Consider the following 144,179-nt stretch of genomic DNA (forward strand, 5'->3'; position numbering starts at 1 on the left):
TTACTTTCTTGTTTCTATGAACCCCAGTAAAGATAAACGAAATCAGTTTAACAGATTCATTTAAGTGAATAATGAGTAATTAAGCCATAAATAGACACTAGGGAAATATAAATGCATATTGCTAAGTCTAATAAAACAATCTGAAAAGGCTGCCAACTCTATGCTTCCAACTATCTGATACACTAGGAAAAGAAAAAATAATGAAGATGGCCATATATATATATATATATATATATATATGTATATATATATATCCGTAGGTTAGGGTGAATGGAGAAAAGGATGAACAGGTATAGGACAACAGACACAGAGTTTTTAGAGCAGTAAATCTTTTGTTCTTTATGATATTGAAAAGACACACACACACACACACACACACATATATATATCATTATATATTTGTGAAACATAATTTGAACAGCACAAGTCTGTATAACACAAAGAGTGAACCATAATGTAAAATATAGACTTTAGCTAATAATGATATGTCAATATTGGCTCCTCAGTTAAAACAAAGGTACCACATTAATATAAAATTGAGGTATATGAAAACTCTTGTACTTGCCATTAATTTTTTTTGTAAAGCCCCAACTACTCAAAGTCTGTTACTTAAAAAATACTCAAGCAACAATAAACTTCAGGTAAGTGTTTGCTCACAACAAAATTGATTATTAGATGGCTATCATGTTGAAGGATATGCAAAGTTCATGGGCTGTCGATGAGAAAAAAAGTTGCATTTTTCTTTCTCAAATGTCTTGAATGGAAAAAATAATAGAATTTCCATAGAAAACAAATAGACATGCCAAAATTTCATTGCATTTTCTAGATCAATAGCACCATATTACATTTGTAAGGAAAAAAAAATAAAGCATTAACTAAAAAAAAATCCTCTTACATTTGTCCTAAAGATGTAATTAACAGTGTGGAAATCTCCTAAAGGAATGTGTCAGTCAACTTTCAGTTACAAAAACTGGCTCATACATTCCTTGAGCTCAGGAGTTTGAGACTGTAATAAGCCATGCACCTGGGCGATAAAGCAAGACCTCATCTCTTAAAATTAAAAAAAAGAAAAAGAAAAGAAAAGAAAGCACAAACCCTTCTAGGTATTTTAATCAGAGTGTATTTAATACAAAAAAATTGATCACATAGGTGATTGAATAGATAACTTACTTGGGAAGTGGAACAAGATGGCCAAATAGAATCTTCCAGCTCATCCTTCATTCTCTCTACTCAAGAATGCCAACTTGAATAGTTATCCCTGCAAGAAAACACCTTCATAAGAACAAATAAATCAGGAGAGCCACCACAGTACCCAGTTTAAATATAATATCAAAAAATGTCATTAAACATGATGGGAAAGACAGTCTTATATTTTCTACACCTCCCCTCCACCAACCCAAGGCAGAACAGTATGGAAAGGGAATTAGTGTGCTTGGGAAGAGACAGTGAAGTGAGTGTGGGTCTTTGCATTGGAACTCAGTACTGCCCTATAACAGCAATGCACAACACAGGACAGATTTCTGCTCATGTTCATGGAAGGAGCTTTTAGACCAGATCTTGCCAGAATAGAATTCCCCACTCCAGTGGGAGGAAATTGAGTCCTGGATAGCTTCACCACCAGCTAATTAAGGTGGCCTATGATCCAGAACAAATTTGAGTGACAGTCAGGCCACAATAAGTGGAGTTTTTGGACAAATACTCATACTGCACTGATCTTGGAGCCATTGGACTTGGGATGTGCATGACCCAATGCAATACCAGCTGTGGCAACAAAAGGGAGTGCCCATGTCAACCCTCATCCAACTTAAGGCATTGCAACTCCAGGAGAGATTTCTTTTCTTTTTTTTTTTTTTTTTTGAGACTGAGTTTTGATCTTGTTACCCAGGCTGGAGTGCAATGGTGTGATCTCGGCTCACCGCAACCTCCGTCTCCTGGGTTCAGGCAATTCTCCTGCCTCAGCCTCCTGAGTAGCTGGGATTACAGGCACGCACCACCATGCCCAGCTAATTTTTGTTTGTATTAGTAGAGACGGGGTTTCACCGTGTTGACCAGGATGGTCTTGATCTCTTGACCTCGTGATCCACCCGCCTCGGCCTCCCAAAGTGCTGGGATTACAGGCTTGAGCCACCGCGCCCGGCCCTGGTCTCGATCTCTTGACCTCGTGATCCACATGCCTCGGCCTCCCAAAGTGCTGGGATTACAGGCTTGAGCCACCGCGCCCGGCCAGCGAGATTTCTTTAACTTGAAGGAAGGAAAGGGAAGAGCGCAGAGAATTTTGTCTTGCAACTTGGGTACCATCTTAGCCACAGTAAAATAAAGCACCAGACAGATTCCTGAAGCTCTTGATTCTAGGTCTTTGCTCCTAAACTGCATTTCTAGACCCATCCTGACCTTAAGGAAATCTGCTGTCTTGAAGGGATAGACCTAGTTCTCGCAGGATTTACTAGCTTCTGACTGAAATAATCCTGGACCTTGAATAAACATTAGTGTCAGCCAGGCAGTAGTGGCCATGGGTCTTGGTCAAGCCCCAGTACAGTTCTGGTCTATAAGCCTTCAGGTATGATCCTATATAGTGTTAGCTATGGTAACCATGGGCAAGCCCATGTCACCACTCCCCTAATTCCAGGCAGCCCAGTATGGATAGAGACTCCTGATTAGGGAAAAAAGGAGAAAGAGAGAGACTTTTACTGGTAACCTAGTAAATTCTTATTTTACTCAAGTTCACCAAGTCTGTATTTTGAAGAGTCTGCAAGAAATGCGGCATTCCTGGGCTTAGGGTGACCTTAGTGCTGAAATAGCTGCAGTGACCACAGGATTTGGTAACAACACTCAATCCCTTTTAAATTTGTGAAAAGCCTTATCAAAGAAATGGGTACAAACAAGTCTAGACTGCAAAAATATGAATCAGCACCCAACTTTTCAATGCTTAGACGTAGATGAATATCCAAAGCATGATGAACATCCGAAGGGAAAAACATTACCTCACCAAAGTGACCAGTCTTAGAGTGACAGAGATATCTGACCTTTCATACAGGAAATTCAAAATAGCTGTTTTGAAGAAGTTCAACAAAGTTCAAGATAACAGAGAAGTAATTCAGATTTCTATCAGAGAAATTTAACAAGGAGATTGAAGTAATAGAAAAAAGCAAAAATTCTGGAGATTAAAAAATAATTTGACAAACTGAAAAATGCTTCAGAGTCTCTCAACTGCACAATTGATCAGGCAAAGGGATAATTAGTGAATTCAAAGACAGGCTATACAAAGTAGAAGAAAGGAGAAGAAAGAAGAAAAGATTAAAAATGAAGCACACACACGATGTAAAAAATAGTATCTAAAGGAAAAATCTAGGAGTTATTTGCATTAAGAGGGATGCAGAGAGAGAGATCAGAGGAGAAAATTTATTCAAAGTAATAAGTACAAAGAACTTTGCAAACTTTGAGAAAGATGACAATATCCAGGTACAAAGAACAGAAAGCAGATTTAACCCAAATAAGACTACATGAAGGTGTACAACAATCACTCAAAGGTCAATGATAAAGAACTGACCCAAAAAGTAGCAGGAGCAAAGAAATAAACAGAAAAAAAACATATAAAGGAGCTATGATACATCTGGCAGCAGATTTCTCACCAGAAGCTCTACAGATTTGAAGAAAATAGAATGATATATTTGAAGTGCTATAGAAAAATAACTTTCAATGCAGTGTATTTTATCCAGCAAAATTATACTTCAAACATAAATGAGAAATAAACATGCTCCTAGAAAAATAAACACTGAGATCAGATTTATCTTACAAAAAATCTGAATTAAAGGCTGTTAATGAGCAACAGGAAATCACCTGAAAGTATAAAACTCAGCATTAATAGTAAGAATACAGACAAATATAAAATACTCTAACACTGTAATTGCAGTATTTAAGACATTCATATTGTTAGTGGGAAGAATAAAAGACAAACTTATCAAAATAATAACTAAAACAGATTTTTTAAATTATGCTTTAAGTTCTGGGGTACATACTCATAAAGTGCAGGTTTGTTGCATAAGTATACACGTGCCATGTTGGTTTGCTGCACCCATCAACCTGTCACATACATTAGGCATTTATCTTAATGCTATCCCTCCCCCAGCCCTCCAACCCATGACAGGCCTCGGTGTATGATATTCCCCTCTCTGTATCCATGTGTTCTCATTGTTCAACTCCCACTTATGAGTGAGAACACATGGTATCTGGTTTTCTGTTCTTATTTTAGTTTGCTGAGAAAACAGATTTTTAAGAGATAGACAGCATAAAAAGATGCAAATATAAACAACAAAATGTCAAAAGGCAGATTTGAAGGGGGATAGGGTTAAAGAGTAGAGGTTTTTAGTTTTTACCTTCGATTGTTTCATTTTTCTTTTCTTTGTAATCTGAGTTAAGTTGCCATTAGTTTAAAATAATGGCTTTTAAATTATTATTTGCAACACATCGCAAATACAAAACAAAAAGCAAGAAATTAAACATAATCCCAGAGAAAATTACTTTTGCTCAAAGAATATAGAAAACAAGGAGAAAATAAAGAACAAATAAAATAACCAGAAAAATACTAAAATGCCCATTTTCACTACTTAGGTTCAACATGGTACTTGAAGACCTAGCAATTAGACAATAGAAGGAAATAAAGGGCATTCAATTACAAAGTAAGAAGTCAAATTATCCTTGTTTACAGTCAACCGATCTTATATTTCAATTTAGAAGAGTCTAAAGACTTCACCAAATATTCTTAGAACTGACAGACAAATTCAATAAAGTTGCAGGATACAGAATCAACATACAAAAATCAGTAGTATTTTTAAATATCAACAGCAAATAATCTGAACAAAAATTTAAATAAATAATTCCATTTACAATAGCTATATTAATATAAAATACCAAGGCATAAACTAAAGCAAGTAAGTGAAAGATCTCTATAATAAAAATTCTAAAACGATGAAATAAGTTGAAGAGGACACAAACAAATGCAAGATATTCCATGTTGATGAATTTGAAGAATGAGTGTTAAATATCCATACTACCTAAGAAAGTAGAGATTTAATGTAATATCTATCAAAATACCAATGACATTTTTCACAGAAATAGAAAAAAAATTCTGGAATTTTTATGGTACCACACACATAAAACAAAATAGGCAAAGTAATCCTGAGCAAAACTCATAAAGCTGGAGAGATCATATTACCTTACTCCAAATTATACTAGAGAGATAGTGTATATAAGAGAGTGAAAGAGACAGAGAGAGAGAGTAAAAGAGAGAGAAAGAGAGAGAGAGAGAGAGAGAGAGAGACTGATTTTTCTTTCTTTTACCAGTGCTTTTCATTGGCTGGGTCTGAATTAGTTATAAACTATATACCAATCTGTAAGGAAACTTATAAATCCATTTTGAAGAATAAAGGAGAGATAACACTAAGAACAAAAATGCAAATTACGTTCAAGAATTATACCAAATTTTATACATTTTGCTTTGAACACTTGTATTTGTAGTGGACAATACTAAATTTATTATTCATAGTCTAAAAGAATATTGAAATTAGCTCTAGTTTGGTCAAAATAGAGTATTTTCCTACTTCTCTTGATAAGTACAACTTCATACACTGAAAATTAATTCAAAAACAATATAAGGGGATTCTAAAAGTTGGAGAGAAAAGGCAGGGTAGAAAGCCTGAGACCTGACAACCGACATAATAGTCAGTTTCCTGGGTGTCGTTTTTGTCTTGTATATCGCAGACTTGGAGCCGAAGAAGCTGGCAACCCAGAAATACCAATGGGTACAGATGACACATATGTTTGTGTGAAAAATTTTAAAGGACCTCTAATTTAAAAAAAAAAAAATGCAATGAGCAATTATGAGCATGTCTGAATCAAATGGGAAATAAAGAAAATACCACCAAAGAAATAGAAAATGTCAGCAAATAAATATAAAATAAGAGCTAACATTAAAAAATTTAAAATAATCAAAAAACAAAAACAAAATAAGTTGTATTGTTGAGCTCCATGAATGGGCTTAATGGCAGAATAGAGAAGACAGATGAAAGAATCATTGAATTAGAAAATTAAAAATATAGAAATAACCCAATCTGAAAACTGATAAAATTAGGATGAATAGGAAATTAAGAGCTGCAGATATCTCTAGGACTGTAACAGAAATTTTAACATTTGTATAATAAGAGTCCTAGAGGGAAAAGAGAATTGAGACAGATGTGCAAATATACTAGAAAAAAATACTCAAAACTTTCCAAATTTAGAAATACACATAAATCTATAGATAAAGCCGAAGAGGTCTTTGAATAAAAGCAAAGAAATCCATGTTAAGCTAACTGTTATTAAATTTTGAAAACTGAACACAAAGAAGAAAATCTGGAAAGTCACTGAAGTAAAAGACAGCTTACATATGGAGAAAACACAATTAGAATGAAAGTGGATCATTATCAGAAACCGTAAGAAAGTGACACAATATTTTACAAGTGCTGAAAGAAAAGAAGTACCAACCTAAGATTTTGTATGCAGCAAAAAGGAAAGAAGAAAGAAAGAAAGAAAAAGAAAGAAAGAAAAAGGAAGGAGGGAGGGAGGGAAGGAAGGAAGAAAGGAAGGAAGGAAAGAAAGAGAAAAAGAAAGAAATTTGCCTGGAATTAAAGAGAAATTAAGACATCCTGAGATGTAGTGAAACTAAGATCATTAATTGTTAACAGATCTATCTTAATATAATGCCTAAAAACGTTATCTAATGCAAACAGTAAAAGAAGATAGTAAAGGGACATAAGAGATTAATTTTTAATATTTTATTTAAACACAAAATAACTATGCCAGTGAACTGTATATATAATGCAATTACATAAATATCTATACAATGTAATTTTTAGAGCAACCATTTGAGAAGTTATGTAAATATACATGCAGTAACAGCATAGAGAAACCAAAATGGAATTTTAAAATATGTTCAAGTAACTCACAAGAAAGGAGGTAAAATGCAAACAAAAACTAAAAGCAACTTACAGGGAAAAACAAAAATAAAACGGCAGATTAAAGCCTTAACATATTAATAAATATAAATAACCTAAATACACAAATTTAAAGATTTATTTTTGCACAATAGAGTAAAAAATATGGAACCAAACTCTATGCTGTCTATAAAGAAACACATTCAAAAATAATTATGTAGTCAGGTAAAAAGTAAAGTAATAGAGAAGCAGACAAATATGAATGAAGGTAAAACAGAAATGGCTGTATTATTGTGAGAACAAAACTAGATTTCAGATCAATGAAAATCAACAGAGAAAGAGCATAATATATAATGATATTATATATTCATGAGTTATATTATATGCTCATGAGGTATACAAAAGAATTATGTACTATGGTTAAGGTTTTTTCCCACAAGGATGCAAGGCTAGTACATGTTTGAAACTTAATCCACCATATTATCAAGTTCAAGAAGAAAAAAAATACATGATCACTATTAATCAATACAGGAAAAGCTTCTTACAATATCACACTCCATCATAATAAAAACTTTCAGAAAAATAGAAACAACTCCATCTACATGCAGTATATTTCCAAGTATCCTAACGCTAATACCCATTTCTTAATTGACAAAGGAATATATAAAAAATATATAAAAAAGAAAGAATATATAAAAAATAAACTCTCAGAACTCAACAGTAGGAAAATAAAAATCTTATTAGAAAATGAGCAAAAGACATAGACCTACATTTCACTGAAGAGGATATAGAGTTTTGTAAGCAAATGAAAATATTTTTACTTTTATTATCCATTAGAGCAATCAGATTTAAGCCTCAATGAGATATTGCTAAACACTTATCAGAATCGCTAAATGTTTTACGTGATAAAAAATGTGGACAAGGATTTGGAGAAACTGGATTATTTACAAAATGTTGGTGGGAATTTGAATGTAAAATGGTACTATCATTCTGAAAAACAGTTTGCTATTTTCTAAGACAGACTAAACATTCAACTACCATATAACTCACCATTGCAGTCTTGAGCATTTATCCAGGAGAAATAAAGACATGTGGGTGGGGTGCAGTGTCTCACCCCCTTAATCACCGCACTTTAGAGGCTGAGGCAGGCATATTACAAAGTCAAGCGATCGAGGCCATCCTGGCCAACATCGTGAAACCCCATCTCTACGAAAAATACAGAAATTAGCTGGGTGTGGTGGCGAGCACCTGTAGTCCCAGCTACTAGGAAGCTGAGGCACGCAATCACTTGAACCCGGGAGGTGGAGGTTGCAGTAAGCCAAGATCTTCCCAATGCACTCCAGCCTGGCGACAGAGCAAGACTCCGTCGCAAAAAAAAAAAAAAGAACAGGAAAAAATGCAGATGTATTTTAATGCATGAATTGTTAAACTGTTTTGCATTTCTACGACTGAATACCACACATCAATAAAAAGGAATTAATTATTGATGTGTAAAACAACTTACCTGAATCTCCAGAAAATTATTCTTAGTGAAAAAACTAATTTCCCAAAAGTTACATACTGTATGATTCCATTAACATAACATTATTGATATAAAAAATGTGTAGAAAAGGAGGACAGATAATGGTTACCAAGGACTAAGGAGGGGGTAAGGCTAAAGGAAAGTAGGTGGGGCTATTATAGGTCAATATGAGGGAAACTTCTGGTGACATAAATGTTTTGTGTTTTAACTGTATCAATGTCAGTAATCTGGTTGTGATATCATGCTATAGTTTTGGACAACTTTAGCATTTGTGTGAAATGGTTGAATATTCATAGGCTCTGTCTGTGTAATACCTTACAACTGCATGTGACTATAATTATCTCAAAATTAGAAATTTAATTTAAAAATATATTGAATAACATTTAGAAATAGATGATTGTTTTGGAATTTCAAACATATTTTGATGAGTTGCTTCTGCCATTGAGACTGGGAACTTATTCCCAGTCTCAATTTTAGAAAAAAAATGATGTTGTCAGAGGTGAATACAATTCTTTCAATTTTTTTCTATCTGTTGTTTTGTTTGCTTTTGTACTCGTAGCAGAACATGGAAATCAGTGGTGATGTTGAGTATTAACAGAATTATAGCTAGGCTTGTCTAAACTACATAAAGTATAGATTGAACATTAATCAATGAAAAGCTCATTTTAAAATTATGTTGCAATAGCTATAATGAATTTGTTAAATTTCAAAACTACAGCATCAGCTTTGGAATACGTCAGTTTGCCTAGGCTGAACTACATTTCCCAGGCTCAATTTCTTATGTGATGCCATTTTAGGGGTGGACACAGGAGAGATGCTAGATTTGGTGGGCACAAGAAAGGAGTAGTCATTTTACAGTGCATATATGCACATGCATGCACACACACATACATCTCGTGTTTGCCCTTTCACTTTGTTGACATAAAGCATGAGCTGGGTCTGGAATTCCTTTATCTTGCCTTAGATCTTCCTTCAGCATTTCTTACTACAGGGCAAGACATTAATGTGCCTTTAGTTCCTTGGTGAGGATCTGGCAGAGGACATTGGTTTCTGCAGCTTAACCTGTCACCAAATGCAACAATAGTGGATTTGCATTTCATGCTATCCTTTTCAGTCCCAACAATTGCTTGTAAGTCCCAGCTTATTCATTGATCTTCCTTTCCTGATTGCCTCCCCTGTGAATTTCAATCTTCAGCATTAGATGCCAAGACAATAATAGCCTTACAAAGACTACTTAACCAGCCCCCATGATAGTGTAAACCAATTGCTTGCTCTGAATCTCTACTATATCTCCTACTGTTCTCTGGTTGAATACTGACTGATATAATCATGGTGTGTATTATCTGAGATAAACAGAGCCAGCCATGAGTTAAAGTAGTAAGGAAAGATTTTAATCAGGATAATTGAGAACAGAGTCTAGTGTGAACTGAACTGAACTTTGATTTGTGCAGAGGTGCCTGGGTGTCTAAATGGGAAAATGATGGGTGAGCAGAGGCTCAGTAGACTCTAGGAAGTGAAAAATTACAAGAGGGAAAGGAAAATCTGTCCAGGTGAAACCGCCAGGGTTTGCTAATTGGTGCTTATGAAAGTCAAGCTCCTGTCTTCTCACATACACTAGACAGGAGCTTCCTTCAGGTGTTGGCTAAAACAAACAGTAAATTTATTTGGCAGTCTTGACTTTTTTTTCAAGCAAGCACTTTCAGGAGTTTAAGGTCATCCTAGGAACATTGCTTTATGCTATTAGAAACTGTTAGTGTTTTGTTCAAGTCCTCATAGAACAAGATTGAAGCCTAGTTGGGAAAAGAGCTTAGAAAAGTCTGGCTAGTGTTTTGTCAATGAAAGAATTTTTGTCAGTGCAAAGGAATTTAAAATAGTTATTACTTTTTCAAATTTACTTTAGAAATATGAGAAATGTGCAAGTATATACTAGATGTCATCATGCACTAAAATATATGACATTATTACTTTACTAATATATAATGCTTCACTGTGCTATAATTTAAATATATTGAGAAACTATAAAATAAACACTTAAGGAGTTAGAAATATATGTAGTAAAAATTTAAGTTGGAAATCATTCTGTAGTTTTATTATTCATGTATTCAATTCTTTCATTTTAAGATATGAGTTATATTTAATGAAAAGAATAATTTAGTATGTGCAGACTATATAATAAGATGTTGATTGTGTTTTGAATATGCAAGCCATAACAATATTAACAAGATGCCAACTCTAAATTTGTAAAATGCATTGACAGCCAAATTCAATGATATTAATTTTGGAATCCTTCCTGTAGAACTTCTAATGAAGACTTTTTTTGTTTGTTTGTTTCCTAGGAATGCCAAAATTCCAAAATTGACATTGATCATCCCTATATTCCTTTATCACTGCCCTGGGCCATCATCTAAAAGTTCAAATAATAAATTACCTGAGTATTACAAACAGTATGTAATTTGAATATGTAAAAAGTAAACTAGACTTTTGCAAGGTCCTGTATATTTGGTGTATCAATAATTCTGATTGCTAATATCAATATTGTCTAACTTTAATTTTCACTCAGAGTGTGTGTGTGTGTGTGTGTGTGTGTGTGAGGCTTTGATTTTTTTATAATCTTCATGTGAAATTTGGACAATTCCAAATAAGGAATAACAAATGATACATAGCTAAATCTTAAACTTCACTTACAGTTTCACAGACTTGTACTATGGGCTGTACTTCCTTGTGTGACAAGAAAGAAGGTTCACATTTTTATCGTATTTTTATTAATATTAATTGAACAAAAGAATGGCCAATGTTTTGCTTCAAGCTACCTAGAAGTACATACACATAATTATCCAAACTGTACCAAACTGCTCAGAATATAGGCCAGAATACATAGGAACGTTTAAAGTGCTCTTGTAATGCTATTTTTTCTTTTTTCTTCTTTACCTCTAGAATACCATAATTACCGATTTCTCCACTCCCAACAAATACATTTTTAGAACACATCTGTTTTAAAGATGGTGCACTCCCTTACAAGATAGTAGCACCTTTGATGGCAGGGACCTATACTTGTCTCCTTGAATCTTTAATAACCAGCAAGATGGTTGGCACTATAGATTTAAAAGTAGTTGTGCAAGGAGAGAATAATGTAAATGAACAAAAAGATGAGATTTTGTTTTCTGATTAGCTAGAAATTATCCCCCTACATTTTGCAATCTCCACTATTTGATCTATGGTAATTTTTGTGTGAACAACCTCAACAGTTTTAGGAGATCACATTCACCTACTGTTGAAGCTGTAGACATCATATAAAATGTATGTGCATTTATGTAACAGTAAATGTAAAGAGTTAAGAACTCTTTCAAAATCAGTCTCCTAAATTCTTATATTAACATTTTGTTCTGGTTGACTACATTATTAGGACTAATAAAGCCTGCCTTCAGTAAGCTTATATTCTGTATATTCTTATATAACTATATTCTGTATATAATTATATAAATGTATTATATATAATAATATATATAATAAATTATATAATATACAATTATTAATTATATAAATGTATTATATAAATATATAAATGTATTATATAAATGTTCTAAAAATGTATTTGTCGGGAGTGGAGAAATCAGTAATAAATTAGAAAAAATCTATTTTCTAATTTTTCAAATTACACAAAGCAGTAGTAATTTGTACTACATCAGTACAAAAATACTAGAAATAATATAACCAGAATGGTAGCACAAATAATTTTTAGACAGAGAAGGAGTGATTTTGAACTAAAGGGCAAAAACTGTATATTAAAATAACTGGCAGACTGAACTTTGGTAAATTTTATTGTTCATATCTAATATTTCAAACAAAAGTTGAGGAAAAGCATTTAAATTGTATATTAGGGACCTGGTAATTGTTCAATTGCAGATTTTGATCCAGTAGATCTGAAGTCAGCATTCTGCACTTTCAAAATTCATTCAAGTAATTCCAATGCTGCTCTATTTGGTCTATTCAGTGATTATGAATGTCATTGTACACTAAGTTATTTTTATGTGCTCAATAAAAATGTAATTTAAAAAATTTTAATATACGCTTAATTTACCTCTACATGTACATATATCTAATACAATATTATATATATGTGTATTATTATACATCTACAAAAATGGTTATGTATCCATTTAATGTTAATAGAAATAACATGCATAATCCAATATTCAATATTAGATTCAATGTTCATTTTGTGTATTTATTAATTTTCTGCTTGTATTATATTTAGCTTTTAGAATGCTATGTTATGTTTTTCAGAATAGATTTTCCACTAGAGTAGAGGAGTATAAAAATACTAATATAGGAATGCTTGTGATTTCTGCACATTGATTTTGTATCCTGAGATTTTGCTGAAGTTGCTTACCAGTTTGAGAAGATTTTGGGCTGAGACAATGGGGTCTTCTAGATATACAATCATGTCATCTGCAAATAGAGACAGTTTGACTTCCTCCTTTCCTAATTGAATACCCTTTATTTCTTTTTCTTGCCTTATTGCGCTGGCTAGAACTTCCAACACTATGTTGAATAGGAGCGGTGAGAGAGCAACCTTGTCTAGTGCCTGATTTCAAAGGGAATTCTTCCAGCTTTTGCCCATTCAGTATGATATTGGCTGTAGGTTTGTCATATATAGCTTTTATCATTTTATGATATGTTCCATCAATACCTAGTTTATTGAGAGTTTTTAGCTTGAAGGGCTGTTGAATTTTATCAAAGGCCTTCTCTGCATCTATTGAGATAATCATGTGGTTTTTGTCTTTGGTTCTATTTATGTGATGGATTACATTTACAGATTTGCATATGTTGAACCAGTCTTGCATCTCCTAGATGAAGCCTACTTGGTCGTGATGGATAAGCTTCTTAATGTGCTGTTGCAATCTGTTTGCCAGTATTTTATTGAAAATTTTTGTGTCAATGTTCATCATTGATATTGGCCTGAAGTTTTCTTTTTTAGTTGAGTCTCTGCCTGGTTTTGGTATCAGGATGATGTTGGTTTCATAAAATGATTTGGGGAGGATTCCCTCCTTTTGTATTGTTTGATACAGTTTCAGAAGGAATGGAATCAGCAACTCTTTGTACATCTGGTAGAATTCGGCTGTGAACCTGTCTGGACCTGGACTTTTTTTGGTTGGTAGGCTATTGATTACTGCCTCTACTTCAGCCCTTGTTATTGGTCTATTCAGGGTTTCAACTTCCTCCTGGTTTAGTCTTTGTAGAGTACAAGTGTCTAGGAATTTATCCATTTCTTCCTGGTTTACAGGTTTATGTGAATAGAGCTGTTTGTAGTAATCTCTGATGGTAGTTTGTATTTCTGTGGGATCAGTGGTGATATCCCCTTTATCATTTTGTATTGCATCTATGTGATTCTTTTCCCTTTTTTAAAATTAATCTGGCTAGCAGTCTGTCAATTTTGTTGATCTTTTCAAAAAACCAGCTCCTGGATTTGTTAATTTTTTGAAGGGTTTTTCTGTGTCTCTTGTCTCTATCTCCTTCAGTTCTCCTCTGATCTTAGTTATTTCTTGTCTTCTGGTAGCTTTTGAGTTTTTATGATATTTCTCCTCTAGCTCTTTCAATTTTGATGATAGGGTGTAAATTTTAGATCTTTCTTCTCTTTTCTGGTGGGCATTTATTGCTATAAATTTTCCTCCCCACTGTTTTAAAGATGTCCCAGAGATTATGGTATGTTGTGTCTTTGTCATCGTTGGTTTTGGAGAACATCTTTATTTCTGCTTTCATTTCATTGTTTATCCAGTCAACACTCAGAAGCAGGTTGTTCAGTTTCCAAGTGGTTGGAACATCTTTATTTCTGCTTTCATTTCATTGTTTATCCAGTCAACACTCAGAAGCAAGTGGTTCAGTTTCTTGATCCTGAGTTCTAGTCTGATTGCGCTGTGGTCTGATAGTCTGTTATGATTTCTGTTCTTTTGCATTTGCTGAGGAGTGATTTGCTTCCAATGATGTGGTCAAGTTTAGAGTAAGTGCAGTGTTAACTTTGTTTCTTATTTTTGGGCTTATATTGACACATTGCTAGTGCTCCCATTTTAGAGTTCTGTTCATCTTGCCAGACCCAGAGGAAAATAATGGTCTCACACAAGTCAAGGGTGCACATTTGGGGTTATTGGCTACATGACCCTGGGTCTGTATCTTGGGTCTGATTATAAAGTCTATGGTGATTCAAAAAGATGACACTGAGAATCACTGGATGAATCCTTTTATATAATAAATGTTTTCGCTTTCAATAAAAAAAAAACACTAATAAGATATTCGTATCATCAGCGTCTCTGAGAAAGGTCTTGTAGAAAAATACAGAAGAAAAATATATTAGAGATACATTTGTAATAATCAGGTGCATGTAGCAGTGATATAACTATAAGAAAATGTTAATACCTTAGAGTTTAGATCATCTTCTCTTCATACCTCCCTTCATCCTGGTGATTTTTCCTCCTTCTTAGTGTCCCCCACAAATTAGGTAGTAATAGGCGATTCGTGGCTCTGCAGGAAACCAGAGCTCCACCTAGGGGTAGAGTTTTAGGCTGAGATCTAGAAAGTAAATTTTGAAGCCTATGTATTTCATGTAATTTACAAATAAAAAGTATTTAGGAAATATTAAATTACATAGGAAAAATCATACTTTACTATATTTTTCTATACTTTTATATCAAAATATGCAACCACTCTTGTAATATATCCTTATTTTTAAAATCTTCATGATGTTAAATCTTTTCAAGAGACAAATTTACTTTCAGAATAATTAAAAGACTGCACTGAACTCACTAAACACATACAATTACTAGTGAATATTAAGTAGTATCATAAAAGTTAAATTTGGGGATTAGTTGCTATCATTTCAGATTGAAATAATGTTGTCTAAAATTTCTTTAAGTTTAAAATCATATGAGGGGTTTCAAATATCAAACAGTTGCTACCTGGTCAGGCATAGAATAGCAGATCCATTGGGTTGTCCTTAGTCTTGCACTACTATTGCCAATGTTTGGCCTTCTCTGAGGCTGATATTTCTCAGAGAAATGCTAGTGTTTCCTTCCACAGAGTAGGCTTTACCATGCACATGTTCTACTTTTTTACTCAAACAACTAAATAACAATTGATATTTATTTGACTTTATATGGCCAGATGTTAGCCCTACAAACATGATAAACAGACAGTTGGATCTGCTTGGGGTAATCTCAGCTTACACTGTTTTCTCTTTCTTAGTATTAACATAACTCTGTTTTATCAAAAAAGCATTCTGTTTGGGTACTATACTATATCATCTATGGTGTAGTGGTTAAGAAAACAGGCCCAAAGCAAACTGCCTTCAATTAAAACCCAGTGACACTATTTATTAGCTGGTGATGTGAAAAGAAAAATAACAAATACTTTATATTTGAAAAACAGTATCATCAGTATTTGATGCTTGGTTTTAAAACAAGAGATGGAAAGAGTAGGACAGGAGACAGGAAAACTGTTGTTAGTTTGAGGAACTTATCTCTGTTTTCTTATATACTGAAAAAGTATACAAAACTACATGTGGACAGTGGGATGAGGAAATGGGATCAGAAAGTGAGTTACATTTTGAACATGTTAAAATCTTTTGTATTTTTACAGAAACAGACATTTAGAAAAGAGTTGGATGTGTAGATCTGGGGTCATACTCTACTAATTGACTTGGATAATTGTCATAGGCAAAGAGGGCTATGAGGCAATCTCTCTCTCTTTCTCGTTCTAACAACCAACTAGTAGTCTTTGACCCTTCATTTTTCTCACATATACCTACCTTCTTATTGATTTGTGTTGCCAGATAAGTTGTATATATTTACCAGGCACAACATGATATTTAGAAGTATATATGCAGTCAGCATCACTTAGCAATGAGGAAACTTTTGAGAAATGTGTCCTTGGGTGATAATATCCTTGTGAAAACATCATAGAATGTATAATACTAACACAAACCTAGATAATACGGCCTACCACACTCCTAGGCTACATGGGATAGCCTATTGATTGCAGGCTAAAAACCTGTACAGCATGTTATGGTACTAAATACTGTAGGCAATTAAGTATTTGTATATCTAAACATAAAAAAGACACAGTAAACATATGGTATTATAAATTGATGGGACCACTATTGAATATGCAGTGCATTGTGGACCAAGGTGCTGTTATTTGGCATGTGATTGTACATTAGAGAATGACTAAATATAGCTAATTAATATATGCATTATTTCACACAGTTGTAATTTTCCTGGTGAAAAATTTTAACTTTTTTGCATCCACTCTTAGCATTTTTCAAGAATATCATAGATTACTAATTATAGTTGTCATCTTGTACAAAAGATCTATTGAACATTTTACACCTATCTGAATGATATTTTGCATATTTCGACAAACATATCCTCACCCCAACTCCAGCTTCTGGTAAACATCATTCAGTCTCTACTTCTATGAGTTAAACTATTTTAAATTCAATCTATGAGATTATGTGATATTTGTCTTTCTGTGCTTGACTTACTTCACTTAATATAATGTTCTCTAAGTTCATCTAGCTTGTCACCAGTGACAGAATTTGCTTCTTTTTGTGGCTTAATAGTATTCTGTTTGACATATATAACACTTTTTACATGAGTTCCTCTATTGATTGCTACACAGGCTGATTCCAAATGTTGGCTATTGTGAATAATAAGGCAATAAACATGGGAGAGCAGATATTTCTTCCATATACTGATTTCATTTCCTTTGGATATCTGCACAGTAATGAAACGACTACATTATATAGTATTTCTACTTTTAATTTTTTGAGGAAACTCCATACTGTTTTCTATGATGACTGTACTGATAGACATTTCCACCAACACTGTGCAGGGGTTCCTTCTTCTCCACATCCTCTCCAATACTTATTCTCCATTATCCTTTTGGTAGTAGCCATTCTAGTTTCTGTGGGCTGATAGTTCACTATGGTTTCAATTTGCATTTCTCTGATAATTGGTGATGCTGAGCACTTTTTCCATATACCTTTTGGACAATTGTATGTTTTCTTTTGAGAAATATATATACAGTTCCTCTGTTTATTTTTAAATCATACTGTTTTGTTTGATATTAAGTTGAGTTCCTTATATATTTTTGAAAGTAACCCCTAATTAGATATATAGTTTACAAATATTTTCTCCCATTCTGTAGGCTGTTTTCATTCTGTTAATTGTTTCCTTTGATGTGTGGAAGCTTTTTAGTTTGATGTAATCTCATTTATCTCTTTTTGTTTTGGTTGCCGGTACTTTTGAAATCATATCCAAATTTTAATTATTAGACCAATAACATGGGGTTTTTTTCCTTATGTTTTTTCCCCAGGAGTTTCATAGTATCAAGTGTAAATTTTAAGTCTCTAATCCACTTTGAGTTGTTTATTGTATATAGCCTGAGATAAGGGCCTAATTTCATTCTTCTACATGGGAATATTCAGTTTTTGTAACACAATTTATTGAAGAGACTACCCTTTGCCCATTTTGTATTCTTGTTGCCTTTGTTGAATTTAGTTTGCTGTAAAGGTATGAATTATTTATTAGCTATTATATCTCTTTCATTGGTCTATGTATCTGTTTTTTATGTTGGTACCATGTTGTTTTGACTATCATAGCTTTGTAGTATGTTTTTCAATCATGTAATGTGATTTTTTTTGTTCATTTTGCTCAAGACTGCTTTAGTTATTCAGGGTACTTTATGCTTTTGTTATTCATGGTATTTTATGCATTGGATTTTAGAACTGATTTTTCTATTTCTGTGAAGAATGTCACTGAAATTTTGATAGGAATTGCATTCAAACTGTAGACCACTTTGGGTTTTATGGACATTTTGACAAGAGTAGTTATTCCAATCCATCAACATAGAATATCTTTCATCTTCAGGACTCAGTCCTAAAGTCTTTTTAAAAAATTATTTCTATATATTGTCCCCCTAGTAAGACATAACCACTCCCATGGATATAAATTCAATTTCAATTCAATTTTCTATATATTGATATTTTCAAATTTACCTCTCTAATCTTGATCTTTTAGATGATCTTCATATTTATAAACGTCAATTGTTTTTGACAGGTTCAAAATATGCAAATGTAAATTCTAGATCATCTTATATAAAGCTGAATTACCTTTATAATTTGCCACTAATTATTTTGAAAATGAACATCCTTCATCAATAATTATGTCTCTATAACTTCTCACATTTTATCATTACCAGTTCTGCCAAACAAGCTTCAAAACATCATCAGCTTTTGTCCATCTTTACTGCTATCACTCCTGCTCTACCCACAATCTGTTAAACAATTTGCCATGATTATTTATATTCTCTTGAAGAAGTTAAAAATTCTCTGAAGAAAATAAGGAGCAATTGCTAAGCTTTATTAAAAACTGTCCTAGCTGCTGTAAAGTTCTCTGTAGCATTGGTTAACTTCAATTAATTACTACATTTTTCTATAGAACTTATTTTGTGTTATACATGCTGTTTTATTCTGAGCAAAAAATAATCAGAGAGCAAAGTGGTTTCATTCTATTAGCTGAGTGTGAGGAACAACAATAACCACAAATAGCTTGCCTGAAAACCTTATGACCAGCCTTCTCAATCCTGGGTTGAACTACACAAGAAATTCCAGTGAATGATTTACATACTAGCATGCTACATCTTTTCTTGGAGAGCACTTTGCTTATGCTATAAACTCTAAGATATCTGGAATTAGGAAATCTGTTCAACTTTTTAAAATGCATATTTTATAAACTCTTTTCACAAAGGAATTCATGATTTGTCACATCTATCAATGTTCTTAAGAAACTGTGTATATTATACAAAATTTGAAAACCCTGAAGTAAAAGAAAAAAAAAAAACATAAAAGCCATTACATAATAAAATAGTAGATAGATTATTATAAATGTATGGAAAATAAAGTAGCTTTAGGAGTACTTTTTGACTGTGTCACATAGCTTTATATCCCCAGAGAGTAAGAGCAAAGTACAGATTGTAAAATAGTTATCAATAATACAAGAAAAAGGGGTTTATTTTTAAATGCTTTTCACTAATTCTCAAGTTAGAGTTCTAAAAATTTCCAGGCTCTACCACTGAAAGCTAATTGTAAGGTACTGTGTCTGTGATGAAGAAAAGGAAACTGAGAAAAGAGTTCAAAGTTATTCTAATTTCTTTGGACAGACACAGAATTTGGTAATGTAATATTATTTAATATTATTATCTTTGAGTATGAGACATTCAAGTGTATATTGGTAATGCTCTATTTTAGGGTATAATTATAAATTGTAGTTTTCAATATATTACAAAGATTCAACTTTGATCATATGTTACCATTGAGAAATAATATTTTATTAAGAGTATGTTGTACTATATTTCTAAGAAAGGTAGAAATTTAGGAACATACACTGTCACCAAAGTTCTAAATCTTCACAGGTGCAATTTCACATATAACTACATACTTTCCGAATGTACAACGGTGTGCATTTTTGAAAATATACACTCATATTTCATTTAACACAAATAGATTTTTTTTTAGTTTTTTAAAAAATATTTTATAGCATGTAGCTTTTTTCATGCAAATAATATCTATCATCTTATGCTAGTGAGGAAAATTTTTTGAGATATGAAACACCTGGGAAAATTCATGACAAATAAATTTATTATGAATATTTAATAAATAAATAAATAATAAATAAATATTTAATAAATGAGAATGATTATTTGTCTGGTCCTCTGAAGAATGCTAACAAAGAAACTTCCCTTTTTACTGTCTCATGATTCACTGCTAAGTAGCTAATCAGAGCTCCCCTTACTTGCCTCCAGTTACCAGGCTTGACTTTGTTTTAGGCTTGATCTGTTGAGGGGTTGCCAAGAGGAAAATCACTTTCATCAAGCATCTTTGTACTATTTAAAAGTATTAGAATCTCCAACACTCACAAAAATATTCAAAGCCTAAGGAACCCAAGGGTCTCTCACAATTTTTCCCACCTTTCCACCCCAGCCAAAACCACAAGTATTTATAGACAATGTATGTGTACAGTTTTCTCTGTTGAACATAGTTATTATTTCTATTCAAATTTATGTGACTCTGATAAAAGAAACAAAAGGAAGAAAGGGCATGTAAGCTTAGTGACCTTAAAATGGCTAATGTTCAAATCATTATTTTCTCTTGGTTCTTTGTTTGTATCCTGGAACAGTTAACTGACTTTGAATGCCCAAAATAGCTGTTTTTCTGAGACAAATGTCAAGGGAACTCTTTAAATCACAGTAGTTAGAGACAAAAGATCATGAAGTTATACCTGCTAATTGTACTATATTTTATTTTTTTTCAGCTTCAATTGCCAATTTTATTTTCATTTATCTTGTCTTTCTAGTTCTCGTTTCTTTCTTCTCTACTATTGAATTTGAGCACTTAAATGGTGTATCTCTCTAGTTATATCGTTCTTCACCAATATTCTTCTTCCATTTACTTAGGTAAAGATGGCAAAGTAGTACATGATTTGAATATATTAATAAAATGAATTCTTTGAATAGGTCATAGTATCAAATAAAATTGTGCTGAGCTAAGTTTTACATGGGCAGTTAAATATTTCTGTGTTAACAGTGACAAAATTATATTAAATGTATAATTTTTTTGGTCCTTACTCTCACTAAAATTTGTGCAAAACCATGGAAAGTAAAACTTATATGATCAATTGGAGTATTTCTATTTTAAACCTTAGCCAATGTTGTTATTTATGTACAGTCAAGTACTGTCCATATATTTGTAGCAAAATTAATAGAATAATGATAAAAATGAGAAACATTTGTGTCATGGATTTTGTTCAACTATAAAAATGAACTAATAATAATTTCCCACACATATTCACAAAATTTGTTTAAATTAATGCATGTTTATGCAATACGTAAACTCTGAAATAGTATACAATTGTTCCTTACCAAAATGTGAAAACTTATAGGAATGAAGTGCGTGATCTAGATGGATATAAAAAGACAATTTTGAAACTGCAGAGCAGAACACAGACAGAGTGAGTAGAACTGTAATTTATATCTTACTCATATAAGAAAGTTTAGTTTGGCAGATGGTTAAGAGATTTAGCGCTAGGTCATCAATCATGACCAAGCTGGTTAGTAAAGCCTACGTATCACTACCCTGTGTGGCAGCAAAACAAGGAATGCATGTACCCATCTTTCTGATAATCTGAATTTGTATTGGGGACTAACATTTTATCTATAATTTTATCTTTTTATCTCTTTCATCTTTTTAAAGCTTGCTTTAACAAATGCTTAGGTTTGTTTATTAAATTTACTGGTAAAGAAAACAGCAATGTTGACCCATTAGTCAAAGATGATGAAATAGGAACACAGTATTGTCAGCGTATTCAATCTTTTCTTAAATTTTAACATTTTTGCTCTACAAAATGGCACTCTGCTGTCAGGATTACTGGCTTAATTTTAGAGAGACAATAAAACATTATAAGAATATTTGTTCAAAAAAGGTAAACCATAAACTAATGTAAGGGTGTCTTTCATTGTTTACCTCAGAATTTTCAGTCTCTTGGCCTAGAAGCAGAATAGGCCTGAAGTTTCCATATTTACCCACTGCTCAGTCAGTAAAAACACAGTATCAATGATCAAGATATATAACATTACTGATCAAATTGATAAATGTAGCCACCTCGTTTTTCAAATTACTAATTAAGTATGGCATTACTTTTAAAATTTTTCTACAGCAGTATATTCTTCTTATACATTCTTTAAAGTTTGTCTACTTTATGAACTGAAAATGGACCATTGGATAAGTTTCCAAGGTATAGTAGATTTAAATATTCCCTATCCAATATATATAAAACAAATGAGGTGATTTTGGTCACACATAACAGGTTACAAATAGAAACACCACGTAAAAATTCAGGTACATGAGTAAAAATATGATTTCATTGTACAAGAATTTCATAACACAATTGCAAGTATTAACAGAAGAATAGACCAAGCTGAGGGAAGACTCTCAGAGCTCAGAGACTGGATCTTTTAACTAATTCAGCCAGACAAAGTAAAGAAAAAATAACTTTTAAAAAAATGAAGAAAAGCTCCAAGAAATATGAGATGGAAAAAGATTGAATTTATGACTCATTGGTGTCCCTGAGAGGGGGAGAAAAAAGCAACTCATTTCAGGATATTACCCATCATCTCTAACCTTCCTAGAGATCAATATTCGAATTCAGAAAATGCAGAGAACCCCTGTGAAACTACACAAAGGATTATTCCAAAGAAATACAGTCATCAGATTCTCCAAGGTTGATACAAAAGAATAAATCGTTAGAGGCAGCTAGCGAGAAGGGGCATAACACTACAAAGGACAGAAGCCAGACAAGATTGGGAGCCTATATTCAGAATTAATAAAGAAAATAAATTCCAATCAAGACTCTTATATCATGCCAAACAGCTTTCTTTATAAGTGAATGAGATAAGATTTCTCCCTATTTCTTATTGCTTATATGACAAGCAAATGCTAAGGGAATTCATTACCACCAAACTTGCCTTACAGGATGTCCTGAAAAAAAATGCTAAATATGGAAAGGAAATGACTGTTACTGGTCACTACAAAAACACACATCAGGACATAGACCATTGCCACTATAAAGCAACCACACAAACAAGTCTGCATAATAACCCACTGATGACATGATGATAGTGTCAAATCCATACACATCAACAGTAACCTTTAATATACATGGTCTAGACACTCTAATCAGAAGGCACAGAGTGGCAAGTTGGATAACGAAGCATGACCCAATGTTATGCTATCTTGAAAAGATCTGTCTTATATGCAATGACACCTACATGCTCAAAGGAAAATTGATGGAGAAAAATCTTCCAAGCAAATGAAAAACAAAAAGCAGGGGTTGCCTTTTGAATTTCAGACAAAGCCAACTTGAAACCAACAACAAAGAAGACAAATAAGGGCACTATATAATTGGAAAGCGTTCAATTCAACAAGGAAACCTAACTATTCCAAATATGCATGCACCCAACATGGGACCACCTAGATTTGTAAAGCAAGTTCTTAGAGACCTGTGAAGAGACTTACATAACCACACAATAATATTGGGAGACTTCAACACCCTACTGACAGTATTATACAGATTATCAAGGCAGAAAATTAACAGATATTGTAGGACCTGAACTCGACATTTGATCAAATGGAACTGATAGATATCTACAAAACTCTCTACCCCAAACAACAGAAGATACATTCTTCTCATCTGCACATGGTATATATTCTAAACTCAGTTGCACATTCATCCACAAAACAATCCTCAGCAAATTTAAAAAAAACCCTGAAATTATACTAAACATACAATTACATGAAAATTAAGCCAACTTCTCTGAATAACCTTTAGATAAACAATAAAATTAAGGCAGAAATCAAGAAATTCTTTGAAACTAATAGAACAAAGGTACAATGTACCAGAATCTCTGGGACACAGCTAAAGCAGTGTAAAAGGAGAAGTTTATAGCATTAAAACTCACATCAAAATGTTAGAAACATCTCAAATTAAAAACCTAATATCATACCGAAAGGAACTAGAAAACAAGAATAAACCAATTCCAAAGCTAGCAAAAGACAAAAAATAAGCAAAATCAGAGCTGAACTGAATGAAATTGATACATGAAATCCCATTTGAAAAATGATTGAATCCAGGACTTCTTTGAAATAATACATAAGATAGATAGGCTGCTACACTAATGAAAATGAGTAAGAAGAGAGTAAGAAGATCCAAGTAAATACAATCAGAAATGACAAAGGGAACATTAGCCCCAACCCCACCGAAATACAAAAAACCTTCAGAGACAGTTATGAACACCTCTCTGCACACAAATTAACAAGCAAAAACAAACAACCTTATTAAAAAGTGAGCAAAGGACATGAACAGACACTTTTCAAAAGAAGACACACATGTGGCCAAGAAGTATAGGCAAATAATGCTCAATATCACAATCAAAACCACAGTGAGATACCAGCTCGCACTACTCAGAATTGCTATTACAAAAAGTCAAAAACTACCAATTCTGTCAATGTTTCAGAGGAAAGGAAATGTTAATACACTCTTAGTGGGAATATAAACTATTTCAGCCATTGTGGAAAGCAGTTTGGGGATTACTTTGTCAAAGACCTTAAAATGGAACAACCATTGGACCTAGAAATCTTATTACTGGGTATATACCAAAAGGAATATAAATTGTTCTACCATAAAGACACATGCACATGTATGATCATCACAGCACTATTTACAGTTGCTAAGACATAGAATCAATCTAAATTCCCATAAACAGTAGACTGGATAAAGAAAATGTGGAATATATACATCATGGGATACTAAGTAGCTATAAAAAAGAATGAGATTATGCCTTTTGCAGCAACATGAATGGAACTTGAGGCCATATCATAAGTGAACTAACACAGAAACAGAAAACCAAATACCACATGTTCTCACTTATAAGTGTGAGCTGAACTTTGAGAGCACATGAACACAAAGAAGAAAACAACAAACACTTGGACCTTCTATGCATGTTACCTGGGTGATGAAATAATCAGTACACCATACCCCCTGATGTATGATTTACCTATATAAGAAACCTGCACATGTATACATAAAAGTTACAAAAGAGATATTCTGTTCAATTACAAAACCTCTGTGGGAGCTGGGACATAGCTGTTCTGTGATGAAAAAAATATGTATACATAAAAGAAAACCAATGAAATTGGAGGTAGAAATTATAAATGCTCTAATTACTGTAAATAAAGAGCTAAGACTGTGTTTATCATTGACCACTAAAATTAGAACACTTCAAATTTTTCAGATACATAAATAATGTCCTTGGAAAGAATTATGGTCATGATGTGTCAAACTACATTCAAACTACATTCAGGTAAAAAATTATTTTTTATTGTGGGAAAATAAGCCCCAAATTGAAATTTATTGAAGAAGCAAGGGGTTTTGCAGTGAACTTAACATACATATTTACTGTTACACAGTAACATACATTACTGTGGTAAAGGTGGTACAAATGTAAGTAGGAATTTTATTTCAAAAACATTTTGTAAAGCAATATTTTTAGGGTATTTATCATGGAAAGTGAACTGTGTCAAGCATTATAGTCTTTAATTATTTCTTCTTTAAGGAATCCTGTGTTAAGAAGACATCGCTTGGTTGGGCGCAGTTGCTCATGCCTGTTATTCCAGCATCTTGGGTGGCCAAGGCAGGCAAATCGCCTGAAGTCAGGAGTTCGAGACCAGTCTGGCCAACATGGTGAAACCTGGTCTCTACTAAAAATACAAAAATTAGCTAGGCATGGGGGGGTGCCTGTAATCCCAACTTCTTGGGAGGCTGAGGCAGGAGAATTGCTTGAAGCCAGGAGGCAGAGGTTGCAGTGAGCCAAGATCGTACCACTGCACTCCAGCCTGGGTGTCAGAGCAAGACTTTATCTCTGAATGAATGAATGAATGAATGAATGAATGAATGAATGAATACATCTGTTCCTCTTCTTTATGCTGAAAACCTCATAGGGTGCTTCATTATTAGTGGTGCCTACTGAATGGGAATAGCTGGGATTTTTAATCCTGTGACCTACCACTGCAAATTTCCCAGATTATTGAAAAAAGAGAAAGGACTACCAAATGCAAACTCCATTCCAAACTTGGTTTTTGATACAAAATCATTATCTACTCTATTATTCTGGGAAGTCTATCCAAATCGTATGTGAGGCCTGGACAATATGAGAGTGGCTTACCTTTGAGATAACATAATGAAATTCTATAAATGCACATATGGGGAATACTTGCTGATATTCTTACGAATAATAAGAGATGGTCAATATACAATAATATTTATAAAGAAAAAGGCAGAAACTACAGTGTCAGTAAACTAATTCAGTGATTTTTAAAAATGTAAATAATACTTTAAAAGAAGTCCACTTCCCCAGTGGAGACATTATTACATTATAGAGTTTAGGAGATAGTTTAGGTTTATAAGGTTAAATTATTTTTTGATACTGGCAAGGTATAATTATGTTTAAGTTCAATTCTTTAGGATTCAAATATGTATAAACACAATGCTCATGAGGTACTATGTGTTTACTGATTAATTTCCTAAGACGTTTAGAAGATTTGCAGATGGGGTGGAAAAATTTTATACAGATATATAGATTTCTAGATAAACATATGACTCTAGGTTTCCTATTTCTCCCACACAGGTGAATTTTCTTTCTCTCATTTTCAGTATTTAGAATTTAATGTTACAGTTTTAATCAATAAAGAGAACAATTAGAACTGAATGCATATGAAAAATTCTCTTCAAAGCTGTTTCCAACTTGCACTGAGTAGCAATTAGAGGACGCTTAAAGAATGTACTTTCTTTCATATGCTTCTTTTTCAAAGCATTGCTTTTTTTTTATTGTGTATTTTGTTTTAGTATTTGAAAGGACATTTTTGAAACAATTTCTCTGATTTGAAAAAGAATGAACTACAGACAATCATAATTGAGTAATATTTGTTTTATGTTTAATACTACAATATGGGACATAAAATGTACATAAGATACAATTGTTCTTTCAAACACTTTACAGTCTAACAGAGACCATAATATACTAACACCTTATTTAGCTAAACAGCATAGTATAAATATTAATAAATGAAAAATAAATAAATTCAATATAGCATTACTTTGCTAGGCTATAATATTAAAGTCATTGGTCAGCTTTTAAATATAATTTAGGTAAGAATGTATAAGAAAAACTAAATTAAAAATGAATTTTCATTGAACTCAATATGGATTATAAACCTAAATGTAAAACTTCTAGAGGAAAATGTGGGAGAAAAAAACAAGAAACCTTGCATTTGGCAATAAATTTTTAGAAAGCACACAAAAAGCACAATCCATGAAAGAAAAAGTTAGTGGAACTTCATTAAAATAAAGAATATAGACAGACAAAAAAAACACAAAAAACAAAATATCTACTCTGTGAGAGATACTTTTAAGAGAATCAAAGGCAAGCTATTGCCTGGGAGAAAATATTTGCAAAATATATATAAGATAAAGGACTTGTATCTAGAGTATGCAATAAAAACTGTAAAATTCAACAAGAAAGAAAAAAATGATTAAAAATTGATCTGAAAGATACTTCAACAAGAAAGATGTACAGATGGCAAATTAGCATATGAAAAATTGCACAACATTATTTGTCATTAGAGGATTACAAACTAAAACAATGAGATACCAATATACACCAATTAGAATAGCTGAAAGCTGCTCTCTCTTATCCTCTCTAAAAATAAAAAGAAATCAAAATTAAAACCTTATGATGCCAATTGGTTGCAAAGATGCAGAGCAATAGAAACTCTCATTCATTGTTTGTTGGAGTAAAAAAATTATGTAGCCATTTTGAAGACATTAGGTAATTTTTTTACAAAGCTAAACATAGTCTTTTCATGTGAACTCTCCATCATGCTCCTATTTACCAAAGTGACTTGAAAATTTATGTGCTACCAAAATCTGCCCACGAATGATGATATTAACATTATTTAAAATGTTTCCAAACTGGAAGCAAACAAAATATTCTTCCAAATATGAATGGAGAAATAAGCTGTGGTAGAAGCATATAATGAATTTTTATTCAATAATAGAAAGAAATGAACTATGAAGCCACAAAAAGGCATGAATTAATCTTACATGCATATTTAAGTGAAAAAAAAACCTGGTTTTATTACTGTAAAATTCCACTTCTGAAAAAGCCAAAACTATGGCAACTGAAAAATAATTGCTAGAGGTTTGAGGAATGGAGAAAAGGTTGACTACTTGAAACACAGGGTTTATTTTAGGATGGTAAAACTATTCTGTATGATACTGTAATGGTGACACTGGACACCATTTATTTGGTAAAATTGTTAGAATTTTACAGCACAAGATACAAACTTTAATATATGCAAATTTAAAAACTTATTTAGGAATTCAGGAGTTCCCATGATGGAATGCAGAATGTGACAACTAACTTTATTACCAATATATAAAACAAGTTTATTGAAGCAGGGGAGGGAAAAGGTGCTGACCAAAGTACCTTCTGAAATGAATAGTTTGTAGGACTAAAGGTAAAAGCAATTGCCTGTATGCACTGTATTTCATTTGGTAAACTTCTCCTTCACCCCACCATGAGGATACAGGTTAACAATTCTGACACATCCATACGTGTATATTGGAACCGAACTATTAAATACATGGATAGCAGATGATGGAAGTCAAGTTTCTCATTATTAGAGAGAGAAGTTACAAATGAACGAGGAGAGGAAGATGGAATTATACTGTGGTAATGAACTAAAGTCCGAGACAGTATGACTTTAATCTTAGCTCACTATGAATTCATATGATTACATAGAGAAATATTTATAGATATTTGTACATCTACAAATTACTATATTTCCTTCTGCTGTCAGCTGAGAGAGTCTAGATACGACAACATCCAATACCCAATAGCATGTCTAATGTCCACATCTTTCTTCTAATATTATTTGATATGGTTTGGCTGTGTCTCCACTCAAATTTCATCATGAGTTGTAGCTCCCACAATTCCCACATGCTGTGGGAGGAAACTGATGGGAGGTAATGTCATCATGGAGGTGTCTTTCTCATGCTATTCTTGGGATAGTAACTGAGTCTCATGAGATCTGATGGCTTTACAAAGGGGAGTTACCCTGCACAAGCTCTCTTTCTCTTGTCTGCCTCTGGGTGAAATGTGCCTTTCACTTTCTGACATGATTGTGATGCCTCCTCAGCCACATGGAACTGTGAGCCCATTAAACCTCTTTCTTCTGTAAATTGTCCAATCTTAGGGGTAGGTCTTTATCAGCGGTGTGAAGATGGACTAATACACACTGCTACACACTTTTTGTTAGAGAATGCTCTAACAAAAAGAACTATGACCTCTCAGAGAAATGGCTGATTCTAATACTAGGACAAAATTATTCAAAGTGTACCTGGAGTATCTTGCAGTATCAGAAAGTAAGAAAGTCCCAAATCTCCATAACCCCAGTCTAATCTTAAGAAAAACATTAGACAAAACTTAATTTTGAGACATTCTATAAAAGTATTGACCAATAATTCTCAAAGGTGTCAAGATTACCAAAAATAAAGAAAGTATGGGAAACTACCACAGCCAAGACAAACCCATGGAGACATGAGGGCTACATTTAATATGGTATCTCAGATGGGATATTGGAACAAAAAAATAATATCAGGTAAAAACTAAGGACATATGAATAAATATGCATTTTAGTTAATAAAAATGTATCAGTATTGGTTATAACAACTGTACTATGCCAAGAAAAATATTAATAATATAAAAAATTGGTTTGATTCTGTGGTAACTCTTTGTACTATTTTTTGTAATTTTCCTCAAAATCTAAAAGTGTTTTAAAAATAATTAAAAAATAGAATTGGGAGAAAAAGCAGAATGTAATATAATGAAGATAGACTAGAGAAAGAAAGGATAATAAAAATTAACTGAGCTATAGTAGGAATTTCACAATTGGTTCTTAATTAATGATTACCTTTAGCAAAAAATGAAAATGATATAATAAAATTAAGTGAAAAAATAAATCTTAGAATGCCTAATTTTCATTAATACACTTTTGTTGTGCAAGAAAATATTTTGGCATGTCTACCTTCCTTTCCAAAAGCTCTATTATCTAGTCCCCAGAATTTCTGCTGTAACAATTCATATATAAACCTTGATGTTGAGAAAAGTAATCTAGGAGGGTTATTTTATGATAATACCCATGAATATGAAGTAAGAGTAACGCTTTTGGTAAATTTAGGGACACACAAAAATCAATAATTTTAAGTTAGGTAACAAATAAACAAGGCAGTTTGCACAGTCATTATGCTCTGAGTAATATAAAATGATTACATAGAGTAGCAGAGTTACCAGACAGGATATTAATTTTGTGTGTTTATAGAAAATCTAACCAAAGACAAGATGTTGACTGAAAGATGAGAAGTAGTCACTCCCACGAAGAACTCTATTTATTCTATTTCTTCAACAGCTTAATATCAATGATATATGCATAGAACACAATAATTGAATGGCAAAATATTTTCTTATTAAGAAACAGAAAAGGTCCTGGGTAGTTGTCAATGGTGATGAACAAGGAAACAGCATGGCATGGGATGAGGTTTGAGAGTGTGACACGTATCAGCACATATGGGGCTTAATAGGCCACAGTGAGAAACAGGGATTCAAGTTTACTTTTAAAGAGGAGCCAGTAGAGAGTTGCCTGGTAAATTATTTCATATTTTCCCTATACTACCTTAACATGATAAAGATTTATAATTTAAGCAAACATTTATCATTTTATTTTCCAAAATTTGGGACTAAGCAAGGATGTACACTTGAAACACTATCATTAAAACTATTCTGAACTTGCTCTATAATTATACACAGAAATTAGAGGAACAACTCAGAAAAATAAAATCAACATTTTATATATTGTTTGAAATTTTATTTAGAATTAACTAAAGCTTATAAAGTGATTGATTCGATATAGCTGATTAAAACCAACTATTATAAAAATGATTAGTTTTTCCAGGTATTAGCAAAATATAGAATTTATACTAGTTAAAATCTTAGTTGCAAATAATATATATAATAACTAAAATGACTCTAATATAAAATTCTGTAAACTCTATATGAGAAAATGATGATATTTCAGTATATAAAAACAATTTCAATAATCACAGAAAAGTAACATGCTTTCAGAAGCCGTTTCAGTGTATTCAAAATGTTTAAATTGTTTAATTTATAGATTAACAAAATCTTAATCAATGTATAGCATTTTAACAAAATAATGCCATCTTTTCCTAGAAAGAATATTATTATAAAGATAACTTTTGTGTGAGTTAAAGAAGCCAGGCTTTAGTTTCATCAGTAAAATCTGTACTTCAATTCTCATAGGATTATTAGAGTAGCTTTATTGAAATCATTTTATTTTCTCTACTGGAGACTACACAAATGGGAAGGGTAGGAAAATCTAAAAACAGTATTTCCAGCATTATAAAGAAAGAGAAATCCCAAACCACCTTGAGTATGAGAGTTGGCAAGGTAACAAAGTCCAGGAGAACCAAACTGGAAATCCAGGCATAAGGTCTTGACAGTGCAATAGGAAAGAATGGGGAATGCAGAAAGTCCTTGCATGGGAATGGCAGATCTTAGAATTCACTCTATACAATTCACTTTCAGAAACAGAACTTTGTTTGAGAAAGATCTACTAAGAGCAGAGATGAGAAGCAGCATTCCAGCATTGAGGAAGAAGAGAGAAGGCTTGCAAAATCCTTGCTGTGTCAGAGGTGGAGGGTCTCAAAATACACCAGCAAATTGTATTTTCTGAATGTGAGTACCTAATCTTAGAATATTGTATCTATTATTAACTGATTCCTGTGAAAGGACTAGGAAATACATAGTTTGCCATATGAAGCCTCTTGAGGGTCATTTCAAGGGACCCAAAAGAGGGAACAGAAAGGAAGCCACAATGTAATTTATAACCTAATCTTGGAAGTTACATACTCTCATTTTCCCCACATTATGTTCGTTATACATGAGGGGTAGAACTAGGCTACATCTTTGGAGACAGCAATGTCAGAGAACTGGTGGAGATGTTTTAAAACCACCATAACTTCCATCTATGTCGACTATTTCTTCTACATTTACAGTTTGGCTATTCAGATATTTAGTTTGTAAAGAAAAGGCAGGAAAACTTCTTTTTTTTAATCACTTCTCAATATGGTTCAGGATAATGAATGGTTCCCCAAGTATCCTCAAAGGTAATCAATTAGTTTTTTTTTTATTATTATCATTATAAATGCATGAATTTTTGTATATTTGATATGTTTTAACAAACTAGGGCAATTTTCTTTTGGATGTTTATTGTCCCAGTTTTTTTCATCGAAACTTTAAAAAGTTGATGCTGAGTCCTTTTTCAGAAATAGTCTTTAGCAAAACTCCTTGGCTTTATAGTGTCATGAAATATTATTCGTTTACCTGGTTGGTTGCCTCAAATAGGATACTTGACTATTTCTCCAAGGATTCCTGATTGTTTACAGAGAGAAATGGCAAATAGGGCTAACCATTTGGCTTCTAGGATTACTTATTATTACTGAATTAGGTACATTTTAAAATATTTTTAGCAGACAAATCTAAGGAATAATATATATGAGAAAATATATCGTAATTTTTTTCTGACACTTTGTGCATAACTTCTTCAATTTTATATTTGTATTTCTGTTCACCTACATTGACAATCATTCTTTACATGTATACATATATTTATATTTTCAAAATACATGTTTCTAAATTATTACTAACAATATTATTATTCAAAATAGTTTAATATTTTTAATATTTTTGTGGCAGTTCTTTTGCCCTCTTATTTTTAATGGCAAAAACTGCAATCGGTTTTGTGCAAACATAATACCATATATTTTAAAATCACTTCAGAGTATTTCCTTTAAACTTAAAACACTGAATTGACAGGTGGCCATCTTCTTCAGATAAATTTGGTTTTAAATCAACAGTAGTTCTTCCTTATTTAATTTAATCTTCTTTTATAATTATGTAAACTAATTACATAATATCACAAGACAAGTGATATTTAAAAACAACTATTTCTCCATACCATCCCTATTTTCATTTTTACGTGATCCATAAAAACTTTTTCCCAAAAGTACCTAATTTATTTTTCCAGTTAGTGATTTTCAGTTTTATTTTGTAATATAGACAAACATGCATATATAGTATGCTATACTCCTTGGAAAATGATATTAAACCATGTATTATTTTCTTCACTTTTTATCATTTAACATATACATCATGTTGTATACCTTATTTACAATAAAATTTACTTTAAAAATTTATGTTAGAGGATACTGTACATAAGAAGATAGACACAGTTTTAACTTTTCCCTGTAGTTATATAGTGCTTCACTGCATATTTGTATGGAATATGGAGCCAACCTCTGGCTGCTAGGAGTACTCTTTGCTTTGGGGTTGATTCTCGAGTTTTTATATTTTCAGTAGACAGAAATGGGGCACAATAATTAAGAGAAATAGCTAATTGTGCCATGTTAATGGAACTCTGGCTCTACATTATCTTTTATTATTATACATATGGTTGCAATATTCTATGTATTATTTTACATAGTTTTCCAGTACTTCTTTGCAAACTATCTTAAATGTGAATTGTCAGATTAATGAGTATACTAAATATAATTTTTCTGAATAATCTGTCTTAGTCCATTTGTGTTGCTATAAAGGAATAACTGAGGCTGAATAATTTAGAAAGGTGGTATAGTTTGCTCATGGTTCTACAGGCTGTACAAAAAGCATGGTGCCAGCATCTGCTTCTGGTGAAAACCTCAGATTGCTTCTATTCATGCAGAAGGTAAAAAAGGGAGCCTGTGTTTACAGAGATCACATGTCCAGAAAGGAAGCAAAGGGGGCTTTGTCATTCTCTTTTAAACAGCCACCTCTCTTAAGAACTAATAGAGTGAGTGCTCCCCCAAACTGCACCCCACACAGCAAAAACATTAATCTACTCAAGAGGGATCCACCCCCATGATCAAACTATAGCACTGCCAAATTCCCATCCACAGGTGTAATGACAATTTGAAACATGACCAAAAATTATGAATCTGTTTTTAAACAAGTACACCAAAAAATATGTTATCAAATTGCTGATGTCTGCCAATGTAGCAGGAAACACATCTTAATGCTATCTAATGTGCATATCTCTTACTATAAGATTCTGAGCATATTTTCATATCTTAAGGGGTATTTGTATGTGTTTTTCTAATCAGTAGTTATTCAAATCTATTTTCCACCTTGTTTTCTGTAGATTTGTTGGATTTTTCTCCTTTTAAGATAATCATTATTAAGCTATTATAACTTCTCAATATTTTCCCATTTTTAAATTGTTTTATTTCCCCTTCCATCATATGTTATTTTTATTTTTGTATTGTCAAAAGTGACCTTTTTTCTTTTTTATTTCTACATTATAATTTTATTAGAAAAGGTTTTCTCACTCTATGTTATAAAATATCACTTATTTCATTCTGGTACATCTATGATTTTATATTTTATAATCAAATATATTATCCATATGGGTCTGATATGTTAAGATTTCTTAGAAAATTTATTTTATTTAAAAAGACCATCAAAAGTATGGAGTAACATTAAATTTCCATATACATTTTAACATATTTCTAATTCTCTTTCTATTCCATTTTTCTTCTAAATTCTCTTTCTATTCCATTTTTCTCTCCAACTGTTGACTAATACTGTAATCTTAATTTGTAGAGAATTTAAAAATGTTTATTATTTGTTTAGGCTAAATATTACTTTGTGCTCTATTTTTTTTCAGAATTTTCACAATTATTCTTTTTTCACATTCCTCTAAATAAAATTTATATTCAACTTCTGCATCTCAAGAAAAAAAAATTAGAGAGGCTTTTATTAGGATACTGCTAACATAACCTAGGGAAAGAGGTTAATAACGATAAGGAAAGTTATTAGCTTTTATATTGACCAGTGTTATTCAAGTTCATAATTAATACAGTTTCTATTTGTTCAATTTTTGCATGTATTTTAATATCTTTTTGTTTATTTTAGATTTTCCCTCATGTCTATTAAGAATGTTCTCTTTTAGTTTCTTTTCTTTTTTTTTTTTTTACTTAAAACAGAAAAATTTTATTGAAAATAAAAAACTCCTTTATAAATGGAATGACATGGCCATTATCGTAGACTAGAAGGCTTAATGTTTTTAAGATGGCAATACTACTCAAAGCAAACTACAGATTCAACACAGTCCCAATCAAAATTCCAACAGCCTTACTCTGCAGAAATGCAAATGCCAGTCTTCAAATATATGTGGAATCGAAAGGGCCCTGAAATCCTAAAACAATCTTGAGAAAAATTAAGGAGTCATACTTTTTCATTTTAAAAATTACTTAAAAACTACAGTAATCATAATATTGTGGTACTAGAATATAGACATATAAACAAATGGCATACAATTGAGAACTTTTCTGAAAAGAAAAGAAGTTGCTTCTTTGAAAAGATCAGCAAAGAAATAATTCAAATTACTAAAATAAGGAATTAAACATGCCCAGAAATTGAACCCATACATTTATGTTCAATTGATCTTCAATAAGCGTTCCAAGATCATTCAGTGCAGGTAAGAATGGTCTCTTCAATGAGTGGTTCTAGGCCAACCAGTTATTCACATGTAAAAGAATCAAATTATAGTGCTACCTTACACTGTATGCAAAAGCTAATTCAGAATGTACTAAAGACCTAAATGCCAAGAACTAAAACCGTAGAATTCCTTTTTCTTTTGGTTTATTTTCTAATATTTCTTTCCTTATTCATTTTCAATTACATAAATGTTCTTCACTTCTATTATAACTTCTAATTTTTGTTGTTATGCACTATCTTTGCTTTTTCTGTTACATGTCTCTTTAATATATTTTCTAATTATGTTGGCTTCTAATGCTTATTTGTAAATAATCATGTATTTTAAGTGTAAAGATTATTTTATCTTCTGAATTATAATTAATCTACCTTTTACTTTTATCCCTTATCTCAGTACATTGTCTAACACTCCCAAAACAATTTTAGAAAGCAGTAAAAACATTGTGTATTCTTTTGATCTTCCAGTTAACATGAAAGTCTCAAGCTTACTTACACTAAGAATAAAACTGACTTCTGAACTGACATAAAGCATCACATGTTGTTGAAAAGTATTTTTAAATGAGTATTTTTAACACAAATGTATATTGAATTAGTAAAATGTGTTTTCTACGTAAAGATATTTATATTTCTCCTGAAGTTTGATAACATAATAAATTATTTTCCTAATACTCTTCTTTTGTTGGAATAGATTTCACTTGGCCATAGGTATTTCTTTTTAATATTGAAAATGTGAGGTTTAAGTGGATAGATTATGATCTTCTGTCTTCAGTTACTCCATGGGAAGGAGGGCAGCAGGAGGACTTTAATGTGGAAGAAAGGAAGTAGTTTATTTTATCTAATATCTTTTGAATTTACTAATAATGCACCTCTCCACAATCAAACTAATTTGTTTTTGATAGCAGAAAAGTTCTTATCTATAAAATGCTTTCATGGAATGTACCTAATTGTCTAGCATACTATAGCAAGTAAGCCTGGAATAAATGGATCATTGTGATTTAGTTCACTGAAGAATATCACATAAATTTTGCAACTATCCGATTCAAAGATGGAGATATTTGATGGCTAAGGTACCTCAAATTTAACATTCTCATTTATCCATCTAACACAATGTCTGATCTAGGAAGAAGGGATATTGTGTGCCATCATGCTATGTGTTACAGATCTCTCCCAGCTCTCTTTGTGCCTCTTGAATGATTGTGTCTTTAAAATTATTAGTGAAACCTGGTACTGAGTTACAGCTTTAATCATTTTATTCCCGTTTGCTAACATTCTGATCTTGTGTGTTATTACAGATTGATACAATGAGGATTGTTTTGCAGACCTATTATTCAAAATATTATGGTAAGGCACTTTTGGGAAGGAAAAAAAAGGGTTGGAAAAAATCCCAAGATGATAACTTCATACTTGAATCTTGCTGAATCATCTATAATATGAAATTGTGAAAATTTTAAGCCAGATTATACTATATCAGTTTTACTAATGGAAATTGAAGGAAATGGACTTTGGATGGGAGGCAACTGGTTAATGAATTAATAGGGAGCACAAGCCAAAGGGAATTTAACAAAATCTTCTATTGACTTGAAGTTCCTCTCAGTGTAGTAAGACTATTTTCTTTAGCATAAGAATTCAGAATTTTGTGAGAAGTTAGACAACCATCCCTGAATCCATTGGGATCTTTTGACTTTCAGTATGTATACAAGGATGTTATATAGAAATAATTTCTCAAAATATTTTAAAATTGTTGCTTCTTCTCACTTTTTCTCTTTCTTCATCTTATTTTTCTCATCAGTTCTTGATTTATCCTCCACCTCTGCTATCCTTCTCCCAATTTTTATAATTTTATACATGTGCTCTCCCATTGTTAAAATTAATTTTATGTGATATTTTAAGCCAATAAATCAAGTCTAAATGCTGAGCACTGCCTCCTTCAGCTTATCCACTGAGATTTTAAATTGGAAAAGTATCTGTTTGAGATTTAGAAAACGTGTGCGTGTGTTTGAGGTTGTGTCGGTGTGGATATTTCTTGGTGGTACCTAAACAGCTAAATTCCTTAAGAATGCCTTTATTAGTCATAAAGATTTTATCAGTTTTTTGATCATTTTAATTTTGCTAGTATATTTTCTTCTTATTGAAACTAACTGGCTACTGGGTCTGTCTAGCAATTAATTTTCGGTTGGCTCATTGTGACTCAGCTCACCTGGTGAGACAATTTCAAAGTTAAGGACTTTCACGTTGGTTCAATCCTGGACTCAGCTGCTTACTAACTCAGTAACCTTTCTCATATGGCTTAATATCTATGTCAGGTTGCTTATCAGTAAAAAATAAAAAATAATGATATATATTATATGAATTTATTGTTTTATATGTACATAATAAATTTATATAACAGTATATGACATCTAGAATTTTTTTGTATTTCATTAAAAGTATAGATTAGTAGAAATGTTGGCAAAATAAAATGAAAAAATACTATATTATTAAGAGTAAGTTATGTCTCTGACAAGATTGCAATTAATTCTAATTACTTTTTATTCCTGCAATGAATTTTCTACGTTTTCCTATGAAGATATTTTACTTTTACAATCACATAAAAGGAAAAAGAAAATAATTGGTATTAAAATCCACTTCACCACTGTCTTATAGATAGCCTGCTGTTACGAATACTATAATCGTACGCATATGAGAATTATTTCCTTATAACCATAAACCCATGTTGTTTATGTTTTTTTCTTTCAAACTTTTAGAAAATTTAGGCATCACTAATTATTTTGTATTCATATCTTTGAAATTATCTTGCCTGTCATCCTAGATAAGGGAAGATGTGCAGTGTCTGAGAGGTGACATTCTTCAACTTCGTTGCACTTTTTTTAAACCTCAAAACATATGTAGTCAGTTCAGCTTAAGTTATACATTTATATTATGGTTTAATAATGTTAAACTTTGGCAATCAGAAGAAAATTATGATTGAATATTTGTAAAATGAGTGAATGAAATTAGACAATGGAGAAATCACATGCTGAGTCAAAGATTAGGCACTATTTCCTCTAAGACTTGCGAATGCTCACCACTCCAGACATTTACAGCTATTTTGCATGAGGAAACAGAATTCCAGCTTTGCTATTTCGGTTTTATTGTATTTTTCTCTTCATTTTAGCTTGGAATATAATTTCATTAAAAATAGTAGCTTATGGGAAAACCCATAAGCAAAACTCCTTCTCAAAAAAAAAGTTATTTCATACCATGTATTTATCTACTATAAAACTACAGACATTTATTTAATTATACTAAATATAAGGCAAGTAATTGCACTGGGAATATTTTCATGTTAAACTTACTTTTATATTATTATTCTGGAAAGAAATTCAACTTCTTGGTGCCTCAAATAGATACAGACATTAATTAAAAAGATGTCATTTTGCAAAACTTCATAAAACAAATCTTAAGTATATATAAGATGAAATTTTGTAGATGGTGTGTCATTCTAACACAACATAAAGCCATCTCTGGAAAATATTTTCAGGGAAAGTGGTAAGAATGTATATATATATTTTTTTCCGGTAGCTTTAAACTGATATCTGCAGTACTGACTGTAAAAACCTGAACCTTTTTGTATGTATTATGTGAAAAAAAATCTATGGACAGTGCATTCATTCATTAACAGAAACACATTTCCAAGAGAACCCTGCCACCTTCTGTTCTTAATGTTTCTTACTATTTTCTTGCTTCAAAGTCAAATCAGTAGAATAAAATAGCTTATTTAAATACATCATAGGATTAATAGTTTAATCAAACACAAACAATAGCTTTATTCCTAGACCATGATTAACTTTCATTTCTCTATATTTATTAATTTAGATATACAGAATAATGTTTTTTCATTGGCATATTCTTGTTTTTTTTCCAAAAAGTTCATATACAGATTTTACAGGATACTTTGTAGAGTTTGCATAAATATATCTTCCTCTTGTACTAAACTATTTCATATTTGATTTTCATTTAATGATTTGCTTTTATAGTACATGTATAGTACATGTAAATAAGCATTTCTTTATACTAAAATATAAAACGACACAAAGAATGTTTTCATGTTAACCTTATTTTTATATTGGTATTCTGGAAAGAAATTCAACTTCTTGCTGCCTCAAATAAATATAGACATTAATTTAAAAGGTGTTATTTTGCCAGTGTTCATAAAATAGCAGGGAGTAGAATTCTTAACACATAAAATAAAAATTTCAGAAAATTTTATTAGTACAATCTTGGAATCCAAATAAAAATTAGATAAGATAGCAAACGATTAAAGTTTTATTAGTATTGTTTAAAATAGAATCCCCCAACTACTCTTTTTTAAGTGCCTCATGGCATATTTAACTTACTAAAACTTATGTCTAGAAAAATACTTCAGGTCTATACTCATGTGCACATTATTAAGGAAGAAATACCGTAACATGAAGTGATATAAAATTGCTCCTATAAAGTGAAACAGGACCCAAACCCACCCCTGTAAAGATATTCATACTCTAGTAATGTTTTGATTTTGTGATTTTGATATTTGGAAAGAAGTCATAAAAATTGATGTCGACAGTGATAGACACTCAGCTACCATGCTCACATTATTGCCGGGACCATACACCATAAAGGTAGCTGCAGAACAAAAAAAGCTTAAAATGCCAACTATTTATTCTAGGATAAACGTAGTAAGGCCATTAACCCTTGATACATCCTGTGAAATGTAATCCATATTTTTCTCTGAAAGTATTTTATGTTATATGGTTTTTTCCTAAATATTTTGAAAATGACACCATTTGGAAGGTTGCTTTGTCATAGAGACCAAATACTGTATATTTGACTACCTGACAATCTCTTTTTCTGAATATGTAATAAAAATAGGCATATATTGACACCAATTGTATTTTTATGATATGTACACCATAATTGCGAATGTGTATGCTGCAATAATCTCCAAGAATCTATTTGTTTACTTTCTTGTTCCCACTCATTTAAAATGAAATGTTCTAAAGGACTCTTGAGAAATGGGTGTTGATGGGGATAAAAGAAGTCTGAAAAGTTAAACATAATGATTGCTACTTAAGACTTTTAATAAAACTCTTAATAGGCATCTGAGATGGTTTCCATGTGGTTTTGAGTCAGAAGAATAGGGAATTAGAGTAACTAAAGGCGAAGGCATTAGCAAAAGAAGAGCAGGTGCAGCCAGTTCTACACAAGATTAGGCAGCATTCAGGCCACATCCTTGCCTGCAATAACAAGACAGAAGTTTCCACTTCAGCATCTGATTGACTGCAGGCCAAGCCTCTACTTTAGCATCTGATTGGTTACAGGCCAATCCTTCATAGGGTGTTACCAATTGGAGGCCTCTAAAGGGCACCTAGGGGTGCTGCCAAGTTATTTTGGCTTTATAAAACTCTGCAGAGCATTGCATTAGAGAGGCTTTTGAGCGGCTTGCTCAAGTCTGTTCCCACTCTGTGAATTGACTTTTGCTCCTTTAATGAATCTGTTCCTTTGTTACCCTATTCTTCTGTTGCTTGTCTTTCATTGCTTCTTCTTTTTGTTTCTGTGTTTTGTTCAATTCTTTGTTCAACGTGCCAAGAACCTGGACATCTCCCAGTCAAGACCTTCTGTCCAGTACTGCATTTTGGTGAGACACCGAGGAGGTAAGCCCAAATTTTGTGACTTCTTTATATATCTTCTCTCAGAGTGGGACAAGGAAATCCTGTTTTATGTATGAATTATTTTTACATAAGAATCCAGAATTTTTGTCAACACAAACCTAATACTTCATTAGTAGTTTTAAGGTATTTTGCAAGGTCCCTTGTTTAACGAGGGTTATAGGCTGAATCAACTTATTTCACTTGGTCTGATGCAAAAAGCTGAGCATTACATCCCAGCACTCAGGGAATCATGGTAGACCATTCCATTGCCTATGGTGGGAAAACATTCAAAACAGCACTGATACCCACTCTCAGGTGAGAGACGCTTAGTACCCTAAGGTCTGGGATGCTGCCTGACACCCTAAGGTCAGAGACACTCTAAAGTCAGAGACATCTGCAACAAAAAGGCCCTCCCTGGGGCAGACCACCATGGGAAACACCTTTCAGAATCCTTCAATCTGTAGAGTTTCTAAGACAGTCCCTCAAAACAAAGGTCCTCAGACTGAGCTGAAGATTGTGGATGACCCCTCCTACAAAGACCACTTGTCTCTCAGGAGGAACTACAGCTGCCCCCATATAACTCAAATGATACAACCTTCTAAGGCCAGGCACAGGAGGAAAAATTTATCCTGAGCCCCCAACACACCCAAAGTGGAATACTCTACTCACAAGCTCCCCCAGTACTACTGCCTCTCAGGGAAATAGCAGGAGTAAAAGGGCCAGTTTGAGTGCAAGCCTCATTTTCCATAACTGATATCCAGCAATGTAAGGACAATTGGGAAGGTACTCTGACGACCCCGGCAGATGGGTTCCAAACTTTGTCTCTGGCTTTCAATTTATCATGGAGATATGTCCAATTCATTTTGGCAACTTGTTTCACCTCTATGGAAAAGAAAAAGATTTTTGAGGTTGCTCACCATGAGGTGGACCATATGTTTGTCCAAAACCCCAGGGCAATCACCTGGGCCCAGACAGGGTGCCCAGCACCAACCCTAATTGGGTTTATAATGCCCCTGTGGGAATGAACAAGTGAGCAGTTTCTTGAGGCACTCCTTGGAAGAAGGAAAAAGGGGTTAACCAAGGCCCTAAATTATCACAATGACAGGGAAGTCACACAAGGGAAGGAAGAAAATCCAGCTATGTTCCATGGCAGGTTTTTTTCATGGCAGGTTAGAAGAGGCCTTCAGGAAATGTATAAATTTATACTCTTCCTCTCCCTATGGTATGATGCTAAAGGCACAGCATTTTATCAGCCAGTCTACCCTAAGCATTAGGCGCAAACCCACCAAATTGCAAATGAAACCACAAAGTAATCGAAATCAGCTTCTTGATACAGCCTTTATAGTAGATATACATTGTGGCATGGAGGGGGAAAAAAGGAAACAGAGTTAAGAAAAATGGCAAGACAAAATTATGGCAGCTGTCATTTGCAATTCCCTGAATGCTCAAAGAGTGTCCAAGGGAAATCCAAAGGGCCATAGAGGTAATGCCAGAAAAGGCTTTTGCCTCAAGTGCAAGAAAAAAAAAAACACTGGGCAAAGGATTCACTAAGCCCCCACCAGGACCCTGCCATCAGTGCAAAGGCACCAGTCATGACCCCTGACACTAGATACTTGGCTTCTCCTACTCAGTCAGTCAAGACTCTAGTAGTGCAAAAGGAGGAACTAGATGAAGAGTGAAGGATCTGGGGCCTTTCTTACTCCTGCTGTCCTGGAATGTCATCATCACTACTGAAGACCCGTGGGTAACTGGATGTAATGAGTACACAAATTGTTTCTTTTTGACACAGGAGTAAGTTACTCTGTCCTTTCTGCTTATGCAGGAAAATGCTCCATTAGGACCATGACTGTTTTAGAAATGGAAGAGAAAGAAAAAGTCAGGCATTTCACTCCTCCTTTAACTTGCTAATTTGAAAAACAAATTTTCCAGTAGGAATTTCTAATAGTATCAAACTATCTGGTCCCCCTGTAGGGACGGGATATTATGGTTAAAATAGGGGTACTGATATGATTTAAGAACAGCCCAGCAAGATTGCTAATGGTAAGTGATGCAGGCAATGTTTCAGGCCATGTCAAGAAACAAGCCAACCCCCTAGCATGGTATACAGGGATGCCTGGAAAGCCTAGAAGGGCAGTGCCAGTCAAAATACATCTTAAAGACCCCAGTCATTTTCCCAACTGAAAACAATACTCAATTAATGTGGAAGAAAAAAGAGCCTAGCTTTCATAGTTAAGGAGTTGCTTGCCCATGGACTTCTAAAACTGTAATTCTCCCTGTAATACCCCCATTCTACCCATTTTAAAGCCTTCATGGGAATACCGCATGGTACAGGATCTCAGGGCAATTGATGAAGCAGTGATCCCTGTCCACCCATTAGTGACAGATCCATATACTCTTCTGGCTCAGGTGCTGGGGAATGCAAAATAGTTTTATGCTATTTTCTTCCATTCCTCTGGCTCTGGAGTCTCAATACCTTGTTGTTTTTAAATAGGAAGTTTCTAATGGCAGAGAAAAATGATACACTCGGACAGTACTCCCTCAAAGTATACTCCAGTATGTAGATGACCTTCTTGGTGTAGGTCAACCCAGGACGCATCTGACCCAAATACTGTAAGGACTTTGAATTTTCTGAGACAGGAGATACAAAGTGTCCAGAAAGAAGGCTTACATCACCTTCCAACAGGTCCAATATTTGGGGTGTATGTTAACCTCCGGTGCCACAAGATATACCCAGAATAAGTGCAAGCTATATGCTTGACTGATCTTAAAGAGAACTTAGATTCCCTTACCCAGAAAACACACTGTAAAACTGACTCTGAAAGTTATCAGAATGTTTCAAAGCTATTTTAAGTGGAAAAATAAGGCAATTTGCTTGCAGAAATAGGATGGATTTCAGGTAAAATAAAATGACAACAGCAGCAAAAGCATCAATTAAAGCAGATTGAAATCACCAGAAAATAATAACTAAACTAACTTGCAAACACTGGCTCAAGGACTGATCCAGTTTTGCTTGACCTTTAAGATCTATTTCAGAATATTTTTAAAACATTGGTGTGCCTCAGAATTACCTGAGTAGTTATTACAGATTAGTTACCTGAAATCTTTAAAGATAGTGCCCAGTCACCTGTATTTTTAGTAATTTGCCCAGGTAATTTGGATGTACTTCTTTTATTTAATGTATTTTAGGGCCCTCATTTTATGTCATGTGCTAAGACGACAATTTGTAATTGTAACCAATTGTCATTCAGATTCAGACACTTACATGGAAATTTTCACTCTGGGGGTGCTGATGTTTCTGTTTCAAGATTGTTATACCAGAAAGAGCAATTTCTTAATGAGAAGTGTACTGAGATACATATTGACTTGCTATTGGTTCTGCAGTAGATACTATGAAAACCAAGACAAGTGATACAAAGTGATACAAAGTTTATCAGTCTAACAAAAGAAATACATAATCAATAGAATGTTTGAACATAAACTGTGTGTAGGGAACCAGCCCCCACATACCACCCATGGGTACCCTGAGTTCGGTGGCCACAAAGGAATCAGAAAAAGGTTAAGAATGAAAATGGGACCAGGGGGCCATCACTTTTACTGGAGGCAGCAAAGGCCCCAAGCTCTGATCTCCCACAGTATTTGCTGGTTTCAATCACTTTGATCTATAGAATAGGCAATGGAGTAGTGATGGTGGGGAGAGGGTGATGTGATGGTGGGGTGAATCAGTGAGCCAGAACTGGTGTGTCATTCTAAAGATAGATAACAATGGCGGTTTAGGAGTTTCACAAACAAGAACATGTGGTTATCTTTAGCCTATTATCCATGTACAGCTGGTAGAACATGGGCCTCACAAGGAGACTACAAATCTGGTTATGTCTTAGTGCTAGGAAGGGGTTTACATCCTTGAGCACAATGTTTATGGTAACAGAGCCTGGGTCACCCTGCACCACAACATGAGGTATGGAGAAGTTTGCCTCCCAAGAGGCCTCCTGCAGTTTGCCATGGTTTGTTGTTCCCAATTTATATGTTACTCACAACCAATTTATGTAGGCACTCTGTAAGTCCTTTTTCCTTTGCTGCTTCCTCCAACACTGTGTTTTAAGCCAATGTAGTAGGGCTTTTAGATTAATAATAATAATAATAAATAAAAGTAGCTTAATGTTGCTGTCAAAATGTACTGAGGAGATGATGGATAGATTTGATGTTATTGAGACCAAGTTATACAAATAAACCAGGAGTGATAAAGTATAGATTAAAAATATGAATAACAAAATAAATCAACAAATTTAAGTGATGCAAGATGATGTTATGACTGGTTTGAGGTAGATTAGAAAAAGAGAGACACAATACAAAATGTGTCTGGATTTTGAACCTCTGTGATTCAGAGAATGGTAGATATCTTAGCTCGAGTATCCTACAGGCAGAGTCTGAGTCAGGGATTCAGGAAAATGTGATTTACCAAAGCGATGCTCTTCAGGAAAATGTGGAACAGAATGAGGTAAATAGGATACAGAAGAAGGAGACCCACAATGATATAATGTCAAATAAACTATGTCTCTATCCTGATTGACAGTGGGGTTTGGGTGCTCAGGAACACAATTCTTGCTGTAGAGTTATTCCACAAGAGTAGTTCTCTAGAGAAGGCATGTATCTGTGATCTAGCAGCAATCACCCATATTGACAGGGAGATGGGTATGTGAATCAGGCAAAGAAGATCTAGGTAGTGCATCAACAGCATCTTACTACAGTAGAGCATTAGTTCATGAGGAATATTCAATTTAATTTACTAGTTATTAATCTAAAAAAGTAACATTTATTGCATTCACAAAAATTTGAAAGTAGAAACACTTAGTGTATTCATAAAAAGGCATTTGGACTATTTTAAATACTGAATATAAATGGAATCATTTAGTGTTTGTCTTTCTGCAATTGGCTTATTTCACCGGAGGCATAATGCCCTCCAGGTTCATAATTGTCTTATTTTTTGAACTCTAAATAATATGCCTATATATATATATATATATATGCCACATTTATTTCTTTATACGTGGCATGTTGTTTCTATGTATTGGTCATTTTGAAAATATCTGCAATGAACATGGGTGTAGAGATACTTATTCAACAAGTTGATTTCATTTCCTTTGGACATATACCCAGAAGTATGATTGTGGGGTTGTCTGACAGTTCACTTTTTAATTTTTGGAGTAAACTCTGTGCTGTTTTCCATCTTAGCTACACCAGTTTTTGTTCCCCAAAACAGTGTATAAAGGATCCCAATTTATCTACATCCTTGCCAACACTTGTTCAATTTTCTTATTTTTTTATAATAGCTATATTAATTGGTATGAAGTAATATCACATTGTGATTTTGTTATGTAATTCTGTAATGGGTAATTATTTTGAATACTCTTTAACCCTCTTTTGATCATTTATTTGTATGTATTCTTTGAATGGTAGTTTCCAGGGGTTAAGGGGAAGAAGAAATGAGGAATTCTTAATGGTTATAAAATTGTGTTAATGCAAGATGAATAATGAATAAATTCTAGAGATCTTCTTTAAACATAATACCTACTATTATCAATACGATATATTGCACCTTAAAATATGTGAAGCAGGTAGACCTCACATTAAGTTTTCTGACTACACGCGCGCGCGCGCGCACACACACACACACACACACACACACACATCAAAATACAAAAGAACACAAGAAAATTTTTGAAGATGGACATGTTTAGAACTTTGATTATGATGATATTACAGTTGTATACACATGTTCAAACTCATTAAAATGTATATGTTAAATATATGCAAAACTTGTATATCAATTATACATCAATACAGCTTAAAAATGGTTACAGTAAAAACAGAAAAAAATGAAAGGAGGAATGAAGTATAAAAGGAGAAAAGAAAGACAAACATCGAACATTTTAAAACTATAATTAAAGATTTGATATTAATACATTTTTCATTCAAACAGTATCATGAAAGTACTAGGCAGAAGCTTTCAGAGAAGACTGATAATAGTAAGGTCATTTAAAAACATTGATTAGCTGTGGACCCTCTTTTACAGGATGTAGTCTAATTATATTAACTTTTTTTTTTTTAAGTTTTTTTTGTGAAAAATTATTTTTGATTTTTTGGTTAAAATTTATGCTGTGTTTAGGGGAGACAACAGAGTCATGTAAACATAACTGGAAAATTTTCAAGTATTTCAACATAAGCCAAAAAATTGAAGTGAACCAAGCTCTCTGACAGTTCCTTAAATATTTTTTGCAGTACTGAGATATCCACTGGTGCCTTGCTAATTTATATAAATCAACACCTAAAGAGACCTTATAAATTATTAACCAAACCATGAGAGTACAGTAAGGAGCTGCAGGTAATTGCAGTGAAACAAATTATCATAAGTGACTATAGGTCTCTACTGCCTTTACAACTGGGTAAACATTTAAAATGATGTGGAATATTGTTGAGTCCCATTATAATGTAACTTACCGTAATAAGTATAGAAAAATGCTTGAAATTTGTCAATCAACAAAAAAACTTTCTTAATTCTGATTTGATATTTACAAATTTATTTTTCTATTTATTACACAATATTATTTTGATGTACAAGTGTTTTCTGCCTGAGAAAATTGATTATATCTATGTAAATGTCAACATAAGCATATTTGTTAGTAGGCCAGCTCCACTCACTGTGGCATCCCATTATAAAACAAGTTACTGCCTTTAAACAAAGAGTCATGAATAGAAAACTTTGAATCCTGAATATATTTTGCATAAACTCATTTACTCTGAAAAGGTTAAATGATGAAGTTGATTGGAAATGTATTTTAAAATTATGTCTTCTTGAACCCTTTCAAAGCCTATTATCTAAATTAGTTCCTGATTATAGAGTCAAAAATCAGTTGCTAATAAATTATATATATTATATCTAAATAGTACTGCTGGTTTTTGATTTACGATGGTTTCACATAGAGATTTTTTGCCTTTACAGTTGTGCAAATGCAATGTGTATTAAGTAGAAGCCATTGTTAAAATTTTGAATTATGATCTTTTCCTGGGATTTTGTTATGTGCTGCAGTACTGTCTTGTGGTGCTGGGCAGTGGCAGCAAACCACAGCTCACAGACAGCTACACAATCACAAGAGTAACAAAAAATAGCTGGGTGTGGTGGCATGTGCCTGTGGTCCCAGGTACATGGGAGGCTGAGGTAGAAGGACAGATTGACCCCAGGAGGTCGAGGCTGCAGTGAGTTTTGTTCATGCCATTGCACTCCAGCCTGAGTGACAGAGGGAGACTGTTTCCCCCACAAAAAAAAAAAACAAAACTCAATTTAAAAATTAAAAGAAAAATAATTATTTTTATGTTATAGTTTTCAGAAGAAATGTGTTTGATTTTCTGTAAGAGGTTTCTCTTGAAAGAATTGACACACAAGCATCTGAGTAGTCTTAGAGCCTGTTTATTAATGAAACACGGCTGATATATAGTAAGAGTATGATCTGATGGATCTCTAATTTAACAACTTGATAATGTGCCACAATATAGATGTTTCAAATTCTTTAGAACATTTATGTTATTAAAAAGAAGTAGTTTTTGTGGCCAATAAAATACATATAAGTTAAATGTGAGAACAAGTTCATTGCCATGCATTATTTTAAAAAACAAATTCTTTTTATGTATAGATTAAATTTTGGATGTCAGATTTTCAAGGGAGACACAGTGCCATAATCCATGTGAGAGTGACCGTAATTCTTCAGACATGATTGTATAGGCAAGTAGATTTTAAAAGCCTAATCAGAATTATAAGTTTTATATTTGTTTCTATGCCACATTATTAAATACATTTAAATAATGTACAATAAAATTAATATTTCTCATTACTGAAGGATCAAATTTGTTCTTTTAAAATACTCGTATTTTTACAAAACTAGCATATTGTTTTGCAAAGTGTGTTCCAATGGCCACTGAGAATACTTGAAATCTTAGGAGGCCATGAAGTCAAATGTGTTTGTATTAATCCTAAAACATCATTTGTTTTTACACTCATTCCTGCTGACATTTTAATTAAGATTGCAATAAATTTATAGATCATCTGAAGGAGAATTGATATCTTAGCCAACCAAGTCCTCAATATATGAACATTTTATATCCCTCTATTTTGGTTTCCAAATATTTCATCAGTACTTTCTGATATTTAACAATAAATATTAGACATATTTTGTTAGACTTATAACTGATAATATTACCCTGAGAATGTATTTTGTAGTAATGCTTTATTATTTTTTAGAAAACATTCAATGTGTAGCTATTCAAGTATACAGAAATGCAAGTGGTTTCTGTAAATTGACCTTATATCCTCCAAACTTGCTAAACTTTTTGTAATTATTTCTAGTTGCTTCTTTGTATATGTCTTTGGATTTTTTACATAAACAATTATGTCATATGTTAACAGCGGCATAATGAAATGGGCCTTTTCAATATGTAGGCTTTTTATTTATTTTCCTTACTTATGATTCAAACCTTCAGTTCAATTTTGAATAAAAACAGTGAGAAAGGACATCCTAACTTGTTTTAAACTTAGGAGAAAAATGTTTAGTCTTTCATCAAATTTAACATAGGTTTAATGTGTAATTTTATTGGTGTCTTTTAATAAGCTAAGGAAGTTATATTCTGTCCTTAGTTTACTGGAAGTTATTTTTAAATTATGAAATATCTTTTCTATACCTATTGGGATGATCCTATATTTCTTCTTTAGTCTATCGATAGGATGAATTACATTGATTAATTCAAATGTTAAACCAGCTTTGCATTCCCAAGCCGAACTCCACTTGGTAATGACATTCTGTTGTTTGTATATGTTGCTGGATTCAATTTGCCAAACACTTTTTGATGATTTTTCTATCTATGTTTGTGAAGAACATTGGTCTATAGTTTGCTTTTCTTTTAATGCTTGCTTCTGGTTAATGTAACAGGGTAATAATATTCATCTCTTAAAATAAATACAGAAGCATTCCCTCCCACTGGATTTTCTGAAATAACCCATGTATTTGGCAATATTTACCTAGGGAAGCAATTTGAACCAGAAATTTTTTAGTTGAAAGTTATTTAATCACAAATTTATTTTTTAACAGATACGGGAAAATTCACACTATTTCTATTTGATCAGTTTTGTAGTTGGTGTCTTATAAAAATTGGTATATTTAATGTAAATTTTAAATGTGGGCACACTGTAGTTCATAATATTCCCTTTTTAATGTTTATACATATTGATAATTTTGTTATCTTTTAAAAAAAATCCCTTTCATGGTCAATCTGACTAAATGTTATGTATTTTGTTAAATTTTTAAAATTAGCACTTGTTTATATTAATTTTCTCCATTGATTTTAAAATATTTCATTTATTTATGTACCTGATCTTATTTTTGAGTCAATTTTTATTTCTTTAATAACTTTATTTGTGATCGCTTAGATCTTTGATTTGAAACTTGCTTTCTAAAGGACATAAGAAATGAATTCACATGTAGAATATGCTCTCTAGTGCTTTAGCTTCATCCAAGAAGATACATGTTGCTTTTTTCATTTTCATTCAAGTCAAAATATTTTTTAATTTTACATTACACTTCCTATGCAAGCTTGGAGTTTTTTAGAGACTTGATGTTTAATTTCCAATTACTGGGGGATCATCCAGATATTTTTCTGTTACTGATTTGCAGTTTGATTCTATTGTGATCCAAACACATACTGTCTATGTTTTAATTTGCTAATTTTGTTGGAGTGTTTCATAACACATGATATGGTCTATTGAGGCCAATGTTCTGCATGCACTTGAAAATAATGTGTACTTTTCTGTTAAGTGAAATGTGCCATAAATGTCAATTAGGTCAAGTTAATTGATATGTTGTACCAGTTTTCTATATCCTTCTAATTTTCTCTCTATTTTATTGATTACTGAGAGAGGAATGTTGAGTCTCCAGCGATCAGTGAATTTGTCTGTTTCTTCCTTCAATTCCTTAGATTTCTTTCAATTATTTTGAAGCTCTATTGTGAGGTGCATACAAATGTAGAATTGTCATGTCTGCTGGGTAATTATATTTTTTATTATGCAAAGCCCTTATTTAATTCTTCTGATGTTTTTTATTCTGAAGTCTAACATAGGCATATCATCTTTCTTTTGATTAGTGTTTGCATGACATAATTTTTATAAATCATTTTGCATTTTAATTGAATTTTGCTTATGATAGAGTTACATGCAATTGTAAGGAATAATACAGAGAAAGCTCATGTATATTTTATTCACTCTCTCACAATGTTAATGTTTTGAACAAACCTAGTAAAATATCACAACCTATACAGTGACATTAATATTATACAATGATATTATTTAGATTTCCACAGTTGTATGTCTACTTATTTGCATGTGTGTATAGTCAGTTCTACTTTATATTACACATGTAGGTTTTGTATTCATCACAGTAAAGATATGGAACAGTTTCTTCACCACAAGGATCCTTTGATTTGTGATTTACAACTATGTATGCCACCTTCCCACTGCCTAACCTTTGTCCCTGACTTTAGCCAATAGCTAATCTGTTCTCAATTTCTAAATGTTTATTGTATGTAATATGTTAAATAAGTAGAGTTTCATAGTATAAATGCTTTAAGGATTGTTTTATATTCAACACAATTTTCTGGAGCGTCATTCAAATTGATAATTTGTATGAAGTCTATTGCTTTGTATTTCTGAGTAGTCCTCAGAAATATATGGTGTGGATATACAGTTTGTATAGCCATTTGCCTGTTTAAGAGCATCTGTGCTGTTTTTTGTCTTAATCTATTAGAAAGAAATGCTATGAACATTTTTGTAGAGGTTATTGGGTGAACATAGGTTTTCATTTTTCTGGTATAAATATCAAGGAATGCAACTGCTAGCTTTTATGGTAGTTGCATGTTGAGTGTTACAGGAAATGACCTAACTATATGTCAGAATGGTTGTTCATTTTACCTTCTCATCAATAATGTATAAATTATCCAGTTTTTCTGCATTTTTATCAGCATTTTATGTTGTCACTGTTTTGTTATTTTAGCCATTCTGATATGTGTGTAATTATCACATTGTGGTTTTAATTCGTATTTCTCTGCTGTCCAATAATATTAAATATCTACTTATGTAATTTTTGTTATCATACCTTCTCTGGTAAAATGTATGTTCATATGTTTTTGCCTATTTTTAATTAGATTGTTTTGTTACTGTTGAATTTTGAGAGCTCTTTATATAGTTTGAAATACTTGTTCTTTGCCAGATATGCAGATTGGAAATATTTTCTCCCTGTTTGCAGCTTTTATTTTTATTCTCTTAACTTAGGCTTTCACAAAATATAAGTTATTCATTTTGATGAAGTCCAATATAATAATATTTCATTTTATGAATCATCTTATTTGTATTGAATATAAGAATGCTTGATGATATGATTTGGCCGTGTCCCCACCCAAATCTCATCTTGTAGTCCCTAGAATCCTCATATGTTGTGGGAGGTAATTGAATCATATGGTCAGAACCACCGTGCTGTTTTCATGGTAGTGAGTTCTCAGGAGATCTGATGGTTTTATAAGGGGCTTTTCCTTTTGCTCATTCTTCTCCTTCCTTCCATCATGTGAAGAAGGGTGTGTTTGCTTCCCCTTCCACCATGATTGCAAGTTTCTTCAGGCCTCCCCAGCAGTGCTGAACTGTGACTCAATTAAACCTCTTTCCTTTATAAATTAGCCAGTCTTTATTAGCAGTGTGAGAATGGACTAATGCACCTGCCTATCTCTAGAACTGCACATTTCTCCCGATTTTTTTTTGCTAAATCTTTCATAGTTTTGCATTTTACATATAAGTTCATAATTCATTTTGAATTATTTTTTATTAGAGGGACCATTGTTTCTACATTTAATTGCTTTTGTGCCTATGCCAAAAATGAGTTCAGTGTATTTTTGAAATTTTATTCCATTGAGCTATGTGTTTATGCCTGTGCTAATACTACAGTGTTGATTATCATAGCTATATAGTAATCCTTATCCCATTTATGCCTAGTGTTCCATTACTGGAACACTAAGCTATGGGAGTTATTTATATCCTACTGCTCGAGGTCATTGCCACAATCTGATTTTTCACAAAATTTGCAACCTCCAGCATAAGTAGGTTAAAGAGTTGTCCTTTTGTATCTGTGGGGAATTTGTTCCAGGATGTCCTACAAATACAAAACTTATGGATACTCAAGCCTTTATATACAAAATGATGTCATATTTACATATAATCTACTCATATTCTTTTGTATACTTTAAGTCATTTCTAGGAGGGTGGGGCCAAGATGGCCAACTAGAAGTAGTTGCGATGAGAGGCTCCCATCGAAAATAAAACAGCTAACGAATTCTACACAAGCAACTGAAGTATCCAGGTTCTGTTATTAGGTCTAAATAGGTGGCTGGCCTGACCCACAGAGAGGAAGGAAGAGCAATGTGGTGTGACAGCCCACCTGAGAGCTATACAGGGCAGGGGAGTTCTGATCCCCAGCCAAGAGAGTCAATGAGTGAGATTGGTACCCAACCTGGAAAACTGCATTTTCCACAGAACTGTATAACCCATGGATCGCAAGTTTTTACTCGGGAGCCCACACCACCAGGGTCTCTGGTCTCAACCACAGAGCAAGCAGATTCTCAACAGCCACTGGGCTATAATCAGCCTAAGCCTGAGAGTTCCTGGAGGGAGGGGCGGCCATCACCATTGCTGCAGCTGCCTGCAAACTAAACCTTCTGATGTCTTTGGGGAGGGGCAGCAGCCAACACTGTAGCTGCAGGGCCTTCCTGCAGGAACTCTAACCCCAGCCAGGAATTAGAGACAGAACTCTGATCTCCCTGGGCCTGAGCCACTTGAGGAAGGGGTGGCCATAGTCTCTGCCAACCAGCAGACTTAGTTTTTCCTCCTGCTAGCTTTGAGGAATCCTGGCAACCCAGACAAGTGGCAGTCACCCCAGCACAGCACACTCCCTCCAAAAAGGAACAGCCAAAGTGCCTCATTAAATAGGTCCTACTTGCTGTGCCACCCAACTGGATCAGACCCACCCAACAGGGGTTGTCAGACACCATATTCAGGAACATTCCTACTGGCATTAGGTCAGTGCCCTTTGAGGTCAGAGATCCCAGAGGAATGAGCAGGACCCATCTTTGCTATTCTTTAGTCTCCTGGAGTGACATCCTCAGCCACAGGAGTGAGCCAGATGAATAGGGCCTGAAGCGAACCTCCAGCAAACCACAGCAGCCTTACAGAAGAGGGACCTGACTATCGAAAGAAAAACAGAAAGCAACAACAACAGCATCAGTAACAAAAAGTCCCCCAAAAAACCTCATCTAAGGGTCAGCAGCCTCAAAGACTGAAACTAGACAAACTCATGAAGGTGGAAAAGAATCAACAAAAAGAATGCTGAAAACCCAAAAGGCTAGAGTGCCTCTTATCCTCCAAATGATTGCAATACTGGAGCATGGCAGTCATTGCTCTCCAGCAAGGGTGCAGAACTGGACGGAGGAGGAGAATGATGAATTGACAGAAGTAGGCTTCAGAAGGTGGGTAATAACAAACTTTGCTGAGGTGAAGGAGTATGTTCTAACCCCATGCCAATAAGCTAAGAACTTTGATTAAAGGTTAGAGAAACTGCTAACTAGAAAAACCAGTTTAGAGAGGAACACAAATGACCTGATGGAGCTGGAAAATGCAACATGAGAACTCTCTGAAGCATACATAAGTATCAATAGCAGAATAGATCAAGTGGAAGGAAGAATATCAGAGATGGAAGATGACCTTGCTGATATAAGGGAGACAGACAAAATTAAAGAAAAAAGTAGGAAGAGATACAAACAAAACTAGGTTTCAAGGAAATAAGAGAAAACACAAATAAATGGAAAAACATTTCCTCCTAATGGATAGAAAGAATCAATTCTTCACACAATTAGAAAAAAAAAAACTACTTCAAAATTTATATGGAACCATAAAAGAGCTCACAGAGCCAGGACAATCCTAAGCAAAAGGTATAAAGCTAGAGGCATCATGCTACCTTACTTCAAATTGTACAACAAGTCTATAGTAACCAAAATGGCATGGTACTTGTACCAAAACAAACATATAGACCAATGGAACAGAATACAGACTTCAGAAGTGAGACCACACATCTACAACTATGTGACATTTGACAAACCTGACAAAAACAAGCAATGGAGAAAGGATTCCCTATTTAATGAATGGTGCTGGGAAAACTGGCTAGTCATACGCAGAAAACAGAAACTAGACTCCTTTCTTACGTCTTATACAGAAATTAACTGAAGATAGATTAAAGACTTAAATGTAAAATACAAAACCATAGGACCCTAGAAGAAAACCTAGGTAATACCATTCAAGACATAGGCATGGGCAAATATTTTATGAGGTATAACAGATATTTACATTGTATTAGATATTATAAGTAATTTAGAATATTTTATGAGGAAATTACCAGAAGCAATTGCAATGAAAGCTGAAATTGACAAATAAGATCTAATCAAACTAATGTACTTCTGCACAGCAAAAGAAACTATCATCAGAGCAAACAGACAACTTACAGAATGGAAGAAAATTTTTGCAATCAACCCATTTGACAAAGGTTTAATATCCAGATTTTACGAAGAATTTAAACAAATTTACAAGAAACAAACCCATCAAAAAGTGGGTAAAGGATATGAAAAGACACTTCTCAAAAGAAGACATTTTTATGGCCAATAAACATATGAAAAAGTCAACTTTGCTGATCATTAGAGAAATGCACATCAAAACCACAATGAGATACCACCTCATACCAGTCGGTATGATGATTGTTAAAAAGTCAAAAAACTACAGATGCTGGCAAGGCTGTGGAGAAATAGGAACACTTCTACATTGTTGGTTGGAATGTACATTAGTTCAACCATCATGGAAGACAGTGTGGTAATTCAAGGATCAAAAACCAGAAATACCATTTGACCCAGCAATTCCATTACTGAGTACATACCCAAAGTAATATAAATCATTCTATTATAGCAATACATGCCACGTATGTTTATTGCAGCACTAGTCACAATAGAAAAGACTTGGAACCAACCCAAATGCCCATCAGTTATAGACTGGATAAAGAAAATGTGGTAGATCTATATACACCATGGAATACTATGTAGCCACAAAAGGAGGAGATCATGTTCTTTGCAGGGACACGAGTGAAGCTGGAAGCCACCATTCTCAGCAAACTGACACCGGAACAGAAAACCAAACACCATGTGTTCTCACTTATAAGTGGAAGTTGAACAATGAAAACACATGGACACAGAGAGGGGAACAACACACCTTGGGGCCTATCAGTTTCGGGTAAGGGGAGGGAGAGCATCAGGAAAAATAGCTAATGGATGAGGGACTTAAAACCTATGTGATGGGTTGATAGGTGCAGCAAACCACCATGGCACCTATCAACGTATACCTATGTGACAAATCCACACATTCTTTACATGTATCCTGGAACTTAAAAATATATATAAATGTAAAAGAAGTCATTTCTAAATTACTTATAATATCTAATACAATGTAAATATCTGTTATACCTTTTTTAATTTGTATTTTTATTGTTGTATTGCTGTTTTTTATTTTCTAAATATTTTTGATTCATGGTTGGTTGAATCGTGGATGCTAAATCTGTGGATATGAAGGGCCAACCATATTGGAGAAAATTATTCCATGCAATTTATTAAGACATTTTAGCTATTCATTTTCGTGTAAAATTTAGCCTTTTTCTATCAAACACTGTATTAGTGAGGGAATGTGTTCTCTTTCTGGGTCCATGAGGGGGCGTAGTTTTAAGGGCAAGAATTTCCCAGCACCATGCCCCCCTCCCATCTCTCTCCATCTGGTAGATTTAATGGTTTATGTTTGAATTTCTGGGGTGCAGGAAGAAACTAAAAGTCACTCCAGTGGAAGTTCTAAGGAACTCCTTTCATTGGCCAGGGGTCTTAGAGAAGGTGGGGGTTCCTCCCAGGTTAAAAGTCCCCTTTGTCCACACCCCTTTGGACTCCATGTTTGGGTCCCCTTCCAGGAACACTCCCTTCATGGAAGCCGTCTTTCTCTCTCTTGGATTTCCCCTCTGGAGTCCCCTTCCACACTCTCTCGTGGAAGCCTGTCTTCTCGTCCTAAATGCCATCTCTCTCTATTCCCTAACACTCATGGAAGCTGCTTTCATCTCCTGGATTCCATCTTTCTGGATTATCTTACTCAGTGTGAGAGTTAGCTGTTTCTTTCTCTCTCTCTTTTCCTTTTTCTCTCTCTCTTTAAATAAATCACTTTCTACAAATACTTTTGAGTCTGGCATTTACTGCCCACTGTGCCATGGTCCCCTTTCTCATTCTTGAGAGGGCACGAGACGAAGAACCTGGAGAAACATCCTCTGAGGGGAGCTGAGGGCACCCTGAACACCTGAACGCCAATATTACATTAGCATTTGATAGAAATTTTATTAAATTTATAAATCAAACTGAGAAGAATCAATGCTGATATTATGTTGAGTCTCCCAAAGCATGATTTTGATATGTCTCTATTTATTTAGAACTTCTTAAATTTTATTAAAATCAGTATTATGTCACTCAACATACAGATTTTGGCATGTTTTATTAAGTTTATATGTAAGAATTTCATTTTCTTTGAATTGATTGCAAATGATAATGTTTTTAAATTGATATGTAACTCACATGAAATTAAATTTAGTCTTTTAAAGTATATAATTCATTTGTTTTTAGTATATTCACAAAGTTGTATAACCATCACTATTTTCATCTAGAACTTTGTCATTACTCTCAAAATAAACCCCACTCCTATTAGCAGCTACTCTCCATCTCCCCTACCCCTAACCACTTGGCAAACTCTAAGTTACTTTCTCTCTACGAATTTGTCTATTCTAGACATTTCATATAAATGAACTATACAATGTCAACTTATGTTCCTGGCTTAGTTAACTTAGTATAATGATTTCTAGGTTTATCCCATTTGTAACATATTAGAAGATCCAATATTTTTATGACTGAATAAAATTACACTTCCTGGATATATCACAATTTCTTTATTCATCAGCTTATGGACATTTGAATTGTTTTCAATTGTTGGCTATTTGTTAATAATTCTAACATTTACATATAAATTTTTGTGTTGAAAATATATTTTTAGCTATCAGGTTATATACCTAAGAGTAGAATCACTGGATCATATAATAACTGTATTTAATCACTTGAAGAACTTTGAGACTGTTTTCCAAAGTGACTGCACCATTTTACATTCTGTAGAGCCGTGTTTCAGGGTACTAATTACTCCCCATTCTCCCCTACACTTGTTATTTTCTGTATTTTTTTAATTCTAGTCATCCTAGTCGGTGTAAAGTATAATCTCATTGTGGTTTTAATATTCATCTCTCTGATTACTAATAATGTTGATTTTTTTATGCCCTTATGGGGCATATCTTCTGTGCAGAATGTCTATTCAAAGCCTTGGCCTACTATATTCTGGAATATTTTGTCCTTTTATTGTTGAATTGAATCTTTTTATGTATTCTAGATAAAGTTCCTTAAATATATAATCTGAGAACATTCTTCCATTCTGCAGGAAGTCTTTTTAGTTTGTTGGTAGTGAGTGTCCTTTGAAGCAAAAAACACTTAATTTTGAATAAAGTAAAACTTTATATTTCACTTGGTTGCTTGTGACTTAGGTGTCATAACCAAGATACCTTGTCGAATTCAGGGTCAGGAAGATTTACACCCATGATAAGTTTTGATACCATTTGGGTTAAATTTTGTATAAGGTGTGAGGTAGTTTTTTTTTTTTAATATATATTTATATGAGGTAGGGGCCCAAGTATATCTATCTATACATAGAGATATCTGCAATTTCCCAACACCATTTGTTGAAAAGACTATTCTTAGTTGAATTGTCTTGACACCATTGTCAAAAGTTAAGATGAATGTATAGGATTATTTTGGCATTAACAATTCTATTCCACTGATCTATATGTCTATCTGTACACTAGTATCACTGTCTTGAGTTAATTACTGTTGCTTTTCTTATAGCTTTTGAAATCAGGAAGTGTGAAATGTCTAAATTCAATTTTTTTCTTTTCAAGAGTGTTTGGCCTGATCTAGGTCCCTTGTCTTTCCAGAAGAATGTAAAGATCACCTTGTCAATTTTGGCCAGAACCCAGCTGAGATTTTGATAGGAATTATTTTGAATCTGTGGAACAATTTGGGGAGTATTGCCATCTAAACAATATTTGAGTGTTCTAATCCATAAACACAGAAAGAACGGATTTGACTCCCTATGATTTCATCTCTACCCAAATCAATCACAGCAAGCACCTGTTACCTGGCCACTCCCACCCCTTCCCCCAAACTGCCTTTGAAAACCTCCTAACCTATGAGCTTTGGAGGTGGTGATTTGAGTACAACCATGTGGTGTAGCCAGCCTCCTGTCTATTAAACTCTTTCTTTACTACAATGCTGTGGTCTTTATGCAGCAGACAGAAAGAACCCCTCAGGTGGTTACAACATGAGATATTTTTCTGGGTAGTGAATTATTCTTCTCACAAAAGTAGCTTAGAGTTCTTTTTTATGCTATTCAACTTTTATTTTACATTCAGGTGGTACATTTGCAGATTTGTTCCATGGAATTATGTTCTTTCGATGCCTAGTTTGTTGAGAGTTTTCATCATGAAGGGATGTTGGACTTTATTGAAGCTTTTTCTGCATCTATTGATATGATCATAAGGTTTTTGTATTTTATTCTGTTTATGTGATGAATCACATTTATTGGTTTACAAATGTTAAACAGATCTTACATCCCAGGAATGAAGCCTACTTGATCACAGTGAATTTTAAACTGAATAAGGTTAAGAAACTTATATGGCTTAAGAAAAATGTATTTATTAGTTTGCCAAGTAAATAAATTAGAGATGTCTTAAATAATGGATCATCTTTTATCCTCATAGAGGTTTATATAGAGAATATTAGCAGTCAATTAACAATTTGCTTTCCCTGAAATTTTAGTATCAGTGGCTTTAGATTAACTGTGCTAATTTAAGTGTTGGAAAAATTATTATACTTATTTAATAGGATACCACCTATCTAATGACAACACTGTCCATTCCAGCCCCACAGTTGTGTTTACCATCTAGATAATCATTGTGGTTTCCTAGGAAGCAGTGATGTATTCACAGATAATTTTACTTGTAAGAAAAATGTTTTATTTCTCAAACAAGGGCTTCCCTTCCTGGTTAGTGAATTTGAATGCCTTTTAACAGTGATGATAATAATAGAAAAAGGTGATATTAAGGAATAATGAGATAAATGGTATGTTTTGTTGTTGATACATGTAAAAAACACATTCCCATAATAGTTTTTCAGAGTATTTATGGATTTGGGAATATCATAATGTATACAAATATGATAGAAAAAGAAAAGGGAGAAATGATAAAAAGGAACCAAAAAGAAACCTTAAAGTTAAATTTTTGGTTCAAAAAAAAGACAAATTTCTGTATTGGCTGTTTTGTCTTACAGACAGCTCTTGATTTCAGCAAGCTCAAGTGCAAAGTTGAACCTGTCTGCTAATATCTCAACTCTGAGCAGGAAATGATAATTTTATGATGTTTTCTTTTCTTCTGTAGGACAATGACAATCACTACATTAAATAAAGCCAAATAGACATATTACATATAAATGTTCCAATACTTTGCCAGAGAGTAGAATTGTACATTGAAAAGAACTATTACTCTACAATAAATTTTGGTGACTTAGCAGGATTTCAGTTACAAGATAGCATACATAAACTTACATCATAATTCTCATGCACTTATTTTTCTGGCAACTAAAAAATTAAAAGCTCTCTTAAATATTGTCTCCATAGGAAACCTAGCAGATGAGCAGTGAAAAATATGTCAAAACTCCATTTTACCTGGTCACTGTTGTTTCTCGATCTTCTGTGTTAGAACAGTTTCATTTCTACAGATGCTGATTTTAGATTTACATCAAATCTACAGAATAACTTCTGCCCATTCTTAAGGTGGCAACTACAGAGACATTGAATTCTACATAATCTGACTCAGCCCTGCATAATAGTCTAGATGAAAACAAAATAATATAAAAACTTTCAGGTAATTTTGTAAGGCAGAGTACAATGGATGACCAAATTTGTAAAGGGCACAGTAGATGAGGAAAGTGAACATCTTGTTTTTAGTCCTGACTTTTCTATTAATTTACTGTAACCATGAGCAAGGTGTTTATGATTTCAACGCTTTGCTTTTCTTAAATGAGAGTTGATAAGATAGATTAATATCTAAGTTTTTTCCAACTTTAAAAAATTATTTATTATAATTTCCTTAAATATGCTATTTTTTAAGATATTTTGCACAAGTTGGAAAAATATGCCCTTGTTCACACTATGTCCAATTATTACCTACAAATAACATAGACATCTCTCTACAGTCTTAAGCCCAGAATCTGTGGACATACCTTAATTGTGCATTTGTTTTCAAATAACTCTTCCATAGTTGCTAGGAGCCAAATCTGTAGCAGTTTCAAATTAGTTATTTTCCAAATCTTAGGTGCAATTAGGGTATCTAAGATCATTGTGAGTAGTAGTAGGGATCATCTCATATATTCAGATAATACCAGGCCAAAGTGTATGTCTCCCATTTTTTTGAGATGTTGCCTTTCTTTTGGACTCCCCAAGATTACTTTTTAATCACTTAGAATGTTGGAATAGATATCTAGCTCAATTTGTGACTTAATAACTTAAAGCCTGTATGGACGTCAAGATGATATACTTTTAAATCTAAGTCTTCTCATAATACAGGTTGTTTTCAGGAGTAAATGTATAATGCATATGGAAATGGTTTATGAATACAATTTTTAGGTTACAAGAAATAAACTTTTTATTCTTTCCCATTGCCATACTTCTTAAAGTTTCTTTATTTTTAAATATTTGTACAAAACAGTTGTACATATTTATGGGAAATATAATGCTTTGATGTGTAATAATCAAAACAGAGTAATTGAGATACCTACTCCCTCAAATCTTAATTATGTCTTTGTGTTAGGAACATTCCAATTCCACTCTTTTGGTTATTTTGAAACATAATAAATTATTGATAACTATAGTCACCCTGTTGTGATTCCAAATAAAGGTCATTATTTATTCTATCTAACTATATTTTTGTACCCATTAACTATCCCACTTTATCTCTTTTTCTGCCCTTCCTTTCTCAGTCTCTAGTAACCATCATTCTATGCTCTGTCTCCATGAGTTCAACTTCTTCCATGTAGGATATTTGTTTTTCTGTGCCTGGCTTATTTCACTTAACACAACGTCCTCCCCTTCCATTTATATTGTTGCAAATCACAAAATTTCCCTCTTTTACAGTTGAATAAGTATGTAGACAACTCTTGATTTCAGGAGGTTCAAGTTCAAAGTTCCACCTGTTTGTGAATATCTCAACTCTGAGAAGGAAATGATAACTTTATGATGTTTTCTTCTCTTCTGCAGGAGAAGAACAATGACTACATTAAATTACATTAAGCAAAATAGACATACTATATATAAATGTTTAAATATTTGCCATATAGTAGAATTGTATGTTCAGAACTGTTACTTAATAAATAAAAACACTCCATTGTGTATATGAACCACATTTTCTTCATCAATTCATTTATTGATGGTATTTACATTGCTTTCACATCTTGGCTATTTTGAATAGTGCTGCAATAAATACAGGAGTGCAGATTTCCTTTTTTGTGGATATAAACCTGGTAGTGAAATTCCTGGATCATATGGTAGTTCAATTTTTAGTTTTTGAGAAACCTCCCTACTGTTCTCTATAGTGACTGTACTAATGTACATTCCTACAAACAGTGTACATGGGTTTCTCTTTCTCCATATCCTCACCAGCATTCATTATCGCCACCTTTTGGATAAAAGACATTTTAACTAGGGGGGGATGTTACCTCAGTGTAGTTTTGATTTGCATTATTCTGATGATTAGTTACGTTGAACGTATATGCCTATTACTGTTGTCCATTTGTATGTTTTCTTTTGTAAAATGTCTATTCATTTCTTTTGTCCATTTTTAAATCTGGTTATTTGTGAGGTTTTTTTTTTCTATTTAGTGTTTGAGCTCCTTACATATTCTGGTTATTAATCCCTTAGAAGGTTAGTTTGCAGATATTTTCTCCCATTCTACAGTTGTATCTTCAGTTTGTTTATTGTTTTCTTTGCTGTGCAGAAGCTTTTTAGCTTGATGTGATTCCATTTGTTCATTTTTGATTTGGCTGCCTATGCTTTTGAGGTCTCACTCAAGAAATCTGTGCCTAGTAAAATGTCCCAAAGTATTTCCCCAATATTTTGTTCTAATAGTTTCATAGTTTTAGAATGAAGTTTCTAATTCTTTTTGATTTGATTTCTCTATATGGCAAGAGATATAGGTCTAGTTTCATATTCCTTTTAGCATTTCTTGTAAAACAACTCTGATGTTGACAAAATCTCTCAGGTTTGTTTAGGAATGTCTTTATTTCTTTATGTTTGAAGGATAATTTTTAAAAATGTAATATTATAGTTTCAAAATTGGAAGGCTTTAAAAAATTGTTTCCTATAGCACTTTGAATATGTCATCCTGCTTTCTCTTGACCTGCAAGGTTTCTGCTGAGAAGTCTGCTGCCAAACATATTGGAGCTCCATTATATGTTATTTGCTCCTTTTCTCATGTTTATTTTAGGATCCTTTGTTTTAAAATCTTTTAACTTTGAGAGTTTGATTATTATATGTCTTGGAGTATTCTTATTGGGGTTGTATGTTCCATGACTTTCTTGTATCTGGATATTCATATCTTTCACTAGGTTTGAAAAGTTCTGTTATTTATTTTTGAATACACTTTATACTGTGATTTCTTTACATCCTCTTTAAGGCCAATAACTCTGAAGTTTGCCATTTTAAGTCTGTTTTCTAAATATTGTAGTTATGATTCATTCTTTTTTATTTTTTCTCCTCTAACAGTATATGTTCATATCACTTGTCTTCATGCTCACTACATCTTTTACATGCTTGGTGAATTCTGCTATGGAGAGACTCTGATATATTTTTCAGTTTGTTAATTGAATTTTTCAGCTCCAGAATTTTTGCTTAATTTTTATTATTTCAATATCTTTGTTAAATTTCTCTGACAGAATTCTGAATGATTTCTCTGTGTTATCTTAAAGTTTGTTAAACTTTCTCAAGATACTATTTTGAATAATCTGTCTGAAAGCTTACATATCGATATTCACTGAGACTGATCATTTCTGCCAAATTTAGTTTGTTTTGTGAGGTCATCATGTTTTCTTGAATAACATGTGGATGTTCATGAATGTCTGGGCATTGGAGATTTAGGTGTATATACTGATCTTTGCAGTTTAGAATTGTTTGTACTTACTGTTCTTGAGAATGCTGTCTACATAGTCAAAGAGAATTGAATTTTGTGATCTAAGCCTGTGGTCACTGCAGCTGTATTAAACCTCACTGCACTTTTAGACTTCTCTGTATAATTTTTTATTTCCATCTATGAATAAATTATTGAGCAGAACCTAGAGCTTTTTATGCAGTATTTCAAAATATTAACAAATAATTACATAGTGCTAAATCTTAATTGTCAAATCCATTCTAATATCTGATTTATATTATATGTTGTTTAATCTTTCTCAGTAAAATATAAGTTTTGTAAATAGGGATTATCATTTATTATAAGTGACAACCTTTACCATTTTTGCAACTTTTGTTACTTCCAGAGGAAAAGAATGTAGTAGAGAAATAAGCACTACAGTGAAGAGGCATGTGACAAAACAGTTGGAATACAGTGCTAAATGCTTGAGGGGACGGATACTCTGTTCTCCATGATTCCTTCCAGTTTTAATGTGTATTAGCTGTGTCATGATCAACAATAACTTAATGAATTTTTATATTTCACATTTGCATTTTGTAGCTATGATAGCATTAGCCTTATACAGTCTTAATTAGAATATAATTAGTTTAAGTAAAGCACTGAAAACAACAAATGACACGTAATAAACACTAAATAATTATTATTTTATCATGATTACTAATGTTAATTGAGTTTGAGTATGGACTCTGCAGAGCATTTTGTTTTCCTTTTGAAATTTAATTTGCATGAAAATATGAGCTACAATGATAATTATACATATTTTTATAGGAAAACTGAGGAATTCGGTGACATGTACTTTGTAGGCAACCATCAAATTATATGTAAATTATATTTATTTCAATGTAAATCTGCTTTAACTTATGCTATATCTGCTAATTTTCTTATACTATGCACTTTGTATACCTCTAAGAAGTACCATCTAAATAAATAAAAAATGCATAATTAGAATGCTTTATTTTAGTAAATTTACTGGCAGTCAAGGACTTATAAGAATAAAAAATGCATAATTAGAATGCTTTATTTTAGTAAATTTACTGGCAGTCAAGGACTGAATTCAGTCCTATGCCTACAAGTTTGTTATATCTGATTGTGTGAACTGTGACAGATAAAAGAAGAATAATTTAAGAAAATAGAACCACTGTCTCAAGACACATAGTTTAATTTGTTTCTTTAAGCTTTCAAGCTGATAAAGAAAATAGTCTTTCATCAAGGACATAAATCCAAGGTGAAGATAGAGAAAGAAAGTTGTTCTAAAAGCACTCTTGTTTAGACTGCAAGGGTAGTATTAAAAGCTTGGTCTCCTCAAAATATTCCCAATATAAAAAGAGAAATGTGGCTATAGAAGGTTGTTGTGATGATGCTGATATTACTGATTCTTTCTCTGTCTCTTGCTTACACACACATGCATGCACACACCCACACACACTTTATTTTTTAATATATTTATCCAATTCTTTCTCTTTTACCAATAAGGTTTTTTTAATGGGTTGACAAAATCTGTTCATGTCACTGCTACTATGAAGTCACAAACGTCAAGTTATTTTGGGTTTTCTGGATGGGCCCAATATCAGCATTGCTTATGGAACCAAGTTTTTTTCATTAATGTGGCCAGATATTCCCAGGGCACAATCTCTACCATTACTCCCTTTTGCTACAAATTTACAGTGTGTAGAATTTGAGCATCATTAAAGAAAGTACTAGTTATAAAATGTGCCAATTAAATTTGTGAAACTCTTAGATAGATTGCCTATGTCAGACTTACAAGGACAAACAGAAAAAGAATTCTTATGGAGGCACCCATTCCTGTGTTTTTGGCTGATTTTTAAGATACTTCTTGTATTTGCACCTGTACATTTCAAGAAATATTCTTTGCCTTCTTGGGGGACGTCTTTCTTAACCAAAGATATATTTAAATTCTATAAAAGTAGTCAAAAAAGATATATCTTCCTTCTCAGCTCATTAGCTCAGATTGGTCACTGTGTTTTAATGGTTAATGACAATGTTGTATAATTTGTGACATCTAGAGTAACATATTCCTTCTCTGATATAAATAAAAAGCTTCTTCTTGTCCTGGTAGTGTCATTTTCTATGAACTATTGCACTAATGTGCTGCTTTGGTATATAAAAATCAGGCCATGTATCTGATATCACAAGACACTATTTTAAAACCAGATTTCTATTCTTTTTATCTGTATCCTGCTCAACATGATGTAATGTTTTGATTTGCAGTCAATTTATAAGCATCTAAAATCTGACACTTGAAATGTTCAAAGCAACCACATTAATGGGGATTTTGTATGAACAGAAACACATTAATACAGCAGGGAAGCAGTTTGAGCCAGTTTGTTGCACAGAAGACATCATTTCTATGAAAACAAATGGGGTATTAAGTTCAGTTGCCATCACAGTGACAGTACAAACAACTAAAAGACAGAATTATTGCCAAGAGTTTCCCTTTGCTTGATAATGATTGAAAGAAAATTCACTCTGATATCATGTGGAAATGTAGGTTTTAGAATTTTTATTTTTCTAAAAGGAACAGCTACATAAAGCAGAGAAATACACTCATTTCTCAGTCGTATTTATTTTAAAAGATAGTAAAATAAATTATAATAATTTTAAATTCATACTTCATTTTATTCATAAGTCAACTTGGAGAAAATTCTGGAGATACAAAAGTCACATATTTGCACTTTTTTTTTTTTGCCACACAATAGAAGAAAGGCTTGAAAAATCACTTTTCTGGCCATACGCTTTTTTGTCCTTTATTCAGCCTCTTGAGAAGAGAAGGGATGTCAACAAATGTACCATGATTGAGCAAAATGCATTACAGTAGTAGTTTTTCCTGGATTTCTTCTGAATATGTGGTCAACGTATAAAAGTCTGTTTATATAACATTCTTTTTTTGACCATATGTTTTGAAATACAATGATTTTAATTTGTTTCTTGCCATTGATATTTTAATGTGGAATATTTCTAAATTTCTTCACAGTATTTTGTCTCAGTATTTAATTCTCTTTAATCAAAGTTATTGTATCTGGAATACTTAGAAAAACATTACTGTGCACATGCTTATGATAACACATATGTGTGTACCCACCCAGAGTAAGCCAAGTGAATGAAGAATATTGTTCAGAAAGTTAGTCCATCATTTGGAGACTACAGTGTTAGATACTTGCAAAGGTTAAGTTATGCTTCAGGTAATGCAACTTAACTTTATTTAAAATTCAGAATGTAAATCTGGAATAAATGACCTTTTACCTATATCCAATATAAATACATATATATATATATACACACAAATGAATATAAATATTTATGTAGTTATATAGTTATAGATATATTTACAACAATATGTAGTTTGTGTTGTGTATGTATACAGATTAAATATTTTGTGTGTGCATGTGTATATATACCCTCATACAACATTTTTGTACATATCACTTCACCAAGTATAAATTTCCTGTCTTATATAGTTAAGTACATCAGTTTTTTTTTTTTTTTTTTTTTTTTTTAGAGAGGCATGCTAAAGAGTATTTGTAAAAGTTTCTTTTTTTAAAATTATACTTTAAGTTCTAGGGTACATGTGTAGACCGTGCAGTATTGTTACATAGATATACACATGCCATGGTGGTTTGCTGCATCCATCCCCCCGTCACCTACATTAGATATTTCTCCTAATGTTATCTCTCCCCAATCCCCCCAACCACCTGCTGTCCCTCTTCTAGCTCCCCCACCTCACAGCAGGCCTCAGTGTGTGATATCCCACACCCTGGGTCCATGTGTTCTCATTGTTCAACACCCACTTATGAGTGAGAACATGAAGTATTTGGTTTTCTGTTCTTGTGTCAGTTTGCTGAGAATGATGGTTTCCAGATTCATCCATGTCCATGAAAAGGACATGAACTCATCCCTTTTTATGGCTGCATAGTATTCCATGGTGTGTATGTGCCACATTTTCTTTACCTAGTCTATCATTGACGGGCATTTGGGTTGGTTCCAAGTCTTTGCTACTGTAAACAGTGCCTCAGTGAACATACATGTGCATGTGTCTTTATAATAGAACAACTTATAATCCTTTGGGTAAATATCCAGTAATGGGATTGCTGGGTCAAATGGTATTTCTAGTTCTAGATCCTTGAGGAATTGCCACACTGTTTTCCACAATGGTTGAACTAACACTCCCACCAACAGTGCAAAAGTGTTCCTATTTCTCCTCATTCTCTTCAGCATCTGTCTCCAAATTTTTTAATGATCACCATTCTAACAGGCGTGAGATGGTATCTCTATGTGGCATTTCTCTAATGACCAGTGATGATGAGTGTTTTTTCATATGTTGGCCACATAAAGTCTTCTTTTGGAAAGTGTCTGTTCATATCCTTTGCTCACTTTTTGATGGGGTTGTTTTTATTTTCGTATATTTGTTTAAGTTCTTTGTAGATTCTGGATATTAGCCCTTTGTCAGATGGATAGCTTGCAAAAATTTTTTCCCATTCTGTTGGTTGCTGGTTAACTCTAATGATTGTTTATTTTGCTGTGCAGAAGCTTTTAAGTTTCATTAGGTCCCATTTGTTTATTTTTGCTTTTGTTGCTATTGCTTTTGGTGTTTTAGTCATGAAGTCCTTGTCTACGTCTATGTCCTGAATGGTATTGCCTAGATTTTCTTCCAGGGTTTTTATGGTGTTAGGTATTATGTTTGAATCTTTAATCTATCTGGAAGTAATTTTTGTATAAGGTGTAAGTTAGGGCTCCAGTTTCAACTTTCTGCACATAGCTAGCCAGTTTTCCTAACACCATTTATTAAATAGGGAATCCTTTCCCCATTGCTTGTTTTTGTCAGATTTGTCAAAGATCAGATGGTGGTTGGTGTGTGACATTATTTCTGAGGCCTCTATTCTGTTCCATTGGTCTATATCTCTGTTTGGTACTGGTATCATGCTGTTTTCAGTACTGTTGCCTTGTAGTATAGTTTGCAGTCAGGTAGCGTGATGCCTCTAGCTTTGTTCTTTTTGTTTAGAATTGTTTTGGCAATGTGGGCTCTTTTTTGGTTCCATATGAAGTTTAGGGAGTTTTTTTCCAGCTGTGAAGAAGGTCAGTGGTAGCTTGCCTAATCAATTATGGCAAACAGATGTTACACATGATTCTGAATTTGGAGAAATAATATGCACATGTGTCCATTGAAATCAATTTTTACCTAATAAGCACACATGCTCTTCTTAGAGAGTCCACCCAATCTGTTATTAAACATCTTTAAACTTTTGTGTTTATGGGGCTGCCCACAAAAATTAAGACTGATAATGGTCCAGCTTATGCCAGTTCACAATTTCAACAAGTTTGTCACACATGGAACATCTGACATATCACAGGTATCCCTTAAAGACAGGCCATAGTAGATCATGTCTACTCCAGCCTTAAAAATATGCTCAAAAAACAAAAAAGGGGGAATATGAGTAAGGACCCTGCAACACTATTGGCACAGCCTTATTTATCATTGATTTTTAAAGTGTAGATGATTAGTTTCAGTCATCAATAGAAAAGGATTTTGCAAAAGCCTCTTAAAACATAAAACCAGTGATTTTATGGAAAGATGTAAATTGTAATGTATGGTGTGGTCCAAATGATTTGCTAACATGGAGAAGAGGATATGCGTGTGTTCACACCCCCTCAGGCACTCTTTGGATTCCAGTACAACACATCAAACAATACCACGGTGTGGATAATACCCAACCTAGTATCAGAAATGAAGGAAATGACCTTGCAGGACCCTGCAGCCCCGGATGATGTGGCTTCCTCAGATGACACAAGCCCTGAACATCACCGGGGGATGTTAAAGAAGACAATTCAGGAGGCTGAGCTGAAACCTGCTCTGGACACAGACACCATTCACTCTAGATAATCTGTTCTTTGCTATGCTCTCTGTTGTACATTACAACTCTTGTAGGGTATTAACCTTTCTTATTCTTTCACTCTGCCTGGAACCTGCACCTGCTAATCTCTATTGGGCCCATCTTCTGGATCCCCCTTTCTTCTGCCCTGTTACTTGGGTAGACACACTCTTCCCAGCCTCTAATATGACTGCTTGGCTAGGAGGGATTATCTTACCCCAAGAGTGAAACCCCATCTCAAAAAAAGAAAAAAAGATGTATTGACTTTATATTAATATTTGAGTAATGCTATTTTTACATCATAGTATTTAAGTTACAGAATATCAGGAGAAGGGTTAACATTATTTCAAGACTTTTGAAGAATAGTTAACATCATTCAAAGACTCTCCTTTTTTTGGGAGAGCATTAGTGCATTTTTGATCATATAAAAATTGTATCACATTGGGTAGAGTTATGAGTTTGTTGTTATTTGGAGGTTAAGTATGGTTTAAGTAGATGTATAAGGGCACCAAGGTAAAAAGGGATGAGCTTCTGATGATTAGTCAGCTTGACTGGGCTAAGGGATGCCCAGATAGCCAGTAAGTTTTAATGTGCCTGTGAGGAAATTTCCAAAAGAGATTAACATTTGAATTGGTAAACTGTGTAAAGAAGGTTACTCTCATCAATGTGAATGGGCATCATCCAATCTGTTGAGGTTCAGCATAGAACAAAATAAAGGAAAGGCAAATTTTCTCTCTGTTACATCTGGAACATACATCTTCTCCTGCCTTTGGACATTGCCACTACTGGCTCTCTGGACTTCAGACTCAAACCTGGACCTCCATTATCACACATCTACCCTGAATCCTTGTTCTCAGGCCTTGAGACTCAGATTGAATTATACCATTGGCTTTTGTGATTCTCCAACTTGCAGACTACAGATGGTGGGATTAGTCAGCCTCAAATAAGCCTCCATTATCATGTGACCCAGAATTTTTATATACATATATAGCAGAACCATATCTATAAATATAGATAGATAGATAAATATATAGCTATATCTATATATAGAGATCTATGTATATAGATATATAGAGAGATATTGTTTTGCTATGCATATATATAAATTATATAATTATATATAAAATATAAATTTTGTTTATAAAAATATATATAAATATATATATATAGAGAGAGAAAGAGATGGTTCTGTTTCTTTGATGAATCTTGATTAACATATGCCTACTTGTAGCATATACCTAGAAGTTCATTCTTTATTCACCAAAATTTAAACTTACATGTAGTGAATTATGCACGTTAATATCAACTATTTCCAGCAATATCTAGCAAAACTATTGGCAATTTATGTATAGTATTTTATTTCTTTACGCTTTCTGTGTTTTAAATGCCAATATATTAAAATACTTGACTGTAGATAACAGTAGACACTTAAGTAAACTTTTTCTAAGATTGTTCAATATTTTAACAGAAAACAACTAAAGGCTAGAATGTGGTTTTCTAGGAAATACAATTAATAATATGACTATAAAACCCTCCCTTATTTGTAATAAAATGAAATAGTAGAAAATCTATATTTGTCAAGTGGTACTCAAAAACCAAAGAACTTAAAAAGAGGATTTATTTTGTAAGGCATTTTTTTTCACTCTTGCACAGGTTGTGAGTCATATACTATATTATTTTATTTTAATTTTGAAATAAAACTATTTTAAACAATAAGTAATCCTGTCAGAAGAGTATGTTTATTTACCTATTATTAAATTGTAATCTCCTTGATTTTGTGAAAAGCTCTAGATATTTTTTTCTCTATTGATCTAACTACAAAGCAGCATTATTTCCAAATGACATTGTATTAGTTTTCTAAGGCTATTGCAACAATGTGCTGCAGACTGGGCAGCCTAAACAACAGAACTCTATTGTCTCAGAGCTTTGGAGGCTAGAAGTCCAATATTAAGATGTCAGCAGGATTGGTTCCCCACAAAGTTTGTAAGGGGAGGATCTGTTTCAGGCCTCTATCCTTGGCTTGTAGATCACCATCTTCTCCCTATGACCTCAAGGACCTCACTTTAACTGGACTATCTCTGTAAAGATCTTATCTCAAAATCATGCCACATTGAGATACTTGCAGTTAGGACATCAACACATACCTATTTTTGTGGGGGTACAATCCAATGTATAACTCATTGCTCTTACACTATCAAAGATTTCCCCTAATTCCTAGCTTATTTACACTCACACACTCAGTAAATATGTATGTATGTTGTGTTTGTATATGTGTGTGCATGTGTGTATATATATGTATATGTACATATATATGTGTGTGTATATGTGCATGTATATTTATCTGTGTGTATATATATGTGTGTGTGTATATATGTGTGTGTGTGTGTGTGCGTGTGTATGCAGAGAGACAGAGACAGAGAAAGAGAGATTCTTCTCAGGAGAGAAGAGTAAGTGAGCTCATACTAGAACCAAAACATTTAAGTGTCTTCCTCAGGCATTTCCATGCTTAACAGCTGCTTTTAATAAATCATCAAACTGACAAATTACTTTTAAAAACTCTAAAAAGTTTCAAAATGCATAGACCTAAAGGCAACAGAAGTCTGGGATATAGAAGAATCATTCTCTTTGATTACATCATTAGATTTAACCAAAGACAAATTCGGCCTCAAAAATGTCCCACTTTCTATTCTAGCAGTGACTCAGCACATTACCCTACTAATTCCATAGATTGTAACTCACCTTCCAAATCAAAAACCAGTGTTTGTCTTCTGATTTTTAATAATAAAAATGCATTTCCATCTGTACAAGCACCAGCAAGGCAGATATTTCACTGATTTTATGCTGTTATGACAGACAGTATTGGCTAGAAATCAATGGATAATACAAGACAAAGTGCCATATGATTAGCATATATTTCACAGATTGAAATGTTAATTTCAGGCCAATGGAAAGGAAGAAAGCTTGGGGAAAAAATGCGGGAAAGGAAACACATACGCGCACTCACGCGCACGCGCGCGCGCACACACACACACACAGAATGCTATTGCATTTAAAATATTCTGCACATCTGTTATTAATCTTCCTCTACTATGCAACAAATAGTTATATTAGCTACTGAAACATCAGAAAAAATAGCATCCAAAGAGGATGTTGTAATATTCCATAAATATTCAGCAAACTAGGTCAGTTTCACAGGCTTTGGGAAAGGCAAGGGTAAGTTTGGGATCTTAGCTGTGTGAGGTGACCTGGAAGTGGGGTGAGTCAAAATAAAAAGTGAAAACAGTATGATGTGTAAACCATTTATAATCCTAAGTTCCGGGCTACTACATGTTCATGTCCCAGGGAAATTTCCCCAAAATTAATAATATAATTTTCCCTGCACCCAAAGTATCTGAGATATTAAAGGAAACAAATCTCTGCTTCATGGAAAACGTCTTTAGTGTGGTTGCTATCAGGGATAAATGTCTTATATTACAAAAAAGTAAGCTATAATGTAGTGGATAATACAATTCTGATAACAAAACTTAATGCTTGAAAATTATTTTAATTTTGGAGTGCTTGTACTCCAAATAGCTAGTAGAAAGTCTATTGATAAATAAATAATATACATACTGTACTTTTTCAGTTCCGAATTCTAAGTGAGATCTTCATGCTTTTTTAGGAACTTCTAATATCAACAATATTATCTTTATACCATAACATAACTGAAATGTATAACCTGATTCTTTGTGGACACAGAATGACATTCTGAATGAATTTTGCACTATGTGATTTGGCAGGTGCAAATTCATTGAGAATTTTTTGCTCGCGAAAGAAAAATGAGAAAATCATGGAGCTACAAATATCCTCAAATTTAAAGTTGCTTGATTTGGATTTTATTTTTTTTTTAAAGCAGCTTGTTGCTTCTGGGAAGATTATACACTTCATGGATGCCATTTATAAGAAGCCTCCCCACCTCCCTCCCTCCCTCCCTCCCTCCTTCCTTTCCTTCCTTCCTTTTTTCCTTCCTTCCTTCTTTCCTTCCCTTTTTATTCCTATGTGATACTTTTTTTTCTTTTTGGCCAGAGAGGGGGTGTGAGAGAGGGGAACAGTTCTAAACTGATGTAGTAGGTGTATCTGATCATGAGACTGTTATTCATAGAGGAAGACGTCATCTAAGGGAACTGGATTGTACTAAAATTATGGGGTCAGAATCTGATGAACATAATCTAAGGTATATTACTACAGAGAAAAAGAGCTTCTGTAAATTTTCAGATTGATCTTGAAGTTATTCCTCTAATATAAAAAAGTAACAAAAATTAAATTTATGGTTTATTTACAGTTTTGCCAAATTTCAAGGTTAAATGCTTCTCTAGAAAATTAGAATAAAAATTATAAAAACCTACAAATACTATTCAGTGAAGTTATAATATCTTTAAAAATTTGGACAGGGAAAAGATTTCAGAAGTCATCTATTAATCCAAAACTCCTGTTGAAACAAGGAAAATCAATTATTTTATATATTCATAAAACAATTACCATTTGATGTATAAGATATAAAATGTGTATTATAAATATTAAACCATGTGATTACTCAGAAGTATTGTATATCATAATATAAGCATAAACAATAAAACACAAACACAATTAAGGTAATTTTCACCAAGATACAGTGTATGATGGCTATCAAATAATAATCAGGACAGAAAATGCTGAAGAATTCAATAGAAGGAGAAATGCCCGAGGCCAAGCTTGTCAGGGAAGCAGAGGTATAGCTCAAGTTAGAATTTTAAGACTTGTCAAGATTGTTTTGCATAGTAAAATTAAAACATACTTTAGGCAAATGAAGAGCATTATTACATTCTGCTCCATGCTATAAAACAGCAAACTACATGCTCCCTCGTGACCACCAGCAGTACCTTTGCATGTGCATAATGGTAGAGAAGGTAGGGATATCTTCCCCTATTATTCAGACCTTCCCCCAAAAAACAATGATATTTTGACCTTATATATCCATTATCTCTATCATTTCTCTTATCCCAATGAACTATTTTCTCAAGACAATCTAGAGTGTTTAGGCTTTGTTATTGTTTCACTGTTTATCTGTGACAACTGTGTTCTGTATTTATGTAGATCTTCTTTATCATACTTCAGGCTATTTCAAGTTAGGTTACAAAATAAGAAAATAAATCTTAGGATTATGAAAAATATGCTGAGTTATTTTTATAAAATATAGGTTAATTTTTGTTTCATTAGTTTGAGAGGACTCATCCATCCATGATACTTCTATTTATTTAGATATCCTTAAGTTTGATGTGCTTTTCTTTACAATATTCTGTTTTATGATGCCTTTGAGGATAAGAATATATCATTAGATAAATGTATACTTCTATATAGCAGACCAATATGTTTTTTAATATGGGATAGATATTTATAATACCTTCTGTCACTAAAAACAATGTATATTTGATAGGTATTCAGCATTTAATGAATATCTGATGAACACACCTTTTGAATATCCTCTTCAAAATCATCAAAGAAATGAAAAAAAGCTATTCCTTTCCATTGGTTGCTTAGTTATCTGCTGAATATTTCACATGAGTCCCAAAAAATTATGCTACTTGGGTCCTAAACAATGTAGAAGAATTTTATAAAACATATTAAGAAATATATAGTGAAGGTTATATTTTGAAGCTTATATTTGCTAAGCATCACTGTCATATTTGGTTCCACATTTTTATTTCTTTCAGTTTTGTAACCAGAGATCCAAACTTTCATCTCTAATCTATCAATCACTCTCATTTACTTGAAAAATTCATTGGAAGCTCACCACATTTAACAAAGCCAAACTTAATTGAGCGTTAAAACTTGAAAGAAGGGGCAGGCCATATCTTTAATAGCATCAATAATATCATAATTCTAAAAAAGCAAAATGCCTTCAACTGATAGAGCAAGATGAAATTGTATATTTACTCTAGGTTCTGGCCATAGAAAAAGTCAATGGGCTGTTTGAAATCATCTTTATTAGCCATGTTATAAAGATGCCATCCAGTACCATGTTTTGTTGATGTTTTTATTGTTTTCTTTTCATACTGAGCAATCACAGTAGTATTAAATTTCCTGCCAGTTTCCTGGTCATCTTGAAGTCCTATGGGATGACAGAGAAAACTCAAGAAGATTTTTAACTTAAATGTATATACTGGAATGTAACCTTTAGATCCTGAGCTAATACAGTTCTCTTGTTGATTTACTGAGAGACAGCCAGTGGAAGATTAGTAGCAAATAGGTGCTCAGAGTGTGTTACTTTATATTTCTTATCACTTTATTTTATCCTCATCAGTTTATTACTGAATTGGGTGGCAAAAAGTAAAGAGCCCATGAGCCCACATCAGCAATTCTATAGCTACTCAAAGTACCTGTCGTCCTGCTAATATTTTATTTTAAATCATAATATTTTTTAGTTTCCTAAATAAGCTTGAAGTTATCTTACTGTTGATCATTCAAAGTAGCTGAATCTTCCAGGGCATTCATAATTTATTACTTTGAAAAGTGTCACTTCTTATTTAGACTCTTGTGGCTAACGATTTGAGAAACATACTACAGCCGGTTTAACCAAAAAAGTGGAAAAAGTATTTCGTGCTCTGAGAGGTAGCTCCTAGACTGTAAGGGCAGAGATAAGCCATCCCTTAAAATACACTGAATCTGACTAGAAATCTATCAGAAATGTTATATATGCTTTATCTCTACTTTCTTGGCTTTTTTCTTTCCAAATACTAGCATTACATATTGCCTTTTTTTCCTGCTTCTTCGAGACAGCAAAACTGCCTCCACACCACTCCTTAGTTACTTTAGTTCCAGACATGCAGGCAGACCAACTGGCTGACTCCGAATCCTCTTTTTGAATCTAGCAATTTAAGAGGCCTCTATTATAACTACATTCACATTTTCAAAATCATCAGGTTTAACTTATTTTACTTTATTTAATTTTTTTTTTTTTGAGACGGAGTTTCGCTCTTGTTACCCAGGCTGGAGTGCGAGTGCAATGGCGCGATCTCGGCTCACCGCAACCTCCGCCTCCTGGGTTCAGGCAATTCTCCTGCCTCAGCCTCCTGAGTAGCTGGGATTACAGGCACGCGCCACCATGCCCAGCTAATTTTTTATATTAGTAGAGACGGGGTTTCACCATGTTGACCAGGATGGTCTCGATCTCTTGACCTCGTGATCCACCCGCCTCGGCCTCCCAAAGTGCTGGAATTACAGGCTTGAGCCACCGCGCCCGGCCCGGTTTAACTTATTTTAAGACATATTTTGTGTTTTTGCATTTATGTTCAAGAATTCTATATTTTCTTTTTTTTTCTCTTTTTTTAAATTGTATTTTAGGTTCTGGGGTACATGTGCAAATCGTGCAGGATTGTTGCATAGGTACATACATGGCAAGGTGGTTTGCTGCCTTCATCCCCCCATCTCCTCTATCTGGTATTTCTCCCCTCATTAACCCTCCCAACCCTCCCCAACCCCTGCTGTCCCTCCCCTAGCTCCCCACAACTGACCGCAGTGTGTGATGCTCCCCTCCCTGTGTCCACGTGTTCTAATGAATCTGGAAACCATCATTCTTGGCAAACTGACACAAGAACAGAAAACCAAACACCGCATGTTATCACTCATAGGCAGGTGTTGAATTCTGTATTTTCATTTATGTAATTTAAAAATAGCAAAACAATGGTAAAGAAAATGTGATGGAAATATTTGAATTGGTTCTAGCGGTCAGCAATGTTTTCAAATAATGTGTGTATTTAATACACTGAAGTTTATTTGCATACTAATTCCTATATTTACATGTTTATATGTACAGAAAAAAATATATAAATAATATATATAGGCCATATAAATTTCAATCTATGAAAAACTGGATTAAGAAAAAATAAAGGCATGTTGAGTTTGTTTTGTGAGGATGCAAGACCATTAATCTCCTCAGAAACACTGTATTGAAATCACCTTTATTAATAGGACATTTGTTTGTTACATTGACTGCTATGTACCTCTCATGATATCTATCCTAATATAATTCTATACATTTGAAAAGAGAGAGCCCTTCCACCAATGTTAGCACAATTCACATAATTTTCAAATGTTGTGTAATTAATACTTTTACAGTCCCAAGCTTGTACAGGTCTCAAAACAGAAGTTTAGGTCATTCTTCTCATGGAGCATAGAGTTTACCCTTCATTGACAAGTGTTGGGACTGTGCGTAGCTAGTTTTAATTTTATTTTTTATTATTTTCAGTATCAATATGTGTGTTTTCATTTTCATTTTTGTATATGCTGATGCATATATTTAAATGTTACATATTTCTTTGTATATTTGGAAATATACACATCTATGCATGTTTATACACATATACATAAATGTGTATATTCCCAAATATATCTAGATGTAATCCTCCAGTCTGGCATTTCATGCATACAGGGAACAAGTAAAAATATATCACAGTACAAAATGGGCACTAGCTTGTTAAATGGCATCATCCACTCACCTGGGCTAGTAGTGTTCAACAGTATGTCTTGTACCCAGGTTTTCTTTCTTGCCACCTATTTTGGATTTCCAAAGAGTTTGTGACACCAGTCACGTTTTTTCCATGCTCCTCATGCTTGTCCAAGAGGCCTCAGGCACCTAGTATCCCAGCTGTTTTTAATTCAGGTGTTCTGCCAGCCTGTCTTTAGTTTTGCTAAATTTAAATGAGAATGGCCAGAACAGGCTAACTGCAGGACTGGGTAACCTTCAGCATCTGGTACCACTGTTGTAGCACTCAGAAAGATCCCAATGGTCCTCAGTGCAGCCCTGCTATGACCTGCATATTCTACATCCTTTGTACTATATCCCGCAAACCAAACTTGTGTCACCCTTAACCTTTCCTGAGGACTCAAACATGGCCTTGCTCCCTCTGATGGAAAGCCTCTTCTCCACCCATTGTAAATGCACCAATCCTGATTTAAAGGTCAATGAAAAGTATACAGAATTCCCTCTGAGGGTGTTAGAACTGTTGCTGGGTCTGATAAAATTGCTGGCCTGGTTTTTGCCACAAGGGTGTAGAACCATGGAAATAGCAAGAAAAGCCTCTAATGGCCCTTTGGTGTCCCTTTCCTGACAATAGGTTGGAAAAGGGCCCAATGGCCCCTAGTGTAAATGTAGATATATCTGTATGTGTGACTCTATTTGGGTACTTCTGTGTATTTTTATTGGATTATATTTATTTTATACATATGCATTTATATTTCTATATGCTTCTGTATATATTTGTATAAAAACATGTGATTATATATCATATCTATTTTTATTTAATTTTATCACTTACCTTTTTTATTTGTACATATATATCACACATCTCTTTGTGGCTATGTAGATAAGACATACATATATATTTTTGTGGCTAAGTAGTATTCACCTCTTCAAAATCATCAGGTTTAACTTACTCTAAGTGTGTGTGTGTGTGTGTGTATACATATATGTGTATGTATATATTTGCATGTGTGTATGCATATATATGTATGTGTGTATGTGTGTGTGTGCATATGTGTATATATATACACACACACACATACTGGTTATCTAATAGCTATCTACCTAATATGGTTTGACTGTGTCCTCACACAAATCTCACCTTGGATTTTAGTTCTCATAATCCCCTTGTATCATGGGAAGGACCTGGTGAGAGGTAATTGAACCATGAGGGTTGCTACTTTCATGCTGTTCTCACAACAGTGAGTGACTGTTCACAAGATCTGATAGTTTTATAAAGGGCAGTTCCCCCACACACGTTCTTTTGCCTGCCACCATGTAAAATGTGCCTTTGCTCCTCCTTCACCTTCCACCATGATTGTGAGGCCTCCCCAGCCATGTGAAACTATGAGTCCATTAACCCTCTTTTTATTTATAAACGACCCAGGCATACCCTTATAGCCATGTGAGAATCATTAATATACTACCCAAAGGAGAAGAAATCATTATATCAAAAATTAATTATAGATAATTGAATGAAGACAATGTGGTATATATACATACAATAATATACTTCTTAGTCACAAAAAGGATAGAATTTGTTATTTTTGCTTAGGATTGCTTTGGTAATTCAAGCTTTTTTATGGAATTCAATTATCTCTAATTAAACAAGAAAATGTGTATACGCACGCATGCACACACACACACACACACACACACACGTTGCTTCCACATTTTCTTTTTGATATAATGATTTTGTTTTTCCTTTGGGTAAATAACCAGTAGTGGGATTGCAGGATTGAATGGCTGTTCTATTTCTAGTTCTTTGAGAAATATCCACACAGTCCTCCATAGTGGCTGTACTGATTTACATTCCCACCAACAGTGTCTAAGCATCTCCTTTTCTCCACATCCTCTCCAAAATCAATTAATTTTTGTCATTTTACTCATAGCCATTCTGAAGGTAAGATAATATCTCAGTGTGGTTTAAATTTACATTTCTCTGGTGATTACTGATGTCGAGAAGTTTTCATATGCTTGTTGGACACTTGCATGTCTTCTTTTGAGAAATGTCTATTCATGTCCCTTGCCCACTTGTTAATGGAGTTATTTGTGGGTTTTCTTGTTGAGTTGTTTCAATTTCTTATAAATTCCCTATATTAGTCCCTTGTCACATGAATAGTTTGCAAATATTTCTTCCCATTCTATAGGTTGTTTACTCTGTTGATCATTTTTTTGGCTATGCAGAAGCTTTTTAGTTTACTTAAGTACTGTTTTTTTTTTTCTTTCTGTTTTTGTTGCTTGTGCTTTAGGGTCTTAGTCATGGATTCTTCACCACTGTCCAGAAGAGGCTTTTCTGGGATTTCTTCTTTATATAGTTTCAGGTCTCAAATTTGTATCTGTAATCTCTTTTGAGTTGATTTTTGTATGTGGTGAGAGATAAGAGTCCAGTTTTATTCTTCTGCATATGGCTATCCAATATTCCCAGCATCATTTACTGAAAAGAGTATACCCCATTGTATCCTTTCATTGAATTTGCCAATGATCACTTGGCTCTCAGAATATGGCTGTATCTATTGTTTCTCTATTCTTCTATTAATCTATGTGTCTGTTTTTATAGAAGCAACATGTTGATTTGGTTATCATAGCCTTATAGTATAACGTGAAGTCAGGTAACGTGATGCATCCAGCTTTGTTCTTTTTGTTCAGGATTGCTTTGGTAATTTGGGCTCTTTTTTAGTTCCATATGGATTTTAAGATTTTTTTTTCTAATTCCGTAAAAAATGATGTTACTATTTTTATAGAGATTGCATTGAATCTACACATTGCTTGGAGCAATGTGGTCATTTTAATGATACTAACTTTTTCAATCCATGAGTGTGGAATGTTTTTTCAATTGTTTGTGTCCTCTTAATTTCTTTCATCACTGTTTTGTAGGGTTTTGTCATCCTCGTTGCTGTTGTAACATCTTTCAACTTCTTGGTTAAATATATCCCTGGGTACATTTTTTTGAGTGATTATACATGGAATTGCTTTTTTGATTTGGTTCTCTGCTACATCATTCTTGTTGTATTGAAACATTACTTATTTTGTACATTGATTTTATATCTGGAATCTTTACTTAGTTCATTTATCAAATCTAAGAGTTCCTTGGAGGAGTTTTTAAGATTTTCTAAATCTAAGATTATATCATCAGTTAACTGGGGTAATTTAAATTTTTACCTCTTTTTATTTTATTTTTAATTGTACTTTAGGTTCTAGGGTACATGTGAAGATTATGAAGGATTGTTGTATAGGTACATACATGGCAATGTGGTTTGCTGCCTCCATCCCCCTGTCACCTACGTCTGGCATTTCTCCCCATGATATCCCTCCCTGACCTCCCCCCCCCAACTGTCCCTCCTTTGCCCCCGCCAACAGACCCCAGTGTGTGATGCTCCCCTCCCCTCCCTGTGTCCATGTGTTCTCATTGTTCAACACCTGCCTATGAGTGAGAACACACAGTGTTTGATTTTCTGTTCTTGTGTCAGTTTGCTGAAAATGATGGTTTCCAGATTCATCACTGTCCCTACAAAGGACATAAACTCATCATTTTTTATGGCTGCATAGTATTCCATGGTGTATATGTGCCACATTTTCCTTGTCCAGTCTATCATCGATGGGCATTTGGGTTGGTTCCAGGTCTTTGCTATTGTAAACAGTGCCGCTGTGAATATACACGTTCAGGTGTCTTCATAATAGAATGACTTATAATCCTTTGGTATATACCCAGTAATGGGATTGCTGGTTCAAATGGAATTTCTATTTCTAGGTCCTGAGGAAGCGCCACACTATCTTCCACAATGGTTGAAATAGTTTACACTCCCACCAACAGTGTAAAATGTTTGTATTTCTCCACATCCTCTCCAGCATCTGTTTTCTCCAGATTTTTTAATGATCACCATACTAACTGGTGTGAGATGGTATCTCAATGTGGTTTTGATTTGCATTTCTCTAATAATCAGTGATGAGCATTTTTTCATGTTTGTTGGCCTCATATATGTCTTCTTTTGAAAAGTGTCTCTTCATATCCTTTGCCCACTTTTGGATGGGTTTGTTTGTTTTTTCTTGTAAATCTGTTTTAGTTCTTTGTAGATTCTGGATATTAGCCCTTTGTCAGATGGGAAGATTGCAAAAATTTTTTCCCATTCTGTTGGTTGCTGGTTCACTCTAATGATTGCTTCTTTTGCTATAGAGAAGCTCTGGAGTTTGATTAGGTCCCATTTGTCTATTTTGGCTTTTGTTGCCAATGCTTTTGGTGTTTTAATCATGGGGTCCTTGCCTATGCCTATATCCTGAATGGTTTTACCTAGGTTTTCTTCTAGGGTTTTTATGGTGTTAGGTCTTGTGTTTAAGTCTTTAATCCATCTGGAATTAGTTTTAGTGTAAGGTATCAGGAAGGGGTCCAGTTTCTGCTTTCTGCACACTGCTAGACAGTTTTCCCAGCACTCTCTATTAAACAGGGAATACTTTCCCCATTACTTAGTTTTGTCACATTTGTCAAAGATCAGATGGTTGTAGATGTGTGGCATTGTTTCCGAGGACTCTGTTCTGTTCCATTGGTCTATATCTCTGTTTTGGTACCAGTACCATGCTGTTTAGATTACTGTAGCTTTGTAGTACAGTTTGAAATCAGATAGCATGATGCATCTGGCTTTGTTCTTTTTGCTTAGGATCGTCTTGCCTATGCGGGCTCTCCTTTGGTTCCATGTGACGTTTAAAGTGTTTTTTCCCAGTTCTGTGAAGAAGGTCATTGGTTGCTTGATGGGGATAGCATTGAATCTATAAATTACTTTGGGAATTATAACCATTTTCAAAATATTGAGTCTTCCTAACCATGAGAATGGAAAGTTTCTCCATTTGTTTGTGTCCTCTCTTATTTCCTTGAGCACTGGTTTGTAGTTCTCCTTGAAGAGGTCTTTTACATCCTTTGTTAGTTGTATTCCTAGGTATTTTATTCTTTTTGTAGCAATTGTGTATGGGAGCTTGCTCATGATTTGGCTCTCTGTTAGTCTGCTATTGGTGTGTAGGAATGCTTGTGATTTCTGCACATTGATTTTGTACCCTGAGACTGCTGAAGTTGTTTATCAGTTTAAGGAGATTTTGGGCTGAGATGATAGCGCCTTCTAAATATACAGTCATGTCATCTGCAAATAGACACAATTTGACTTCCTCTTTTCCTAATTAAATACCCTTTTTTTTTTTTTTCTTGCCTAATTGCTCTGGCTAGAACTTCCAATACTATATTGAATAGGAGTGGTGAGAGGGCATCCTTGCCTAGTGCTGGATTTCAAAGGGAATGCTTCCAGTTTTTGCCCATTCAGTATGATATTGGCTGTAGGTTTGTTGTAAATAGCTCTTATTATTTTGAGATGTGTTCCTTTGATACCTAGTTTATTGAGAGTTTTTAGCATAAAGGGCTGTTGAATTTTGTCAAAGGCCTTCTCTGCATCAGTTGAAATAATCATGTGGTTTTTGTCTTTGATTCTGTTTATGTGGTGAATTACGTTTATAGACTTTCCTATGTTGAACCAGCCTTGCATCCTTGGAATGAAGCCTACTTGATCATGATGGATAAGATTTTTGATATGCTGTTGCAGTCAGTTTACCAGTATTTTATTGAAGATTTTTGTATCTATGTTCATCATGGGTATTAGCCTGAAGTTTTCTTTTTTTGTTGAGTCTCTGCTCAGTTTTGGTATCAGGATGATGTTAGTCTAATGAAATGATTTGGGAAGGATTCCCTCTTTTTGGATTCTTTGGAATAGTTTCAGAAGGAATAGTGCCAGCTCCTCTTTGTACGTCTGGTAGAATTCAGCTGTAAACCCATCTGGATCTGAAATTTTTTTCGTTGGTAGGCTATTAATTGCTGCCTCAACTTTAGCCCTTGTTATTTGTCTGTTCAAGGTTTCAACTTCTTCCTGGTTTTGGATTGGAAGGGTGCGAGTGTCTAGGAATTTATCCATTTCTTCTAGGTTTACTGGTTTATGTGCATAGAGATGTTTGTAGTAATCTCTGATTGTAATTTGTATTTCTATGGAGTTGGTGGTGATATCCCCTTTATCGTTTTTTATTGCATCTATTTGATTCTTCTCCCTTTTCTTTTTTATTAATCTGGCTAGTGGTCTGTCTGTGTTGTTGATCTTTTCAAAAAACAGTTCCTGGATTTATTGATTTTTTGAAGGATTTTTTGTTTCTCTATCTTCTTCAGTTCTGTTCTGATCTTAGTTATTTCTTGTCTTCTGCTAGCTTTTGAGTTTTTTAAATCTTGCTCCTCTAGCTCTTTCAATTTTGATAATAGGGTGTCAATTTTAGATCTTTCCTTGCTTCTCTGGTGGGCATTTATTGTTATAAATTTCCCACTAGACACTGCTTTAAATGTGTCCCAGAGATTCTGGTACATTGTGTCTATGTCATCATTGGTCTTGAAGAACATCTTTATTTCTGCCTTCATTTCATTGTTTATCCAGGTGACATTCAGGAGCCAGTTGTTCAGTTTCCATGAAGTTGTGTAGTTCTGAATTTTGACTTCTAATTTGACTGCACTGTGGTTTGAGAGACGGTTTGTTGTGATTTCTGTTCTTTTGCATTTGCTGAGGAGTGATTTACTTCCAATTACGTGGTCAATTTTAGAGTAGGTGCCATGCAATGCTGAGAAGAAAGTATATTCTGTGGATTTGGGGTGGAGATTTCTGTAGACGTCTATTAGGTCCACTTGGTCCAGATCTCAGTTCAAGTCCTGGATATCCTTGTTAATTTTCTGTCTCGTTGATCTGTCTAATATTGACAGTGGAGTGTTAAAGTCTCCCACTATTATTGTGTGGGAGTCTAAGTCTCTTTGTAGGTCATTAAGAACTTGCTTTATGTACCTGGGTGCTCCTGTATTGGGTGCGTATATATTTAGGATCGTCAGCTCTTCTTGATGCATCGATCCTTTTACCATTATGTAATGCCCTTCTTTGTCTCTTTTCATCTTTGTTGGTTTAAAGTCCATTTTATCAGAGACTAGGATTGCAACCCTTGCTTTTTTTTTCTCGATTTGCTTGATAAATCTTCTTCCATTCCTTTGTTTTGAGCCTTTGTGTATCCTTGCATGTGAGATGGGATTCCTGGATACAGCACATCGATGGGTCTTGACTTTTTATCCAATTTGCCAGTCTGTGTCTTTTGACTGGGGCATTTAGCCCATTTACATTTAAGGTTAATATTGTTACGTGTGCATTTGATCCTGCCACTTTGTTGCTAGCTTTATGTTTTGCCCATTAGTTGACACATTTTCTTCATTGTGTCAATGGTCTTTGCCACTTGGTACATTTTTGGAGTGGCTGGTACTGGATGTTCCTTTCCTTGTTTAGTGCTTCTTTCAGGAGTTCTTGTAAAGCAGGCCTGGTGGTGATGAAATCTCTCAGCAATTGCTTGTTCATAAAGGATTTTCTTACTCCTTTGCTTATGAAGCTTAATTTGGCTGGATATGAAATTCTAGGTTGAAAGTTCTTTTTTTTAAGGATGTTGAATATTGGCCCCCACTCTCTTCTGGCTTGTAGGGTTTCTGCTGAGAGATCTGTTGTGAGTCTGATGATCTTCCCTTTGTGGGTAACCGATCTTTCTCTCTGGCTGCCCTTAGCATCTTTTCCTACATTTTAACCCTGGTGAATCTGACAATTATGTGCCTTGGGGTTACTCTTCTTGAGGAATAACTTTGTGGTGTTCTCTATATTTCCTGGACTTGAATGTTGGCCTGCCTTGCTAGGTTGGGGAAGTTCTCCTGGATAGCATCCTGAAGAGTGTTTTCCAACTTGGATTCATTCTCTCTGTAACATTCAAGTAAACCTATCAAACATAGATTAGGTCTTTTCACATAATCCCATATTTCTTGGAGTCTATGTTAATTTCTTTTCACTCTTTTTTCTCTATTCTTGCCTTCTCATTTTATTTCATTGAGTTGGTCTTCAATCTCTGATATCCTTTCTTCTGCTTGGTCGATTCAGCTACTGAAACTTGTGTAGGCTTCACAAAGTTCTCGTGCTGTGTTTTTCAGCTCCATCAAATCGTTTACATTATTCTCTAAGCTGTTTATTCTAGTTAGCATCTCATCTAACCTTTTTTCTCGGTTCTTAGTTTCTTTCCATTGGGTTAGTACATGTTCTTTTAGCTCTGAGAAATTTGTTATTACTCACCTTCTGAAGACTGTTTCTGCCAATTCATCAGATTCATTCTCCATCCATCTTTGATCCCTAGCTAGTGGGGAGTTGTGATTGCTTGGAGGAGGAGAGGTGTTCTGGTTTTTGGTGTTTTCATCCTTTTTGCACTGGTTTATTCCTATCTTGGTGGTTTTATTTACCTGTGGTCTTGTAGTTGGTGACTTTCAAATGGGGTCTTTGAGTGGACGTCCTTTTTGTTGATGTTGAAGGTATTTCTTTGTTTCTTAGTTTTCCTTCTAACCATCAGGCCCCTCTGCTGCAGGACCACTGGAGGTCCACTCCAGACCCTGCTCACTTGGGTATCACCTGCAGGGGCTGCAGAATAACAAGGGTTGCCGCCAGTTTCTTCCTCTGCTATCCTCATCCCAGAAGGGTACCCACCAGATGTCCACCTGAGCTCTCCTTTATGAGGTGTCTCTTTGGGTATACTGGGTTGGGGAGTTGCTTGAGGAGATAGTCTCTCCCTTACAGGAGCTCAAGTGCTATGCTTAGAGCTCCACTGTTCTGTGCAGAGCTGCTGGGCAGGTACCTTTAAATCTGATGCAGCTGAACTCATAACCACCTCTTTTCCTGGGTGCTCTGTCCTAGGAAGGTTGGCTTTATTTATAAGTTCCTGTCATGCTGCTGCCTTTTTTCATAGATGCCCTGCCCTGCACAGAGTAGTCAAGTCACAGTCTGCCAGCAGTGGCATTGCTGAGCTGCTGCAGGCTACGCCCAGCTGCTGTGTGAACTGCCTCAGTAGTGTTAGACTGCCTCAGTAGTGGGGAATGCCCTTCCTCCAACTGAGCTTGATGGTCCTGGGTCCAGCTGTGCTTGCTATGAAACTCTCAATCCAGAGCATTTCAGATTGCTTGTTTTGTGGGGGTGGTACCTGCTGAGACAGATTGCCTGACTCCCTGTCTCAGCCCCCTCCCTTTCAGTTGAATGGGTGGCTCTGTCTTCCAGGCGTTCCAGGCATCAGTCAAAGTGGCTGCTCAGACTTGTGTGAGTTTCTGTGTGCCAACACAGCACCTGCTGAAACTGCCACGCTGAAAACTTGTGGCGCTTTTTGGCCCGGGAATCTCCTGGTCTGTGGGCAGTGAAAACTTGTTTGGAAATGTGGTGAGCACTCACTATCTGCACTGTTCTCCTTGGGAACTGCACTCCAGAGCTATTCCTATTTGGTCATCTTGGATCTCACCCCACCTGTCTCTTTTACCTAATGCTCTAACTAAGACTCTCAGGAGTGATGAAAGTAGTCATTCTTGTCTTGTTTCATTTTGTAGAGGGAATGTTTTCAGTTTTCCCCCTTTCAGTATGATATTTGCTGTGTATATGTTATTGATGACCTTCTAAGCCTATTTTGCTGAGGGTTTTCATAATGAAGCAATGTTGCATTTCATCTAATTATTTTGCGCCTGTTACAGAAAATGCTGCAGATGCAGCAAAATAGTCATATAGATTTGTTTTTAATTCTGTTTGTGATATATCACATTTATTAATTTGTGAAATATTGAACTATCCTTGTATACCTGTATAAATCTCACTTGATCATGGTGTATTATCTTTTTGATGTGCTGTTGGATTTGGTTTGATAGAATTTTCTTGAGGATTTTTGCACTTATGTTAATCAGTGAGACATTTACAGAACATTTTCTCTGACAACTTTAGAGTATACATGTCTCATCAGCACATCAAACATTCTCCAAAACAGACAATATGTTAAAACATAAAATAATATCAGTGTATTAAAAAATTAAAATCATATCAAGTATCTTTGTAGACCACAGGGAAATAATTCAGAAATCAATTGCAAGAGGAACTTTGAAAATTGTCCAGATACATTTAGATTTGACAGCATGTTTCTTACTGATGTTTGGGTCAATAATAAAATTAATAAAATATAAAAAAAGAAATAAAATAAATGAACATGGAGAACAAATATACCAAAGCCTTTGAGAAACAGCAAAAACAGTGCTATGAAGGAAGTTTATAGCATTAAATGTCTATATTAAAAAAGAAAGATCAAAAATTAACAACCTAATGTCACACCACAAGGAATTAGAAAAGCAAGAACAAAACAAACCCAAATCTAGCAGAAGAAAATAAATGGCAAAGATCAGAGCAGTATCAAATGAAGTAGAGACCAAAAAATGAATACAAAGGATCCATGAAATATGAAGCTGATTTTTCAAAAAGACAAACAAAATTAGTAATCTGCTAGTTAGGCTAACCAATAAGAGAGTAGAGCCAAATAAACATCACAAATGTAAAAAGAATACATTACACCTAATTCTACAGAAATACCAAAGATTATCAGTGACTATTAAGAACAACTATATGATCACAAATTAGCAAATGTCAAGCCAATCAATAAATTCTTGGAAACATATAATGTCCTAAAATTGAACCAGGAAGAGATTAAATCCTGAATATATCAATAATGGATACAAGAGAAAAGAAAGCTATTTATTATTTTAAGTGATCACTATATAAAGTTGGATATCAAAAATTCAACTTTAGAAAGAAGGCAGAAAAAAATAAATGTGTGAAGCATAATAGGCCAAGTTTGGCACGATAGGGATAGAAACCATAAAATAAATAAATTCCTAGCATTAGGGTCAAAATTGAGAAATGAAGATCAGTCGTCCTCTAATACATGACTTGAACACTTTTAATTAACTAGTTTGATAATGTAAAAATAAATTTATAATATGTATCTTCATTTCTTTTCCAAAATAATACATAATTTTTCTGAAAAATATTATAGAGACATTAGAGAAAAATTATCTATTTATACCTTTGTAAAGTAAAATTTGTAAAGTAAATTTGTATTTATTTTTATCATGCATTGTTCTCTTTAAGGTACATACTCAAGAGCTCAAAGCTTTTCTTTTTCTTGGTATGTTTTTAACCACTTTTTAAATTTCAGTTGTTTTGATTTCTACGTTGGAAAGTTACTTAGTCAGCTCAGATTATGATAACAAAATACTTTTGGTAGAATTTGCTTGAACAATGGAAATTTATTTACTCACAGTTTTGGATATGGGAAGCTCCAAGATCATGGTTCTAAAAGACTTCATTTTTCTGGTGACTGCTCCCCTCCTGGCTTGGAGATAGTTATCTTCTTACTGTGTCCTCACATGCTAGAGAATGATATTTGTGTCTCTTCCTCTTTTATAAGAACACCAGTGCTATCAGATCAAAGCACTTTTCTTATGACCTATTTTAACATTGGTCACTTCTTTAAAGTCCCTTTCTCCAAAACAATCACAGAGAGATTTGGGGCTTCAGCATATACTTTTCAGGGTGACAAAATTCTGTCCATAGCATGCTGCCCTGACTCTCCAATATTCACATCCTTAAGGTATGCAAAATAAATTAATTCTATCTTAACATCTTCAAAAGTTTTCATTCATTCCAGCATCAATTCTAAAGTCTAAAATTTGCAGTCTCACCTAATCACTTATAAATGAGACCTTAGGTATCATTCATCTCAAGGCAAAATTTCTCTCTAGTTGTGAACTTGTGAAACCAAACAAGTTTTAGGTTTCCAAAATATGATAGAGGAACAGACATAGGCCATTGGCATTCCCATTCCAAAAGGGAGAAATAGGAAAGAAGCAAGGGATGAAAAGTCTAAAGTCTAAAACCTTGCAAGACTCATTCCAATAGATCTTAAGGCTCAAAAATAATCTTTGGCTTGATGCTCTGTAGGGCAACATTCAGGGAAGAATTTCTCAAATCTTCAAGTTCTGATTATTCTTTGATTTATAATTCTTCAATTTATCTATCTCCATTAATATTTACTATTAATAGGAGGAACCGAGCCAGTTTTTCATTACTTTGCCTAGAAATCTCCACAGCTAACTATTCTTTCTTCTCCTAAGTTCTACCATCTACAAAACACTAGGTCATAGTTTATCTAAACTTTGACACTTTACAACATGAATCATCTTTCTTCTAGTTTCAAATAAACTTTTCCTCATTTCTATCTGAGGCCTAACTGATATCAACTTTAATGTCTGTATTTCTAGCATGCACCTCAAAACTTTTTTACCCATGATCCAGTTCCAATGTGGCTTACACATTTTCAGGCATTTCTTACATCAACACTACATTTCTCAATAGCAAAATCTGTCATAGTCCCCTTGTACTGCCATAACAACATACCATATACTTAACAGGAATTTATCTTCTCATAGTTCTGAAGGCTGGAGAGTTAAGGTTAATGTGTGAACAAGATAGGCTCCACTCTTTTGGCCTGTAGGTGGCCCACCATTTCACTGAGTTCTCCCAAGACCACCTCTTTGTATGTACATATAAAGAGAGAAAAGGAGTTTAGATGTCTCTTATTAAAAGAACAACAATCCTATCAGACCAGTGACTGACCTTATTACTCATCTAACCTTTATTACTTTTAATATAGATATTAAAGGTACTTATATTAAAATATAGTCACATTGTGGGTTGGAGTTTCAACATAGGAACTTTAGGGAACACATTTCAGTCAGTAGCAGTGGATAATCTTAAATTTTGCCCTCTAATCATTGACTGAATGTGTCCTAGCATCAATTTTATTCTATAATTTGTCTAATGTAGATTTTAAACATGTTGCATATTCTAAATTCTGCAATTCTTCAACTCACATACAGGTAGTCTATCTGTCAATTTTGTCATTTTGATTTTTTCTACTGTTTCATAGATGTCATTATATTTGAATCTTATCGAGAATTAAACTAAAGTTTAATTTTCACTTCAGTATTCATGGTAGAATGCTTCTTTAAATATTCTTTATATTTGAGTCTGGAGGTTGCTCTACTTTTTGTTTTTAGTTGAGTCTTTTGCTAATTTTAAAATGGCACAACGGACTTCATATATTTATTAATTTTATTCGGATACAACTTACTAAGTGAAAATGGGAGAGTAGGTCACTATTAAATACTCATTTAGCTATTAAATACACATTTATTTAATAAATATAAATTAATTAATACAAGAAAGAAGGAAGGAAGAACTAAATCTTGTATTAAATTAAACTTCTTTTTGTCCCTTTATCTCTCTCCTCTTCTACCCCTTCTTCAACCCCTATCCTTGTCCTCAGCTCCTGGAATTCACGTAAATCTCTAAGAAAACACTAGTCCAACACAAGTGGAAGAATGGAGACTTCAGATGCTACATATTACTTTTACTATAAGAAATCCTAAAAGGAGTGAAATGAAAAAACAATAGATAGTAACCCAAAACTATATGAAGAAATAAAGAACTCTGGCAATGGAAAATACATAATGAATATTAATGCTATTAACATAATTTTGATTTGTAGGTTATCTTTTATTTTTTACATAATTTAAAAGACAAATACATAAACCCAAAGTTATAAAATATAATAATGTGAAAAGAATGATAATATAATTTGTCATACAACAATATAGAGAGAGATAGAACAGCTTATGAGCAATGTTTTTGTATTTTTTTGAAAAAATAAATTTACTTATTTATTTTTACATTTTAAGTTCCTGGGTACATGTGCAAGATGTGTAGGTTTGTTATATAGGTAAATGTGTGCAATGGTGATTTGCTGCACCCATCAACCCACCACCTAGGTATTAGGCCCAGCATGCGTTAGCAATTTTTCCTGATGCTATCCCTCCCTGAAACACCCAGGCCCCAGTGTGTGTTGTTTTCCTCCCTGTGTCAATGTGTTCACATTGTTCAGCTCCCACTTACAAGTGAGAACATACAGTGTCTGGTTTTCTGTTCCTCTGTTAGTTTGCTGAGGATAATGGTTTCCAGCTCCATTCATGTCTCTGTAAAAGATATGATCTTAATCCTTTTTGATGGCTGAATAGTATTCCATGGTGTGTATCTACCACATTTTCCTTATCAAATCCACTGTTGATGAGAATCTACATTGATTCCAAATCTTTCCTACTGTGAATAGTGCTGCAGTGGACATATGCATACATGTATCTTTTGAATAGAATGATTTATATTCCTTTGGTATATACCTAGTTGCATTAGCCTGTTTTCACCCTGCTGATAAAGACTAGGATTGTCTTAGGTATGAAAGAAGTTTATTGGACTTACAGTTCCACGTGGTTGGGGAGGACTCACAACCATGGGGAAGGTGAAAGGCACCTCTCACATGGTGGCATATAAGTGAGCTTGTGCAGAAAATTCATTTTTTTAAGCCATCAAATCTCATGAGACTTATTCACTGTCATGAGAACAGCCCAGGAAAGACTTGCCCCTGTGATTCAATCACCTCTCACGGGGCCATTCCCATAAAACGTGAGAATTCAAGAGGAGATCTGGGTGGGAACACAGCCAAACCTATCATTCTGCCTCTGGCCACTCCCAAATCTCATGTCCTCACATTTTAAAACTAAACATGCCTTCCCAACTGTGCCCCAAGGTCTTAACTCATTTCAGCATTAACTTAAAAGTCCACAGTCCAAAGTCTCATCTGAGACAAGGCAAGTCTCTTCCATCTATGAGCCTGTAGAAACAAAAGCAAGTTAGTTATTTCCTAGATACATTGGGCTACAGGCATTGAGTAAATATAGCTCCAAATGGGAGAAATTGGCCAAAACAAAGGAGCACCAGTCCCCAAAGAATTCCAAAATCCAGCAGGGCAGTCACATCTTAAAGCTCTAAAATTATCTCCTTTTACTCCATGTCTCACATTCAGGTCACGTTGAGGTAAGAGGTGGGTTCCTATGGTCTTGGGCAGCTCCACCCCTGTGGCTTTGCAGGGTACAGCCTCCTTCCCACCTACTTTCATGGGACAGCTTTGAGTGTCTGTGCTTTTCCACAGGTTGGAATCATGACCCACCTGGGAGCTGGAGTGGCAAGGGGTAAGGAGGGGGTGTGTGATTGTGCTACTGCACACAGAAAACCACACTTTTTTCATGGATCTGTGCAACTGGCAGATCAGGAGTTCCCCTCATGAGCCTGTGCCACCAGTGCCTTAAATCCCAAGCACAGAGTTTCTCTGCCACTGGCAGCAGGCTGGAGACTGCCTAAGATGCATTGTAGCCAGCAACAGCATGATGGAAACTGCCTAAAATAACTTAGTTCCTGGAGGGACGGGCAGCTGCCATCACTATGGCTCTGCTCTGCTGTTTCCCCTCCCAGTGCTGGGGAGATTGGGTGGTTTGGACAGGGAAGAACTCCCCACAGTGCAGCACAGGAGCTGTGGCAGGTCATGGTTACACTGCTTTTTTAGGTGCAACCAGAACAATTCCTCCTCACCAGGTGAGGCTTCCTGCTGGAATTTCAGCAACTCCAGCCAAGGGTTTTACAGACAGAACTCTGTCCTCCCTGAGATGAAGTCCCTGAGGTGAGGGGCCTGCAGATTCCCTGTAGAGAGGGATAGGCATGGTCTCCATGGTTCAGTGCACTTAGTCTTTCCTGACTGCTGGCTCAGAAATGTCGGGACAGTCCAGACAAGGGGGATTTCTCCCAGTGCAGTGTACCTGCTCCACCAAGGGACAGCCAGAGTGCTTTGTTAAGGGGGTTGTCCCTGATTCTATGTCTCCTGACTGAATGAGATGCCCCAACAGGGGTTGCCAGACACCTTATACAGAAACATTCCCACTGGCATCAGGTTGGTGTCCCTCCGGGTCGGCCATCTTTGCTGTTCTGCAGCCTCCACTGGTGACACCTCCAGGTGAGAGAGGGACCCGTCAACATGGTCTAGAGTGGATCCCCAGAAAAACCACAGCAGCCCTAGAAAGAAGCCTTACTGTTAAACATAAACAAAAAGCACAAGAACATGAACCAAAAAGACCCCATAATCGCCCCATCAAAGGTTAGCTGCCTTAAAGATCAAAGGTAGATAAACTAATGAAGATGAGAAAGAATGAACAAAAAAACACTGAAAACTCAAAAAGCCAAAGTGCCACTTCTGCAAATAATCACATCTCTACAGCAAGGACACAGAACTGGGCTTAACTGTGATGAATAAACTGATAGAAGTAGGCTTCAGAAGGTGGGTAATAACAAACATCACTGACCTAAAGGTGTGTGTACTAATCAATGCCAAAAAGCTAAGAACCCTGATAAAACATTATAGAAGCTGTTAGCCAGAAAAACCAGTTTAGTGATGAAAACAAATTAACCAATGGAGCTGAAAAATGCAGCTTGAGAACTTTAAGTGCAACCACAAGTATCAATAGCCACATAGAACAAGTGGAGAAAATAATCTCAGAGCTTGAAGACTATCTTGCTGAAATAAACAGATAAGATTAGATAAAAAAGAAGGAAAAGAACAAAACCTTTGAAACTATGGGATTATGTAAAAAGGACTGAACCAGTGACTGATTAGGGTACCTGAAAGAGAGAGGGAGAATGAAACCAAGTTGGAAATCATACTTCAGGATATCATCCAGCAGAACTTCCTCAACTTAGCAAGACATGCTGACATTCAAATTCAGGAAACCCAAAAACCCTGGTAAGATACTCCATGAGAAGTTCAACCCCAAGACACAAAATCACCAGATTCTACAAGGTCAAAATGGAGGAAAACATGTTAAGGCCAGATCACAAATAAAGTGAAGCCCATCAGAGTAACAGTGACCTTCTCAGTGGAAACCTACAAGCCAGAAGGGAATGGGGGCCAATATTTAACATTTTTAAAGAAAATAATTTTCTTGAAGATTTTTGCATCAATGTTCATCAGCCTAAAATTTTCGTTTTTAGTTGTGTCTCTGCCAGGTTTTCATATCAGGATGATATTGGTCTCATAAAATGAGTTAGGGAGGATTCCCTCTTTTTATATTGTTTGCAATAGTTTCAGAAGGAATGGCACCAGCTCCTCTTTGTACATCTGGTAAAAATTGCCTGTGAACCTGTATGGACCTGGACTTTTTTGGTTGGTAGGCTGCCACAAATTCAGACCTTGTTATTGGTCTATTCAGGCTTCATCCCAGGGATGTGAGGCTGGTTCAACATACACGAATCTATAAATATAATCCATCACATAAACAGAACCAAAGACAAAAACCACATGATTATCTCAATAGATATAGAGAAGGCCTTTGACAAAATTCAACAGCCCTTTATGCTAAAAACTCTCAATAAACTAGGTATCAGTGGAATGTATCTCAAAATAATAAAAGCTATTTATGACAATCCCACAGCCAATATCATACTGAATGGGCAAAAACTGGAAGCATTCCCTTTGAAAAATGGCACTAGACAAAGATGTCCTCATTCACCACTCTTATTCAACATAGAATTAGAAGTTCTAGCCAGAGCAATCAAGCAAGAAAAAAGAAATAAAGGATATTCAATTAGTAAAAGAGGAAGTCAAATTGTCTCTATTTGCAGATGACATGATTGTATATTTAGAAGACCCCATCATCTCAGCCCAAAATCTCCTTAAACTGATAAGCAACTTCGGCAAAGTCTAAGGATACAAAATCAATGTGCAGAAATCACAAGCATTCCTATATATCAATAAAAGACTAACAGAGAGCCAAATCATGAGCAGACTCCCATTCACAATTGCCAAAGGGAATAAAATACCTAGGAATACAACTAACAAAGAATATGAAGGACCTCTTCAAGGAGAACTACAAATCACTGCTCAAGGAAATAAGAAAGGATACTAACAGACGGAAAAATGTTCCATGCTCGTGTTAGGAAAAAATCAGTATCATGAAAATGGTCATACTGCTCAAAGTAACTTATAGATTCAGTGCTATCCCCATCAAGCTACCATTGATCTTCTTAACAGAACTGGAAAAAAAAAAACACCTAAAACTTCATATGGAACCAAAAAGAGCCTGCATACCCAAGACAATCCTAAGAAAAATGAACAAAGCTGGAGACATCACCCTTCCTGACTTCAAACTATACTATAAGGCTACAGCAATCAAAACAGCATGGTACTGGTACAAAACAGAGATATAGACCAATGGAACAGAACAGAGGCCTCAGAGGTAACACCACACAACTGAAACCATCTGATCTTTGACAAACCTGACAAAAAGAAGCAATAGGGAAAGGATTCCCTGTTTAATAAATGGTGTTAGGAAAACTGGGTAGCCATGTGCAGAAAGCTGAAACTGGACCCCTTTCTTACACCTTATACAAAAATTAACTCCATATGGATTAAAGATTTAAACATAAGGCCTAATACCATAAAAACTCTAGAAGAAAACCTAGACAATACCATTCAGGGCATAGACATAGGCATAAGCAAGGACTCCATGACAAAAACACCAAAAGCAATGTCAACAAAAGCCAAAATAGACAAATGGGATCTAGTTCAACTTAAGCACTTCTGCATAGCAAAATGAACAATCATTAGAGTGAACCAGCAAACAACAGAATGGGAAAAAAGTTTTGCAATCTACCCATCTGACAAAGGTCTAATATCCAGAATCTACAAAGAACTTAACAAATTTACAAGAATAAAACCAAATAACCCTATCGAGAAGTGGGTGAAGGATGTGAACAGACACTTTTCAAAAGAAGACATTTATGAGGCCAAAAAACATGAAAAAATGTGCATCATCACTCATCATAGAGAAATGCAAATCAAAACCACATTGAGATATCATCTCATGCTGGTTAGAATGGCAATCATTAAAAAGTCTAGAGACAACAGACGCTGAAGAGGATGTGAAGATATAGGAAAGCTTTACACTGTTGGTGGGAGTGTATATTAATTCTGCCATTGTGGAAGATAGTGTGGTGCTTCCTCATGGACCTAGAAATAGAAATTCCATTTGACCCAGAAATCCCATTACTGGATATATATCCAAAGGATTATAAATCATCTATTATAAAGACACATGAAAACATATGTTCATTGCAGCACTGTTTACAATAGTAAAGACTTGGAACCAACCCAAATGTCCATCAGTGATAGACTGGATAAAGAAAATGTGGCACATATATACCATGAAATACTATGCAGCCATAAATAATGATGAGTTCATGTCCTTTGCAGGGACATGAATGAAACTGGAAGCCATTATTCTCAGCAAACTGATACAAGGACAGAAAACCAAACACCACATGTTCTCACTCATAAGTGGGTATTGGACAATTAGAACACATGGACACAGGGAGGAGAATATGACACACTTGGGCCTATTAGGGGGTGGGAGGGCTATGGGAGGATTAAGAGGGGATGGGGAGATTGGGGAGGAATAATATTATGAGAATTACCTAATGTAGGTGACAGGGGGATGGATGCAGCAAATCACCATTGTGTGTGTATACCTATGTAACAATCCTTCATGATCTATACATGTACCCCAGAACTTAAAGTACAATTAAACAAAAAAAAAAAAAGAAAAAAATTTTCAGCCCAGAATTGTATATCTTGCTAAACTAAGCTTCATAAGTGATGGAGAAATAAAGTCCTTTTCAGACAAGCAAATGCTCAGATGCCTGCCTTGCAAGAGCACCTGAAAGAAGGGCTAAATATAGAATGAAGATAAAAAATTACCAGCCACTATAAAAACACACTGAAATACTCAGACCAATGACTCTATGAAGCAACTACATTAACAAGTCTGCATCGAGCTGCAATAACGAGCTAGCATCATGATGACAGGATAAAAGTCACACACAACTATTAAACTTAAATGTAAATGGGATAAATGCCACAATTTAAAGACACAGAATGGCAAGTTGGAGAAAGTCAAGATCCATCAGTGTGCTGTATTCAAGAGACCCTTCTCATGTGCCAAGACTCTTATAAGTTCAAAATAAAGGAATGGTGGAAAATTTACCAAGCATATGGAAGGCAGACAAAAGCAGGGGTTGAAACTCTGGTTTATGATAAAACAGACTTTAAATCAGCAAAGATTAAAAAAAGACAAAAAGGGCATTACATAATGGTAAGCATACAATTTAACAAGATGAGCTAAGTGTTGTAAATATATATATGCACCCAATATAGGAGCACCCAGATTCAGAAAACAAGTTATTAGAGACAGACTTACAAAGAGATTTAGACTCCCACACAATAAAAGTGAAAGATTTTCACATCCTACTGTCATTAGGCAGATAATAAAATTCAAAACGATGTTCAGGATTTGAACTCAGCTTCAGATCAAGTGGAGCTGAAAGATACCTATAGAACTCTCCACCCAAAGCAACTGAAGATACATTCCTCTCCTCTCCACATGAAGATACATTCCTCTCCATTCCAATCTCTTACTCTAAGATTGATTGCATAATTGGAGTAAAACACTCCTCAGCAAATGCAAAATAACTGAAATCATAACAATCTTTTAGACCACAGCTCAATGAAATCAGAACTCAATATTAAGAAACTCACTCAAAACCACAAAACCACATGGAAATTGAACAACCTGCTGCTTAATGACTCCTGGGTAAACAATAAAATTAAGGTAGAAATCAACCAGTTCTTTGAAACTGATGAGAACCAAGAGACAATGTACCCGAATCTCTGGAATGCAGCTAAACCAGTCTTAACAAGGAAATTTAAAGCAATAAATGCCCATATCAAAAAACTAGAAAGTACTCAAATCAACATCCAAACATCACAACTAAAAATACCTAGAGAACCAACAAACTCCAAAACTAGCAGAGACAAAAAATAAACAAGATCAGACACTGAAAATTTAAACAACAACAACAACAACAAAAATCTCTTCAAAAAAATTAATGAATCAAGGAGCTGGATTTTGAAAACATTAATAAAGAAGAAAAGATAGAAGACTAATGAAGAAAAGATAGAAGAATCAAATAGAAACAATAAAAAATGATAAAGAGCATATCACCACTGACCCACAGAAATACAAACAACCAATAGAAAATACTACAAACACTTCTATACAAATAAACTAGAAAATCTAGAAGAAATGGATAAATTCCTGGACATACATGCACTCCCAACACTGAATGAGGAAGAAGCTGAATCTCTGAATAAACCAATAATGAGTTCCTAATTTGAGGCAGTAATAAATGGCCTCCAAACCAGAAAAAAAGCCCAGAACCAGAGAGATTTACAGCGGAATTCTACCAGAGGTACAAAGAGGAGCTGGTGCCATTTCTTCTGAAATGATTCCAATGAACTGAAAAGGAAAGACTCCTCGTTAATTTATTTTAAGAGATCAGCACCATCCTCATACAAAAACCTGGTAGAGATACATTGAAAAAAAAAAAATTCAGGCCAGTATACCCAATGAACATTGATAGAAAAATCCTCAGTAAAATACTGGCAAACCAAATCCAGCAACACATGATTGAGCTTATCTACCACAGTCAATCCGAATTCATCATAGAGATGTCAGTCTCATTCAACATATGCAAATCAATAAATGTAACTCATCACATAAACAGAACTAATGACAAAAACTACCTGATCATCCCCAAAGACACAGAAAAATATCTCCAATAAAATTAAACATCTATGTTAAAAACTCTCAATAAACAAGGTATTGAAGGAACATACTTCAATTTATGACAAACCCACAGCTAATATCATACTGAATAGGCAAAAGCTTGGAGAATTTCTCTTGAAAACCAGCACAAGACAGGATGCCCTCTCTCACCATTCCTATTCAACATAGTATTGGAAGTCCTGGCCAGGACAATCAGGCAAGAGAAAGAAATAAATAGTATTCAAATAGGAAGGGAAAAAGTCAAATAGTCTCTGTTTTCATATGACATGATCCTATATCTAGAAAATGCATTGTCTCAGCCCCAAAATTTCATAAGATTATAAGCAACTTTGCAGACTCTCAGGGTACAAAGTTAATGTGCAAAAATTACAAGCATTCCTATACACCAGCAACAGACAAGCAGAGAGCCAAGTCATGAGTAAACTCCCATTCAAAATTGCTACACAGAGAATAAAATACTTAAAATACAGCTAAAGAGAGAAATAAAGAAACTCTTCAAAAAGAAGTACAAACCACCACTCAAGGAAATCAGAGAGAACACAAACAAATGGAAAAGCATTCTATGCTTAGGTATAGAAAGAATCAATATTATAAAAATGGCCATACTGCCACAAGTGATTATGGACTCATTGCTATTCCTATTAAACTACCAGTGACAGTATTCATAGAATATATATATATATATATATATATATATATATATATATATATATATATATACACACACACACACACACACATATACATAAAATTGCACTTTAGGTTCTGGGGTACATGTGCAAAACATGCAGGATTGTTGCATAGGTACATACATGGCAATGTGGTTTGCTGTTTCCATCCCCCCATCACCTATATCTGGCATTTCTACCCATGTTAACCCCCCCAACCTCCCTACCCCCCACTGTCCCTCCCTTATTCTCTCCAACAGACCCCAGTGTGTGATGCTCCCCTCCTTGTGTCCATGTGTTCTCATTGTTCAACACCCACTTATGAGTGAGAACATGCAGTGTTTGATTTTCTGTTCTTGTGTCAGTTTGCTGAGAATGATGGTTTCCAGATTCATCCATGTCCCTACAAAGGACACAAACTCATCGTTTTTTACGGCTGCATAGTATTCCATGGTGTATATGTGCCACATTTTCCTAAACTATTTTAAAATTCATGTGAAACCAAAAAAGGGCCTGAATAGCCAAGGCAATCCTAATTAAAAAGAACAAAGGTGGAGGCATCATGCTACCTAACTTCAAAAGATACTGCAAGGCTATAGTAACCAAAACAGTATGGTACTGGTACCAAGACAGACACATAGAACAATGGAACAGAACAGAGAACTCAGAAATAAGACCACACATCTACAGCCATTTGATCTTTGACAAACCTGACCAAAACAAGCAACAGGGAATGGATTTACTATTTAACAAATGGTGCCAGTATAAACATATGCAGAAAATTGAAACAGGACCTTTTTCTGAAATGTTATACAAAAATTAGCTCGAGATAGATTAAATACTTAAATGTAAAACCCAAAACTTTAAAAATGATAGAAGAAAATATAGATATGGGCAAAAATTCATGATGAAAATGTCAAAAGCAATTGCAACAAAAGCAAAAATTGACAATTGGAATCTAAAGAGCTTCTGTACAGAAAAAGAAACTATCATTAGAGTGACAGACAACCTACACAGAATGGGAAAAATTTTTGCAATCCATCCATCTGACAAACGTCTAATACCCAGAATCTACAAGGAACTTAAAGAAGTTTACAAGGAGAAAAACAAACAACCCCACTAAAAAGTGGGCAAAGGACATGAACAAACACTTTTCAAAAGTAGACATACATGTAGTTAACAATCACTGAAAATAAGCTCAACATCATTGATTATTAGAGACATGCAAATCAAAACCAATATGAGATAGTATCTAACACCAGTCAGAATGGCAATTATTAAAGTCAAGAAACAACAGATGCTAGCAAGGCTTTGGAGAAATAGGAACACTTTTACACTGTTGGTGGGAATATAAATTAGTTCAACCATTGTGGAAGACAGTGTGATGATTCCTCAAAGATCTAGAACCAGAAATACCACTTGACCCAGTAATCCTATTACTGGTTATATGGTCTGCCTGTGTCCCCACCCAAATCTCATCTTGAACTCCCACATGTAATGGGAGGGACCCAGTTAGAGGTAATTGAATCATGGTGTAAAGTATTTTCCATGCTGTTCTCATGAGAGTGAATAAGTCTCAGAAGATCTGATGGTTTTAAAAAGAGGAATTTCCTTACACAAGCTGTCCTCTCTTGTCTGCCACCACGTGATATGTGTGTTTCATCTTCTGCCATGATTGTGAGTCCTTCCTAGCCTCTCAATCACACAAACAGCAGGGATTGACAGTATAGATTTTATTTTTAATGATCCACGTGTGTACTATATACAAGACTCACTATAGGTCTAAAGATACTATTTGAAAGTGAAAGTTTAGAAAAATTAATTTCTTCTAAATAGCAAAAGAAAGCTTGGGTGACTACAGTAATAACAGACAAAATAAACCTGTAGACAAAAACAGTTACACAAGATATAGAGGGATATGGCATATTGATAAAAGGGTCAATTTATCAAGAAGATAGAAACATTATAAACATAGGCACACCAAACAACAGAACTTCAAAATATATAAAGCAAACATTTACAGAATCAAATGGAGAAATAATTAGTCAATTAGAGCTGGAGACTTCAACATTCCACTTTTAATAATTGATAAAATATTCAGAAAGAAGATCAATAAAGAAAAAGCAACCTAGAAATTGAACCACAAAAATATGGCCAGCTGATCTTTGCTATAGGAGCAAAGGCATTCTGGTCAACAGTGGTGCTGCAACAATTGGACATCCACAGCTACAACAAACAAAAAAAACTATGCTCTTCCGAAAATTAAGAGAATGTGAATCGCATACCTAAATGTAAAATATGAAACTATAAAAGTCACAGAAAATAACACAGGAGCAATTTAGATGAACTTTGTGTGTAGCAATGACATTTACAAAAAGCGTGATCCAGGAAAGAAATGATTAATAAACTAGATTTCATTAAAATTAAAAACTTAACACTCTTCAAAGCACAATGTCAAGACAGTGAGAAGACAAATGATGAAATTGGAGAAAATGTTTGCAAAACATACATCTGGTAAAAAAATATACAAAGATATAAATATGTACAAAGATATTAAGAATATATACAAAGAACTCCTATAATTCAACAATAATGAAAGAACTACCAGATTAAAAAATAGGCAAGACTCAGACACATCATCAAAAGAAATATAGCGAGAGGTGAAAAATAGGCATATGCAGATGAAGCCCAACATCATATATCATTAAGGAATTACAAATTTCAAATTAAAATAACAAGTGAAATATTACTATAAAACTATTAGAATGGTCAAAATCCAAAGCTCTGGCACCACCAAACACTAATGAGGATATGGAGCAACAGGAAATCTCTTTGATTGTTGGTGGTGATGAAAAATGGTATCGCTGTTTTGGAAAGTAGACAGTTTTTTATGAAACCAAACACAGTCTTTCCTTATAACCCAGAAATTATTTTCTTTGGTATTTACCCAAATTAGTTGAAAATTTATGACCACTCAAAAACTTGCACATGAATATTTAGAGCAACTTTATTCATATTTGTCTAAATTTGGAAGCAATCAAGATGCCCTTCAGTAGTTGAATGTATAAATAAGCTGTGTTATATCCAGGCAATAAAATATTATTCAGAGCCAAAAAGAAATGAGCTATCAAGTGATAAAATAACATGAAGGAATATTAAATGCATATTATTTAGTGAATGAAGCCAATTTGAAAAGTTTACACTATTAGGTACGTTAGTATGATTTCAACTGGATGAAATTCTGAAAAAGGAAAAACTATGGAGTCAGTAAAAGAATTAGAGGTTGCCAGGGGTTAAGGAGAGGGAGGGATAAACAGGTGGAGCAGAAAGAATTTTTAGGGCAATGAAAATATGCTGCATGATATAGCATAATAGAAAACTGTTATTATACGCATGTCCAAACAAGATTTAATCCTAATGTAAACTATGGACTTTGAGTGACTGTGATGTATCAATTTAGTTTTGTTGATTACAAAAATATGTACCACTCTGGTGAGGGATTTTGATTGTGGGGAAGGCTGTGCACATGTGGGACCAGGGAGTATATGGGAACTCTCTGTGCTTTCTCCTTAATTGTGCTGTGAACTAAAAACTGTCCTTAAAAAGAAGTCTATTGAAGCTGCTACATAAAGTAAAAACAAGGTTTTATGGTTTTTAAAATTAAACTATTTTTCATATCTTATTTACAGTTTCTTTTTTCTTTTTTTTTTTGAGACGGAGTTTCGCTCTTGTTACCCAGGCTGGAGTGTAATGGCGCGATCTCGGCTCACCGCAACCTCCGCCTCCTGGGTTCAGGCAACTCTCCTGCCTCAGCCTCCTGAGTAGCTGGAATTACAGGCACGGGCCACCATGCCCAGCTAATTGTTTGTATTTTTAGTAGAAATGGGGTTTCACCATGTTGACCAGGATGGTCTCGATCTCTTGACCTCGTGATCCACCCACCTCAGCCTCCCAAAGTGCTGGGATTACAGGCGTGAGCCACCGCGCCCGGCTTACAGTTTCTTTTACTCTATGTGTGCCTGTGTGTAGAGACTTCATGGTGTTCATGGTGGATTGAGGGTAGAAGAGTTGGAGAAAACATGCAGAGCAAATGAAGACCTTTCACAGAAAGTAATGATTGTTTAAAGTTATTAGGGGAACAGAGCAAAAGGCTTGATAATGCACCTTCCCTATGTTCAACTCTGAATGCCAAACATAGATATCCTAGTGTGAGAGAAATGAAACAATCTTGTCCTTCACTGCTGTGAGCCTTCTTTCTGTAAAACCAACATCAAGTTGAAATCAGAAATGTATTAGGTTGAAAGATTTTGAGAACTGGGACCCCTCTTCCATACAACACAAGTACATTGTTCTTATATAGTCTACCTTGGGAACTAATATACTTCCAACAAGCACCAAAGTGCATCTTTGTCCTTCTAACTGTCAAAATTATTTATAAGAAGCTAAGAAGAAATTAAATAAACCAGAGATAAATTATTTTGTCAAACCATCTCAGAATGGTATGATTTGAAGATTTAACCTTTGGTAATTTACCTGGTAATTTATTTTCTAGATACAAGTGCCTACTGGGTCCTCATAACAACAGCAAGCTTAAGAAAATGTAGAAATATATAATTAAGGAAAAAGCTGACAGTAATGTTTCTCTTAGATTTATCCAGCTGGTTCTTGGAGCAGCAGTAGACCTCTTACATCAATATAAAGTTGATTTCAATCAACATTGATTGCCCAGTCTGGACCATTAAGTGCATAAGCTGATTTCAGAGAAATGAAATATGATGGATGTAGAAATCAGTGTAGGAAAGCTAAAGAACAACAGGAAGAAATTTAGGGTCTTGAAGTAAATAAACTCATTCCTCACTCTTTGCTAATTAGTTTTTTTTTTCTGCTTTTAAGTTCAGCAATTTTGTTGATTATTCTTTTCTTCTTCAAAGTGTCTGAATCTGGAGTATCTGAAACACAGTGCATCCAAAGAACGATAAAATGGTAAATAAATCCATCCTAGTGTCATTTCCCAAATTAATGACAGCTCTACATACACAGGGAAGTAGGAAAAGTAAGTACAAGGAAGCTGAAGTTGTTCAAGAATGCAGAGGTGAATGTAGAGGTGAAGAAACATTCAGAGATTTGAGGGTAATGAAATTCTGTTCACTTTATCATAATACTTCCATTTTACTTACAGTTTGAAATTTGAGTGTCCTTTTAAAAGCAGCAAAGTTTCCTTACTCCTGATACAGTTGTTTTATTTAAACAATAAAAGCTCAACTGTTTAGAGAATTCTGAAACTCATCATTTTTTTATTAACAACTAAAAACTGCATATAAATTTTCCAGAAAAGGAAAGTGTTAGAAGGTTAGAACTTCCTGAATGTCCTATGAGATTAAATGTACACAAGTTATTTGGGTTATATTATATATTTTGTTGTGCTCTTTAACAACCTTAAGACAGTAATAAAACAGAAGAATGAGGGGCCATAAACTAGAGAAAACCAAGAGAGGAAGAAACACAGAGATGAAAAAGGAGAGACTTTTTATAAATATATTCATATTTCCTTTGAACTGAAAATGACATAATGTTTTAATACATACAAAATGTAGATAACTTTATCTTTTGCCACTTTTTAAAAACTCCATCAAGGAGCTTGCAGGCTCTTTAATGATTTACAAGAAGCCCTTTTCAGTATTTTTCTTTCTCTGTGTTACAGAGTCAAATATCCATCTGGATATTTCTCTAAATTAATTGAAAGAGATAATTTTTTAATTTCCCATGCTAATACGCAGTTCTTAATGTCCTGCTTACACATTTTAGATTATAAATGTCCTTAGCCTTTGATTCTTTATTTATGTAATATGGAGCATACATATTTAACTAAAGTCATAACTTTAAACTCTAGGGTACATAATTACAGTTAGATTTTAAGCTACGGTTTAAGGAATCATAACATCTCAAATAGCATGAGGTATAGGCATATTTTTGCAAAATGTATTTGTGAATCTTCATTGAACATTTAAGTATGGATTCAAAAATTGCTGTGCAATTGCAGCTCCATTAAAATGAACCAGATATATTGAAACTTTTTTTTTTCTCTTCCAGAACAAAGCTGATCTCTTTTTAACCATTACAAGAGCTCCACTTTAGAAAAAAAATGTCCTTGCCACTTTAAATACTCTTTTAATTCAGATATTACTCTTTCACTATAAATAGTCCATTTTGATAACTAGGTATGTAGTCCATCTGTCAGAGCTTCACTTCCATTCCTCCCAAATGGCAGCCAGGCAAATGAAGGGAATCACAGGACCAGTGATTGGTATTGGCTATTGCCTCTGAACTTAATAAAGGGAATGACAGTCAAAACACCCACATCTGGCCTCCACATTTCCTTATCTTCATTAAAGCATCATGCCTGGGGCTGGGCACCGTGGCTCATGCCTAAAATCCCAGCACTTTGTCAGGCCAAGATAGGTGGATCGTCTGATCAGGAGTTTGAGACCAGCCTGACCAACACAGTGAAACCCCATCTCTACCAAAAATACAAAGATAGCTGGGCGTAGTGGTGGGCACCTGTAATCCCAACTACTTGGGAAGCTGAGGCAGGAGAACCACTTGAACCTGGGAGGTGGAGGTTGCAGTGAGTCGAAATGGCACCACTGGACTCCAGCCTGGGTAACAGAGCCAGACCCAGTCTCAGAAAAAAAAAAAACAAAAAAACCCACAACCAACCAACCAAAAAACAACAAAAAAACCTTTATATTCTAAAGGAGATAAACTAGAATTCATTATTTGATGGAAAATGTTTCAAAAACTGTTCAGATGTATTTTTAAATCACTATAATCTGCTAAGTTCAACTTAGGTTCAAGTGTTGGTGAATCTTCTCAGATAGAGTTCCTTCCTTGTAGCTTCTTGAGTAAAATTCCTCTGTATCTGAAGACCTATGAACTTCACAGACAAATTATCCACACACACACATGCACACACACAGACCCATATGCAAATAAACTCCAACTAGGCAACAGTGAGACTGGCCCTGGATAACTGCTGTAGACCCACCCATTCAAAAAGAGAAAAATGGTTACACAAGAATCATATTTATATCAAATTTGAAATCCAGCCAAGAAGATGCTGCCAGCTTCTTGATTAGAGCTTAATCCTGTTACCTAAGGATGATTCTTCATGACCCTTGTGCATTTACCTTCAAAGTTCTTGATTTTACTGACCGAGTTATCATTTATTTTCCATTACAGATGAACAGTATTTACAGTGGATTTTCCTAGCATGACCTTTGCCTACAGTACTTCAAGGTTTCAATAGACTTTTAATTCTGTTCTGCCTCTGGTCCTTAGTCCAATCTCACCGAGTTTCTGCCAATGTGTTCTTTTAAAATTTTAACAGGATCTCCATGAAGATTTTGTCCACTAGACAAGGGCTCCACTCATAAATCTCATAAAAATAAATCCATCTCCTTGGCTTCCTGTAAAGTTGATGAGGAGAAAGTCCTCAGGCCCTTGAGATGTCTCATTCTTTAATGAAGAAGACTTATGAGGCATGACATTCTGATGGCTAGAAAAACTGTTGTTTGTTTGAAATACCATAATAAATATTTCTGTGGTCTTAACAGAAAGTTGTATAGACATATCCTTAGTGCCTCTTTTAGACTACATTTTTCTGACAATACCCTAAATTTTGATCTCTTCTTAGAAAACATTTTTAATTTTTAGAATCACTTTCTAAATGAAGATGTTGATGAAAAAATTGGCTTTAATTTGACAATGTATTTGACAATAAATAAACATATACTCTACTAAAAATACAAAAATTAGCTGGACGTGGTGGCGTGCGCCTGTAGTCCCAGCTACTCGGGAGGCTGAGACAGGAGAATTTTGAACCCGGGAGGCGGAGGTTGCAGTGAGCTGAGATTGTACCACTGCACTCCAGCCTGGCGCCTGGCAACAGAGTGAGACTCTGTCTCAAAAAAGAAAAAAAAATAACATATATAGCATATAAATTTAAAACAATTCTGTTTATATGCTAAATAAGTAAATGTTTTCTTTATTTCTTTTACATTCTGACATTAGCCATTAAAGGAAGCCAGGTGGCAATTTTAACACTCTGTCTGGAATATTCTTGAGTAGATCATCAAGTTTCTTTTTCCTATTTTTCATGTTAATAAATGTGACAGTATCACTAAATTTCCACATACCAATAACATTTTTTCTTTCTTTTAACATACCACCAGCATTCCATTGAAGTACTACTAACCTACTAACATGCTCTGAGGCTTTTTGTTGGGGTTCACTTGGGGTAGCTGGCAAATATTAGGACAATATTAGGGAAAGTTATAGATTAGTCTCCACCTCAAGTGAACCCCAAAATGTCCCCCTTTTTTCTGTTAACAAAATTAGATTCTTTTATCTGCCCACCACTGATGCGTTCAGCCATAGGTCTGTCAGATGAGGTGGTCCTTGCTTTTATTCCAGCTTTGCATAATAGGATTAACAAATAACATAAGACAATTATGAATACAGTTAGTAACATTCTTTTCCAGTCAAAGAGTGACTCCCAGAAATGGAGGTCTAACCAGGTGAGATGATTCTCCACACCTTTCCATATGGCTATTTGTTGGGTGTGCAGATCTACAGTGAGAAGGAATTCTAGAATTTTAGTTATAAGTTGCTTTACATCTGCTGTTAAATTGTCTTGAATATTATAAGGGCAACTGTTTGTACTGACTCAGTAATAGATGCCACTGCAATGTTGGCAGTTGCTCGGATGACTATGGCTGAGACTATAAAAGCTATAAGCTTAACTATAAATGTTTTGTGTTGGACCAGGGACAAGGCACATTCTAAAGTGGCAAGGGCAGAGGAACCTTGCCAATCACATGTTAAAATTTCTGGTAGGAATCCTTCAGATTGTCTCCTTAATACCATGACCCTAGTACCTTTAAACATCATTAATGGTGTTTACTCTGGGCCCCAGAACCTAAAGCTTTTATCATTTATAAAATCACTCTTTTAACCATGTTAATTATCCACAAACATGTTGACTTAGAACCTCTGTTATGAAATCTTTACCGAATAAATGTGAGGATGTACAGGGAGTCTTGGGTGGTTGGCCGCATTTGCCCTCTGAAAGCGACCGACAACCATCCCTAGCCCACTGGAATCACTGAAATAGGTGTGTGACTGCATTTATTCATCTGCTGTTAAGTCAGGGTCTGCAGGACAGACCTCCACAGGTGGTGTTTGACTACTGAGACCAGCTTGGCCATAGAGACCCCCACCCAGGTGGCACTGAAAGCATTAAGCAGCAGACACCCAGATATAACAGCAAAGTGGGACTATCCAGGGGCCAACAGCCTTCTGAGCTGAGAGCCTCAGGGGGCTGACAGCATCCTGGGCTGAGAGACTCTAGCAGACTCTGACCCACGTATTTATTCTCTCTGAACAGGTGATTATGATTAACAAAGTTGTTTGGTATTCTCACAAGCTTGGGAATATTTCAATAGAAAATTTCAAAACTGAAAAGTAAAGAAAAAATATATTTTATAAAAAGAATAGAATATCAAAAAGCTTGGGGAAACTATTATACAAAAGTTATAAACATAAAGGATAGGAAAGGAAGATGTAGAGAAAGAAACAGAAAAAAAGATGTATGTATATATACAGATCTTATTGAATGCATTGATTTTATTATTTTAAAGGATCTGATATCTATTACACCACTTTTAAGAATAAAATAATTATTTTACTTTCACTTTTTATTTCTCTGATGATCTTTCATATATAGATTGAGTTGCTAATTTACAGCATTTGTATTGCTTTGGAGAACTTCTTTAACATTTCTTGCAAGGCAGGTCTATTAGCAAATTATTTCCGTTTCTATTTGGTTCAGAAAATCCTTATTTCTCTTCTGCTTTTGAAAGATAATTGTGCAGAGTACATATATCGAGGATGATAGCTTTTAATTTTTTCTCTCAGCACTCTTTCACTCTACTCTCTTCTTGCCTGAATGGTTTCTGAGGAGGAGATAGATTTAATTGTTATGTTTCATCCTCTATATGTAAGGTACTCCCCAACATCATCTGGTTTCTTTATAATGTTTCTCTTTATGATTTTGTGCAGTTTGATTCTGACATATCTAGTTGTAGTTTTGTGGTTATTTTTGTATTTATCCTGTTTGGTGTTTTCTGAGTTTTCTGAGTTCATGGCTTGTTGTCTGTAATTAATTTGGGGAAGTTCTCATTCATTATTGCTTCAAATATTTCTTTTCTTCTTTTCCTTCTCATATTCCATTTTGCATATATTAGGCTCTTTATAATTTTCCCACAGTTCATAGGTATTCCATTCTTTGTTTTATTTTTTTCAGTAATTTTCCTCTAAGTGTTTATTGAGGTATCCTTAACTTTAGTTATTCTTTTCTCAGCCATATCCAGTATACTAAGGAGTACATCAAAAGCAGTATTCATTTCTGTTGCTGTGTCTTTGATCGATAACATTTTCTTTTGATTTTTTCTTTTAGGATTTCCACCTCTCTGCTCACATTTCTCATGTTTTGCATGCTTTCTACCTTATTCTTTAGAATTTGTTGCACAGTTTTGAATTTCCTATTTCATAGTTCCAACATACCTGCAATATCTGAGTCTGTTTCTGATGCTTTCTTTATCTCTTCAAACTATGTTTCTTTACTGTTAGTATGCCTTGCAATGTTTTTCTTGGTAGCATGACATGATGTTCTGCATAAAGAAGCTGCAGTAAATAGGCCTTTATTAACGTGGTGCTAAGGTATGGCAGTAGGAAGAGTCTCAGTTTTTTAGTGAGCTTGTATCTTTAGATTGTGAAGTTCACAGCACTTCTCAGTTTCCATACTCACCTCCTTTACCTAGAACAGCCTGGCTGGAGTGCACCAGTGATGCTTATTTTTCTTTCTGCATATGACATGCTAGAGCTAGCTGCAGTAGGGTATTTACCTTCGCCCATGTCAGTTGCCCTCTGCAACAATAGCAACTAGTTTTAGCTCTTGTAAAATAATTTTTCTTAGGGGCAGTCTTTTTTAAGGAAAACACAATGCTTAGAATAATAGCCTGTAGCTGCATCCATGTTGCTGCCCCTGAACCTAAAATAAAAATTGAAGAAGAAAGAAGAAAAAAGAAAAAGAAAAAGAAGAAGGAGAAGAGAAGAATGGATGAAGGGAAGAGGGAAGGGGGGGAGGAAGAGGGGCGAGGAGGAGGAAGAGGAGGAGGAAGAGGAGGAGGAAGAGGAGGAGGAAGAAACACAACAACAACAAAATGCTGCAGTATATTAGTTTCAAAATGGTTACTTTCTCCTCTCTCTGCTGGCAGCGTGAAGGGGTTTTTCAGATAATCACTGTGAGAACCTGGTCGAGGTCCTGCAGGTTAAACTCAGAAAAGTGTGGGGGTCGGTGCCACGTTTGAGAATATTCACAGTGAGCCTCCAGCAATTCATCAACTCCTGTTTAGGTTTGCCTGTTCCCCAGCACTGGTCCCCACAGAGGTTTCTGCTCCTGGTTTTCTGCTCCAGTAAGTTTTGATTTTCTGCTTCTGTCTGTCTCTCTAATATTGAGGGCACCAGTTTATCTGTGACCTCATTTCTCTTACAAATGAAGAGTTATTGACTTAATTTTCTTCAGTTTTAAGTTTTTATTGTTAGGACAAGTGACAGATTCCTAGCTCCTTGAATTTCAGATCAGAAAGCTTTATTGTTTCTTTGGTAATATTTTTATTGATACTTCTAAATAAAAATAAATAAAAGCAATATCTTTTTCTTTCTGATCTTCTCACACAGTAAAAAATTGTTACATTGTTTGCAAGTGTCCAGTTGAATTTATTTATCTTTTAGTTTTTAAAGATTTGATTATTTCTTCTGGCTAAAACCAACATATTATCTATATCTCACAATAGCCAAACTCTTTCATTATAACAATTTGAGAAAAGTAACAAATGGGACCTAATCAAACTCCACAGCTTCTGCACGGCAAAAGAAACAGTCAATAGAGTGAATCGGCAACCAACAGAATGGGAAAAAATTTTTGCAGCCTACCCGTCTGACAAAGGGCTGATATCCAGAATTTACAATGAACTAAAAAAGATTTACAAGAAAAAAACAAACAAGCCCATTCAAAAATGGGCGAAGGATATGAACAGATACTTTACAAAAGAAGACATACATGAGGCCAACAAACATATGAAAAAATGCTCATCATCACTGGTCATTAGAGAAATGCAAATCAAAACTACATTGAGATACCATCTCACGCCAGTTAGAATGGCGATCACTAAAAAATCTGGAGAAAACAGATGCTGGAGAGGATGTGGAGAAATAGGAACACTTTTACACTGTTGGTGGGAGTGTAAATTAGTTCAACCACTGTGGAAAACAGTGTGGCGATTCCTCAAGGACCTAGAAATAGAAATTCCATTTGACCCAGCAATCCCATTACTGGGCATATATCCAAAGGATTATAAATCGTTCTACTATAAGGACACATGCACACGAATGTTCATTGCAGCACAGTTTACAATAGCAAAGACCTGGAACCAGCCCAAATGCCCATCGATGATAGACTGGACAGGAAAAATGTGGCACATATACACCATGGAATATTATGCAGCCATTAAAAAGGAGGAGTTCACATCCTTCGTAGGGACATGGATGAACCTGGAAAACATCATTCTCAGCAAACTGACACAAGAACACAAAATCAAACACCACATGTTCTCACTCATAGGCGGGTGTTGAACAAGGAGAACACATGGACACAGGGAGGGGAGCACTATACATGGGGGTCTGTTGGGGGGAGGGGGGATAGTGGGGGGGTGGGGACTTGGGGAGGGATAGCATGGGGAGAAATGCCAGATATAGGTGAAGGGGAGGGAGGCAGCAAATCATACTGCCACGTGTGCACCTGTGCAACAACCTTGCATGTTATTCACATGTACCCCAAAACCTAAAATGCAATTAAAAAAAAAAAAAAATCTACAAAAAAAAAAAAAAGAAAAGTATATATCACTAAAAATAATTAATTGTGTGATATAAAGTATTAGAGTTTAACTTCTATAAAATTATTAATGGTAATCTCGGTTTACATTATGGCAATGGTAATATTCTGGCAATGGTAATATACTGATCATAAATGCATACAACTCTGTAAAAAGTCTGAGTACTATTTTCCTTTCAAATATTCTTTTGCACATAGTGTTCAAACTACTCAATCTGGTCTCCAAGTGCCTCCGCAGCCTTTGGCACTACCTGCTTGACCCTGCATGCCGTTGCTCCTTAATAGAGGCTGTTTTTTCCCTCTCCTATGCTTTCATTCTGAGTCATCACTACTCACATAGGCTGTCCTTGGGACAGGCTCTGGCAAAATTATATTTCCCTTAATTAGATTAAATCCTAATCATAATTTAAAGCACTCTTCTCCAAATAAGACATCTTGAACAAATAAAAGTAAAATAAAATTTCCATTCTACCAATGTCTACTTATATAATGATCCTAAATGTTTCATGTGTTTGTAATATATCATCAAATACTAAAATGTCTCAATTATATAATACTGTAGATTTCATAGAGAGCTTTCAAAAGTGTTTTTTATGCATTTCTGACAGTAATTCTATAGTTTGTTGAGTTTCTACTCCAATAGATGTAGAAACTGAGCATGTGAAATATAGGGTAACCTACTTTGGATTACAGAGCTTTATAAAACTAGAAACCAAATATAGTCCCTATCTTCTGATGATCTGACCTCTGTAGATATCCCTTTCTGTCTTCTTCATGTTATATACATTCGGACCTATTTTTCATTTAACTTGGTACATGGATGTTCTCATGGAATGTAAGAGCAAATCCTTGGGAAAACTCTGCCACCTTAAATGTATTCTACCACTAATCACTAGAACTCATTCCATCCCTGGAAATGTACAACTGAATAGATAACTGACTATCTCAGAAATCCCTTGTTCAATCACTTTGCAGTGAATTCTCATCAACATAGTTGCTATATTTAGTTGACATTGGCTATTTACTAATGAGAGACTGGGTTAGAGGATATGCATGTTATGACAGATGAGAAGAAGGTTAGGTCAGGATTTTGGGATACCACTATCAGTGGCACAGCAAAGTGAGGTTTTGTGCAAGTGGCATCTAGAAAATATCAAGTCCTGGTTGTTAGGAGAAAAAATAAATCAAAGCCATGGGAAAGGATGTCAAGGATAAAATATACAGATGTTAAAATTTTATTAGGATTAGCCTTGGGTTAGCATGCACCCACAAACACACATTATGTATGCAATATTTACAGGTGATTGATACATTAATATATACTTACTAAATACATTTACACGCAATTATATGTCACATGTTTTACATATTATATAAGAATCAAAGGGGCAAGATTTAGTCTGTGGTAGAATTTTAAGCAAATATTTTGAAATAAATAAGAGTAAAAAATGGAGCTGGAAGAAATTCTAAAGGGTTTATTTAGTTCTCATTATTTCCTAGTAAACGGCACGGGTCTGCCAAATTAAGCTAAGTACCTTTTTTTTTTTTTTTGGTCAGAGACAGAGTAAGAAGCAAGGGTTATATTACTCCCATTTATACTGTATATGTTAGCCACATTGAATGACTTGCAGTTCATTATTTGTTTCATGCTTTTCCCATTTCTCTGCCTTTGCACTTGCCTCGCCTTTTACTAGATAGTGTGCAAGTGGTTCCTATTTATCCTTTATCTGTATTTACCTATTTGCTTTTCTGTTTTTCTAGCTTGTTTGAATTATGTAAGAAATGAAACTGTGTCCCTTTCATTTTCATATCCCTCAGTGGCAATGGATGCTAATAAATATTTGTTTTAAAAATTGAATAGATATCTACTAGAACTGTCATTTTATACACTGTAATTTTTCTTCCATTATTTATTTTTAATTGTAAAAATTTCTTTTATATGAATTGCAAAATTTAGATTACATTATTTTGTCTGTAAATGCCATATTTCAAATGCCTTAATAGATTTCCCATATTGGGCTCAATGATTTTTCTCTTGATCATCTGTTATGAAGTAAATTTCATAACTACATTTTATTGTTTCTGTTTCACAACTTTTGTAGTACCTTCACTTTCATGCCCAGTAAAGTCTCCAAAATGGGGCAAATATATTCACGAGGAGATACTGTTCTTTTCATATGGCACACTGAATTTCTTCATTCCAATAGCTAAATACTGTCCAACTCTCTAATTTAACAGCTTCAGTTAAACAGAGTATTTCTGGCTTCATCTATTATTCTTTTATGTCTTTTAGGTGCTTCTGAAAATTAAAAATACATCAAGAAAATTAGGTGTTCTGTGTTGTTTTAGCTGTTTTTCATCCAACAAAAACATGGTAATCAAATTTCAACAGACCTTTTCGGAGGTATAATGGAGCAATATTCGACTATGCAGGAAAAAAATAATAACTAAAATTTCATGTGGAAAGGAACATATTATAAAAACTGTTCCAAAGAGCACTTACAAAAAAGATATATCAGTGTGTGATGGCGTTTTCACTTTCTCTCTTAACTACTTTATACAACTAATTTCATTTGGCTGCTCTACATTTGTTTTTGGTATTTGAATAATGTTCAGTAATTTTATTGGAACATACTAAAAACCTACTTAAAAATTGAGAAAAACTTTTTCCACATTCTCATTATAATGCATTCTATCTTATAAGATCATCGTCTATTTCCAATTAAATTTATGTTGCTTCATTTATTCAGAGACAGTGTCAGCTTCTATTCATTTGCATCTCTATCATGTTTAAGAAAATGCTCGTAAGTGTCTAGATTTACATATATTCATTTGTATTTAATGATATAATGTATACAGAATATATAAACCTCTCTTGCCTTTCACATAAGCAAATTTTCTCTTGGGACTAAACCAGGCTATGAGTATCCCTGTTTACTCTTAATTCAAGGGGTCAACTTGAGCTAATTAAATTGAGGGTTGCCAGGCATAAATCAGGACAGACTGAGCATCTGGGAATTAGAGGATCAGAATTTGTAGGAGTGTATAATGGATCAAAATGTTAACAAGTAGCACTGAAAAATTAAAATATATATATATATAATGTGAAAGTGTTTCACTAGAGTGAAGTATAGGTCAAGTAAGCAAGATGACAACAGTAAGAGGCCATAACAAGTACTGAATAAGAAAACAAATCTCAGAGTAAAGAGGACAGTCAACAGAATTGAATAGATAAATTAGAAAAATAGAAAAGGAACTTATTATGAATGCAAATATTTCCATTTATTCAGTGGCTTTCTAGTACTTCCTTCTATGGTGTAAACCAACTTGACAGGAAGGTAGCTTTAGCTAGTAAGTAGCCTTGCTGTAGCACAGCATATTTAAATAGTTTTCTGCAGAAGTCTGTTTATGACCTTGGATAGAGGACAGAAAGAAGAAGAGATAAATGAAGGACATGCGAAAGTAATAATAAAACCTAAGTAATAATCTGAGGTGTGCGAGGGAAGAAACTAATAGAAAGAGAAATATTAATACTGCTGACTACATAAACATATAATTATTTCTATTTCTACTTCATCTCTGTCTATATTATTTATAGGACATAGTAGGAAGTAGATACCATGAGGAGTGAGAGGAGGGTAATTGTAGTGGGTAATTTAAATCTTTATGTGCTTGATAAAATGTATTATTTGGCCAGTGAAACCCTATAGTTGGGAATAAGAATTTAACTTGTGAAAATTGCTCTAGTATCATGTTACTTACTAAAAACAACAACAGTGTTTACTATATTAATCTCTAGTGCAAAGCCTATTTGGGTTCATCATGAATTTATTAATTTTTTTCTTCGATAACTTCATATTAGGGTAATGTCACATTAATAAATTACTTGATGATAGTAAAAATCATTTAATTTTTATCATTTAAATGATTTATTGTTTAAATGATTAAAAAAATCATTTTTATCATTTAATATGCTTTAAGTGAGCATATTACTATCATAAGCTATTTGTGTATAAGCAACTGAACATATTCCTGACTTCTCAGACTTTTTTATAAGATCTTATGAAATAAAAAAGCAAGAAAATATTTAATTTTATTAATTGTCTGTTGCTATGTTTTAATGCATAATTTCACCAATAAATTTCTTTTTCATCTGACTATGCTTAAGAGACCAAGGAATAATGTAAAATAACAAAATTTATCAGAAATGCTTGAATTAATTGGAACTTAAACACTGAACATATTGATTCACTTTATGTTTAGAAAATTCTTCAAAAATAAAATCCCATGTAGAATATCATTTATATTTAGGTTATCTTACTTGAAAGTTGAAACTACAACATATTATATCTGACATTTTCTATGCTGATTTCCTTTTTAAAAATAATCACACCAGATAGCTGACAAATGTAAGTTTTCAGGTTCAACATTATTATATAAATGAAATGAGAAAACATTAATACTAAGTTAACTTCAATGTTGGGGAAAAAAAGCAACTAGGTGATTATGAACCAACATTCTTCATTGAATTAATGGGTTTACCTAATTCTGTCTGCTATGTGCAGTTCATTAAGCTTTATGCTCTTTTACATTTATTATAGTAACATCTTGTGAATTTTGTGTTATTTTGCTTTATAATCATCTTATAAATAATGTGATCGTTCAGGAAGCTTAACTTACTTTGCTAAGGATAAAAATATCTTCAAATCGCTGGTTCAACAATGTAATCTTGAAAATAGTCTCTGCTAGAGCCTAGATGATTTGCATGGACTTAAGGTAATATATCAGTTAGCCTGGACTACCAGAATAAAACACCACAGACTGCAGCTTAAACAGAGATTTGTTTTTTCACAGTTCTAGAGGCTAGAAGTCCAAGATCAGAGTGCCAGCATGGTTAGATTCTAAGGAAGGGTCTCTTGCTGGTTTGCAGATAACTATCTTCTTGCAATGTACTCACATGATTCTGCCTAAATCTGTGTGCATGGAAAGAGAAAGAGAGCGAGTTGTCCGGTGTCTCTTTTTACATGGACCATAACTATATCAGATTAGGATGTCATGCTTATGATCTCACTTAAACTTAATCACATACGTAAAGACTCTATGTCCATTACAGTCACATGAAGGATGAGGGCTTCAATATACGAATTGTGGGGTAAGCAATTAAATTTGTAGCATTCTGCCCCTAGCTCTCCTAAATCTATGTCCTTATCATGGGCAAAATATATATTTTTCATCCCAACAATCCCAAAATGTTTTTACTGGTTTCATCATAAATGCTAAATTTTAAAGTCCATAGATAGCATCATCTAAACATCATCAAATTAAATAAAGAGAAGACTCAAACTATGATTTATTCTGATGTAAATTTCCTTCTTGTTATAAAACTGTAAAACCAAAGTATGTGTTTCCAAAGTGCAGTGGTGGGGCAGGCATAGGACTGACATTTGCATTCCAAAAAGCAAAAATAAGGAGAAAAAAAGTGTGGGTGAAGAGTCTCAAACAACTCAGAAATCTAGTAAGATAGATTTCCATAGATCTTAAGGCTTTAATAATACTCTTTGGTTTAATATTATGCTCCAGGCCTACTGGAGACAGAGTCACCCCCACAGCTGTACAAGGAAGTCTTGTTTCTTCAGTCCTCTGTGAGAAACCTACCCATATGGCTTCTTACGGGGCAGCTCCACTCCTTAAGACCTGGATGTGATTCTGGTGTCCTACAGAAACAGGGGAGCCTGATCCTGCCCTTTGAAACAGTGGAGGAAACAGCCTTTCCCTCTAATCCTGTGGCAGGAGTGATATCTCTGATGATCTCAGAATCACCTTTGGGATTACTTTTCCTTTCTTTGAAGAACAGTCTACATTTCCAGCCAAATAACTTTAAGATTTACTGTGGTAGTACCCAAAAAGTCTTGACAGCTTTTCTTTATTCTGTCCCATGTTCTCCATCCCCTTTAGTTCAAACTGGCAGCACTTGCTGGTGTAATCTTATTTCTTTTTTTTCTTTTTTTTTTTTAGCTCTGCTTTTTGTGGTGTGGTTCCACTGGGGAGGCAAGGTGTAATCTTTTTTCTATTCCTGGCTTCTGCTGAAATGGTTAACTCCATGAGTTGAACTGTAATGTCTTTATCAAACGATTGCTCAGCCACACCTTAGCGTTGTCTCTTCAGAACAAGATTTCTCATTTTGTGCAATACAGATAGGCTGAAACATTCCCAAATATTTATGTTCTGTTTTTGTTGTTGTTGTTGCTGTCATTGTTAATAATTTTTTCTTCAATTCATCTCTCTCATTTTTATTTTGCTATTCGTAGTCAGAAGGAACCAAGTTATTCCTTCAACACTTTCTTACAAATCTCCATAGCTAACTACCCCATTTCATTGCTTGCTACTTCCACTTACACAGGCATGGGGGGACTGGGGAGGGATAACTTTAGGAGAAATACCTAATGTAGATGACGGGGGGATGGATGCACCAAACCACCATGGCATGTGTATTCCTATGTAACAATCCTGCACGATCTACACATGTACCCCAGAGCTTAAAATATAATAAATAATAATAGTAAACCAGAACAGTTCAGTCAAGTTCCATGCCACTTTGTAACAAGGATTGCCTTTTCTCTAGTTTCCAATAACCTATTCTTCATTTTCATCTGAGACCTCACCAGAATCACCATTAACATCCATGTTTCTGGCATATACTTCAAAAACTCTTCTAGCCTCTATCCATTATCCAGTTCAAAGACTGCTTCCACAGCAGTAACCCATTTCTCAGTACCAAAACCTATCTGGGTTAGTTCAGACTGCTATCATAAAACACCGTAGACTGTGTGTCGTAAACAATAGAAATTTATTATCTTATAGTCTGGAGATTGGAAGTTCCAAGATTATTGTGCCAACTTGGTAAGTTCCGGTGAAAGTTTTCATTGCTTACAGATCACAGCCATCTATTGTACACATATTTGTGCATATGAGGAGGGATAGCAGGTTCATCTCTTCTGATAAGGACACTCTCTATATTAGATGGAGTTTCCACCTTTATGATGCTATTTAATGTTAATCACCTTTTTAAAGGCCCTGTCTCCAATGTAGTCACAAGGGTGATATTGAAGCTTCAACATAGGAATTTGTCTCTTCAGTCTATAGCAGATAACCATGTGACAATGTATCACATAAGGACTGAGAAATCATCCTAGATGTCTCTTTCTAGGCGTTCAATAAATAATGACCTCATATTATTGATTAAACAAAGAATTGTTGTTCCAGGTACTGTGTTGGGGCCAGATATAAGTGAACAAATAAGAGCTAAATGTTGCTCACTTACATTTGGTATAATAAATAGGAATAAATAAAAAAATTCCAATGTAAGAAAAAAATATGTGGGATTAGCAAAGGGTTTGCTGAGAAAATTAAAGGTAAATTGAAATTTAAATGCAAAATTGAAGTCTTGGAAGAGTTCCAAGAAAGAACAGCTCTGATAGTAATCAGCATGTGCAAAGGTGACAAAGAGTAGAGCATATTAAATGACGTGAAAGAAGACGGAATTAGAAATGACTTATTTGATTTTTAAATTCATGACTTTGGATTTTCAAGGAAAAATAGTTTGGAATGGGATGGTAAAAGCAAAGAAACAACTTAGGAAACTGTCTCCTAGGCCAGGAGAGAAGTCATGGTCACTCAAAATGAGGGAGCAGAAAGATCGAGGATATAATAAGAATGTAGTATAATATTATGTGGTAATAAATTGAATATTTATGGCATAATAGAAGTAATATGATTAGTGACTTCCAGATTTATGGTACTCAAAACATGTGCATGGTGATTTACTGTACCTAAGAGGTGCAGATTTGAAAATTTTGTTTAATTTTGGATAGTTAAATTTAAATCACACATAAGAATATCCAATAGAGATGGTATATATGCACATACACAGAGAGAGGGAGTCTTGTGTTGCTTACCAATGGGAAGACATTCTGAGAAATCTGTCATTAGGCAATTTCATTATTGTTTAAACATCATAGAGTGTACTTATTCAAACCTAGAGAATATTGCCACTACACACCTAGGCTAGATGATATGGTCTATTGCTCCTATGCTACAAACCTGTACAGCATGTTACTATACTAAATTCTATAGGCAATTGTAATACAATGGTATTTGTGTATCTAAACAAATCTAAACATATAAAATGTACAATATGATAAAAAATAAAAATATGGTATCATAATCTTATAAGCTTATAAGGGTACCATTCTGTATGCAGTTCATTGTTGACTGTAATGTCATTATGCAGGACATCACTATATAAATAAAATAGAACATATAGAAGAGAATTCTATAATTCTATTCAAAATATGCAAATTTTGGCATGTTCAGATTGTGAATAGTATTCTAAGCAATGGGATGGATGAGATCTTGAGGAGCAAGTGGGACATTAGATGAGAAACAGAATAAAGTTTTGAAAAAGAAACTCCAACCTGTAGAAATCAACTAAAGGAGAAACAACTGGAAAGTCAAGAGAAGTATGATTTCGATGAAAATGCTACAATTCTGAATTGATGTTTAAAAATATTCATTATATGTTAAGCTCAAAATACAGAGTAAAATGTTGTATCCTTAATAGATTATTATTTTTAAATATATACATGTATTTACATAATAAATTTCAAAAAATAGTAACGTGGATACATGTAGGTGTTGAATTGTTTGACATTTTGTTTGGTTTTGGGGGTTTTCTTTGTTAAGCTTATTTTCTTTATGAAAAGAGGAAAGGCAAATATTGTAAGCTACTAAGAAATATATAATTTAGTAAACTTTAAATAAATTAGGGTCTCTCTGATTAACTATATTAATAAGTTGGTGATACACTTAGTATCTTTCTTTTAGGCTATAATGTATATTTGTATATTTACTATTGTTTATTTGAAAGGAAATATGTTTTAATTAAAAATAATTAATTGTTTGCTGTCCAGTAGTTTGTTTTCCATCTCCTAGAGCAAGGAATATCAGTTTTAAAATGTGTAAGTATAAGTCATTCTTGTGCCTATGTAAATTTTCATTTAAATGGGTCAAAGCTGACAGTAGAGGATCAGACATTTCAATTCCTAACTGACATAACTGCAAATGATTCATTAGAATCACAGAGATTAAAATGTACATACTTGTGGACATCTCCTTGATAGACGTGACTTAAAAATTATTGCCTATTGTAACAAAAATTTGTGCTGATGTTGCAAATATTTCTACAATTTATAAATGTGATTTTGTTCTGTTCTCTTATATTTTGAAAATGAAAGGTGATGGGTAAAAATTTACTTGTGCTTGACAGCATATTGAAAATGGAAGAAAAAAAGGCTAAATGATTCCAAGGTTAAATGGTCAGTGCCAGACCTGAAACTATATCTATGCTACATTGTCTGTAATTTTCTCTGAATATACATTAAGACTGACAATACTGTCAAACTTATAAATATCATGAGCTTCTGACACAGACTACAAATATCCACAATTTTTATACCCAATTTGCAATTATGTTCTCCCTAAAGTTATATACATACTTTTTTGCTTAAATATTTAAAGTTATTTTTTCTGAACTTTTCTTCCTGTCATGAATGAATCTTTTTGAGTATTTACCAAGGGAGAATTTAGACTTAAAGTCAATTTTATATCTAGCATTAATAAATAAAAAGAACTTTCAAAATTTACTGAAATTCTTCATAACTCATTTTGAAATTAACTTCTTTTGGATTTCTTACATTTCAATATTTATGTTGAATTATAAAACACTTAATAACTTTGGTCCTTACCTAATCATTGTAACAGATCCTTGGTTTACTTATTGTATGTAGTTCAATGTCAGTGTCTCAACTCTATTAAGTGAAACATGTTTATCATTAATATATTCACTTGTATAAAGTTACTAGAACCTGATTCAAGATAATCTCAAAAATAATAATTTAATGTAAAAGAAAAAAATAGAATGCCTATTTTTGCATTTTAGTAAAAGACCATATTTAATATGAGCAATGGACATGTTATCTTCCCAGTGAGTGATCAAGCCATTCTCTCTGCATAAGACAATCTTTATTTTTAGTTTAATGAATATTTGTTGTTTCATTTTTGTAAACCTTGCACACTTTTTACTTTTCATAACAGTATTCTGAGTTCTTAAGAACATCCCACCATTTCTTTATCTATTATTGTAAGGGTGCACAACCCAATTCCCCAGATCCAAGAATGAATCCTTGACCTAGGCTTGGAGATTAGTATTTTAAATTTTATCCCTTACAAAAATATTTATGGAGCACCTACAATGTGAAAAGCAGTGTTTTAAGATGTTTGGAGTACAGTGATGTAAAAAGATATGACCATTGATCTCATGAAGATTGTGTTGTATTGTAATAGATGTGCATTACCCTCTTTTGCCTATTCCCAACCCCAGCTGTAGATTCCAGAACAAGCATGTGATTCAAGCTAGACAAATGAGATGAAGCCCTGAAATTTCTGTTGGAAACATGGAAAAATAAGATGACCAAGGTTTTGTTGTTTACGTGACAGAACATAAGCCAGTGTTCTTTCTGCCGCATAGTAAGACGCTGGCTAAATGGAGATGACTGGAGAACAGTCAACTGCATCTAGCTTTTCCAGAATCCTAAAATTCAGTTCTGTTGTCTAAGACATTGTTTATTTCTCCTCCTCCTCTATTCTTTTTAGGCAAAAAACAGTTGAATTAAACTATTTTTACTTGAAACTGACATATTTGCAGAGCACAGAAGCAGAGCAAAAGGATTTAGTGAAATAATTTCAGTGTGGAATGACCCCCAGTACAACAACTAAATGTGCACAGTCATAGAGTCTTGCTTTTTGCAAATGCCCAGTGCACAGACTCTCGTCTGTACAGTACAGGAAGCAAATGCTATTATTTGTCTCTCCACACCTGCCTTTTCTATGCTTTTTTCCATGACCAAATCCTTTCAATTCCCAGATAACTTAATCTTCATTAAGATATATAAATCATTTCATATTAAATTTAAAGTTTTATATTTTTTTGTATTTTATTTTCCCCCATACTACACAGATGTATTAATGTTTTAAAGTTTCATATTATAATGTGATTTTGCACTTCATCTTCTGATTTCTATTGTACTTATTTCTTAATTTAACTCATCAATCACTTATATTTGTTTCCAGAGTTTGTAAGCCTTTCCAAGGGATGACATTTTCTGTAACCCTTATAGCAACATCAACGCTCTTTATTTTCCAGCTTTACTGAGGTATTATAGACAAATTAAAATCATATATAAGATTTGCAACATGATGGTTTCATATACATCTACATTGTTAAATGATAACCACAATCACGATAACATAACCAGCTTACCTAGTTTTTTACTTGACTCAGAGACTTTGGTTTAAAAGAAATTGATCAGTGATTCACATGTAGAGATACAAACAAGCATCTAGAGAGTAATATTTAATTAAATTTCTTCATATAAATTCTGAATATTTAGAATAACTAGTAAAAGATAAATCTTAAGAGACATTTGTGAGCAGTTATGGGAGAAAAACAATACCAACTCTTCTCCATCTTGTATAAAGAGATAAAAAAATAGGGAAAAAATATACCAACTCTTCTCCATCTTGTATTTATCTTTAAGAACAGTGTACTACTAGGGATGTCTCTTTTTCTTCCCTTAGTAAAGGAATATATTTCCTTAAATTGGAGATGATGATGTACATATGACTGAACTCAATTTGATTAGGTAGAGTTTTTAGAGATAATAACACTGAGATTCTAAATAAATAATTACCCTTTGTTTTTATAAAGTGGCCATTCTCACTAGATTGAGGGAAAAACTATACACAGTGACGAATAGAAGTAATTTTATTATACAGAATGCAGAATTTAATTATATTAGAAATAGTAATTTTTATTATTGACTAATTAAAATATGAGCTTAATTATCATTGACTTTAATTAAAATGTAAAAATTGAAATACATTATATATCATTAGTTTATCATTAGTAGAGAAAAATGAACTAAAACTGTTGAAATTCATTTTCCTGAATTAATATATAGGTTTCCCTAAATCAGTGAAGAGTAAACTCTGGTTACCTATTTATCTTAGTAGTTTATGGCTAGCAAATATTGGCATGGACATATTCTTTCTCTTGAATGTACAAAACTTATTATTGTACATTCAAGGGCCATATCTAGCTACTATATGCATATAAATTTCAGTGAGCAAATTTCTTTTAAAAATTACAAATTCTGTTTCTAGGTCCTTGAGGAATCATCACACTGTCTTTCATAATGGTTGAAGTAATTTATACTCCCACCAGCAGTGTGTTGAGTCCCTTTTTCTCCACAACCTCACCAGATTCTGTTATTTTCTTGGCTTTTTAATAGTAGCCATTCTGACTGGGGTTAGATCACATCTCATTTTGGTTTTGATTTGCGTTTCTCTAATGATCAGTCATGTTGAGTTTTCTTTCATATGCTTTTTGGCTGCATGTATGTCTTCTTTTGAGAAGTGACTGTTCATGTTCTTTCCCACTTTTTAATGGGGTTGATTTTTTTCTTGTAAATTTGTTTAAATTCCCTTTAGATTATGGATATTAGACCTCTGTCAGATGTTATGGTTATCCTATTACTGGGAAGATACCCAAAAGAATATAAATCATTCTATTATAAAGACATATGCAAACGTATATTAATTGCAGCACTATTAACAATAGCAAAGACATAGAATCTACCGAAATTCCAATCAATGATAGACTGGATAAATAAAACGTGGAACATAGACACCATGGGATACTATGCAATTATAAAACAGAATGCTATCAAGTCCTTTGCAGGGCATGGATGGTACTGAAGGCAATTATTTTTAGCAAATTAACACAGGGACAGTAAACCACATACTGCATATCCTTACCTACAAATGGGAGATAAATGATGAGAACACATGGATATATAGAGGGAAACAACACACACTGAGGCCTATCAGAGAGTAGAGGATTGGAGGAGAGAGAGTATCAGAAAAAAATAACTAATGGGTACTAGGCTTAATACCTGGGTTATGAAATACTAATCTGTACAACAAACTCCTCTGACACAAATTTACATATGTTACAAACCTGCACATATATCCCTGACCATCAAATAAAAGTTAAAAAAAAAAAAGAACTGAAAATTATACTATTTTAAAGGTCTATTGAGTAATTTAAAATTCAGGTGTGTAAAGGCAGATTTTCATTTTGATTGTGTTTTAGAAGTACCCAAAAGCAAGCATGTCAACACTTCAGATTTTTCTAGTAGCTAGGGAATATATAAACACTTCATTTTGGTATCACTGTTGAGAAAAATAAAAACAAAACCAAAATATTGTTATCACATTTCTAAATAAAGAGAACTATTTTGTCATTTGTTAGGACTTATTTTAACTTGACTAATTTCCTCTTAATTCGATCTAATTCGAATCACTGGGATCTATTCAGCACTTAATGAAGTGTAATAATAAGAGTCTCTGCTTATAAGAATGTTATTTTAGGCTAGGGGCGGTGGCTTACGCCTGTAATCCCAGCACTTTGGGAGGCCGAGGAGAGCAGATCAAGAGGTCAAGAGATAGAGACCATCCTGGCCAACATGGTGAAACCCCGTCTCTACTAAAAAATACAAAAATTAGCTGGGCGAGGTGGTGTGTGCCTGTAGTCCCAGCTACTCCGGAGGCTGAGGCAGGAGAATTGCTTGAAACCAGGAGGCGGAGATTGCAGTGAGCCAAGATTGTACCACTGTACTCCAGCCTGGTGCCTGGTGACAGAGCAAGACTCTGTCTCAAAACAAAACAAAACAAAACATTATTTTAGGTTTATAATTTGATTTGTAAAATGCATTTATTTTTGCTAAATTTAACTTATCTCTGTCTGTTTTAGCAATTTCCACATTTATTCGCTCCTGCTGTTTATATTTTTCTTCATAATATTTTATTTGAAAAATCAACTATCTACTTGAAATTGATGAAATGAATACACATATTTATGCGCACTTCCTCCCACTGTCAGCTATGTTTTTCTTCAGTACTTTTGTAGGTAAAAAACAGGTTAAGAAAGCTATTCATCTGGAAACATGGGTCATTTCTTTCTGAAAATGAAGGATTACTCAGAGATCAAGCTGGTCATCTTGAAGAACAATTCCCTGGTGATAGAGCTGATATTGAAAAACAAAAAACAAAAAACTGATGACTGCTTTTCAGAATCCTTATGAACCTACGGCTACAAGCCCTCATTGTCTGCCATTTTGAATAGAAATATATATATATATATATTTGTTCTTGTCACTAACTCAGCATTATAATTTTTATTTCTAGAGAGGGAATTAATTTTCTTCTACGTTCACTGGCCATTAAGTTAAAAGAATCTGTGCTTGAGGAACTTTCTCTGATACTTGGACTTGATTTAGGTGATATCACAGGCCTCGAGGTTGAGCTGATGCCATAATGAAATGGTACTTTGAGGATATTGGAAAGAAGGCAAGAAAAACATGAATCATTAGGGGTTGTATCTTAGCCTGAAATAAGCTTGTTTTGTTGGCCCCTAAGGAAACATGCTTCCTGGTCTTCACATAATAGCTTAAACCATCACCTGACTATGTGACTCATTTAACCAATAGCCAACAGCACAAACAATATCGTACAAGTTTCTAAAGTAAGTCTTAAGAAAGCTTACTTAGAATTACTTAGTCCAGCAACTTGTTTTTGCTTTCTAGGGGCAACCACCTAATAAGTTTAGTTAGCCAAAGATAATTATGCAGCAAGAAGCTTAAATTACCCACATAGATAAGGCCTTGTGCAAAAGAAGCTCAGAACAAGCCTCAGGTTAGGTCCTATTCATCAGCCAGAACCGACTTGTCAACCATATGAGTGAACTCACTTCAAAAGTGGATCCTCCAGCTTCAGTTGAGCTACGCCTGTTAAGGCAAAGTGAAGCAGTGGCAATGTAGCTCCATGGAACCCTGACACATTTCTATAAAGAACTAATAAACAAAACGGTTGTTTTAAGCCATTGAGCATTGGGGTGGTTAATTACACAACGAGAGAAAACCAAATCATTATTTTAAATTCTTTTCCCTTATTTATGTCCATTTATCTATTTGGTAGATAATAGAGAATATTGCAGACAATTGTTTTTCACGAATACATAAGAAACAATTGGTGGTCTATCCTCTATCACTCATTTATGACTTACAAATTATCTTACTTCTGATATACACAGATGCACACACACTAATGTAGATAATATATGCATATAAATTTTTGAAAATTAAATATCTGATATCTTAAAAATAAATTTAATTCTTTGTTAATTCAGTGGCAACTATGTAGTTACATAGTTAGAATGCTAGGATATTTTTATGAAATAAGAAATGACATTTGGAAGAATATATAAGTGACAAATGTAATCGGTTTTGCTACTTAAGAGTCAACACTTATATTTATGCAAAGCGGTTTGTTGGGAATAATTTGTCACTAATATTTTCCAAAATAAAGCGTCTCATTACAGATTCATAGAGTTGACAGAGGACTTTGAGAATCCTCATACATAACTGTGCTTTTTTGAAGAACTATATATAACCTCTCCACCTTCTGACAACTCAGGCAATTAAAATCCTTCAATAATGGCATTATATAGAAGCTTACTGAATATTAATTTAAAATGATTGTATTATTAATGGGTATTTGGATATATATTTACCATACGTAAAAATTAATATGAGTATGGCAATATACTTTTTCAAGGCAAGTATGTATGGCAATATACTTTTTCAAGGCAAGTGAGAATGGCAATATACTTTTTCAAGGCAAGACATTGAAATAAAGAATTTAATTCTATGTAATCTTATGCCTTATTTGCCCAGTTCCTCTCTAAATGATGCTTCATTATTAATTATTAGATTGCTTAGGCTTATTAGATTGTGAAATGATAGTATCCTTCAACAAAATCAAATACGCATAGTGAATATTCATTGAAAATAACTTTCTACCATAAGATTGAATAAAACTACATATCCAATAAATAAATCCATCATAGGGCAATGTCTCATTTAAACTGCTGCTGTAGGTCTCTGAGAAACAAGTATTTTTCAGCAAGTCTTTATATTTGTTTTCAAATGTGCAATTTTGTGTTTTTCTTTTTTCATTTTTTAATATATTTTTATTTGTTCATATTTGGGGGGGCATGTATAGGTTTGTTACATGGATATACCGTGTAGTGGTGGGGTTTGGGCTTCCAGTGTACCCATCACCTGAATAGTAAACATTGTATGCAACAGGTATTTTTCAACTTTAAAGTTTCCAACTCTGTTCCCTTTTGAGTCCCCAGTGTCTTTTATTTTCATCTTGATGTCCTTGTGTACTCACTGTTTATCTCTGACTTATAAGTGAGAATATGAGTTATTTGGTTTTCTGCTTCTAAGACTCTAAACATAAAAATATGATAAGTTTTTATAAACATGTTTTCTGAATTTATTTTGGTGACCAAAAGTTTTCCCTCATTTTTAAATTAATTTATGACTTCTGTTCAAGCTTTGAATATTAAATTATCCTTACATTATTTGAATAAACCCAACTTGGCTGATATGTACTGTTCTTTTTTGATATGTCATCAGATATGATTTGCTATATTTAGTTTGGGAGTTTTTAAAAAAATTTTGTTCAACAAAGAGCTCTGGCATGAAAGGTCAAAAGAAATTGACATTCATTTTTCTTTCTTATAATGTCTTTGTCATAATACATCAAAAGATTAAATTTTCAATAGAGATCCCAGAAATAAACTCGAGTATATACAGTCAAGTGATTTTTCAACAAGAGCATCAAGAAGACACAATGGAGATAGAATAATCTTTTTATTTAATTGGGTTGAGAAAAGAGAATATCCACATGCAGAAGAATGAAATTAGACCATTAGACCTCTATATTACATCATACACAAACATCAACTTAAAATAGACTAAAGATTGAAACCTAAGACCTGAAACTATAAAGCTTCTAAAAGATAATATAGGGAGAAGCACATTGATATGGGCCTTAGTATTGATTTATTTGTAGATATCACACTAAAATCTTAGGCAAAAATAAACAAGTGGGACTACATCAAACAAAAAAGCTTCTACACAGCAAAGGAAACAATAACAAAATTAAAAGGCAGCCCATGGATTCAGAAAAAAATGTTAGTGAACCATATATACAGAGATCAATATCCAAAATATATTAGGAAATCACACAACTCTATTGCAAAAAATAAATAAACTGATTAAAAATTGTCAAAAGACCTAAGTAGACATTTCTCTGATGAAGACACAAAAATGTTCAACTGGTATGAAAGGCGGATGTGTCTTCATCGGAGAAACGTCATTATTAATCATAAGAGAAATGCAAATCAAAACCACATTAAGATATCACCTCACACCTGTTAGGATGACTACTATAAAAACAAGATATAACAAGTGTTGGCAAGGATGTGGGGCAAAGGTAATCCTTGTACACTGTTGGTGTGAACATAAACTAGTATAGTCATTATGGAAAACAGTATGGAGGTTCCTTAAAAAATCAAAATGAAACTATCCTATGATCCACAATTTCCTCTTCTAAGTTTAAGCAAATGAAATTAAATCAGCAGCTCATAGAGACTTCTGTACTCCCGTGTTCTTGGCAGCATTATTTATAATAGCCAAAGATATAAAAGGTGGTCTAGTCATTTGCAACAACATGGATGAACCTGGAGTATGCTATGCTTAGTGAAAGAAACCCAGCTAAGAGAGACTAATACTGCTTAATTTCACATATATGTAGAATTTAAAAAATTGAACTCAGAGAAGCAGAGAGTAAATGATGATTTCCAGGGCCTGGAGGTGAAGAATGGGGGTATTGGGAAGATGTTGGTTAAAAAGTACAGCTTACTCTTTAAGAGTTAGATGGGATGAATAAATTCTGGAAGTCTATTATACAGCATGCTATGGTTTAAAAAAAAATAATGTGTTGCATATTTGAAAAATGCTAAGAGAAATTTGAAGTGTTCTCTTCACAAAAAATGATAAGTATGAGAGGTTATGGATATATTAATAAGCTTGGTTTATTTATTGCACAATATATACATAGACAAAATGTCACATTATTAACCATAAATATATACAATTTTTTATTTGTCATTTGAAATAATAATATATTAAAATGGTAACTATGTGCGATGATTGATATGTTAATTTTCTTGGCTGTAGTAGATTTTTTTTACATATATTAAAACATCATGTTATACACATTATATATATATAATAAAAGAAATTTTCACATCAGTCTATTAATTTTATTATATTATTTTCTCTTTACTTAGTTATTGAATACTAAACTATTTTTGAATTTATAGAATAAGTACCACATGGTCATGGTATATTCACTTGTTGTAACTTGATTAATGTTTTATCTACTATTGTTACTTTTATCTGCATGAATACTGTTATTTATTTCCTGATAAAAGTCATTATAATATTTCATAATATAAATTGGGAAGGTCACTTCTTTTGATATTCTCTGAAGGAGTTTATTGAAAATTGGTGGTATTTCTTAAATCTTTTCAATATTGTATATATTTTACAAGAGAGAACATTTTGTCCTAAATACTTCAGATTTTTTTCAAAATCACAGACATAGTTTTTGTTTTACTTAACAGACTGTTCAACGTATTCACTTCTTTTTTCAATTTTGATGAATTATGTTTTTCTTAGAGCTTGGGATTGCTGCTTTTCTGTGGGAAGCACAATTTTCTGTGTAGATTTGCTTTTCCTTTCATTAACTTTGGCAGATTTGTTATATAATTTGTCTAGTTTCTTTGCTTTTTGTTTGCTATTTTTTTCTGAATTTTTGTGTACATACTTTTATGATTCATTTTTAAGTCTTTCTCCTTTTCTAGGATTTGCTTATGATGATACAAATTTCACTGTGAAGATTTAACCACATTGCACACATTTGATATGCCATTTTTACATTTAGTTGAATTTTTATTATTATTTTCCGTTTATATTTCTTATTTGCCCTGTATATTAGTCTGTTTTCACACTGCTATAAAGAACTGCCTGAGAGTGGGTAATTTATAACAGAGAGAAATTTAATTGACTTACACATCAGCATGGCTGGTGAGGCCTCAGGAGACACAATCATGGCAAAAAGTGAAGGGGAAGCAAAGCACCTTCTTCACAAGGCAGCAGGAAGGAGAAGGAACGCAGGAGGAACTATCAAACACTTATAAAACCATCAGATCTCATGATAACTCACTCACTATCATAAGAATAGCATGGGGAAAACCACCCCCCTAATCCAACTGCCTCCACCTGGTCTTCCCTAACATGAGGGGATTATAGGGATTATGAGGATTATAATTCACAATGAGACTTAGGTGGGAACACAAAGCCTAATCACATCACCCTGCCATTCATTTGGAAATGTGCTACTTAATTGCCATGGTCATCACTTGGCTGAGTGATGAGACGTGAGGGTTAAAATAAGTGACACATGTACCACAGAAAGGGACCAAAAAGAAGGAAGTAATTTCTTTGAGGTTTATATTGCTAGGGTCCTGGGTTGATTTTGAAGGTTGCTCAAAAAATCATATTAACTGAGGCCTCTGATCAGTTTTAAGTAGCTAATAGAACAATATGTTTAGAGTTTTATCCACACCGCAAAAGACATACATGTAAAGATTATCACATAATAGTTTGAAGGCACTCCCCTAATACCTTTACAGTTAGCTGGTTAGTTTCAATTTTTGAAAAGCTGTGTAATAAATATTACTGCCAACTTGTTTGTAGATGCTGAATTAACAAGAGCAACAGAAAGCTGTTCCACCATCAAATTACTGAGTTTGAAATATTTGCTTCTAACACAAGCCTATGTTTAGCATGAATAATCTTTTTCCTATATGATGATTTAAGTAATTTCTAATTTTCTTTGCAATTTACTGGCTCATCCTAATTCAAACTTTCAGCTTTTTTTTTTTTTTAAGTATGGCTTCTTTTTTAAATTAAAGTTTTGCCTTATATATCATGGGAAATTTCTAGGCCTTTTTATAGTTGCATATTATTTGAAATTTATTTTATGTTAGAATAATCTAAATAATATATAAACACAGCTCCCTTTTTAACATTTTTAAATGATATTCTGTATTTAGGAGATCAAAAACCATATAAATATTTATCCATTTTCATCATTACTTTTTAAATACATCAAAGTATTGAATGGCATGTGAAAAACACTAAGCAGGATTCATCATTATCATCTTTCTATTTTATGAATAACTTAGCAAGAGAATTATTCAAATTAAGTTTCATGAATTATTATCAAAGGACTAGTCTGTTGCTAACAATAGGTTAGTAAATTACAGAGTAGGATACCAAGGCATTGCTTTTAAATAATTGGTATCATATATGGTATATTTAGATGCAGGACTTTATTCTGTTAATATATTTCCTTGCAAATTTGCTAAATCAAATGTAAGGATTGCGGTCATATTGCTTTCTGTTGCATTATAAAATTTTTCCATTTAAATAATTTCTAAAACATGCACATATGGTAAACTACTATTAATGAGTTATTAGTTGTCATCAGTTAGCAAAATAAAATATATTAAGTGTGGTAAAATATGGGTAAAACAGCAAAAGATCTCTGAAAGAAGGACATAAATAACTGTGATTCTAAAAGCTCTAAATTATAGAATATTTGAAAAAGTATGTTCTTAATGCAATTGTATTTATCAGTAAATATCATATGCTTTATTTATGATATGTAACATCCTAAAGTATTTGGACTTTGTTATTGTCCTAAGTGGTTTAATAAATGTTAATCTAATGTGTGTTTATTTGTTAAGCAAACTTTTAAATACATAGAGTAAATCCTGATATCAATCAGCCTTCAAATGTTCTGTGATAGTTTTCTGGAGGCTGAATTGATGCTGCTTTACTATTTGTGCATTGTTTAATTAATCTATATGAACTATATTCTCTTAAAGTTGCTTTGGTTGTCAAACTTATTTCTAAAGGTTTATATACTTGCAATTTTGAGCTGTCCAGTTTTTCACAGGTACTTATTATTGAAACATAGAACAGATGAATTGGATGATTACTCTGGTAGTACAGTGTCCAAGAACCTAAATTGCTTGCTGATATGTAGAAAACAGTGCACTAGAAATATTACACTAGAGGTCTCCCTGGACTTTCATTTCCTGATAAAAGAGCCTCAGAGAGTTTAGGAAATGCCACTCAAAGGTCAATGTGTGACCCATCACTATCACTAAAATTAGTTTACTTTTTCCTTATTTTTAAAAATTTCAACCATGTGTTTTTAACATTGTCTTCTAATAGTGGAATTAATGAAATAGGAACAAAGCATTCTCCTGTTTGTTTAATGCATTTCAAAAATCTCTCTTCAGCTTAACAAGCCCATAGGTAATTAACCTTTACTCTATATTTAATTACCTAAATACCATGCAAAAACTAATATGCTTCTGAAAGACATGTTTTTCATTTTCATTTTTCTTTATTTTCATTTTCTTTATTTAAAAATTGAATAATTTATATTTTCATTTTCTTTATTTAAAAATTGAATAATTCTTTGAATTTTTGTATACATTCTGGAAGGCTTTAGACCATGAATTTTATTGTTGACGCTGATCCATAGCAGCAATTACATTTTTATTTTCTCTGAAGGTAAAAGGGTATATTTATTCAACTAGCAGAAAAACCAAAATTCAAGTCAAGTTCAAATATCACAAGCATTCCTATACACCAATAGTAGCCAAGCTGAGAGCCAAATCAGGATTTATATTAAAATCTCTCAATAAACTAGGTATTGAAGGAACATGCCTCAAAATAATAAGAGCCATTAATGACGAACTTTTCCTTCTTTAACACTTAAAATAGAATTTTCTTTAAAAAATGATGCTCAATATGAGAAGATAATCATATGACATTTTGAAAGACAGTTAAGGAACAACAAATTAATTATCGATATTATCTTAGCACCACTAATGCTCACCTATAGTTTTGATTCCTAGATTTCATCTAGTAAAGAGTATAGTGTAACACAAACATGATTAATTTATTAACCAATTTTATTAAACAAGCAGTGTTTTTGTTTTTGTTTTTTTTTTGTTTTTGACGTGTCTGGCTTTGTCACCCAGGCTGAGTGCAGAGGTGCAATCTCACGTCACTGCAACCTCCGACTCCCAAGTTCAAGTTGATTTTCCCACCTCATCCTCCCAAGAAGCTGGAACTGAAGGCAGGCACCACCATCCCTGGCTAATTTTTTGTAATTTTGGTAGAGACAATGTTTCACCATGTTGGCTAGGTTGGTCTCGAACTCCTGACCTCAGGTGACTTATCCTCCTCGCCGTCCCAAAGTTCTGGGATTACAGACATGAACCACTGTGCATGGCAGTTATTTTTTTCTAGATAAATTATTCAAACATATTTTAAGTATATTTAGTCATAAATTAAGTATGAATTGATATGGCATAGAATTCTTACAATTTGAGGTATATAAACCCCCCCCCAAATAAAAATTCATCTTGGGACATTTATGCAACTATCTCTCTCTGAAAACACCTAACATTTCTGTATTTTCAACATGGTGGTACTTCAGGACTTAGGTTTAAGGTTTGCATGACGGACTAGATAAACAACTTTAAGAATTCAAATTGTTTTGTTTCATTCATTAAATATGACATTGAAAAATTAGAGCTGAGCAAAAGGTTCTTGCAAATATAAAAGAGTGATGAAAATTCAAAGTTACTAGAGTTCAGAAAGGCAGCAATTTTACCACAAACATTCATGTGAGCTTTCTTTTACTTTAAATGGAGATAACATACATAGTTTCATTCAAACTTTTCTGTAATTTGAGTAAATACGTGTCTAGTAAAAGATATGTGTGTAAATACGAAGTTTAATATCATATTGTACTGTTTGATTGACTTGAGTGTTCTTGTAATTACTTGCTCAAGAATTTCTAGTTAATTTAGAACTTTTGACCTATGAAATTTATTAAAGAAAAATTGAATCATGTGGCCCAAAGTGGCAGATTTAATTAATGTTCTTATATTGATCACTGAATTAATCATATCTATAATTTAACTTCGGAAAATCTTGCTGTCAGCTGTAACCAAGGTGTTGAAAGTTATCACAGAGACAATATTTCATGCAATGTTTGCTTAGTAATATTTAACAGGCTCTTTTAATTATTTTATTTTTTAGTTTTCAGGTAGCCATCAAACATTTGGGATTTCTTCCAAGATTAAAAGGCAAAAATTTCTGTGAATGTAGTAATGGAAGATAAATGTATTTTTAATATTTGTGCCCATATTTTATGTTAGCTAAATGTACTCATCTTGAATGAATGAATAAATAAAACATGTATATGGCAATCTTTAACTCATCATAAAACTAAATACACAAATAACTTTTCAGCACCATCTATCAAGTGCATACTAAAGTGTCAGGTTTTCTCTTTTCAGTGATTATATGCATTATGTTTAATTCTTACAGCAACCCTTTAAGGATAATGAAAATTATCTCAAAATACAAAAAATCATAGGATAAGAAAAATGCACATGAGCTCATTGTTAACATAAAAAATAAGCCATTTTAAAACCAAGACTTTCTGGTCCAAAAATCCAGTTCATTCTCTTGTGCTATGTTACTTACTGATGATAAGTGTCAGAAGATGTAATGAATGTTTTGTTTTGGTTTGTTTTGTTATAAACAGGCTTTCCAAAGTCTAGTACATGTTTAGAGAAATTAGAAGGGAATATATTTTGATTTTTATAGTGACATAAGTACGGTAATCCTGACACTCTTTTCTTTAGCAGTATAGACATTATGCACAGCTACTTGGATTCCCAAAATTGCTGGTTTAATAGCTCTTCATTTGTCTACAAGTCACCAAATAAAAAGTCTTGACCTTTTTTTTCTTTAATTTCAAACCACGCTAGATAAAACTGCCCCCTTCCAATGAAAAAGAACTTCATAGAAAACACATACAGTAACAAATGCATTGTCTGTTTTCTATTATCTAAACTTTCTACTTAGTTTCCTCTATTTTGAACTATGCAAAGGGATTTTTGGCCTAGTGTGGTGCAGAAATGGAAGAGAAATGAAAGGAAGATGATTTTAAAAAGAGTATTGGTATATTCTATAAAGAGAAGTTGAGTGAGCAAAATAGCCAGAGATTCTTGATAAAAGGGAGATATGGGAATGAATCATGTTTAGTAGGGTGACATGAAGAAGTCTGGGATAACATGGCCTGGAATGTATATTTTCTAGAAATGAAACAGTGAAAATTTTAAATAGTTTAAGGAGGAAAAGAATTTATGAATTGAGAAAAAAATGATTTTTCTAACGTCTGTGGAGTATACATTTGACTCTCTAGGTTTTATAGCCTCTGTGCAACTGTTTGCTAGGCCAAAAACTTATTCATTTTTCCTGCGTCAATGCTTACTTTATCTTTGTATATATGAACTAGTTAATTGTCACTCAAAGAGCCTGTTTAACAAGTCTACATTGTAATGCCTCTGTTTAGGGTGTAAAAGTTACCTCCTTCTCAAATTCCAAGTGAAAAGAGAGATTGTATCTATTTAGAATTCCTGCCAATTGCACAATATGAAAAGGAAGAAGGCAAGTCACCTCACATACAGGGAGGAAACTAGTTAAGTATATTTTACAATCCTACATCAGCATTATGATTAGAGCATAATAGATGTTTTAAAAATCACTGCTTAAATTTATTTCTAACTGTTGAAGAAGAGTGACCTGATAACTAAAAAAAACAGGTTAATTCTGATAGTTATTTAATACGTGTTTTACATGGTTTGTTTCTGTGTCTGCACCAAAATCTCATGTTTAAATAATTCAGATGAATGGGAATAATATATTAACCTGACTCTCAAGACTAGTAAGAGTAAAATTTAATCAAATCTTCCCTAAAAGACTCAGAAAGCGCAAATTTTATGAAACTATTTGATAGCAATAATTCTGTTTTTGCTGAAAGGAATATAAAGTACTGCAAACAAAATCATGTTTTTAGTCCATTAAAATAAGAACACTTTGGTTCATTGAACATCCTGTATTCAGCAAATTAATTGGGACAAACTGCTCTAGGAAAAAAAAATAATATTCTGAAAATTATTTTATTTTCTCATAGTTCTGCTTTAATGACTGACAGCTGGCAAAGAAACTGCTTACTCACAAAGCAAGGTGGTTAATTACTAGGGTTATTCTGCTCTGAGATAACATTTAAAATGCAATTATTCTAAAAGCAAGATGGATAGTTACATAATTTACCCAGCTTTAAACCTACATCAACAGTAGTTTTTATGAATATTAAGTAGATTGTGACTTCACTATTTCCTCTAATTATTTTGTATATTTGATAAAGAAAGGTAATAGTCATAAAATTGAATGTCTAATATCATTGGCTAAACTGACAGAGTGCTACTAAAACATTTTGTAGACAAAAATAGTTTACAAATGCACTATTATCCTAAAATAATAATGTGTCTATTGTGTCACTCAGAATTCAATGCCATTCAAAAGCAAAAGAAGGTTACCTTCCTTAAATAAAAGAAGAAACATTGTTGTAGTTAGTAAATTTTAAAGGTGCTCATCATACTACATGACAGACTGCTCTACATTCATAAGATAGTACCTCGTAGATGCATAAAAATTTCTCTCACCTGAGTGGAAGCATAAAAAGACATTCATTAAAAATTCAGAATTTCTGAATATTTTCTTTATGACATACAGTGTGTAAACATACAGAGAAAAAATGTCATTATTATGAAAATGTCAATATTCTCCCTCTTTCTTGTTATGGTGTGTACACTTCCACTTCCACATGTTACCACAACTTAAGCTCCCTAATTCAAATTATTTTAATACATTTTAATATATTTTAATTATAACCATTTGCTTTTATTTATATTTATTGTATATTTTTGGTGGAAATATGATGTTAACTAGTTTGCTACTGCACTTATCTTTGTAACACCATGGTCAATGACATCGTGTCTACCTTGACATCCCTTGAAATATTCCTTGGTGGGGTAGTTACATCACAAAAATTAGCAAATATGTAAGTCAGGGCTGAATTGATTGTGTTGCTGATTTTTCAGACATTTAAAATTGACGATAGTGCAAATTGAACTTATGTGTGGCAGTGTTTTGAAGAAAAAGTTCTTCCAGTATTGAAAACTATCACTAGATTAAACAAAGAAGATGATCACTACATTAAAAAATAAGTAAAATTCTGATGTATATCTCTATTGTTTCACTTTTGTCTTTCTCAGAACATAAACAAAAATATGGTTACTCATTTATTTTCAAAATCATAATTTTATATCTCTATTTGTAAAATTAATCTCTTAAAAGAATATAATAGGCTCTGAATTATTTTTTTAAATTAATTCTCATCACCTTTATCTTTTGAGGTGTTTTTTCACATCTTATGTAACTACTAACATAGTTGGATTTAGTCACCATCGTGCTGGTAAATGTCAAACAATAAACTGCTCAAAAAATTATATGTATATATTCATATGTATATATAAACACAAACATGTTTGTTATAAACTTTACTTATAGGCAGAATGTGCAGCATACAATTTAAAAGTAAAGAATTATAATACTAAATGGTACAGTAAATTCCATGTAGCCAATTTATTCTTGCTGTATGTCTTCATTAATTTTTGTCAAACTGTTGTTTTCTGTGGTCAAATTATGATAGTATCTAAATATAGAAGTCAATAGAAATAAAACACAGGTCTGTTGAGCTCCATATTTAAAAATACGTAAGATTATAAGTCACAGACTTTCCTAATAGAACAATAAAACATGTCAATTCTAGCAAACCTCTTAGATTTACTAAAAAAAAATTTAATCAAGAGAATTCATGAATTAAAAATAATTAGAAATCATAAATGAGTACAAAAATTGATATAATAGTAATTGAAATGTAATTAACAAACCACCATAAAATATAAAGTTAATTTCTACCTAAGAAAAAGCAATTCTAAAATAAATGATAATGGGAGATTTGTGTGTTCTGTCTTTTTCCTTATGTGAAGAGGAAAAATGGAAATAATAAGTAAACAGCAAATTTATGTATAAATAGCAATGTTAATAACTTAAAATTAACCATTAAAGAATAAAGTTGGGGAGCTACAGTGGCTCAGGCCAGTTGTCCTGGCACTTGAGGAGGTGAGGCTATGCATTTGAGGCCAACCTGGGAAACATAGAAACCTCTCATCCGAAAAAAAAAAAAAAAAAAAAAAAAGAGATAAAGTTGAATATAAAGTTTCTAAACTATCAGAAATAAAAAAATGAATATTTTCAAATTTTGTATTTAGTGAATGGAAGAAAATAATAGAAGAGAAGTAAATAAAATGTGATATTAACATAAAAAGAGCATATGAATAGAAATAAATTCAAGAAATGTATGCTTATGCAATGGAATACTATATGCCAGTCAATATGAAAAACGTGTATAGATACAAATACAGACAAATCTTCAAAATAATATTATAAAAATGTTATGAGTTTGAAAGGTTAGAGAGTATGACAATAATTTTATGAAGATAAAATTTTTAAATGACAAATAGGAACATCAAATTTACCAAAATAATGACATCTGATGACAAAATATGATGAGGAAAGAAAAAATAAGAGGAGAAATTCAAACAGAAACTTTATCATACCTAATGTTTCATATTTATATAAAATTTAAAAGGCTAAAGACTAAATTACAAAGTTGTTGAGCTTTAATAATGGGTGATGAATGTTTTAGTGTTAAGCACATTATTTTTATACTATTATTGCTGGTGAACAAATATTAAAAACAATCAGATTTCTCTATTCTAATAAAAGCTAATCCTAGAAAAAATAATTTATTCTAGACATTATGTAAACATTATGACATAGTTATTTAATTTCTGTTGCCTGTTATATGAATTAGTCTATATTTCTTTTTCTTAGGTGGATATAACTCATTATGCCAAAACCAATTAAGAAATAATTTTCTCCAATTAGTCTTGAATGGTATTTCAAATGTGGTATATATAGTTCTCATACATTTGTGAGTAAATTAGAATATTTTTCAAACCTTTGCCATCTTTTGGCGTTTTAAGCAAGGAAAGGTACCAGAAAGACCTTAAGAAAAATAGTGTAATTAATTTCATAAAATATACTATTTTTAACATTAAATAATCTGTGAAGTAAAAAGAAAAAATCTCAAAATAAGTGAATTATATTCTATAGTACAGCCCAAGCTTTCATATTGCTAATTTGGAAATAATCATACAAAATGATAAGAAAAAAAAGCAATCCATTAGAAAAAAAGGCAAATACAAAAGCTAACAATGAACACAAAGGGCTCCCTAAAAAATACCTGAAAAGCTGCCCTATCTAGCTAGTATTTTAAGAAATTCAAAATAAAATATATATTTTCATTCATATGCTTGCTAAAACTTTTAGAACGCTTTACAATAAGAATTGTCAAGACAGGCAAAATTGTACATTCCATACCTGCTGGTGGGAATGTGAACTGCTGTAATATTACCTGGATATTACCTGGCAATATCTATAAAAAGTACAAATAGCTTTTTTTTTTAATTTCTTAAAATTTAAATTATTTAAGAATTATCTCAAGTATTACAGGAATTCTATTGGTTATAATTCTTACATTTTTAAATATACGTTAAGTTCCTGGATACATGTACAGAACTTGCAAGTTTATTACATAGGTATACATGTGCCATGGTGGTTTGCTGCATCCATCAACCCATCATCTAGGTTTTAAGCTCCACATGCATTAGGAATTTGTCCTAATGCTCTACTTTCCCTTACCCCCTGCCCCCCCCCGACAGTCTCTGTGATGTTCCTCTCCCTGTGTCCATGTGTTCTCATTATTTACCTACCACTTATGAGTGAGAACATGTGGTATTTGGTTTTCTGTTCTTGTGTTAGCTTGTTGAGAATGATGGTTTCCAGCTTAATCCATGTCCCTGTAAAAGTCATAAACTCATTCTTTCTTATGGCTGCATGGTATTCCATAGTGTATATGTGCCAAATTTTATTTATCCAGTCTATCATTGATGGGCATCTGGGTTGGTTCTAATTCTTTGCTATTGTGAATAGTGCTGCAATAAATATACATGTGCATGTGCCTTTATAGTAGAATGATTTATAATTCTTTTAATACAAAATTCCAACATTAGGAAATCTATGCTGTCAAAATAAAGGCAAGAATGCATAAATAATAAAACTAATATGTATACTTTATCCATTTTTGTCCAAAATGGTAGAACGAAAACATCTGAAACAATTTATAAAAATCAGCATAGTGCTTTATGTTACTATGAACATAAAGAAATACATAAATGACAATGCATCAACTTTTAAAAATTAATTACTTATAGTATGT

This window comes from Aotus nancymaae, unplaced genomic scaffold (genome assembly GCF_030222135.1).
Source record: "Aotus nancymaae isolate 86718 unplaced genomic scaffold, 86718_ANA_hifiasm-v0.15.2.pri h1tg000014l, whole genome shotgun sequence".
Lineage (NCBI taxonomy): Eukaryota > Metazoa > Chordata > Mammalia > Primates > Aotidae > Aotus > Aotus nancymaae.